Source organism: Coturnix japonica, chromosome 1 (genome assembly GCF_054131305.1).
Source record: "Coturnix japonica strain WE chromosome 1, WE-NBRP24, whole genome shotgun sequence".
Classification (NCBI taxonomy): domain Eukaryota; kingdom Metazoa; phylum Chordata; class Aves; order Galliformes; family Phasianidae; genus Coturnix; species Coturnix japonica.
Genome location: NC_140663.1, coordinates 91,500,722 through 91,644,900, shown reverse-complemented (window position 1 = coordinate 91,644,900; position 144,179 = coordinate 91,500,722).

The following is a 144,179-nucleotide window of genomic DNA, read 5'->3' as shown; positions in this document are numbered from 1 at the left end:
ATGGTTCATAAAGGCTCATTTAAAAAAGCAGTTAGAAGATTGAAAGGTAAGAGACAGGGTGCAGTTAATATGACGCCTTTTTACTGTGTCTGAAGAACTGTATCAAGGATTAATTTCAAACGTGTATGCTTCCACACTTAAATAATTACAGATTACAATAATTACATAAATATCTATAAAGCCCATGTGTTTGGTTTGTTTTTTTTTTTTTTCCCACAAAAGATACTTCAGATGTGAAACATTTGTTGAATAACAATTGCCAGAATAACAGTAGCTTTTTAAAACTTTTTAAAGCATTTGCAGCTCTGATGATTTGCAGGCTTTTGATAGCCTTTGACTTTTCCGAAGTCACTGAATGAAATTCCAGTGAAAATAGAAGTCTGTCAGTGCTTAATTCTCTCTGATCTTTACAGCTACCTTGCTTCTTACCCCATATGTCATAAAAGCATTTCGCTTTCGAATAGAAGATGAAAACAAGAAATTCTAGCATCAAAGAAAAAGTACAAGCAATAACTGACTAGAATGCACCACAGAGTTAAGTAGAATGCATTCATACTGCAATCTGCATTGTTTATGTCTAATTTCAAAGCATACTGACAATTCCAAATCATTTGTTGAGTTGGAGTGGTTCATCCTTTATATGAAATTGTTGAAGTAGTTGACTTATTTTTTATTTCACCTAAACAAATGTTATGAAATGTACCAAATCTTTTCAACCACATGTATGAACTGGATAGAAAAATAAATTTAAATATTAATTCCTATTTCAAAAGCCAGATAATTGGGAAACCATTACTGAAGAAACTGACTGAATGTTTAGAACCTGCCATGGGAACAAAGATGACGTGTGTATGCAAAAGGCTGAATAAGAGAGCTAGACATGGGCTTAGTTTGGATGTTTATCTATGTATCATAGTTTTCCTTAAAAATACCTATTCAAATTAAATTAAAAAAAAAAAAAAGTCAGCTGACTAATATCCAGATTTGTATGTTTTTTAAAACAATAAACTTGAATGATCTTTTTCACTTTTACAGAGAGAGATTTAGAGTAGTGCTTTTTTGTTTTGCTTTGTTTTGTTTTTTATAAGAAACATAGAGGAAACAACTGATTTCTCATTGTGTGAAGAGGTGAAAACAGTGTTTTCTTATTCCACTGAAAAAAACCCAACATGCTAATGAGAAGTTTATGTGTTTTATGTGCTTACTTTACCTCTGTTGATGAGCTATTTATTGCCGCTCTCTGTAACACTAACTCAAATTTTAAGGTTAATCATATGACTAAAGGATAATATATTTTCATTGAAAAATTTGATCTTAGAAAACTAACTACATTCCCGTTATTGTATCCAAATCAAACACATAAAATATTCCCACAGGAAACCATTGTGGCTTCAGACATACTTGATGAAGTTTATAGTGTGATATTTGGACTACAAATGTCACTCATTTCCTCAGAGATGATACACTCATAATTCACACCATTTTGATAACAAAGATCTGGTAAATTACATTATTTTTCCAGGGAATTTTCATTCTGCAATGATATCTTAAGATATTTCTCAGAAGACTATTTACTTAGGGTTCCACAGGTATCTAATGTTCCCCCTAATGATTGTGACTCAACAATTCTGTTTTATTGATTTTTAATTCTGGGGCATAACATCTATTCAGCTGAATATTATTTGATATTCATCAGTGCATTAAAACAGTGCTGCATGTTTCTCCTCTGAAATCAGTAAAAAACTTTTCATCTTTGGAACAGCACAGGTTATTTCTCTAAAACTACTGGCGTAGGATTAATCTTATTAAATCCACCAAATTTAATATCCAAAATAATTGAATCATAGAATCACTCAGGTTGGAAAAGACCTTAAAGGTCACTGAGTACGACCACAACTTAACTATACTACTCTAACTAACAAACCTCTAAATCATGCCCCTGAGCACCACATCCAGTCCGTTTTGAAATGCATACAGGGATGGTGGCTCAAGAGCCTCCCTGAGGAGCCCATTCAAGTGCTTAACAACCCTCTCTTCCCCAAGCCTGTAAGGTTGTCTGGGGTCAAATAGTAAAACCTCATATTTTGCTGTAGTACAACATTTGTTGTTAAAGACAAGTAGAAAGTAGAGTAAGCACTGGAGATTACCTTCTCTATGTAACAACCTTTAATTTCAAAAACCTGCAGACACAAGGCAAATATATTAATACTTCTGTGTAAAAATGCATAGACTCATAGAATGTGTGAGTTTCTTACTTGACCCAATAGAAGTCAATTTTTATTTTTACCTCATGAACCTAATTCCTTATTACTACATGTAATATTTTGTGTTTTTCTTGACAATTTTTACTTGATGCATTTGAATTCAGCTCCTTTTACAGTGACCAGTGTAATGAGATTCTGTGGAAATGTACTCAATATTTAACTATTCTTATAATTAAAAATGATGCCATTGTCAGATGTTTGGTACCTACAGTAGAATTTCTAGTTCCTTTGAGTCACCTCAGAGTCAAAGTCATTATCACTTTCTATCAGATTCTAGGCTACATCAGAACTTGCATTTTTCTCCATAAGTATCTTCTTTTCCTAGAAGGTGATTGCAGGTTTTGAAAATGCCTAGATGGAAAGGAAGACTTGTACTGAATTCTAAGGATCAGGGAAGAGAACTCATTCACGATGAAAGCACTACAGGGTGGCTGTGCTTGAATAGTGACAGAATGCTTTTGCTGATAGTTCAGTATGCTTCTGTGCTTTTCTCCGTACAAAATTTCATCTCATTTCTTTTCCCTAAACAGCTGTTCTGAATCCTCTGTTTCTGTGTATTTTCAACCCCTCTCACCCTAGTGTCATGTATAAATTGAACAAACTTCTCTCTCTAGCCCATATCCCATTCAACTAGCCCTGTTACTACTAGACTAGTATCAGCATTCATCTGCAGTAAAGAAGAATCAATCTATGCATTTAAAAAACAAACAAACAAAAACAAACAGAGAAGCACTCTAGAAGGTTGCATGGAGACGCTATACAGCTTTCTAGTGCTGGAGTTCTTTAAAGACTGATTAGTTAGGAATGAATACAACCGATCACACTTTTAGACAATTAAAGTGGTTGCATGCATGCTTGCATTACATTTCAGTTCTGTTTCATCTCATTACATTTTGCAAGCATGATGTAACATTGCATAGGTTGCTTGCAAAATTAGTAGCATGAACAAACTGTAATCAGCTTTATGTTCATGCTCACAGATTGAGTTCCCAGGAAGATGTGGAATATTTTGAAAGTAATACATTCCAATGCAGGAAAATAAAAATAATAATAATAAAAATCTGCAATGGTTTTGAGCTAACTCCCAATTTATATCAAATTTCTCTACTGCCCTTTTTAGTGAAATATTTTTTTCTCACTAAATGTTTCTTAAATTTCTCTCTGTGTATTCTCACTCTTTCTCCCATTTGTCTGCATGCTACAGGGACAACATGCCTGTTGATGGCAAGACCGGTGTGTGTGCAAGTGAAACTGGTACCAGCACTGGGTTTATGGGATGTAGGCACTTCCAGACAGTGTTGCCAGCTGCTGGGGCTGAATGGGGATCCAGCATCTAATGAATCCAGGGGAGGGGGAGGGGTGTTCTGCCCTTGTCCATGGGGTGGGAGCAGTGTGTGCATCTGAATCAGATACTGGGGGTGACAGGCATGAGTGGGGCGAGTGCAGGTATCACAAATTCCTAAGCTAGTGTGGCTGTAGGAGGCAGCTATGCTCAGACCATCGATTAACAATATCCACCTGTGTGTATTCAAAAAAAAACTTATTCCATACTTATGATTCCAACACGAAGTCTTTGAAATTATACAAACAATCAAATAAGTAGGAATGATCCTTTTTTATTTATTTATTTATTTATTTTGTGAACTTATTTTTCTAAACCTTAGAGTGCATTATTTCAGTCTTCACAGTTTAACTACATAATTTCTGACTGGGTAGATAAGCACATAACGTCATTATGACTGTATTTAAATAAAGGGATAATTTCAGTGGTGTCTGAGAACTCAAAGAACATAAAAGCCAATTTTTGCCAAACAGGGTTACATTTCTTCTCATGTTCTTTTTGAGTACTGGCAGTTTGTTGGTGTAACAGAAAATCTCTTAGCTTTCAGTTGGAAAACAGTATTTGTTTCCTTTCAAAATGGGAGGCACCTTTGCAGATAAATATAATTTTCAAAAAGTTCCTTTTCACTCAACTATTCAGGCTTGAATACAGCTGTATAAAGAACTTGCTAGCTGTCCCAAAAGCTGTGCAGTTATCCTGCAAACCCTTGCAAATGCTTGCTAGCAGACGGTGTACCCACCAAAAACCACATCTAGATAAAAGGAAAAGAAGAAAAAACTCAGGTAACTGGAGGGCAAGAGAAAATTGCAGCAGGGCTCTTCCACAGAATTTTAGATTTTTTTCTCTCTGACCCCATGGTCTTTCCTCTTGCTTGGTTGCAACCTTTTTCATGGCAGTGAAATTAATAGGAGGGAAAAAGAAAGCTAGCTTACTTTATTAACTTAATGATAAAGTTAGAGCAATTTGAAGTTTTAGAAACTTTCTTGTATCTGTGTACTTATGCATATTTATAAACACATACAATTGAAAGCTACATGAAAATCCTATATTTCCTGTGCCAAGGCAAACACTGAAATTATAACTCATGCAAGAAAAGAACAAGCAGTTAAACATGCTTGTGCTTTGTTTCTTAGTTATGATTTTTCATGATTCTTTCCCTCCAAACTTCAAATTCATTTGTTAGGATGTTTCAAAGGAAAGTTAGGATTTCTTCAAAGAAAAAGACATGCAAGATTTTGATATTACTTTTAAAAATCTGTACTAAATATTGCAGCTCATTTTCCCATATATTCATAAAGATATAACCTATGCTTACTGTAATTTAATTGATTTTGCACTTCCAAAAGGGCGGCCCCTAAATTATAGAATAGATTGGCTGGGAAGGGACCTAAAAGATCATGTAGTTCCAACTCCCTGTCCCAGGCAGAGTTGCCAACAACTAGATCAATGATAAGAAACAATATTTTAAAATGATTTTCTCTTGTTCAGCCTTAATCAGTATGCCCTCTTTTGAGACTGCCAGCATGGGCATCACTGGGATGAGTTTATTCACAACCATAACACCATGTACACTGAGGAAAGTGAAGCCTTTCCCCACCAGAACTGTACTGTGCTCTAGCTCATTCCAAATCTCGCATCCCTGCTGTGCAACCCACTGCAGCACCAATGCACCAAACTCAGCCCGAAAGCACATCAGTAGGATTCTGACAGGACCAGAAGTACTCAGCACCGGTATTGTAGCTTTTAGGCAGAGATGACTGAAATAGTAGCAAGTAAAAAGGAATTAGAGTCACTGCTGGACTCACCTACATCTGTTCACAAGGGAAGACTCAGTGGATGCATTAAACTATTATGTGTTTTGGCATCAAGTCTTACTGTCATGAACATGCTATCTTTAGTAATTAGATTTTAATATTTAATCTAGCTCCTATTACTAACACCTATTAAGAAGTTGTCACGGGTTACCTAGATTTACCTATGCCCATGGCAGAGGGAAGCCACCCCGTATGTTCCCCCCCCCCCCCAGCCCCTCCCCTCCCGGCCCAGAAAGGAAGGGGAAAAAAGGGGGAATGGGATAAAAACAGCAGCAATCTAAGGAGGAAAACTTATTTTACTAAATATGATATCAGAATACAAGATAACACAATATAATATAATTGAGGCTAATAAATCGAACAAAACGGAGAGAGTGTCCCCGAAAACCGAGAGGCCTGCTATGAACTCTAGGTGACACGGCTGGAACGCTTCCCACTCTCTGAGAAGTCCGAGAGAGAGAGAACTCCAGCCTGGGAGTGAGATTATATAGTGTCCTGGTCCCGTGACTTATCCCTGACCGTAATGTTCTCTGGGATATGTAGTCTTCTGTGAACTGCACATTCGATAAAATTATCCATGCTTTACATGACGTTATTATGTGGAATACTGATAGCAAAACTACAAAATTACAAAACCATGACAGGATTCCACAGTATGTACTTTTCATAGTGCAAAACTTGTCCATTTTCTTCACAGTGCTAGTGCTAATCTTTACATTATTAATGTCTACTCCATGAGAAATAGAATTCTTTCTTCATTGAAAGATCATTCCATTTTGGAATAAGTGAGAACCATTGGAAGAAGCTTTCTCAGTTCCTGTTCACTGCTAATGATCAAATCTCCTTAAGGCTTTCATTTACCGGTTCCCTGAATAGGATAAAATAGCACAAGTAGCTGACTTTCCTCTGCATGGCATGATCTGGTGCTTTTCAAATGATTTATTTACATATTTTTTTTCTTGCTGCATGAACTTAGTACCCTCAAGAAAAGTATATCCTTTGTTTGTGACATTTATTATTCCTATTTGTCCTTGCTTGCAGTGAAAATTCTTTGCTTCATTTTCTGCAATGTGTCTATCAGTGTGCCCTTCACATTAGTAAAGCCACTTTGTACCCTCCTTTAGACACTTTCCAGTCTGGTTCCCAGAATCAAAATCCGTGCGTAAAGAATTCAGCACCTATTACAACAATTATATTTGAATATATGTTACCATATCATTTTTTATGGCAGCATTTAAGATTGAATATGACTCACTTTTCCACTTTTGACCTCAGCGATTGATTTCAGCTATTGCATTTGTCTATCATTTTATCTCCAACCAGTATGTTTCACCATTCTATCATATACTGAACTTTAGAGATTTCGGTGTAATTCTATGTCCATGTCAATGATTCTACCAAATACAAAACATGAGATAGTACATAATTTCTAGTGACATTCATAATTGTTTTTATAAATAGTAGCTACTTGAGCAGACTGGAAATAATTTGTAAAGATATTTTACTTCAAAAAAGAAAAAATCTTTTCTTTTTCATTCCTTTCAATGCAAGGATAGCATCGGAGTATTAGAACTCAGTTTTTCTGTATAAAAAAAGAAAGGCAGTCATAGAGATTGATGTCCAAATGCCTTGCACTTCTGTAATCAAGCAGTAGTAACCTCGGAAGCATGAATTTTTGTGAAGTTTTATTACCAACCAGTCATCACCAGCAGGTGATAAAGTTCCAGTAAATCTGGTAAGTCAGTCAAATCTCAAATAACATTTTGTCAAGATAGGGGATTTCAACTTAACTGTAGTAGGGAAGGAAGGATGACCTAGCCTCATTGGTCTTTCAGCTTTTCATTCAGACAAAATGCATTTTCCCACTTCACTATACTTCCTCTGGCTAAAGTAGCTAAAGTATAAACTTTATAGCTAAAGTATAAACTTGAAAGAAACCCATGAAAAACAATTTTACATAACTGTAACATTATACAATACACTGCCTGCTTTGCTTCTTGAAACTCATCCAGTGAAGAAATAAGATGCAAAATTGTTAACAGGGTCAAAACTGGCTCCCTGACTTTGTACCTGTAGTGAGAACAAAGGCTGTGCTAGTGTGTTAACTACTGTTATGTGTTAACTACTCCGTGGTGTGGGAGGCACCAAAAACAAAAGAGAGGCAAAATTGTGAAGAGACATGTTTTGTTTGTCTAGGATCAAAATGATCTCTGTACTAAACTTACCACTGAAGCAGTCAACTAATATAAGGCTTCAAGTACCTTAACTTCAAGTGGTAATATGCTAGGAAAAGAAAAACAAAAGGTGGTACTGACCTAAGCTTTCACTACTCTAAATGTATTTGGTAGTCAAAAAACAAGAAGTCATCATGCACCTTACTGTAGACTGCTTTAGTTTTCTAGCTCAGTAGCAGAGTATACAGAGTTAAGTGTCAAATCTGTAGCAAACAGCTTGCCCTTGATTGAGAAAGCACTGACAATATCAAACATGGGAGGGTTTCAGTTGCTTACACTGAAGGCTGTTATAAAAGTTTGGATAACTTCCATTAACAATGTTGTATTAACTGCTAACATTTTAAAAAGATATACCATTAAAATAACAGGTATGTATTTACATCTGAATTAATCCATTTTGGAATCATGGCTGTTCTAATCTAAATTGTTTTTTAAAAACTTTATTAGTTTTCACTTCCTTCTGGATTCCTTAATATTTATTTATTTACTTTATTTTATTTTGTTAATTTTTCCTGAGATTTGATGATGAACAGAAATATATAACTGCAGACAGATAAAGGGCTTAACTCACTCTAAGAACTGTTAAGTACTGGAAACTTAAATTCATATTACTACAGAGGTAATCCATTGTCTTATATGTCTTCATTCCTCCTCCCTCTTCCTCACACTCGTGCCCTTGAATACTTCCTCAGATGTCTCCTTGTCACATGGCTGCTTTCCTTCATTAAACACACTTGAGTTGCAGCATCATGAAATGCTGTGCTGCAGTCCTGGGGCTCAGTGGGCTGTTTCCATTGCATGCTAAGATCAAAGCAGATTATGGTATCCTCTCACAGTCACCAGACACTCATATACTGCCAGGTATGCCTGAAACTTCAAAGACAAGCAAATACCTTTCATTTTTACAGGGTTTATTTTTGTTGTTATTGTTTGCTTTTAGAAGGAAAATGAGAGAAGATATTTTGTATTTATTGAGGGTAATTACACATTCTTCATTGGGGTAACTATATATGCTTGTTTGCTTGCTTGCTTGTCTTTTAAAGTTCAGTTCCCTTCCTTTTCTGAAAAGAAAATAGTCTTCCTAGCTTAGACTGTGCTATGAATTGGACCAATCTAATTTTCCAGAAATTTCTACAGACACAGTAGTATCATTATTACTAAATATACATAACCTTCAATTTTGACTTAGACATTTAATTATCTGTTCCTTAAAAACAGTTACCTGGTGCAAACTGTTAGGCTTATGCCTAAAATAAGTTTGGAAGGGTTTTGTGAATTCTCTGCAGTGTGTGCTGAAACTTTATTCTCCAGTGAGTGTTTATTCTGATAATTCTTTTGAAAGAGAATTAGTGCGTAGCAAATCTTACATGACTGACTGAAAAAGCAAGGCTTGTTTAGCCTAAGAAAACATAAGATAAGAGTGTAGATGATTGTTTTCTATAAGTACATCTGGGAACAAACACAGGGAAGAAGGAAGAGCTATTAAAACTAGAAGACAGTATCAGTGCTAGAACAAAAGTATGTAATTTGGCCTGAAAATTGCACTGTAAATTAGAAGATTTCCAACAATCGGAAAATGAAGTTGCAAAGCAGTGCCCAAAAAGGAACAGCAAAAGCTGTGGACATGGACTAGTCCTAATAAAAGGAAAAGTAAGTATGTGAGCAAGACTATGCTATGAATTACCTACAACAGCAGATAACTGAACTTGGTGAAGGACAATCCTTATGTTTCTTTTTTTGTATGTTTGTTCATTTTCCTGTCTTAAGGCTGGAAAAAATAAAAAAATAAAAATAAATTCAAGAGCAAACTGACCAGTCATAATCTCTATCCAATATAAATGTATTTTTCCTTTGGTGCACTGTGCTATGAAGTACCTTTCAATAAGAGAAAAAGAGTCTTCACCTTTGTTAATGGCAATGAAGTTCATCTTGGACGTAGAAGACAATTAGCCATTATTATGTAGCACCCACTTATCAGTTCTCACATTTCTTACTACATGAAGAGAAACGTAGATGTTTATTCCAGAACTGTTCTGAATTTAGCTGTACATGGTTTAACTTTTGAATCCCTCTGATGCAGAAAAGTGTTCTGATTTCTTCTGAGCACAAAAATCAAATTACTTATGTCAGTGTAAGGTACATTATTCATTATTTGGCACTTCTTTTGTAATAATGCACAAACATCATGGGCATTGGCAGATCTGGCAGAGCAATGTGATTTGCAATTAGTTTTAAAACTGAGACAATTATATATTAGATTACATCATAGGTATCAATTCAGTTTCAGAGAGCTTCTGTAAGTCCATGGTATTGTTTTTTAAGTGTCTTAAAATTTCACACACTGTTTGTGATTTTGCTAGTGGCACTTGTTTCACCTGTTTAAAATGTCAATATTCATAAAATTCTCAGGGAAAAAAACAACATCAAATCAAGCCAAACAAACAAAGCTGCCTATAAACTTCCAGTCCTCAATAAAATGAAAGAATTCAAATACTCTTAGACATGATCTCACTTACTCCTACTTTACCTCCCTCCACCTAAAAATATGCAAAATTGGTGGGACTTAATACAAGATGGTGGCTTCTGTTGCATGGCAACTTCTCTGAAAGTTAAATTCTCAGTTATAGTTGATCCTTTTTTCAGTGGTTCTATAATTTATACAAATAAGAAGTTGATAATGAGAAGACCAGAGAAAGGCCTGTCTTCAAGTCAAGGTAAATGTATAATCTTTCTGTTGTACTAAAGAGAATGCCTCAGATGAGCTGCAGGTAACATTTTCTATTCAACTGTGTAATCCACTCCTTAACATAAATATGTGATTCTTGATAAAAGGTGAGAGGTTGCTCCCAATTATCATATAATTATAGAATCATAGAATCACCAAGGTTGGAAAAGACCTAAAAGATCATCCAGTCCAACCGTTCACCTATTACCAATAGCTCCCACTAAACCATGTCCCTCAACACAATATCCAGTCTTTCCTTGAACAAGGAACATCAATTGAACATCAACTATTCTTGATACTGATCCACAGACAACTTCCTCTGAGCGCCCTCTGGGTTTCTTTAGTCTGCATTCTACATTTGCAGAATTATATTACGTTATTTATATTTACAATAAAATGTTGCTATTTCTTGATTTAAAAATAAAACACAAGTCACTACAGTTATTTCAGTTGTATTTATGACATTTACAAGGGTAAACACAAATAATTTCTCATTAGCATTTAATTTCCCCCTTCAAAGAAAATGCTTATCCTATTTATTAATCTACTACTATAACACTAAACTGTAGTTGAGTAAAATTTTAAGATTTAGACAGTTATAGAGGCTGTAAAAATGTTAAAACCAGGAACAGTGTCTGATCTTTTTTTGATGTGATAATTTTAGAAGTGTTTAAAACAGTTCAGCTCCTACTATAACCCACTGTCAGGTCTTCAGAGTTCAACTTTCTCCTCTTTAACTACGAGTTAAGATACTTTATAAAAGTATGAACACCATCTTATAATTTATAATATTATGAGAACAGTGAATATCCAATTTATGTTTTCCTAAATTTTAGTTGTTCTTCCATTAACTCTGAAATTAATTAATTGCTACATTTTCAAACTTTTTTTTTTTTTTTTTTTAAACATTCTGGAACACTTTTGACATATTTACTTTATGATCTGACTGGATTTGCTTCAAAAAAATGAAGAAATGAAAGATGAAGAAAAAGACAAACCAATCTATGAATTTTCATGTGTTGCACTCGTTGTGTTGATGCTAGAAGCCAAGTCAATAAAACAAATTGTGGCTGTATAATGAAATGTTCAGGAGTCATGAATTGCCAAAATTAAATGACCATGATTTGTTTTAGCTCTCGTCCTTTTCGTATTATGCCTATACCAATAATGCAATCATTTCTTTCTATAAAGATAATATACACTTTGTTCATGTTTTCCCTTTCAGGAATTTTCCTTTTATTTTTAAATAAAACTCATCCTCGCATATATCTGTCTTTCAGAAATGAGTTTTCTCATTGTTGATTTTTTACAAGCATAATATACAATATAAATTTTTAAATTTTTGAATAAAAAGGCAAGAAAAAAACCTAGTAAGTTTACGATATTTGCTGCATTACTTGCTTTCTTACAGCAGTTCTTTCAATAACATCAAGCTTCTCATCAAGAGAGATCTGTTGGATGCTCTGTGTAAACCTAGCTTAAGACAGTACCTAGGCATATTTTTTCCCAAGCTAGAGTGGTTGTACATACAACAGAAAATCTATTTTTAAAAGAGACTAATCCTTATTCTTTGAATGAATTCTGTATCTAGAAAGTATCATTAAACATTACATCATCACAACATTAAAGTTTGCACTATGGAAATAAGAAGATCGTTCTCCAATCTGGAATAAAACAAAGCGCTCATATAAAAGAGTTCCTAAAAGTCGAAAAACAACATAGCTGATCAAAAGGGAATGCAGATTTATGACGCCTAATTACTCTATTTTTACAGACAGGGTCTTTCTGTCCAGATAGCCTTGATCTGCCAGTCTACTATAAGTTAGCAGCTCATATTCTATTCTACAATATCAGTATAAAACAAAGCATAATGCCATTTTAGGACTATCAAATCATACCTAGTGAGATTTACTGCTGGGATCTGAGGCCTGTTCCATTCTAACTTCAAACCCTTCCTCTCCTGTGTAGGCCCATCTATGACTCAAATAAAATACTGACTCATACTTACTCTGATTTAAAGTTCATTTAAGCCTATGGGGATTGTTCTATCGACATTAATGGGCTTTGTACTTAGCCCTTTTAGCACACTGTGAAGATCCTAAGTTAAGTCTCCAGACAGCACTCCAAATTCCTTTAAAGGGCGTGATAAGCAGTATCACCAAGTGAGTGGTACATACACTATTCCCCTCTGATATAACTACCTTTCTGAAATATGTTTGGACCAATGGCTCTTCTACCTGCTAGATCAGCAACACTCTGTGCTGATGACAAAACACTTTACTGCACATACCGGGTGTCCTGCAAGGCAACACCATGAGAATTTGGTGTATTTTTTACAACAGTGGGAAAGAGATTATAAAATAATTTATAAGTTGTGGGAAAAATTAAGCATTGGTCTTCCTGTTACTGAAGCCATGTATTGCCTCTTAGTTAAAAAACAAACAAACAAACAAACAAAAACCCCAGATATAACTAGGGATAAATCTGATTTAAATTATTTCTGCATGCTTTAATATAAATAAAGAGATAGATTAGATAAATAATTAATACTTTTAGAATCCCATTTCACTGTAATATATGATTTTATGAGTTGTGTAATGAAACTGACAAATTCAACAATCATTTGAAAAGCAAAGCTAAAAATAACTTTATTTATTAATATTATAGACATTGCAGAAAAAAATTACATTCTAAAGAGTCCCACAATTGCTGAAAAGCATAGTTAAGCAGTATGTCAATGAGACACAACACAAAGTCAGAAAGCAGACTGATGCCAATGATTCACATTGTTCTATGGCACTATGGGATATCTATCGAGAAACAGTAAAAACCAAATGATGTCTGAAAAAATAGAAAATTATAAGTCCATAGGCCACAGTCAAGGCACACCAGGCCACATTCTAAGCAACAGAAGAGGTAAGCTTGTTAACTTGCTAACATGGTTAACTTGTGTGATAATGTCAAACAAAGAAACAGAATTCCTACAGCTAGAAAGCATTAATTATCTCATCAACAAAACTGTGAAAAATAAAAAGTACTTACCAACAAACAAAAGCCAGCAAAGACCTCTGAAATGCTCTTATCTTATATAACACATTTTGAAATTTTCAAGAACAGAAAGAAAAGCTGCACTGAGGATAAAAATAAAGATCTGGGAAAATTCTAGCATAGTGAAATGAAAATGGAAGGAAGGGGGAAAAATAAAAACTTAATTGAGGTCTTATTATCAACTCAGTCCACCTACCTACTTCTAAGGCTCAAATCAACAGACTAAAAGCTTCCCACAAGTTTCAGGAATGCAAGACAATTCTTTACATAAAACTGTCTCATTAGGCCACAGAGCTACATTATTTCACATCTACTGGTAAATTTGCTGGACTCAGCAGCTTTCTACTTCAGGTACTTTTAGCACTGTTTCAAAACTGTTTCAAGTATCAACAGGGATACTTGAGGAAAACATCTTCCAGCACACAAGAAAAGGAGTGTATCTACCTCATCAGCTATTTATTTATTTATTTATTAAATAATTAATAATAATAAAAAAAGTTGAGCATCCTAATACTAACGTGAAATTCAGTATCAAGATCATTACACTTCTTATATATGCAAATGTATATGTAACCTCCTATCAAATGTATATACTTATATATAACCTTCTACTCAAAACTCAGATCACAAAGAACACTGGTGAAGTAACCACAGATGATAACTAATACAAAGAATAAGGTAACTGAAAATGTGTATTTAAAGTCAGAAAGTATAGCATATCCAAGAAACAGCTGATATTTTAATGAGAGAAAATCTTAACCTACTTAATAATGATATTTCGGGAAATATTAAATGTCTCCGAATTAGCTTAAGAAACTAATGATTAGATATTTTCCCTAGTGCAAAGAACTACAAAATGGTTGCTCTGGGCAGCGAATTTGATTGCACATTTGAGAAATTCCAAGCACTGCTGCGCTCTAATTTTTGTATTAAAACCTCTAAATAAATTGTGTGAAACTATTCAGAGGGAATTTGCAACTTGACTGCAGTTCTTCTTTAAAAAAAAACAGCAACCTTACAAATGGAAATAAATATTTTGAGAGCTTTATGAAATATTCATTAATCACATTTTATAATCCTATAAATTTAGAGCTCAGATTCATTTTTTTTTCAATTTCAGGTATACATATTAATATTACTGAGCAAAACTACAGATGCTAAATATTAAAACAAATCCATGGAAGTGAATTTCACAGCAAAGGTGTTCTTTATTTTTCTATTTTTTATTTTTGTTTAACTTTTTTTTTTTTTTTAATAAAAGTGACAAAATATGAGATTAAGATCAACATAATTTAATGAGGAAAAAATTAGAAATAGACAGAAAGTCACCCACCCAGAAATTTATTATTTGCTGCTAAGGAAAGAGACAATACTATATTCAGAGTACCTGTTAAAAGAAAAAATGAGTTTTACCCTTCTCAGTAAATATGGAATGACTCCATTTCATTCCTAATGTCTGGCCTAAGTTTGAAAGCCATCTGGAGCCATCTTGCCTCTTGCCTCTCCACTCCTGTCTCCAAACATATGTCACAGAGGTTCCATTTATGATCAAAACTCTGTACGGATTACTATAGTACTGCATCATTTGCCACTGAATCATACAACAAAGATTTCAAAAATTACAAAATAGCACAATTTTCCTGCAGGAAAGAATCAGAAATGACCAGGAATCTATGGAGAACAGAGCAATTAAAGGGTTAATACCTGACTGGGGAAGAAGGAGAAACGCATGATAGATTATTAATGGAAAGCTTACCAATTATTTCCCTAGTCCCTACAAATCTACAAAGAAATTTAGTTCTTAAAAGGTGTGATTTGTCATTTCCACTTGAAAAAGAAATATTCCAGCTAATGTAGCTCCTGTTGAAAAAAAAAAAAAAAGCCCTTATATATCATGTAAAACACTGCTTAAAATCTAGTACCTAACCTGTACTTAGCCTACATTCTGTTTTGGACATTTACTTCTGTATTTGATATTCCAGTTAAAATGTTCATCAGATTTAGTATACATGAAAGAAAATAATTTGTAATGGTTGAATTCAGCCAGAGATTAAACTTTAGGAATTTGGAAAGCTTGCTTAGTTTCTAGTCAATAAATTATCTTCAACTGCCACTTACCCTTCCCTGCTATTCAGTCTCTCGTTGTATTTTGCCTACTAACTACTTAAGTTGTATCTTTTCTCAGTTTTGTTTAACTTATTTTTTTACATGCAATTATTGGGAAATTCTTATAAAGAAATTGTTGCTTTCCAAAACATGTAGATATCTATGTCCCTGTCTATTTCAAACTTATAATTCCATAACTCAAACAGTAAAGCCCAAATACACAGCTCTTAGCAAAAAATAGAATAGATCCAAATACATTTCCAAGGCAGCAAATTGATCTAGTCTCAAATGTTTGAGGTACAAAGCTTATTAAGTAAGAAAAACAACATCAGAATTTGAAGTTTTGTCTTTGTCTGTAATCCTCTGAATATAACTATCACTGCAGTTGATATAGAAAAAAGGCCAATATTTGTGTATTCATTTTAAAAATGTTTATATGCCCTAATCTCTTACAGTACTTGTTGCTCAAAAATATTACAAGTAATCGGAACAGTCAGTATCAAAACTTTTCATCTAATATGCTAAAGTTTAACCAAAGTATAAAAATCAAAATAAAATTGATTGTCTGCTCCTTGAAGGATTTCACATTCTCCAGTGGTAACATTCCTGACATACCCCTAATTCTTACAGAATTTTTTATAATGATTTGATTTAAAATGCACACTTTTATTGACACACATTCAGCTAGGAAAGATGCACATTGCTGGATTATCCTGCATTAAGGAGATTATAAAAGAGGGAACACTGACAGAGCAAAAAGTTTATTACATATAATGCTTTCTCAGAAAGTCAACGAAGTAGCAAACAAATATACTAGACCTATCTTTTATATTCTTTTCTACAAGGAAAACACGCTGTAGATTAATTGAGAAACAATTATTTTGGTGTGCTAAATAGAATTCAACCATAAATCTCATGGCATAACCTGAGACCGAGCTTTATATCTTGAGGGCTGAATATCCTACATTTGCAACTAAAGAAAGGATTAAAACAAAGTAAAGTGATCATGGGAATTGAAAAGTGTAAGAAGAAAGAGATCCTTGAACAGGGCTTCCTGATACCTCTGTGTGTTTCTATCTGTGATAAAAATACATTAAAATATCTTAACAAAATAAACAGTAGTAAGGGAATAGGCTATCTATTATTTGTCCCATTTAAGTGAAAACCATTATGCAGCATGATTGCATTGAACAGTGCTGAGCTGGTACTCTTTGAAATGAGAGTGAATAATTTACTTAAAAGGGAAGTAAAATCTTCCCCAGAGGAAAACTGAATGCTTTGACAGACTTGCTGTTCTACATAAACAAAGTAGGATGCTCATTTCTCATGTTTTTTTTGTGAGCTGCTAAAGCTGTCATTAGTTTTACTTTAGGTTACCAAAACCATCCTTACCACAATGCTGGGTTTCTTTTGAGTTTGCCTAATCTGAAGGGAGGATGTTTTAACCATGTGGAGCACTTAGATTTGCAGCTTTGTATGTTCGTGTCGTAATCTATGATGGTGATGGTAAGATTTTTAAACTTGAATTAGATTACATCAGTGTTTAATTAACATTTTTCACATAAGTATAAAACCTGAGTTTAGAGAGGTATTTGAAGTGCTTGCATTATTGTAGTAATCTGAGATTAGGTCTCATCTGTGTGTTTTTCTGCTGTAAATGAAAACTTCTTTGCTATAATGAAATATTTCAAGCAACATCTCCTGCTGAGATGTCTCAGAACATATTTCAATATTTATTTGTAGTCTGGCGTTACAATTGTAACTAGGTAAAAGAAATTACAAACCCTTGCACTAAAGAAAAAGAAAGCATCCTATTTGAGATGCAAAGCATGCCTCAGTGCAGGTTGGGATATAGTCAGCAGGGCCAGAGTAATTATTCTTCTACCCTACTCCGTTCTTTTAAGGCCTCACTTCCACTACATCGTCCACTTCTAGGTTCTTGAACAAGCTCAATGCATCCCTAAGAGTATGAAATCAGGGAAATTGGCAGGAGATCTGCATGGATGAACAAGGAGCTCATGGAAAAATTCAAAGGGAAGAAGGAGGTCAAAAACAAAAACAAAACAAACAAAAAGAAAAGATGAGAGACAAGAACCTTAAAGTATTTCTGATAACAGTCACAACTCACTACAGAAAAATAATAATAATAATAATAAAAAAAATAATAAATCAACCAATGTAAACTGATTATTCACACTGATCTGTAATGTTTTTCTAATGCTTCTATGAAGTGACATACAGTTAAGCATACATTACAAGGTGTTGTTTGTGTTTTTTTTGTTATGCAATAGTGAATTGATATAGAAATACATAGTTATTTAAATTTGCCAAGAGAATGGTTATTTCCCTCCTCTGCCACATTCATAACACAACTGAAAACCACCAGGACTTTTCTGGGCTCTGAATGTTTATAACAATGTTCTAGGTAGATCCAGTTGTCATGATATCCACAATTTTAAACCAGAAAATTTCTGTCTTTCTTCCAATGACTTAATAGTCTTATTTTCTTTCCTGCAACTAGAACAATCTTGGTTTTGTCTGCATTACTACAGTTCTAACATCAACACTGAATTCATTGTTTCTCCAACAATAATCTAGCTAGAAAAATCTCAGAATTTAAATGTTGGTGGCCCAATCTTCAGAAAAAATAAGATACTGATACATTTATATTTACATCACCTGGCAACTTCTCTTGCAGCTGGGATGCTCAGCAGTCAGGCAAGCTTTGAATAAATTTGAACTTGGAAATGTTTTCTAGTAAATCAAAATCCGATTAAATCAGTATGTCATAAACTAGATTATCTCCCCAAATAATCTGTATGTTTTTCTACATTTTAATGATGGTTGTTGTTGTTGTTGTTGTTTTGTTTGTTTGTTTTTAAGATTCAGGGTACATCTCATATAACATGTGGGTAACGAACTACACAGAGCCCAGAAGTGACAGTGAAAAATATTATCGAATCATAGAATATCCTAAGTTGGAGGAGACCCATAAGAATCACTGAGTCCAACTCCTGGCCCCACACAGGACTACCCCAAATTCAAACCCTGACAGTGTTCAAACAATCTCTGGATTCCAGCTGTATGGTGACTGCTCTGGGAAGCCTATTCCATGTCCATTGCCCTTTGGAACCTTTTCCTAACTTCCACCTGATCATCCTGTGATCAGCTCCCTCAGGCCCTGTTGCTCAAATTCAGACTGTTAAATAATTCATTGCAGAGAAAACTACTAAGAAATATGACTCAGGGCTTGCAGAAAACACCATCCGCTCCCACTAAGTATTCACAATTACATATTAAAAATAATTCCTTAATGTACAAATGAATAGAAGTCAGTTTGCTTGGAAAAGTAACATACTGTTTTCATCTTGCTATTCTAAGGATTTATCTTCTTACACTTGCTTTGAAAATTTGGACAAAATCTAAGAAAGGAATGAATAAAATAAATAATTTGTTTTTGAATTTACAAAAAAAAAAAAAATCAAAGTAGTGAATCAGAATTTTTATAATGAGACATGAGACATCAGGAAGATTTGCCTGTGTTTCATTTCTCATTTTATACCCTCAGACCTCACTACATCAAATCTTTAACTTGATTAATATCACATTTTTTAAAGTTGGAAAACAACAAATTAAAGATTTCCTTCACCTTCAAATTTGATTGTCTGCTGGTTTCAATTACTGAATGGTGATTATGTTTCTAGAACAAAATCAAGTCCATGGTATTTTCCATTTTAGAAAGGGTCACTTATCTGTTGCTAAAGTAAAGCAACAAATGCTACTCTGTGTGTTGACGCTTACTGACACTGAAAAATCATTGAGACACTATTTGTCTTAAAGCCCAAATGCATCATCACTCATAAGACATATTTCCTTAGCTAAAGAGCAAAGATTCATAACCTTGATCTCCCACAGTACCATTGAAATGGCTAATAGTGACTTTTTAATGCAAATTCATGTTCTAATAAAACTAATTTAAGTGTCATCCAATTTTCTTATCTGTGGCCATATGCTCAAAAAGTAATTACTCTTCTAGCATTTTTAATTAAAATGATGATATCTATGGTTCTAGATGCATTAAGTGTACTATAGATCTCAGATACCAAATGAAATTTTGACAGATGAGTCATGTCATGCATTTTCTTGTTTAACAATTTGCTTTGAAAGTGATACCGACTATGAAATGCAGAAGGAATAGGTATCCACCAGATTTTTTCTTACCTGTCAAATATGGAAATGTATGTTTTTATCTCATATTTTTTTGTAATAAATAACATCTCCGTTACACTTTTAAAAAGAGCAGCATCTGTAGCTTATATCTGAGTCTATACTTTTTTCATGATTTGTGTTTTCCACAGGCTATCTGTGCCCAGTACAGGGAGATGATGATAAGCAGTAAAGAACCCAAGAAAGATCAAAATTTTTACATGCTTTAATTACCATTTCAGTCAGTATTTTAGCCTGAGCTCATTTGGTCTGTCTCTTAACTTTACCACAAAGCTGTATGCTGTACTACATGTAATAATGATAAATATATAATACAAGGTAATGATAATCATCACTCTCTCCTAACAAAACTATGGCTTTAAAAAATAGCATACATTTATTTTCTGTTAACTTGACATTTGTAATTCCTTCAATTCATAAGCTGCTTCTATCTGATGACCAGGTCTGTGCCTATTAGGAGGCCAATACTTAATATTGTATTTCCATAGTAACTGATATAGCATTATCTACTCTGGATCAAGCATATGAAACATTGCTGTGAACCTAAATATGCAACTGCAAAGATATTTCATTTTCCTGACACTTCCTTAGGCATCCGCTGTCATAAGAATGAGTAAATAATGGCACAATATCAATTTCTGGAATTGTTCCTAAATATGATAGAGTGTGATCATTGGTTTCACATTCATTGTTAATTGCTGATAATATGTAAATCATGTTGTAAATTAAAACAACAACAAACCAAACAAACAAACAAAAAACCTTCCCTATCTAATGCTATATGACATGCATATCAAAATGATTATTTTAAAAAATAGCAACATAGGAATGTTGAAATACAAGGTACTATATAACATTTAACCTCTGGAATGAGCTTTTAAACTAACAGTGCGAAAGGAAATTCTGAATTTTTCATAATTTTTTTTTTGCTTTTTTTGTTTGTCTTTTTAACATCTAGCCATAACACATATGCAAATCTTATATTGCCACAGTGTCAGAAGAAACCCTAAGGAAAATTTACTGTTAGTATTCATACTAACATTTGAAGTAGGTAAACAACTTCAAAGAAACCTCTAAAAAAGAATTAGTTCTCACACATAATATTTCAGAAGTTCCACCTATTTGCTTTACTTGAGATACATTAATTTCCTTTCCAAATTCCCCACAGCAGCATTTAAAAGTTATCTTTATTAAAGTATCTCCAATTATACAGATTCCTATATTTAGCGAGTGGTTTCACTCAGCTGCATTTTATTAATTTGGATTAACACCATCTGCAGAATTGAAGTTCTGTATCTTAATATAACATCACCTAATTGGAATTCTTGAGATCTGCAAAGAAAAAAAAAAAAAAAAAAGGCTTTATCAAAGTAAGTACATTTATAATACTAGCATAGGTATGTTGAAAGACAAGATTCTTTTATTTAGCTTTTAGGAAGTTCATTTAACTTAGCAGTCTAGCAGGAAATTCTGTTGTTTTCAGCAGTTATGAGTTAGCAAACAGTTAATTGTAGATTATCTGATTATTGTAATATTTGAGCAGAATAATGACTCCTGTAAGAAATGTTATTCTTTTTAAAAAAATCACTTGTTGTTGTTAAATGAAAGAAAGAAAGAAAGAAAGAAAGAAAGAAAGAAAGAAAGAAAGAAAGAAAGAAAGAAAGAAAGAAAGAAAGAAAGAAAGAAAGAAAGAAAGAAAGAAAGAAGGAAGGAAAGAAAAATCTTGTACAGTTAAAAGTGCCTTAATAGCACTGATATTTCATTTTTCAGAAAAGGGCTGAAATCTTCTGATTGGAAGAATGAAATGTAATGTTACATCCTGGTAAGTAAAATCACTTTTTCTTCCAGATTGTTAAGAAAGATCGTATATAAAGATGAACTGGGACAAATGGCTGTAGTTTAATGCTGTCGTACTTTTAGTACTTCTTTGTTAGATTGTTTCATACCTTACTAAGTTTTTTTAGTGCTCAGTGTTGAGGTGCTATGAAAAGAAAGAGCAACAACCAAAAAAATAGGCATTTACTCAAGTGAATATACATAGGCTACTCTGAAAATAATGTCTTCTATTTATTTCCATGGAAACTACAGAAGATACAAAAAGCACACTAACATTTGTTGATAGAGCATTTACAAAGCCCTATTTTTCAACACAGTCACCACTGTTAGCTATGGAGTTTTACTAGTGATGGATGAACAAGAGCCTGTATGTTACACTCATAAAAATGTGCACAGGTGGAAGTGACCCCCTATCACTGCTGATGATATAGGCTAGTTTAGTAATAGGGATCAGCATGTTAGTTTAATGATCAATATATTAGTTTAGCAAAAGGAATCAATGAATGATAATTCGAAATCTTTCCTTCTAAACTGTAATTAGTGTGTGAACCACCTCAATGTTTCTGCTTCACAGGAGCACTGAAGTCACAATAGACTAGTTTTATCTTTGCATCTGCCTGGTGCAAAGTATTTTCTCTTGTATTTCATAGAATCATAGAATGGCCTGGGTTGTAATGGACCACAATGATCGTCTTGGTTCAGCCCCCCTGCTATGTGCAGGGTTGCCAACAACTAGACTGGGCTGCCAAGAGTCACATTCAGCCTGGCCTTGAAAGCCTCCAGAGATGGGACATCCACACCCTCCTTGGGCAACCTGTTCCAGTGCGTCACCACCCTTGGAGTGAAAACTTCATTCTAGTATCTAACCCTAAACCTACTCTGTCTTAGATTAAAACCATTCCCACTTGTCCAGTCACTATTAACCCATGCAAACGGTCATTCCCAGATGTCATATATTGTTTAAGATTAATTTGGATTTATACACTAAGATAGAAAGCTGCACATTATGGCCTTGCAAGCAGTAGAAATTTGCCAAATTGGGGAAAAAAACAGCTAGAGGTCAGTGAAAAGTCACTGTGATGAAACTGATGATGGAAAAATGGGGAGAAAGTGAGTGGTCAAAAACCACCAAAGTCTGCTACCATGCATGCCCAGAGGGGCATGAACATATATTAATGAGTTATTGGAAAAGAAAGAATATGTGTGCCAATGTACTGCATTTGTATGTCTTAACTGCTTAAATGTAGAACTTGAACTCTGAGAGTTTTCTTCCCAGATTTTGAATGTCACTGGAACACAGCACTCACAACCACTCTGTGCTAACATCCTGTATTTGGTCTCCAGAAATGTTCTGCAAGCATCAGTGAAAGTCAATGGGTGCCATTTTTTCCACATAAAGGAATTCAGTGACACACTTTTGCTTCATCGGCAATTCCATGTCAGACGCTATTCTGTCAGTCTGCTCCTCTGCTGCCATCCGTCATACACAACAAAATGGAACATAAAACTGGTGGGAAGTTTAAACCTCTTCTGCTGTACCACCAGCATCCTCCTCTGACATCAAGGGCCAACATAGCAAAACTTGAATATTACTTTCAGGGAAACTCTGGTATTTGCCTTGAAAAGTCTCAGTATGGTTTTCTCATTTCCCGCTCGCCAGCAAATAAATTCTAACACGGAGAAGTAATTAGTACTTTAGTATTAAAGTATTACTTTAGTAATTAGTAATTAGTGATTAGTATAATTCTGTCTGGTTCCTACTTCTGAAATGGCTACGAGAATTCATTTATTTATTTCAAAATAGCATGTGCTGTAAAAACAAAAATAGACACTCTTTTTTCCCCCCCTTCTAACTATTCCTGAGGGAACTGTCTCATAACTATCTGGATAAAGGTAATTCCTTTTTTTCAATAGAGTTTCAGGGTACTAAAACTGCTTTTGTCTTGTGTTTGAATATAGGCATTTTTCAGTAGTTGCATTCAACCACAATGCTGTCAAAACATGATTAACATGTTTCCTGTACTTCTTTTTCCAGTATTAGAAAATTTGGAATGTGAAAGCTAAAAAATACCTGAAAAATGTTTGTTCTAAAATAGTTCTGATGACTGATGGTCCTTAATTATCTTTTGGATTCTTGCGCTATACTTTACCTCAAATGATAAGGACTGTGGATCCTGTTCTGTGAATATATACCACTACAGCCCTGGAATAACTCAAGGTGATATACCTCACTGTATGATGGTATGTGGCATGGAGAACAGAACAGAAAGAACAGCAATCAGTTTGAAGAGTATCTATGAACTGAGCTCCATTTTTTTTTTTTTCATGACACTGCAAGAAAATTTTATGCATATACATTCATGCCATTAAAAGATGAAAAGAATAAAAGATAGTACACAAAAATTATGTTCTCACAACTCTTTCTTTCTTGATTCCAGGTAGAGTGGAAATTAATTAGGTCAGGGTGTTTGGCTTAAATAAAACATGTCTGCTTTTTATACCCCACAGGACAGAGCTTTGCACTTCATGTGCTGTTGAGAAAGTGAGAACCCTTACACTTAGTATACTTTCCTGGATGGAGAGGTTAAAACAAGACATTCAGTTCCTTGAAGTGAACGGCATTTAGAAATGAAACAGATTTCCTTTTAAAAGGGGACAATGAAGCAGGGAGCTCCTTCTTTTGATAGCAGGAGGAGGGCTGAGCATTTTAGCCATTGTATTTCAATGTAATTTTAAGCAAGATTTTCTGTTGCATCACTAAATTCAGGCACATACACAAAATTGTCTTCTGCCTTACTTTCACCTTTACATTAGAATTACATTAAACCAAAATTAAATGCGTAGAATCATGTCATTTAAGTATATTAACATTTCTGGTCTAGCGCCTTTTAGAAGAGATCTCAGGGGGAATGCAGTGAAGTAAAGGGAGGGAATTTCTTTTCCTGCCAGTTTGATAATTCTCACTCTGGTTAATATTTTAGTAGCCTACTTTTTCCTTTGAGACATTCTTATCCTCCCTAATGTACCAAACACATTTCAAAATATGCTTCTGATTTCCTGTGGTTTTTTAGATTTAAAATTCAAACTGAATGCATGTAATTAGGGACAGTTCACTTGAGTTCACTGAAATCTCTTCAGTTCTTTATGACTGGAAAAAAGGGAAACATTACTCCTATTTTTAAGAAAGGGAGAAAGGATGACCTGGGGAACTACAGGCTGGTGTGCCTACAAAGGCACCTCTGTGCCTACAAAGATCATAGAGTAGATCCTCTTGGTTACCGTGTTAAAGCTCATATGAGATAAAGAGTTGATCCAAGGCAGCCAGCACGGCTTCACCAAGGGCAGATCTTTCTTGACCAATCTGGTAGCATTCTGTGGTGGAATGATGGCATCAGTGGACAGGGGAAGAGTGACAGATATCATCTACCTAGGCTAAAAAGCCTTTAACATGGTCCCTGACTACATCCTTCTCTCTAAAGTGAGCAGTGAAGCTATACACAGCTTCATATAAATAAATACATAGTAAAGATGCAAATACTTCAGCTTTCTCTCTAAATTGAAGAGGTATGGATTTGAAAGATGGACTGTTCGATGGATTAAGAACTGGTTGGGTGGTCACAGCCAAAGGGTTGTGATCAGTGATTCTATGTCAGGGTGGAGGCCAGTCACAAGCAGTGTCCCCCAGGGGTCAGTCTTGGGACCAGTGCTCTTCAACACCTTCATCAGTGACACAGACGATGGCATAGAGTGCACCCTCAGCAAGTTTGCAGATGACACCAAGCTGAGCAGTGCAGTCAATACATTAGAGGGAAGGGAAGCCAACCAGGGAGACCTGGAAAGGCTGGAGAAGTGGGTCCATGTGAATCTAATGAGGTTCACTGAGGCTAAGTGAAAAGTGTTGCACTTGTGTTGGGGCAATCCCGGGTATTTATACAGACTGGGGGAAGAACTCCTTGAGAGAAGTCTTATGCAGAAGGACCTAAGGGTCCTGGTAAATGACCCTTACTGGGTCTGGACATGAGTCAGTAGTGTGCACTTGCAGCCCAGAAAGCCTACTGTGTTTTGGGTTGCATTAAAAAAGGGGTGGCCAGCAGAGACAGGAAGATGATTGTCCCCCTCTACTCAGCTCTTGTGAGGCCCATCTGGAGTACTGCATTGTATGCAGTACATGCAGCCTGGGGCCCCAGCACAAGAATGATGTGGACCTCTTGGAATGTGTCCAGAGGAGGGCCACTAAGACTACCAGAAGGCTGGTTGAGGAAGGTTGAGGAAACTGAGCTTGTTTAGCTTAAAGAGAAGGCCCTGGGGAGACCTCATAGTGGCCTTCCAGTACATGAAGTGGTCATACAATGACAACTCCATATGTAAAGCTGACACTTCATACAGAGAATAGTGTTAGACACAGCAATCAAAAGGTAAGCGGCAAGGTTTTTTATTCTCCCTATATCTTCGTCCAAATCTTTATCCTCTACAATAGATATGACAATCAGTGTTTCCAGTTTATAACAGAAAATACAGGCAGATGAACTGCTGAAAACTCTAACGAATATTAAATATGGCTGACAGAGTATTTCTTTGGAACATGGGATTTCTTTTTTAGATAAGATTTAACTTGTAATGAAGACTGATGTTTCTAACATCAGAAGATGAAGTCATGTTTCTAATATTTAGGTTGCCTCCATTAAAGAAAGGAAAAAAAACAACAACACACAAAACACCTGGAAATGTGTTTGATCTGTTCCAAGATCTGCTATTTATTTTCCTATCTCACAGTTCATGTGCCAGGTGATAGTGCAATAGAAAATACTTTTACATTTTCAGTTAGGATTTGTTAAAAATACTGAAACTTGGCCATTGAGTTGTACGATATTGGAGTGTGAGTAACATAATACCATTGCACCTAAACATTATCAGTCATATTTTTCTGCTTTTCTCACCTAATGGGATGCACAGCTAAAATGGTTCTTCATAGAATCACTGTCCACACACAGATGATCTGATTCTTTTCTCCGCTGTAAAACTGAAACAACCAGAAAATATCAAATGGAAAAACCACCCAGAAAAATAATTTTTCCTGTGCATTGTCAATATTTATTCATCAGTCCGATTATATGAGACAGAAAATGAGGGACTGCAGTATTCATTTCCTATTACTTCTTACACACTCCTTTTTTATGGCTTTGCTTTATTGTCAACAATGTGTATGATGACTGGCATTTGTTGAAAACTGCTTGCCTGTTCTTAAGAAAAACAAGTGTGTGATTATTTGTACATTTAACATCAGTTACCTTTCTCACTGTTTACTATAAATATTAGAAGTATTTTACATAGGGAGAAAAATGCAAATCTATTATATATCATATTATATAAATATATCATATTATATAAATGAAGGATATTATATATCCTTCATTTAAGTTTAAGGACCCTAGGAGCTGTAAGGGCTCAGAATTGAGATGGCTGACTTAAACTGGTAAAGAGGACATTCCGTACAGAGATTGTACAGAACAGAGATTGGAAGGGAGAGGGAATTCATCTCACTCTTCCACTTCTTGAGGGACAAGTTGGACAGGGGATTATGAGCAAGTCCTTGTGCATCACTCATTGTATACATTCTTATACGTATACATACATAGACATACATACATACATACATATATATATATATAGATATATATATTTGCCATAATTATTATCCTTTTGCTTTTATCTATCTTAGAATATAGTTTTTTCTCAATCCACAAGTTTTTGAGATTTTTTTTCCTTGCAATTTGCTCCCTTGTCCCACTGACAACTGGGGCATTGAGCAAACAACTCTGTGGTGCTGAGTCACCTGCAGGGTTAAACAAAAACAGTGAGCAGTGAAGCTATACACAGCTTCATATAAATAAATACATAGCAAAGATGCAAATACTGCAGCTTTCCCCTCTAAAAATAGTATATATTATCTGCTTAGGAATTATATGTTTTGAAGAAATAAATTTTTTGTTGTTCTTAAAGCTGTAAAAATATATATTAATCAGCTAAATGGCTCATTTTAGATTTCACTTATTTACTTATTTATCCTCTGATTTTTAGTCTTAAAACTCTTTATCACTATTTAGGATAAAACCAGCAGACCAGGCCCTTTGGATTATCAGAAGATCTTTCATAAGCACGCCTTCTTTTCAAGGACAGCGCAGAGAATATTATATGTGAAGCTATGCTTCTTCTTGCTAAAGAATAAAGTTATTCTACTATTCACTCATGAGAAACAAGATCTATGCTACACAATAAGTTTTAAGGTATAGCACTACAAATTTATGTAATGAAATAATACAAGAGTTATCTCATATTTGCATAAATCTGAGACTGGGAACTTACTTTCTCCTTAAGCAGCAGAAATATCATCAAGGAAAAGTCCTGATTCACTACTTACACTACTTCATACAGTGTGGTATAATCAAATCATGAAACATAGGTGGAGCAACTGTATCTTGAGAATCACAGTAAATTTTAATGGAAGATAAAACTGACACAGCTGAACACAAACACTCATGACAAAAACAAAATAGAAACTCTAGATCTTCTTAGCCAAAACTAGACCTCTTCAAATCAAGAATAGAAAAGGGGGAGGAGGGAAAGCAGACATAAATTAATTATTTAGATAAAATTTTATGATCATTTACCTTATATGAGAACTTACTGGTTCATTCTGGGAAATGAAATTCAGATGTGGTCCCACTCTTCAATGTCCATATCCAATCTGCTCAGAGTGGCACGTTTGTTTGATTAATTATTTTTCTTCTAATGTTCAGTGTAGTTGCTACACCCAGATCTAAAGTAAATTGCTTTTTTCCATTTTTGTTCTAGAAATACTTTCCTGCATATGTGGGACAGGAATAAAGAATAAATGTATCTTTATGATATGAGAGTGTTTTTAAATTGGTGATGATTCTGTTACTCTTAGTACTAAATGCATTATGGAATAGTGAAATGTTCAGCTTTAAGTATAACTAATATTTCTAGATTTATTAAAAGGTTCTATTTTATAAAGCTGTCAAACATGCAAATTCCAGACTCAGAACTACAGCTTAAACCAGTGTAATCATAACTATTTTCAATCATAGATTAGTTTAATGCAATTATTTTATTCTGAAATTTGGGAGCACTTAATGCAAAAGATAATAACTGGCAGTTTCCCTCCTATAAGAAAAACGTAATTTAAGAAAAAAGTATTGATCCATTTAAATCTGAATCGTGAGAAATTATGCCCATCTATAATCTTAGAATTTCTTCTACCTCATGTTATTAGGGCTGCAAGTTGCAGAGGTGGTTAAAAATGGAAAGCTTGGATCCAGATTTCAAGAAATTCAGATTAAAAATCTAGGTCTCCAAATCTACACAACATTCTAGAGTTCCTAGTTCTGTGCTTCATATTTGGCAGGAGTCCTATTTTGTTTCAGAAACATCTTGAAATCTAGTTTTGGCCCACATTGTGGGAATGCAAGGAAAACTCAGATAGCAAGATTTTGCCTGATTAAGAAAAAAATTCTTATGAAATCTACTAAAATATTACAATTTTAAAAATCTACTAAGAAATTATAATCCTCACATAGAATTCCTTCTTCAGATTCTCTGTCAGTTGAGAGGCTAAATTTGATAACATATATCATTCTAGTATTCATCATTTCTAATCAGGCTAAAATTAATCAAGAGATAAATTAGAGTTTTCATAGTTCTCATCCAATTAAATTAAGTCATATAAGTGCATAGTTCAAACAAAGTTCTAGAGAAAGCACTCCGCATTCCTAATTAAAATTTACTCATCAAATTGATCTGATCTTTGGGCTGATTTTCCAGGAGTTAGTCTTATTCATCCATCCTCTGGCTATTGGTCAATCATCCTGTCATACATAATCCAACCTTGAGCCTCATAACAGGTTTTTATTGGCATTCATCTGGGAGACCCTGGCATATCTGATTTGTAGCCTTGTCAGAAGAGTAATGAAGGAATGCTAAGCTAACGCCAGTAAAATAATTAGACCACAGTATCATATGTTATCCACACACATACAGTAAGTGGTTGGCTAAGTATTATCTGCTTAATCAATTTACGGATAAAGGAGTTGAAATACAGACATAATCTCTATTTTACATTATATTTATTTGAATGTGTGTATCCTCATAAATCTGAATTGCAGGAAACATGATTTCAGTGTACAAAGATAAACCTTGTCTAATGACCTCTATAATAAAAGATTATTTCCCATATGCACCAATTACTCTCAACTTGTATATCACAGTCCTGGTATTTCAACTGCAAAAACAAATGCTGGGTATTGAACACCAGATAATCTTTCCAGGTGTGGGAATTTCCTTATCATTAATGCTACTTCATAGTATAGCACACATGGGATAGATATATAGGCAATTAAAAGAGATGTACACTTTAAAAAGAGTGAAAAGAATGTCTCTAGATTGCATTGAGAACTACTTCCTGATGCAGGTGGCCAAGGAGTCGATGAGAGCTGGGGCTCTGCTGGACTCTGATTTTTGCCAGCTGATTGGAAATGTGAAAACTGGGGCAGGCTCATGTAATACAGGATTCTGAGTAAAATAGTATGCCTTGACCTCACAAGAGCAGAGCATGATCTGTTAAGTGACTTGCTTGGAAGAGTCCCATGGAATGTAGCTCTGGAGAGAAGATAAGGAGAGCTGATTGATTTTCAGAGATCACTTGTTCTGAAATCATTCTGTTTCCATTAGTTGGAAATCAAGCAAAGCCAGCAGGAGGCCTGAATGAATAAACATTGTGCTAAGTAGTTTGTGCTTTCCTTGACAGGATCATTGAAATGCTAGAGAAATAGACAGATGAATACCTCAAAATGCATTGTCCTGTACTTGGGGAAGAACAATCCCAGGTACCAGTACATGTTCAAGACTGACTCTTCAAAAAACAGATTTGTTGGAAAGGACCAATTGCAGGTCCTGGCATCCATGAGTCAGAAATACTTCCTTGAAATAGAGAAGACCAACAGTCTTCTTGGATGCTTCAGAAGGAGTATTACCAACAGATCAAGGAAGGTGATCTTTTCACTTCATTAAATGGAGAAACACAGTTCTGTGTCAAGTGCTAGGCTCCCCAATACTAGAGAGACATGGACATGCACAGCAGAAAGTCCAAGGAAGGGAGTCAGAAATATGGAGTCAAGGTAAATCAAGATGCCATTTTATCCTATCATTTCAACACAGATGTCTGTTTACTGTTCTGAAGGTTGCAGATGTAAAGGAATGAACTGAAATTTTTGAAATACCACTAGGTACTACAGCTACTGCATGCTTGAGTTGAAGGAACAACCACTGCAACAACTGGAGAAAAAAAAAAAATAAATAAATAAAAAATCAGTTTCCTATACAATTGGAGCATGGCATGGTATAGCACTGGAGCTTGTTGGAGGTATTACAGGTATTACAGGAGCATGAAGTGATAGTGGGGATGAGATGACACGATTTGATCTGACTTTGTGAATATGATGACGGATATCGTACTAGAGACAGTTCTCTAAAGAAACAAGTTAAATCTCAAGCCTATGCCTTGACCTAAAATCTTTCTCTTAAGTACTCAAAAGGCTTAAAGTAAGGGAAAACTATTTGAAGTATTAAAAGAGAGAAAAGAAAAAAATAAAAAAAAATAAAAAGGCAGTTCTTAAACATGATGTTCAAAACAATTCTCCACAATGCTACTATGACTAAGGCTGTTTTGTTTCCTTGTTTGTTTGTTTTTGGTTTTGTTTTTGTTTTCTCTTAGAGTGGTAAGCAAAAAAAGAGTTGTTCAGGATCACTATTTATGAGTTTTCTCTGGACTGAAATGCCTGAAGATACTTGACAAATTATTCACCACTTGATAGGTACAATATTCTTACCTCATAGTAAACAATATTGTTAAGATAGTCTGTTCTTTGAAGAGTTTCAACTCCTCACCTTATTTTATTTCTCTTTATGCTCTGCTCTTCAATAGCCTCAGAAGCTGTTAAGAAATGCAGTAAGCCAGAAAAATGTAAAATTTCTCTATCTTGCTGAGAGATATGAAGATCCAAACACAGATTTCATCTGTATTTGTGTGCCCTGGCACAGTGGTAGGAATGCTGCCTTGCAACACTGGGGCCCGGAGTTCGAATTGCCACTGTGGCGCAAGTGGTAGAAGTGCCGCTCTTTTACACAAAGGCTCGAATCCCGGGGGTTGGACTCGATGATCTCTAAGGTCCCTTCCAACTCGCACAAGACTATGATAGTATGATACTATGATGATTTGTGTAATTTACCAGTTTACTATTAGATTGATGCAGAGTAGGTACATATTGAATGTCAGTAGGACTGAGATGAAATGCTGAGGTTGTTTCCTTACCCTTATTTGAAGATAAACAGAAAGATGACAATTAAAGAAAAGCAACCTAAATAGTTAGTAGTAAAGGATGATACTACCACCTTGTGTCTGCAGGTCTAACAGAATTTTAACAAATGATGACACCGTACATTGCTCAATTACTTTGAGTATAAAAAATAGTTCTACATTCTTCACTAAATTTTCTGAGAAGAAAATTATACCTTGTAACATTTGTATATACACAACTTTTTAAAGGGATAAATGTTGAATGTCTAAAAGCTATGAATTTCACATGCCTATAACACTGATCTGAGAATTCCATAGAAGTAGCGAAATGTTATCAACACTAGTACTCTAGGCCAAGAAGAAATTCAGACACATCTTGACAAAAGAGAGGAAGAGGAATACTGTCAATTACTAAGTATTCCTTGTCACATGTTCAATAGGCATGTTTTACCTAATAAGCATATTTTGATGGTAAATTTCTAGTAGTGTTTTGTTTCAGCATCTCTCAGGTAAATGTTTGGGGGTTAATCCTGCTTCCAGAGGGATGCCAATGACAAATGCTTTTTGTCTAAAAGGTCTGACTATGTCAGTAAGCTAGCATTTAAATGTTAATAGTCAGAATAAAGACTTGCTACTGTTTCAAACAAGTGTGATTTTATTTCCTCATTAAAGTTACTCAGTAATATTTCATATATTGAATTCACTCTTGCTCTAACTTTTGTTGAGAAATCATATATCTGATGAATATAATGTTTTTTCTTCTTCTTTGCAATATATTAAATCTCATTTTTTCCTTTCAAACATTATTACTTTGCACCTCATGAATTAATACTATCTAAAGCCAATAAAGCTAATTTATTAAAAATAACAAATTTTTAAATATTTACACATAGAACATTGTTTAATTGTTTAAAAATGAAATACTTATTGTTGAAGACATATTTTATTTATTTATTTATTTATTTTTCGAAGGAAACCATGCTCCACATTTAAACATTAAATTTAAAGAATGAGGATGCATTTCATGACAGTTTTTTTTTTTTTTTTTTCCTCAGTCCAGACTGGTTGCACTGGAAGTAATGCCTCCTATTTTTTTCCATGGATACAACAACAGATATGAAGAGCAACATGATAGTATTTCATAGAGCAATTTCTCAGCTACAAAACATTTTTTTACCAAAAATGAACAAAAGCCTGCATGCTGCGCTCATAAATATCTGAACCAGAGGAGATGAATCACTGTCATTGTTACCACTGCTGAAATGCACCACCCACTGCCTCACTGTGCTCACATCCACTCTTGGGTCTCAATAAACATTCAGCAAGCATTGATGAATGTCAATGAGTACCATTTATTCTACATGGAGGAATTCAGTGACACAACTTTGCTTCATATGTACTTCCATTTTAGATAACATTTTGTCAGACTACCCCTGCTGTCATCTGCCACATAGTAACAAAATATACAGAGGAATACTGGCAGGAAGGTTCAACCCCCTACTGCGATTCTCACCAACATCCACCTCTGATGCTCTGATGTTGAATATGGCCTTTTGTTAAGTTTCCAAAAAAATTTCAAGATTTTTCAATGTTTTCCTTACTTTTCATTTCAAATCCTGATCAAATATTGAGCATTCTGTAATAAATTAATTTCAAGAAAATGCTGGTAAAATCTGCTCTGTTAATTTGAAAGTCTGTTTCACTCATTAATTTTCATTTAATATTCAGGGATGTCAAATTGTCCCCATCTTCAAATGTTCAGATAGATTTATTCCTAGATAGAACTAAATTTATAGGATGAAGTAAATGTGAAATTTCAAAGAGAGTATTGTTGAAATATTTAAAAGATTTTTGGCAAATATTTTATCATATTATTTGATCAAATGATTCCGAATAGTAGTACTGTTTTGTTTTTTTTTTTTTTTAAATTTCTGATATCTCAGACTCAGTTTTTAATTTTGTTCTTCTTTGTCAGTGCATCTTTAGAAATATCCTAAATCACACAGACTGCAAAGACACATAGAAAAGTAAACAAAGCCTTCATAAAGACAAGTAGAACACGGGAAATTATGCAACATTTCAAATTTCATGTTGTTAAATGTAATGCTTGGGCAATTTTTGAGTGAGGTTCATAATTTAATACAATATTTCAGTTTCATTTTTAATAGCAACAGTAGAGGTACTAATGGAATAGCATAGCATATTAAAATAAAATATTCAGCTTTTACAAGTAACTTTAACTTACAAGTTCTTCTGTCTGAACAATAGTTGATGAATCCACCACTATGGCTGTCAAGTGACAAACCCTATGATTACACTCTCGAATACTGTTTGATCTTTAGAGCACTGACACCATTGAATATGCCCTATGTATATATGCAGACCATTTTATGCACCCGAAATTCATCTCCTCATGCAAGGATAAAATAAGTTTTTTATTTTGATTTTAATTACATTTTATCCAGCTTTATTTTTGTATTATGAAAATAGACTTTAGTTTTGTTTTGTTTTAAATTCATTAATAGTTAAGTATTCTTAGAAATTACTGTATTTCATTAACAATTTCTATTAGAATATAAAAGAACAGCATTAAACTAGAGTAGCTCCTCAGAAACTAAAAATTTCTTAATGAATTCTTTAAGGATTATGTCAGAGTAAACAAAAATAAGAGTTATAATTTTATTTGTTCAATTTGCTATTTCTTTTTCTGGCAGAGGCACTGAAAACTGAGTGACATAGCCTGGGTCCTTTAAAATTTCATTACAGGGAACTTAGATTGTAAGACTGTTAAGGGATTGTAAAAATCCTTCCCTTGAGAAATTTTCTGGAAGAGAAGCTGCTGAGTTGAGAAACAGAAGAGTAGTCAACCAACAGACTTACAAAATCAATGACAGAGGAAAGAGTTGGTAAAACACTTCTGAACAACCTCTTGGAAATATCATAAATGTCTGCATAAAGTAAAAGCCATGCTGGCATTCACAAGGGCACTTCATCAAGCAGACAGAAATTCTTCATAAAAAAAGAAAACAAACAGACAAACAAACAAAAAAAACCCCCACAATAGCAACAAACAATCAAACACAACACAGCTTTCTTTAAGAGAAATATTTATCGTCATATGAGTTATCAAGAGCTGTCACATAAATCAGGGAAGAAAGAAGGACAAACAGAAGATAAAGCCATTGGAAAATTGTATTTTTTATATAATGGTAGCAGTCATTACTAACTAACAGAATAATAGGACACCATAAACTTTTTAAAAGTGAACTGTCTCCTCACCAAGATGTTAGTTCACACTAACAATCTAAATTCAGACTATGATTTTAATCTGTAGATAATGATCAACCCTGCAATTGAACTCATTGCAAAGGTCTGGACACATAAGTGATAAATAGGAATGAGAATATAATTAATATCTCAGCTTGCTTTAAACCTGGATGCAAGTTTACTAAAGAAGCAAAACTAACAATATTATGTTAGCATATTACAACGCTGCGATAGCATATCCAGAGAAAATTTTATGTTAGTATATGACTAATATGATCATCACAGGGGCAAGGAGGTATTGCACCTCCAAGGTACTTATGCAACAAAATTTCCAGGCAGGAGAAGATATGGAAAAGGGATGTGAGAAATAGGCAGGACATTCTGTTGAAAGCACAAGATGCTTGACAAGATGAAAAAAACAAAACAAAATAACATAATCCCTGTAACGAGCAGAGAATCACAGAATCACAGAATGGTCCAGGTCATCCTGCTGAAAGCACAAGGTGCTTGACAAGATGAAAAAAACAAAACAAAACAACATAATCCCTTTAAGGAGCAGAGAATCACAGAATCACAGAATGGCCAAGGTTGGAATAGACCTCATGGATCATTAATCTCCAACTGCCCTGCTAGGCAGGGCCACTAACCTCCCTATTTACTAGACCAGGTTGCCCAGGACCCGATCCAACCTGGCCTTGAAAACCTCTAGGAATGGGACATTCGCAACCTGTCTGGGCAGCCTCTTCCAATACCTCACCACTCTCATAGGAAAGAACAGAGATCCCTTTTCTTTGGGGACATCAGAACTGCACCAGGCATTTAAGAATAAAACTGGAAGACATGCCCATCTTTCTTTGGACTTGTCTCACTGGGGATATTGTAAGCACTATCACTTTGACCTTGGTGACTAAAAATCATAAAGGATCCCCATCATCAGTGCTGACTGTATAGTGTAATTCCCACGATGATGCACACTTTTAAGTAATTTAGAATACAACTGGTGGAACTGCTACTTATTATCTAAGGGTTTATTTTGTTTTGTTTTTTTGTGGGGGTCTTTTTTATTCTTTGTCTTGTATAGGTAGTGATGAAAACTAAACACTAAAAAGAAAAGTACTCTTAATAAACTAATTTAACAAGTTATTTTTTTCCCCAGACTTTTAAATAGTTCCACCAAACCAATCTCTTAAAGATAGAGGTAGCCAGACAAATGGATTAAGTTGCAACATCGTGAGTCCCTCAAAATTTTTCCTAATAATGTGGCAGACTTTAGACTCAGATAAATTGCTACAGAACGAAGAGAAATTTCAGTATGGGTAACAAGAGATGGTCCTTATAAGAGCAATGAATATTAAAATAACATGCCAGCCATTCTCACCTTTGTGCCTGTCAATATCATAGAGCAGATCCTTTTGAAAGACCTACTAAGGCATATGGAAAATAAAAATGCGGTGATTAGTGATAACCAACATGGCTTCACCAAAGGCAAGTCAAGCCTGACAAACTTGATGGCTTTTTATGATGGAGTTACAGCATCAGCTGATAAATCAAGAGTATTTGATGTAAGCTACCTGGACTTGTGCAAAGCATTTAGCACTTTTCTGCATTATATTCTTGTCACCAAGTTTAGTGTATATGACAGTATTTCAACTGAATTTCTGATTTAGGTGAATTGCTAAGGGAGAAAAAACTTACAAGGGAAGAGGAGCCAGAAGTTGACAGGCTAAAATGAATTGAAGAGGAGATGGAAGGGCAAGGAAATATTTGGGCCCCTTACACATGTTGGGAAACTTTATCTGAGTAACTCCTTGGTATTTCAGTTCTGGGTATATAATTCTGTTCAGATTATCATGGAAGAACTAAATAAAAATTTCTGGAAAATCAAATGTACTCTTCCTTAGAATCCTAAAACATATTGTTGATTTGAATTATTAAAAAAAAATAATAAAAAAAATAAAAAAAATTAAGGGTGATTCCCAATCATACCTTCTTTATATAAAGGGTGGTTTCTTGCCTATAATTGCTTTCACCTAGTCTGGTGCTATACATATAGATCACTACAGTAATCTACCTGTACATACATTTGTAGGTGATACAAAGTGTCTTCTAGAAACAATGCCATATGTGTCCATTACAGCTATGTCCTGTGCAGGCAACTGCAGATATTTCAGAGGTTATTGCTCCCATACTCATACAATTGAGAATTGTACAGATACTTCAGCACAGCATTCATATCTGGCTGATAAGTCCCCTCAGAGATCATCACTCCTGCTGTAAACATCAGAAAGATTTCTTTGTGTTTCCTGTTTACAACACTTCTCTGGTTTTCCAACACTACATTAGAAAAAGCTCTTTAACTGTGTCTCAGACTATGTGTACAATGTCAGGAAGAAGTTCAAAATACTGCAGCAAAGTACATGGAGTCTGACTTCTGGATTTGAACTTTCAAGTATAAACAATCCGATCTTGAAAATGAGATTGCATTCAGGTGTTCTCTGGAAGGCCTCTGACACTGCTGGATCATAGCCCAGATTCTGAAGACTTCTTTATTGTAACTTCCAATCATGACTCTGCAAATATGTTCTACTTCTCCTAACTCTTCTGTCTCACTGTAGGGTTAATCCACTTTTAGATAAAACAATCACTCTAACACTTCTCTCTGAATGCTGTCTGGATACAAAGATGTATTTTACATTGATTATTTATTTAAAATTTGGGCATATAGAAAACCTACTAAAGAAGAAGACAAACAAATAAACAAAACTATGCTAGGTTTGTATTTTCTAAAATATTAAAAGTCATCTAGTCTGTGCTAGAATCTTGTGGATTAAGAACCTATCTAGTTCCCTTTGAATTCTGACACTCAAGTTTAGAAATGGATCTTTAAAATGCTCTTTACTTCTTTATGCTAGGATATTCTCCTTTGCAAGCTGAATTTTTAAGCCTAAGAGAGCAATCACTGGATGCTTACAAGATTTTTATCTCTTCCATAAGCAGCACAAAGCTACTCAATGGCAGCATGATATAGGTCACATTTCTTCCTTGAAGCAATGCAACTTACACTGAGGCTTTCCAAGAGCATTGAGAATACATTATCAAATCTATGCCTACAGTCAGAATGTAAATAGCATCACTTAGTTCCTACTTTTTGTTGACTCTGAGCTTGATGCAAGAGTTCTATTTATAAAGGAGATATATTATCCAAGAAGGTCTTGTTACAGAAAAACAAGCTCTCAGTGGGACTGGGATTAGACATAAACACATATCAGCAAGATACCTTGTAAGTATAAATGCCCAGTAGGATTGTGGAAAGAGTAGGGAAAAGAGATTGAAAACACTATTTTAAAACTTGTAGTTTTTAAAGTTTAAGAATAGCAACAGTACTTTGTTATGAGTTATTTGGATTAGTACTTTTCGTTGTCACCCTTGTTCCTAAGACAATTTAAGGATTTTTTATTTCTCGAAATCTATTATTTTTCCTTCATCTGCTTATGAGAAAACAAAAATGTATTATAAATAGATAAATGCTTTTCAGGGAAAATGATTCCCAACATTCTAATAGTTACCTTTTCCTCTACTTCACAAGAAAATGGTAGAAAGAAATCCATAATTTTTGGAAAGGCCCCCAAGTTACAAAAACAGCAGTTCTGAAAGAAATAATATGTGGCAGCTTCTGCATTTTCCCTTTCATTTCTAGTAATAACAGGAGTTCTTGTTGTATAAAGTATTTATCCTTTTGTAGATTTCTTCTATTATTGTGTTTCACCAACTATTGTTTCTACTTAAGAAAGACCAGTACTTTCATTTTCATGTGAATGCAAGAAAATACTGGCATATTTTGTAATGGTGTATATTTTTTATATGTCAGCTTTTCTGTTCTTCAGCAGTTGTTATTTCTGGCTTTCCAACCTATCTAACCCTTATGTAAATTAGTCCTCATAGCAAAAGTCTTTTTTAATTAAGTTGTTCAAACTACTGCTATAGCTTAACTCAAGGGCAACAGGCAAATAATATTCTCTTCTCAATCATATATTCACCGAGGAAGAAAAGAATGAAGAATCTCTCTATAAATATTTATTAGCCACTAGCTTTTTTGAACAGCTCTTTTTTTGTGCCAGTCTTTTGGAATGCCACAGATCTGACACTAATCTAATAGTTAGCAATTTATTTATTTATTTATTTATTTATTTTAAGCTTCTATTGCAGTAGATCGTGCTAAACAGTGATGACAGTGAAATTTTCTTATCAGCAGCAAAACAGGAACAATATTTTGTCTTCATGTTAAACAGACAGTTTCTTCCTTCTGGTTAGCTCAAGCTCAGGGAACCAAGAAAAACAGCTAAATTTTTAAAAGGAAGTTAATAAACTCTTATAATACTTACCTAAGCTGCTGAAATCTCATGGCAATTACTGAGTACAAGGAGAAAGATTGCCCTCACTACCACTCAGCAGAGCCAGATTCATGCTTTCAGAGCTGCTTTGCAGGCACTGCCCTATTATTTCAGGCTACAGATAACAACAAAAGTTCTGTGTGGATAAAAAAGGTAACAGAGAGAGGTCGGTGTTGCCAAGACAATTAGTGCACTGTTACTTCTGGCCATTCCTGCTTGGCTCCAGAGCTACCTCCTGCCCACTACAACCCCCAGGCTGTCAGCTTGCAGGGTGAGGCTGCATATCCCACAGCTTTTTCACATCCAGCCCAGTCATCCTGGCCTCAGCCAGGTGCGCTCCTAGACCCAGTTAGTGTGTGGGCTTCAGCACTGCTTTCCATCACTAGCACTGCTTAAATTCACTCACTGTGCTGAGTCATGCTGCCCAAGGAGCTTCCAGTTCCCCCACCCAAGGGCAGCATCCAACCTTCACTCCAACATACCATATGTTTATATCACTGTAGAAAATAGAACAGTGTTGCCATACATCACTTATCCTATCCCTTAGATATCTTATTCTGGCAGAAGGATAAAACCCCAAGGTCAGAAAGATCACAAGACCCCTCCTTTATGGTCTGAATTCCCTCCACATTTCTAGAGGATGGCATACTCCTTTTTTATACATCTCAAGATGCAATAAATAAGGCTTAAGTAGTAATAGCTCAACTAACATTCAAACCTAGAGTGTGAGATGTTTTTCTTTGAGAATAGGCACGCATTTCACTGGTCATGGTTCTTTTCTCATATGTGGGAATTTTTGAAGTGGGTTTGGCCTTTATGCACCTCTCTAATAGGTTGGGCAGAGGGTGTGCTTCATCCACCAATGCACACATCACCAATGCTGTGGATAGGTGACTGTTATACAATATGCTTCTCTGAGAGAGTGAAAGAGTGAAAGTTGGCTCTGACTGGAAGCCGAGATCCAAATCCTGTTTTTTCCCTGACTTTGTCTGCACAGCATTTGGTCTCTGAACCAAATGATCTGAATGAACAAAGCCTCACCACTGCACACACAAAGCAAGGTGTCATTTACACCATTTGCACTTAGAGCCACAGTTCCTGTCAGGGTCATGATAGATCTAGATGTTTGAAATTGTGTTGTTTTAGGAATGGATCATTTCAAATAAGTGTTATTAACTCTAAGACCTTATTTTACTTTTAGAATGTGCCTCAATAATAGCATATGTTTTACTGCAATTAATATATTCCAGTTCACAGATAGATTTTTGTTTTCATCTCAGACCTTTACCCATTCTCAGTTGATTTACTATAAATCCCCTATTTCTTTTTTGATAGAAAATTGGATCCCAAAACCAAATTGTGCAAAGCAATTAAGTGTTTGCTAAATTCTCAGGGAAAGCACCCACATATGTGGTTGTACTTACAAGATGCATATTCAGAACAAACAAAAAGGTTGATTATTCTTGCAACAAGTACATACATAGAATTCACTTCTAAAGGCCATCTTCTGTGAAAAGATATGTGCTTTTGTAGGCCATTTCAATAAACTGTTAAAGGAGAGATTCAAGGGCTTATTCTTTCAATTTATTTTAATTTTAATTTTATTTTATTTTGCTGGTGAGATATATCTCCAATTTAGATTCCTAATGCAAATATATTTTATTTATATGAAATGTGTTCAAACTAATCAGTTACCTAATGTTGCTTATGCTATCCCTGATGCATTTGTCTACAAGTAGAAGAAATCCTTATGGTTGTGTATATTGAATACTTAATTTCCAAACTTAACTTTAAAACATATGATGCCAAGTTATTATGGCATGAGTGAAGTTCATTAGACAACCACAGAATAATAACAGTAGAACAAAAGCACAGTTTACTCAGATGGGTGGATAGAAAAGCTACACAGATATTTCCTGGTGACACATTTGAGACAAAATAAGTACTGGTAGGAACAAAAAGAAAAAGGTAATCTTCATACTCCAAAGGGAGAAGATAGTCACAGTCAGCTTTACAAACACTGATTGTGTTTGCAGAATGATGGGACATCATCCAAACCAGGAATATCTATATCAGGGTGTTGTAAAAAATATTGTGAACTATTGTGAACTATGAAAACTATGAACAAATACCCTGGATAGCAATTCATTTATTTCCTTCACTATAAGGAAAGAATAAGGGCTCAAAGAATAGCAGCATTTTAATGAATAGAGCACTACTCAGCTTACATACTGTCATCCATAAATAAACTTATCCTACAGAAACTAATATAACATAAGAACAGACAAAATAATTTTGTAGTAGCTTTTAAATACTAGTATTCTAACATGGCCATTTTTACTACACACAAACACTATAGAGAGATATATATTCACTGAGTTGTATAAATTGTCATACTTCAAAAGTTTTCAAGCCCAAATGCTGCTCCTCAGGCAGCCCAGCTGGCACTGTATGGATGGGCACCCAGATGAGGTCTTGCACAGCTTGCACTCACAATTTGTCTTTTTTCACTGAAACCTGCTCCAAGGTTTTACTGCTTGACAGTGTAACAGCTGACATCAAACACTAGCAGATAAACTCCCAACAGAGAGGAAAAAGTCTGCAGAAGAGAATTACAGAGAGAGATGATTGCAGTCTGGCTAAGTAGAACCTTCTGCTGCATTCAGGGTATGATGGTGCTTGAAGTAATTTTCATTAAATTATGTCACATTTTTATGCAAACTTTTGGAAACATTTTATGATTAAATTTATATTTTACAACTTTAGACAGTTTCTTCAGGTTAATTAAAAACCTATAAGAGATTTCTGCTTTCTTTCGTCTACAATCATGACTGAAGTGTCAAAGGAAACAGTAAGTGACATGACAAGCATACCTAAAATACTTACAGATTTTAGAGTGTAGTATGTCTTTAATTTAATTTCCATTTATTGACGGAAGGAATAGGGAAAAAAAATGGAACAGATAGGAATTATTATATTGTTAGCTGAATACAAAAGGTTTTGAAAAAATCTTTAACTGTCAACATTGAACACATTGGGTGGGAAGCTAACCAGATGTAAATGTGGACTGATGTTTTCTTTCACAAACAAAACAAAGAGTAAATAAATAAATAAATAAAGGAGAACAAATATGGGTGAGATTGTATCATACTATAGATTATCATCTTTCACAGTCTCATAATCTTTTCCTGTACTCCAATGAATATGTAAACACTGCATCTTATCACATATGATTATGTTGATACATTATTACATAATATCTTAGATGCCATTTTAAAAATATTTATTTTTATTATTTTCTAAGCCAGAATATGCAAGTTTAAAATTCAAGAGAAAAGCTGCTAAATGGATTCTTAAACCTTCAAATTTTCACATAAACTACATCTCTACAGGTGAGCTGGTCAATCTTATTTTAGTTCCATCTTGCAGTTTTCCATGACAGTAATTTGCATGTTTTAGTTTTCCCAGTTTCCTTATGGCCACATAACTTATCTAAAGTTTTAACTTTATTCTTTGAAATGTACTTCCTATTTCTTCCTCTTAATAATACTCCTTATATTTTACTGGAAATAAAAATAACATATTACATTTTTACAATCTTCACTGGCTTTCTCGTATTTGAACTAAAACTGTTTTGGTCTCATGTGGGTTAATTATCTATGAAGTACTGTAAAGAGTAAGACAAGCACTGACCAGACTGACCTAGGTAAATGCATAAAGACCCTCCCAAGAGTGCTGATATTTGACTTGTTAGAGTATCTGTCACTGATGCTTGATTTTCTGGGCCATACAGTCCATGACAATTTGCCCCAGGACTTGGTTGCTCCTTCTTAGAAAGAAATATTAAGCTTAAACAACGTGCTATTTACAATCTGTGTTAGAAGTCTTACTGTCTTCAGACCATTTTGAGATTGCTCACAATATGTAGACAACTATAAACATGCACAAATACAGCCAAATCATCTGAATCTTTATTTGAGAAGTTAAGAATCCCATCATAAGAAAGATATCATTGCATATCATTCTGTATTCCTCCTTAGTTACATAAACACATGAGTAGAAGTGTCTTTCAAGTTCTGAATCTTCAATCACTTCTTTAAGGACATTAATTATTAGGAATAGGGGAAGGTGGTTGTGTGTAGTGATATCTATTATTTTTGCAGTACGTGTTGAATAACTGAATTATTTTTCTAATTATATATATATATATATATTTATGCATACATACATATATATATATATATACATACATATATATATAAATTTAATCTTCAGTATCATTGGCAAAAAGTAAAAATAACATATATTCATGATGAAAAAAAAACAAACCAGAAATAAAGCTTCACTGAAAGACCTACTTTTTTCTAATGTTGGTTTTGTGGGTTCTTTTTGTTGCTTGTTTTTGCTTTTTACAAAATAAGATGGAACTGTTTTTTCCCTTCCATTTGTATTGGCTTTGTAATTGTATAAAATATTTAGGAAATTATCCACTTTAAAGAGTCAACTCAAAATATTCATCAGTTGTGTCTTGCATTATATCTCTATATTGTTGCAAAAGCAATTTAATTTTAATTCTAATATATTTTAATAGAAATTTGCATCCAGGGAAATATAAAGACATGTCAAACCTGGTGTGAATGGGGTGGACAGGTGCATTTGCTCACAAAATTTCAGTCAAAGCAGTTGGCAAGAAGTAGGGGTGTTGTGTCTGGGCCAGGGTATGAGTAAGCATAGCTTCTGTGCTGGAGTGGCCAGTCATGTCAGTGTCCTGTCTTTGTCCATGTGTTTCCCTGGGATATTAGGTTCAACATGTAGCAACGCTGAACACAACTTTGCTACAAGTTGAGCCTGTGATGGTGAAAGCAGTAGCTGTGTCCACTAGCTACGGTAGAGACTCCAGGTCCCTGGGCATGGGATGGGGCTCTGCACCAGCAGTTGAGCAGGAGTGATCCTGGCCAGCAGGACTACAGGAGTTGGTTGCACTATGCACCTAAATTAATAAGCAGTTATGAGAATATTAATGAATACAACATTGAGTAGAAGTATTTGCATATCTCATTTAAATTGATCTGATTTTATATGTTGTGTGTTTCTCCTTTATTAAGCACAGAAATATTTTGGAATTGTAAATATTTATCAAAAGCTGAAAGATTTCAAGTGCACAAATAATCCTCCAGAATGAAGGAAAAAAACAGTAAAAGTAAAAAGCCCCAAACATTCATACATTCATGCAAGATACAGTACAAGATTAAAGATTAAATAGGCCTTAAATACTAATAAAATAGTAATAAATATTTTTGGATATAATTCAAAACCTTTTTTTTTTTTTTTTTTTTTTAATATATTGAGCAGATTTCCATTATTTTATTTCAAATATTCTGCTTTCTAAGCATGAACAATTGTCCAAATAAATCAATTTTTTTTTGATAAAGTATAAATCTGCAAGATCACTTATGTATGAATTTATTCATAGTTGCCATGATGAGCTCATATAAACTCAATTAAATTTTATTTCAAGGTTATAAAATTTCAGTAATAATGCACTAAACCAGAGTAAATCATTATATTTTAAATGGCAGTGTGTTAATAAGCCTTAAAAAAGTACTAAAAATAGGAGATCAGGTCACAGCTGTATAATATATTTTTGAGCAACACCAGATGTTGCAGCAAATGGTATGGCTATGGAAAAATTGATTTCTTTTCCATTGTGATTCTAGTGTTCATGGAAATCAACTTATTGTTAATGACATTAATCTCATGCAGATATCCTCTTTCCGAGGAGGCCTAAAACTTAAATCCCAATGCTTAAAATCATTAAAATCCCATTTTGTTTTTTGAAGAAGAGTGATAATGAAGATGTCTTGTCTAAAACTAAATCTATTCCACTTTCACATTATTCTTTAGAATTCCCAAGATTATAAAGCAAACTCATCTTCTGATTAAGGAAACTTTTAGAGTGTTCTGTGTGCTGCTAATAGTTACATTTTTTGTCTCAGAGGTACTGTATAAATGTAGTGGAGAGTTCACAAGTGTTTGGATCTGTGTACACCTTTTTGCTTGTATTAACTTTTAAAAGCTTGAGTATGTCAAAAACCTTGCTATAGTTGAAGAAACTACAGTCCTTTCATAATATAGCAGCCCATAATGCTCTTTAATTATTCAATAATAGCCCTATTTTGGTGTCTCTGCATGGATAGATCTGTCAACAGATCTAGCCAACCAGCTTTGGGACAGCAAGCTCAGATTTCTTCTGACTTTTATTGACTCTTATAAATGAATAACAGACCTTTGATAAAAGAAGTCAGAATCAGTTATAGGATATACATTACCCTCTTAATTTGCTTTCTCCTTTGAAGAAATACACACAGGAATAGGCTATGGTCATGAATAATTAATGTTATATCACTGTACATTTAAAACAGTAACTACTTTGTGCTAAAAATTATAGCTGACCTTAAAGAACATCCTCTTCAGATATTCTAATTCTTCTGATGAAGTCTTATATTAACAAATGACAAACTGTTAATAAAGATATTGCATTTATTCAGCCACAGATAAATGTGTTATTGTAACTATGATTTATTGGAAGGGAAAAAAGAAAAATATGTATCTTTTGTAAGAAATATCTGCACTTATATTTCCAAGCAGTTTATGGCAACAAAACAAAGTAATTTTTCAAATTTCAAATTTCAAATTGGTCTTCTTATGAACATAAATACCAAGGCTCTGAGGGCACTAATGCAAATGACTGTCCCTGTCCTTTGCCCAAGAGCTACCTTTCACCCCTGTCTTTGGCCAAGGACCCTATTTTAGCCCAATATGGTGCTCCAGTTGTCCTGTGGCTGCAAAATTCCCTTCCTAGGGACTATGGAACAGCCTTGAGCTATGGGGAGGCACTACCAAGCAGTTCATAAAGAGAGAAAGCGGTTATGCAAACTATGCTATTGAACTAAGAAGACATGAAATTGCAATATGTATATCAATCACAGGCTCTTCTCCACTATCTGTAAAAGTTATTTGTGGTTTCTAATTGACTTCCATGGATTTATTCACATTCTTTGTTTTCTATGTAAATAAAAGCTGAAAGCTTTTAAAAAAATAAATGAAATATTTGCTAACATGTTTTTGAGGCATGATGTATGATACACTAATGCTATAATTTATGTTTAAAACTTATGTTGTGAATGCAAATACATAAGTTCAAAATTTAAAATCTTAGTTCATAGGATATAGAAACTTAGTGGTACTATTATGACAAAGGACCAACAGAACTTCATTTCTACTGCTGCTCTGCTTTCCAGAGGCTCTACAATAATGTTTTTTTCAGTTATTTTTCATAGCTATCTGCAAGTTTCATACAGTGTTGTCTTGCTCCAATTTATAGGAGGGAGGCAAGGTTCTTTGATACGTGTATACCTGGCGTGAGATTAAGAAGCAATGGTTCAAATGTTGGTCCAAACAGTTTATTAAAGTCCTAGCCATTTTAGGGAGATGGGGAAGGGAAGGTAGGCAATAGGAGATGTTGGAAAATATAAGGAAGGAGTCTCTGCAGAGGAAAAGAAATGAGGTACACAGGATCTCAGGAACTCGTTTGATCACCGTGGGGGATGTTAGAAAGCCAGGGAGCTCCGCAGCAAGATGGCCTTGGGGGTATTTCCGAAGAGGTTTTCCCCTCAGGGAATTCTCCGTCAAAGGTGTCTTTGAGAGTTTTTCTCCAAAGTCCCCAGTTTAGTGAGGGCCTTTTATCCCCCATTTCTGTGGGGTTGTTTATCTTCTTCTTTTCTCTCAGTTTAGTGTGACATTCCTGGCTAAGCAGATAAGCCAGAAGGGAGTGGTACCTCTCTTGCCAGGCACAAGTATTATCACCTTTTGCAGTGATCCACTCCTTCAAGCAGCACCCCTGGAAAAAGACAGCTTGTCCTGCTCCTGCTTATCTTTGCAATCATAAGCAAAGGTACTGTGTCACAATAACAACCACCACTCACCCTCCTAGATAGTTAGAAGTCGCCAGTCAGAGTCTTATCATCAGAAAGGCCTCAGGAAGCAAGCTTTGAGACAACAAAACAAAAACAGTTCTGTCCTTCACAAATATATAGATGTTTGGCACTACAGAGGAAGTTGGGCAAGGAAAGAAAACTGAGTTTAGATAGTTGGAAAGAGAAAGTTTTTGGGATCAGGCTGTAATTTAACGCATTCAAGATCATTTGTTTGTACTGCAGTAGCTTCCTAAACTAACATGCAAGCAAGCTCAGGAGAAAGGAAAGCGTGAGAGAGTTGAGAAATAATCGTGATGCAGACCAGAGAGAAAAATGAAAATTTCAGAAAAAATAGGCAAAGTTGTTTTTTGTTTGTTTGTTTGTTTGTTTATTATTTTTATTTGGTTTGTTGTTTTACTGTTTAAGATATAAGGTGTAATTGTTTTAAACTAGTATATGCCATGAGAATGTTTAAAATATGGAAATGTTTACAGTTAATGCTGTTTCACTGCATTACAAAGTAAATGTCATGTTTCCCAAAGATCAGCGATTCAGACAAGTGTCATAATTTCTAGGCCTATTTAACTTTTCCACCTAATCACTTTCTTAATAAATATTTAAATGTGTTATCAATTGTGCAGTAATAAAATACACTGACTAAACTCTTCCACAGAATTCCACTGAGTTTTACATGATTACATGAGTTGTTGGATCTTTTTCTTATGACATGGATTCCAGTCTGCACTCCAGAGAAAGTATAAATGGGGATGTGCAAAGCACTGATAAAATAGCATTGATATAGAAAATTTAGTAAAATCCCTTCTCTGATTATATGATAAATCTGCTAAAAATTACTGCGTTTGCTTGAAGCTGACTATGCCAATAGGACCACGACTTTCTGCCATTCAGTGGTGTTAGGTGAAATTTAAGAGATATTAAATGCACTGAAATCTATGGCAAATGATCACTAATGTCTTAATTTTATGAGGTTTCTCTGATTTTATCCCCAGCAACCCCTGGCTCTAGCAAGCAACAAATTAAGTACAGAAGATTGTCTTAAGAGAAATTAAATTGTACTGAGGTATTTCCTATGTTTTGAACAAGTTTCATTGTATCTCCATTGACACTATTTAATGTTTAAAGATTTTAGGAGGATGTAAAAAAAGCTCATAAAATCACATCCATTATAGACTGGGGGAAAGTTGTGTGTTTTTCAAGCAGAGTACTAAGTTTCTGTCTTTTCATGTTGGACTTGTTTTTTATCTCATGCTACTTATAGGAGGCCATTACTTCACTTAGGAGTAGATGGGAAATACAGTGTACAGCCAAGGGACCTACAAGTGCCACTTTACTAGGCATACACCATTCAACCGGGAACACTAAAGGGATTAAGAAGGCAGCTTTGTATTTTCTCAGAGGTACAGTAACATTAGCACCACACTAGATTGTATGACAGTTACTATGGTAACTATTCCTTCTTTTCCTACCACTAAAACACACATTTGCCAGCAGGACAAACCAAGTAATTTAAAAACATGTGAGGCAGGATATTGATGTTTCCTTTCAATGTGAAAATATTTTCAACTTCCTAAATCTAAAGATTGTCTGCTTTACTCTTTAGATGGATTTATTTTTAGCCCTTGTATGCACAAGAATTGTATCAGTTTATTATGGGGAACCTCATACAATAGGAGTAGAGGAATGTACTAAGAATGCTATGAACAAGTTAGAAAAAGGAAAAAGATAGGAGGGCATAAAAGAGGAAGAGAATAGCGTAATACAAAAATCTAGTTTAATGATTTTATGCTTATTAGTCCTTGAGGAAACATCAGAAGTATATGATAAGTGATAAGTGATAAAGCTGAAAGCTGAAAGAAGGGTGGTCCAAAAATTTAGTCACAATTGCTAGAATGCACATTTGAGGTGACATTAAGGAATTTGGGAGAAATTCCCCACAGACATAACAGTCATCAAACTGAGTTAAAGATATTAAATTCACACAGGAATAATATCAATAATGATATGCTACATAATATAATTCTGCAAGATAATATACAGAATTATAGATAAGAACATTGTGCTTACAGTATATACCCAACACTGTATATATTAGGAGCTAACATCAAAAAGAGAGGCAAGAAGTCAGACACATGTTATGAGAGTCATAATTTAAGAAAGAGCTTTCAATCAGTGGGTATCCTGAGCTTACATTCCTTAGACAGCTGTTTGCTTCCACTCTGAGAATTCACTGCTGAAAACCAGGTTCCTAATAGTGACTACAGCTATTTCAAAGGAGAGCAGAGGACTAAGAAGATAAAAGAACACTATATAAAATCTTCATCTGGTACTAGACCAGTTTGCTCAGGGCCCCATCCAACCTGGCCTTGAACACCTCCAGGGGTGGAGCATCCACAACCACTCTGAGCAACTGGTTCCAGCACCTCACAACTCTTTCTGTGAAGAACTTCCCACTGATAGAATCATAAGTCTTTTCTCTTTTGAAATGTCTTTGATAATTTACCAAGAGAGACCTTACCAACTACACAAGAATCAGAACATATATGTTTTTGCTATAACAGAATGCCAAATGTAAAGCCTAACCTTGAAAAACAGAATATGGACTGCCTCATCTTAAGGACAAAATGAAGCCCTGAGGTGAAGGATGGTTTACACAAAGTTAGCAAGAGAAATAACAAAAACTTTGAGGCATGTAATGCCTCTAATTTCTACGGGAAATTGCAGTCCACAAAGGGCATTTTCCTTACTCATATATTACATTGCCTTTCTTTGATACATCCTTTAGGAAATCTCAAAAAAAACCGAACACCCCACACTGAAAGGTACACCTCTCATTCTTTGGTCATAAAGTGTGACACTCGCTTATAACAACAAAAAATATTTTGTCTTTTGTCTGAACAGTTTGATAAAAAATATTATTATCACCATTTAGAAAGTATTTTCATTGTATTTCTGGTCTTAAAGATATACATATATGATGACTATATATCTTAGGTATTCCATCTCTATTAAACAGATTTATACATCACAAAATGTCTTATTCAGCAACATAAACTTATTTTTGGCCTGTTTCAGTTTTTCCACTATAAATCATATATTTCTAAAATGCTGAGTTAAAAATATCTTTGTATGGGAATTTGGTACTTCTACCACCATTAACATTTTATTCTGACAGCTGCAGTGCCTTTCAATTAAGGGTATCTTCATCAGAAGTATGGAGTTAGACGCAGCTGTTATAATTCTGTCAATTTGCATATAGTCTCCAAGTAAGCACCAAAATTCAGTGAGATGTTTCTTTACAATAATAAACTGCATTACCTTCATAGATACCCCTGTGTCAAAAAACAGGTGAACATCCTTTACCAGAAGTGAAAGGACAGCTCTTTATTTCTGAACACCTCCAAATGTTCTTTATAAGTTTTCAAAAGGGCTGTGATTCATTCTGATTTTGAACCGGAAAATAACCTAGATTTTCTCCTTGAGAATTTTCATAGGCTTTACTTTTGAATCAAATATTTCAATTCCAGTCCTAGTTCCCTCTCTTTGTCACTTACTTTTTTTGCATATACTCGTTGGTGAGTAGAAGAGAAAAAATGTGACTCTTATCTGAACAAAGCATTTCTTCATTGCAGACATCAGAAATAAAACTGATTTTTTAACTAGAAGATCTATCAGAGACAGAATATATCTTTTTTACTAATATTTTCCATTCTTTTATTTATTTTTTTAACAGGAAAAGAAATATAATGACATAACCATTCTCTGTCTGTGTTCACACCCTCAGCACATATAGCTACAATAAACTGCTCAATGCAGATATTGGACATTATTGACATTCCATCTGAATATTAATCTCCCAGGACCACAGTTTTGATCACCCCTATAAAAATCAGGATTATTAAGGGATAAGATCTGGTTTCCTTTACAGAATCACAGAATTATTAAGGTTGGAAAAGACCTAGAAGATCATCTAGTCCAACCATTACCAATACTTCCTGGCTAAATCATATTCCTCAGCACCACATCCAAGCGTTTCTTGAATACTCCCATGGTCGGTGACTCCACCACCTCCCTGGGCAGTGCATTCCAATGCCTGACTACTCTTTCTGAAAAGTAATACTTCCTAATGTCCAGCCTGAATCTCCCCTGACGCAGCTTAAAACCATTCCCTCTAGTTCTATCATCTATTACACGAGAGAAGAGGCCAACCCCCAGCTCACTACAACCCCCCTTCAGGAAGTTATAGAGAGCTATAAGGTCTCCCCTGAGCCTCCTCTTCTCCAGGCTGAGCAAGCCTAGCTCCCTCAGCCGCTCCTCGTAAGGCCTGTGCTCCAGACCCCTCACCAGCTTTGTAGCTCTCCTCTGAACACGTTCCAGGGCCACAATGTCTTTCTTGCAGTGTGGGGCCCAAAACTGAACACAGTACTCAAGGTGCGGCTGCACCAATGCCGAGTACAGGGGGACAATTACCTCCCTGTTCCTGCTAGTAACACTGTTTTTGATGCAAGCCAGTATGTTGTTGGCCTTCTTGGCCACCCGGGCACACTGTCGGCTCATGTTCAGCAGAGCATCAATCAGTATCCCCAGGTCCGTTTCCTCAACACAGTCCTCTAGCCACCCTGCCCCAAGCCTATAGCACTGCCCAGGGTTGTTGTGGCCAAAGTGCAGAACTCGGCATTTGGTCTTGTTGAACCTCATCCTGTTGGCATTGGCCCAGCTCTCCAGCCTATCCAGATCCCTCTGCAGGGACTCTCTACCCTCAGGCAGATCGACACTCCCTGCCAATTTGGTGTCATCCGCGAACTTACTGAGGGTGCACTCAGTGCCCTCATCCAAGTCATCAATAAAGATGTTGAAGAGGACAGGTCCCAGCACCGACCCCTGGGGAACACCGCTCATGACTGGTCTCCAACTGGATTTAACTCCATTTATGACCACTCTCTGGGCCCGGCCCTCCAGCCAGCTCCTTACCCAGCCGAGAGTGTACTCATCCAAGCCACGTGTTGCCAGCTTTTGTAGGAGAACAGCATGGGAGACAGTGTTAAAGGCTTTGCTGAGGTCTAAGTAGACCACATCAACAGCCTTTCCTTCATCTATTAGACGGGTCACAGGATTGTAGAAGGAGATCAGATTGGTCAAGCAGGACCTGCCCTTCACAGAATCACAGAATCACAGAATCACAGAATGACCCGGGTTGGAAGGGACCTCAAGGATCATGTAGTTCCAACCCCCCTGCCTGGCAGGGCCACCAAACATACACATTTACTAGATCAGGTTGCCCAGGGCCCTGTCCAACCTGGTCTTGAACACCTCCAAGGATGGGGCATCCACAACCTCACTGGGCAGCCTGTTCCAGGACCTAACCACCCTTCTAGTAAAGAACTTTCCCCTAACATCCAACCTAAATCTTCCCTCCTTCAACTTAAAACCATTTCCCCTAGTCCTGCTATTATCAGCCCTTTCGAAGAGTTTACTCCCCTCCTGGGAGTAAGTTCCCTTCAGGTATTGAAAGGCTGCAATGAGGTCACCTCGCAACCATGCTGGCTAGGTTTGATCTCCTGGTCATCCCACACCTGCCTCGTGATCTCCCTCAAGACAATTTGTTCCATTACCTTCCCTGGCACCGAGGTCAGGCTAACAGGCCTGTAGTTCCCCGGATCCTCCTTACAACCTTTCTTGGAAATGGGAGTCATGTTGGCAAGCCTCCAGTCTTCCGGGACCTCACCCGTTAACAGGGAGTGCTGAAAGATAATGGAAAGCGGCTCAGCGATCACCTCCACCAGTTCCTTCAGCACTCTCAGGTGAATCTCATCCGGACCCATGGACTTGTGGCAGTCCAGTTGGAGTAGTAATTCCCTGACGGCTTACATGCATACCTTGAGAAATATTTACAGTTAAAAACCAGTAAAGGTGAAAACATGCATATGTGAACCTTGGTTGCTGAGAGGATAACATACTCAAGATATGTTTGACATCTGATATCCTCATACAGTGCATGAGAAGAGGCAGGAGCTTTATGAAGACCTCAGACAATGTGGTAACCAACTAGAGATAGCACTCTGCAGTACCATGAGCTGAAGAGTTGGAAACAAGAGTTCTAAATGAAGTACTTCCTGTACCTACTTAAGGGCTCGAGGGAGAAAACACCTTTCAGAAGATACTAACAGCCACAACTCGATCCTTCTGGACATTTTTATTTTATTTTATTTTCTAAGACAGAAAGAACAGTGTTATTTCAATTCTTCAAAGCTGGAGAAGATGAAGTCTCTCATTTCTTTAGTTCTGTAGCCTCTATAGACACTGGGGGGGGGGGGGGGGGAGGGGGAGAGAGGTTAGGGGAGGGAAGTAACATAGAGTGAAGTGCCTCCATTTTTTCTCAAATGAGTTCATTGGTGTGGAGCTACAGACTTTTGTAATAGCTTCTCCTTTCCTTTCTTGATTTTATGTAACTGCACACAAAAAGTTCTTTCTGGAGGAAAACAAACAAACAAATAAAAAGAAAAATATGGAGCTATAAATAGTTGCTTTGTCACTTATCTGAGATAATGTTAGGCTTGCTACTAGAATTGTTTTAGCAATTTTTCTGGGATCTATAATATCAGCTGGTTTTGTGGAGAACTCTGAGGTTCCAACTGATTCTGAAGTTAAACACCTTTTGTAATTGAAAGCTGCATCACCAAAAGAGTCAGCTTCCTTGGTTTCCTAGTAAATATTGCAAAATAAGAATTTAATAATGTATAAGAAGAAACATAATTTCAAGAAATGCCTTTCAATTAAAATAATCCACAAATATGATAAATTCCAAAAACATGAAAGTATTCTCATCTCCAAAATGTAACGTACTCATTACTTATTTATTTTCTTAAAAAATTCCTTTTCCAGGATGTAGTAGATTTTTAACTAAGAAGTGCCCTGTAAAAGCAGTTTTCATTTCATCAATCTCAAACACTAATTTATTGCTATATCTGTTTGAATAACTTACTTTGTTTTATCAATAAATACATTCTATGTATTTCAATAAAACAATTATTAATTTATTCTTGAAGTCTGCCTTAAAAACAACAGATACTTTTTAAAGTGTTCTCCAGACACACAGAAGAGATAAGGAAAAAAAAAAAGAAAAAACAACCAACATGCAATCAAACAAAAATAGAAGATTGAAAGCTGGTAAGTCAAAAGACTTCTAACAGTGTTATTTTCCCCACTGATTCTTTTTTTTTCCTGAAGAGTATTTGTTGTCAACTCTTTCTACATTTGGAAAGTATCCTTTCAATGAATAAACAAATAATACCCAACCACATTTTTGTTTTCAGGAAAAGGTGGAGTATTAAGGACATAGTCAACAAAATATTTATACAAAGCTTTAACTAGGATGAGCATTTACAGGAGATCCTTTATCAAAAGCAGTTTAGAAATTTGAACTCAACTTCCTGTGCAATTAAGTAAATTAGGAGATATTGATAGAAATTAAGTAAATAAATAAATAAATAAATCTTATCTTTTATTTCTTTTATTAAGAACTCTCAATTCACTTTCTTTATATAGAAATACATATTTCAGTTATACCTAGAAAAAATTTCTTTGCAACATTTGTTAAGATACATAGGCATTGTTTGACCCACTCAGTTTCTCATGAAAGACTGCCCAATTTGGATTATGAAAGTAGTTGGGTTTTGTTTGTTTGTTTGTTTGTTTGTTTTTCAGCCAGGAGTGTTCTAACTTCAGAACTACAACAGTAACAAGTACAGTTTCAAAAGAGAGAAACCAGGATACTCACTGACAAGAGTCTAGGTCACTTTCTCAGTCATGCTGTGTTCTTCCCACCTGGCGTGGTACTCACAGGAGAGAATGTCTAGGACTGTTTCTGTCTTTCATTCACAACATTTTTTTTTCTGTGAAGATTTTCATGATTTCACTTGAGAACAAAACTTGATTTGATGTCCTAGAAAATTTCATGATAAGAGTAGGTAAGTGTTTTGGCCTCTTCTACTTGTAGCATTCCCTACAGCCATCTTTTCATTTACAAAACTGTTTACTCAGCCCAACTCCAGTAACCTCAGAGATAACATCTAAATTACAAATGAGATCTTTCAAACCTGTTTACTGTGCAGCACACATTTTCAATACTTGAAAAACTGTAACTCCAATTACAATGAAACATATTCAGAGACATAAGTATGTAAGACTGCAGTTTAATAAATACTTAGAACTCTGAAAAAGACCATTGATTAATTTTTTTTTTTTTCCCTAGGAATGAATTAATCAATCTGAATTAAAAACAATCTTGACTTCAAAATCTAGGAGAACTGAGGTTATCCATAAAGCAATATGTAGATCCAGCTGCATTTCTTACTTCAAACAATTATGGTCAATCAAGAAGATCAGGATATTATCCTAACTGTGAATTTTGTTGACCTCAGTTTTTTGGTAATTTCATCTCATTTTTATCTCTGTTCTGACTGGAAAACAAACAAACAAACAAACAAAAAACCAAACCAAAGCAAAACAAAATTTGCCATTTATAATAAAGTATCAAACACCAGTTCTCATAGATCTACGAGATGAGAGTGAACATACATATTCTTTTGTTGTTGTTGTTGTTGTTGTTTTGGTACATTTAAATATAAGTTTCTGATTTCAAGTATAAGTTTAAAGTTAACTGTCTTTGGATTTAGGCTTAGGCAATCAAACATCACACACAAAACTCAAAAGTAAAAAATAATGACAAAAATAGATGCATATAACAGAGAGAGAGAGATAGCAAAAATACAGCCTATGGTGCCTTTAATTTCTTCAGAAGTTACAAACAAGATGCTTGTCAAAAGAATTTTCAGTTTGCTTTTAAGGTTGTCACTGTTAGTCAGGTTGTTGTAAAATGATGAAAGAAATTTATTCAAACTTATGGCCCATAGCAATAACAAAGAAACAGTTTTCAATAAAGATTAAGCATGTATTTTAAATATTACCCAACATACTGTATACTTGGTTCAAAAATACCTGTAGCCTTTCTCCCCTTTTCGTTTTTTATTTAAAAATGAAATCACAAATACAGTCCTCAGCTGAGTTTTAGTACTAGAGATGAAAAAGATGGAAACATCTCTTACAAAGTCCCAGCCCTAGTGGACATTAAGTATGTATTGCATGTAACTTTCACATATAAAGAAAAAATATATATAATCTTGTGTTGTATATAACATGAAAATAAAAGTTTCTTAATCCTTAGCTGATGATACACACACACACACACATATGTATAATGACACATTAGATAAATCTTCCAATATCATTTGAACACACTTTCTTTTCATAGTAATCACACTAGATACTGCCTGAATAAAGCTTTCAGCCAGCAAAATTTCCTTGCCAAATTGTTCATGTTTAGATGATTAAATTAGCCTCCCTAGCTATTCTAGTTTGAAAGTCAACAGAAAATTTCTGAAGAAAAGGATATTTTCTAGACTGACTTGGATAACTACAGATAAATTGCATTCCATTAAGAACTCACTGGTATGGTGATGTCTAGATAACACTGCCCATCTTAATGATATTCTATACTTTGTTTTTTATTAATTATGAAGGACAGTGTTGACAGGCCTAGCTGGAAATCAGTTTTGGATTTTTTCTTCTATTTCTGTGGAGAATCAAAATATAACATTTCTATTGCTGAGAAGGTTCTGAAAAGAGATTCTGAACTTTTTGAAATGTTGGCTTTTTTGAACTCAGAGAATGGAGAATTTCAGTATTTTGAAATTTAGACATTCTGACTGTAAAAGTGACTTTACAAGTAATCATTTTGGTTCCTTGCCTTTGAAGAATTTGACTTACATTCAAGGCCCTTGATATTTATTTATTTATTTATTTAATTAATTATTTTCCCCAATAAATAGTATGTTTTCTGCATTCTGTGCAGTTTAATCAAAGTCTTGCTTTATCTTGTCACTATTAATACCTCCAGAGAAAAGTAATATAGCATGCTTCTTTTTGGGAACAATGTGGTGTTTTGTTTTTTTTTTAACTTTTGAAATCTGACCTGCTGTCAGTACATTTATAACAGCAGCAGTATTTCAAAGAAGAAATTGTTCAAGGAAAGACTAACTGAATATAAAGCTTCCTATTCTTGTATTCCACATCTCCTGGTACTGCAAGAAAGTGCAATTCCTTGATAGCAGACAGGACTAGCAGTTCCTTAAATGCAAATTTCAAAGATATACCAAAAACCATGATTCTCTATCAAAAGTTTAAAGTCTCAGTTGATTTCAGTTACTTGTTAAGACATATCTGATAATCTCACAAAACACCTAATTGTGTCTTTGTGTTTAGATGGCTTTTAACAATTTTAACTCTTCCTGTTTGATATTTTTGATGAGTATAGTTGAAGTACAGAAATGCAATCAATGAGGCAGAACTACTACAATTAAGCTAAGCATGTTCTTAAGAATTACTACTGAGAAATTACTACTGAGGCTTTTTCATCATTAGGGAAATCAGCAATGAACCTACCCTATTTTCAGTGAAGTCAGATGTGTAATCCAGATATCACAACTGACTGTGAAAAAGGGTTCTGACATTTGGTAAGAAGCTAGTTATAGCTCACTATGGAACAACACAGGTCATGAAAAATTGAGGTGCTAAGTCTTTCAATGAAGTCTACATTTTGTTTAGTAACCCTATTTCCTCTGAGAATACAAACCTCAAGATTTATGTGTGGGGATAATAGCATTTATCTGCCTGGGAGAGTTAACATGAAGCTAAGTATGCACTCTCAGAAACCATAGTAAGAGTAGAGACACGTAAGTACTTCTATATAGAGTTTTCTCTAGTGGATGAAAATGCTGAATGCTCTTTGTTATTTAATTCTTAGTTACAAGCATTCTTTTTGCTATCACAACTTTATTTGCAGGTATAAAATTATTCTTTTGTTTCCTCACATCATCTGCTACTTGAAACCAATAATCCTGTCAATAGTTTATAGCTTATGTGCTAGAAGAAAGGGAAATATAGGTTACGAGTGTTTGCAAAAGAAACAAGACTTTTTATTTATTTATTTATTTGTTTATTTATTTATTTATTTTAATGTGCCACTTGTAAAATTACAAAAAATAAGTGATTTAAGCAAGAAGCATAACCTTCAAGTTATGATCCTACTGCCTATTGTGGTAGTATGGGACATGTATGTTTAAGTAGTTCTTTTTCACCTTGTCCTGGGTTGAGCATTACCTGAAAAGTTAGATTATGTTCATTAATTTAATCCAATGGACTGGTCATCTTAGTCTTCAGCTGCATCAGTACTCATTATTGTGCAATATTCACCATGTTAAATGGAAGAAAACTGTAAACATCAAAACTGGTTCCACGGATTTATTTTAAATATTAAATAAAATAAAAAGCAAATATTTGAAAAAAAAATGCATTTCATTCACAAAAATGAGATAATACAGAAATTATTTTTTACAAAGTAACAATTTATACATTTTTAGATAACCATTTCATAGTTTTTTGGGGTTTTTTTTTGTTTTTTGTTTTTTTTTTTAAACTGTCTTCTTTAGGGTTTTGAACTAAAATAATGTTTTACTTTAATTTTCTGAAACATTATTGATATTTAAACTTTACTGAAAGTGGCAGAAGTATCAAGAAACAGTTCCATGTAAATAATTGAAAGAATTCCCAGGACTATAGAATACCTCATGAAATTCATTCTATTAGAATTCTAGGTGCCACGCCTTTTATAAGAATTAGTGTTGCTAATAAAGTACAAACAGTTTGACACTTTGGGATTGTTAAATGGAACTAATGAAGGACTCATTACTTGAGAAGCATTATATAGGGAATAGACTATATTGAAGGTTATAAAAATTTCCACAACAATGATTATGAAAATATTTTGGAACAGATCCCTCAGAGAATCAATTTGGGTTAGAGCATATTTAATTTTGTACAATAACAAAACCCAAAGCTGTATATTAATGTTCATCAGTCCCTAAACACAGTTTTGCTATTTAGACAAAGTCACTCTGAATGACAGTGTAGCCCCAGTTAGAGAAAATCAGTTCATTTATAGTGAACGATGTATTAGTAGCTGCAGTGTATAATCTTATCTTGTTAGCTCTCCACCTACTTCTAAAGTGCACTTCCTTACAGCACCAGTTTTATTTTTGCAAATTATCGTTGTCCAGCCAGCTCTAAAATTAAATTTGCAGCATTAACATCTGGCTCTGTTTGTTTCTTCTTTTGCTTTGATCTTGTTATTTTCTGAATTTATTACTGACTTAACCATTTATATGCAAAACAATGTATGGTCTCTATTAAAAAAACACATAGCTTTTTTCTTGTCTTGCCTACATCTGCATATGTATATCAAGAAATAAAGCTGGCAAAAGGTAGAGATAGATGCCTTGAGAATAAATGAGACTAAGTACAATAACTCTTCTGCCAGGTAACTTTGCAACAACAACAACAACAAAGCAAAATAAACAAAAAATTACCGAATAAAAGCAAAAAAAATCACACCTACAGGAAATGAGTAATGAAAGTTGAAAGCCGTATACGCAAAGAAAAATTCCTGTTATGATCTAAACATTTATTTCTTCATCTGCAGTGAATGTCAGGAGTAACATCAATGTTCACTGCCAAAGTGGCCCACAGGTAACCAGGAACATCTGAGAATATTATTAATCTATTCCAATTTGTACCAGCTAAACCCAGACGCAGAATACATCCTTCTCTTTTCTGCTTTGTTGCGCTCTTCTTCCTTGCAGTATAGTAAAAAGTAGGATCTTTCTCACGCCCCTAAAAAAAAAGTATATTGAACTCTGTTATGTATAAATCTTGTTCTTGAATAAGTTATTAGTGGCATCATGTACAAGCAGCAACATGGGTACAAGCAGATATATTAGAGAGCAAAATTTTTTCAAGTAAAAAAAATGGCTCGGGTCTGGTATACATCATATATACTTGTTCAGGATTCATTAGAGCTTTCTATCCCCTACTTCTGTGTCGGGTTTGGAAGCAGTCGCTGATACTACCCCTTTGCTTTGTTCATGACATATGAAAAAACCTTCACAACTCTCTCATATAATTTCCTATAATTTACTCCAAGACTGTGCTTCCAGAACTCCTTTTAAAGTCTGTCATTTTATGTCTGTGTTTTAACTTTCTATTTAAGTTCCTCTAAACAATTCACTTTCCAATATTGTTGTTCTAGTCTAATGATTCAGAATGTCTCAGGTTCTTACCAAAGCATAAAGAATGCATTATTAATTTCTGTTGACCCAAATCTCGAACCCTAGAGATTTAGAAATGTGGGACAAATATAAAGAAAACAAGTGTCTGGAATGTTAACTTTAATGCTGACATTTAGCTATACCTTACATAGACCCCATTTCTTGTTTCTCTTCACAGCTACCTCAACCAGTCTATTAAGTTTCCTAATAGTTCTCTTTATGAAATTAATAATAAAAATTACCTGTTATAGTCATTTTATTTTATAATCATTTTATTATCATGTTACTTCTCATGTCATGCCTAAAAACCTCTTGAGTAATTCCAGACTACAAGGAAGTTTTGTTTTGTTTTCTAAGGAGGTTGTAGAAGACAGTCTTGAAGTTACCAAAAGATGTTTCTTGTGCATACATACAGAAGAATATATAAGTACCCACTGATTTGTTAATATGTAATAATAAAATGTTAATTTTTTTTCTGATGAACACTGTGAATTCCACCAAAGAACACCAAGTTCTTAAAGTAACATTTGCTTTGCAATTTTGGTGGAATTTTAAAAATCTCATGCTTTTTCTGTAATTGCACGTAAATTCATTACCATAAAAATGAACTATACTGCGTCACTGTCAGAATGAACTATACTATGGTATCAGAAAAACTTATCTACACATCTCTTTATTTTCTAACATTAAGATAAAAGAAGCTGTGCCATCAATTGTAGCATTCTTATGTTTAAAAACAAAGCAAATGCAGTTTATTCTCTGGAAAGTACAGAACAATTGTATCAGTGTGATTTAAATTATGATGTACAAGTTTTCAGCAATTTTATCTTCTTTTGTTTTGTTACTCAAGCTGTTTCATCTTGTCTCTAGTGTCTTGGTCTCTCAAAACCACATGTATCATATCAAGGACAGCTGCAATGTACTTGTGCATAATTTTAAAAATAGCACATACACTTCGTAATTAAAATGGTAGGCTGAAAATAGAAGAAACTGCAGCAATTGAACTGCAGAAGTTTGCTTTCATTGTTCTTGTTTTTTTAGTAAACTTTTGTAAAATTAAGTTTACTTAAGGCGTACATTATTAAACATCTACACTGCTAGATTATTTTATCATAACATATAGTAATCTAAATTAAAATAGCATTAAAATATTTTGCTGGAATTATTTTTGGAAGAACTTGACCTGCAAAGTAGAAAAGCATTTTTTTTTAAACCAGCTTATTTCACATATAAAAAATGATCAAATATTTAGAAAGTGTTTTTGTGCAAAAGATAGCAGTTGCAGGGGACTTCTTTTCCTCCGTGAAGAAAAAATGAGAAAAAAAAAAAAAAAAAAAAAAAAAAAGTTGAGAAAAAAGAAATTATCATGCCTGCTAGAAAAAAATGTATGTATATATATGCTTGTGGACAAACACATAAGATTGTGACCTAGGTGGGTGTAAACACTGTTGGGCTGAGGCATAGCTACATATTTTCAGTGCCTTGGGCAGCAGACCAAATATAGCAGTGAATTCAAAGGAAATCAAAATGATATCAAATCTTATTTAAGTGAAGAAAATAAATTTGGGGGAAAAAACAAACAAACAAAAAAAAAAACCAAAAAGAACAAAAACTGTAATTGGAAAATATTTTTCCTTTTCCTTCCCTACTTCATTACGTAATCTCAGGATTACTAGAGCTACAAGAAGTAAGGTTACCAAACCAGACGTCTTTTTGCCATTTACCCATTTTGCTAATGTCTCATGATTGAAAACATTTACAACTAACTAAAAAACATTTTGGCAGTTACTGTTGGTGAAATACACACTGACTCCTGAGTTTCCTCATGAAAGTAGATTATTATGAGATAATGCATACCTAAGATGGATATATCTAATTTTTGATGCTTAAGATCTTATGAAATGTAAAAGGCAAACACATATGTATTTGTCATACATGCTATATGTATATATACATTTATATAAGTAAGCTTGGGACTCTTACATACTTTCCCACCCTGACCTGTTGCCCTCTCCCTGTTCCTAGAGCACGGAGAAAGCTTGCTCCTGACACTGCGACTGGTCTGTTGCTGTCAGTCCCTTTTCGCCACAGCACTTCCAGAACTGAAGCTCAAATGGACTGCTGCGCACATACATGTTTTTATAGGTAGAGAAATTGGGTACACATATTAAAAAGAGGATTCTGTTGTGCCTATGCATAGAGCTGAATTCTGGGAACGAAAGCCTAAGTGTATTTATGTAGCAGTTGTCCCAGAGCGAAGACGATAACAGCAAAAGTTACAAAGAGTATAAAGGCAATCTTCTAATTTCAGTTACCGACCAGTAACAAGAAACAGCCTTGAAAAGCAGATAGAAACTGAGCTGATTCTGGGGACGCTGAAGAGAGTAAAGTATGTAACATACAAATTATATAATACGCTTGACAAAGGACATTAGAAGAAAATGTGTCTATATATATAGTACATATGGGATATGTATACGTGTTCCCTAGTTATGGTTACAATTCCTGATCAATTCTGTTACTAAGAAAACAGAAACTCCTCTGATGTTGAGAAAAACAATGACGACTTTTCATTTCCTACTTATCACATTTTACTACTGAAAGCCTGGAAATATGTATAATATATTTATAACTTATATTATATATTATGATTATATTATATTATGATTGAATTAAATAAATTGGAAATTTTCAAGAGGAAGCATGTTTGTGTGTGTTTTTTGCTCCAGCCTTCCCTAACAAAAAGTTGATCAACACTGCTTCATTAACTCAAAATAAACACATAAGTAAACAAATAATAATAAATAATGTCTTCCCTATGTGAAGACATAAAGTTTTAGACTGAACTAGCCCAGGAATAAATTGTAACCTGAATAAAAGACAAGTAGATGTTACTGAGGCTTAGAGATACGTTACTGGAGTAAGCTTCAGCCTGGAAAACAAAGCATCTAAAAGACAGAACAAAATTCCTCAGGCAGTTTTCAGGCTGGAGTGAAAAAAGTGCTTACATTTTAAACACTGTTGAAACAGCATAGGTCTTTAACCAACATAAGATTCTATGAGAATGTAATCCCAGGTACTTATCTTTTTGTTTGATTCCATATGCATCATTTACTCTGAATTCTTCAGTCACTCTATAGAACCTTTTCTGCTTCAGTGTCACTAGAAAACATGGCTTGTTAAAAATTATGCGTGTCTATGGTTTTTTGATTTGTTTTATTTCCCAGAGATAACTGAGTGAACTGAAGGACATCCAAAGGCAGTGACAACTCCCAGTGGTTTAATATGAAGGTGTTAGACATATTATAGCATGAAATATGACAACTGTCTAAATCAGTAAACTTTACACAATTGATGATACTCTGATACACTCTGTGGAAAAAACATATCATGAGTTCACTTCTTGGGGATAAAATAGCATGATCATATCTAACTAAATGGCATCAACAAAGGCTGAATTCAAGGATCTTCACACAGAACAAGAACTTTCAGAAGATAAAACCTTTTTTCATTGCAGTTATGTAAGACTAGATATGATTAATTTCTCTGTACTTCTTGACATGGGAAAAAAATAGTAAAGGAGCTTTTATTATGTGAAGCTATATAGCAGGCAAGTTCTTCAGGGTTTTATCATGAAACGATAACATTCTTACAAGGAAAAATTAACTCACTGATTGGCATTTCACTCAGAAATAAATATTTTCATGAATAGCTTAAATTTAAAATTTTCTGAAGCTCTCCGTGTTGTCAAGGTTCATGTATTGGGCTGATACTTTTGTTCATATCAGTGAATTGAGTGCAATGTTAGAATGTACAAGAATTATCAAAACAAAAACAACAACAAAAAATAAACCAACAACAACAACAAAAAAACCCCCACGTTTTGGCTCATAAAATTGTAAGATAATGTTGCTGTCATTCTTCCCTGCACAAATGCACTGAGTTGTAAATGTAAAGAAATTAATATATTCCTCAGGAATATTATGGTCTGGGGAACTGTGCTCCACATAAGAATATCTGGGGCTTTTTCTATATCTTAAGGAATAAACAGTCTCTATGGAATTATAATAGTTATGCCTTGTTTTACTATTGAAATCATTCACTCTAGGTGCAGAAGTACCTCATTCTGTAGATTATGTCCCTAACAAACAGGATAGACTTGCAGAATTTTTCTGTATGCTGTAGCTCATCCTGAGAAGCATCCTTGCTCTGCCTGTCATAGGAGGGCAAGGAGCCTAAATCTAGAAACCTAGAAAACTCAGCGTTGGAAAGGGACCTCTAAAGGTCATCTAGACAACTTCCCTGCAATGAGCAGAGAAACCTAGAGCCCTATGCCATTGTATGCCATAACTGACTTTTTCCCAATACTTTATACTCAATTTTATATTCTCAGTATTACAAAAAAAACTTTCCCAACAGCAGTCATTAATAAGCCTCATTCCTTCATACCTGTGACAGAAGATAGGAAAACATGTTCAAGAAAGGAGTTTTTCTTCAGTAACGACCTTTTGGAGAAAAACAAAATAATAACTTAAAATATCTTGTTTATTTAGCTATAATTCCTTTTTATTGAAATTACTACAGTGTATTATGTAACTGTCATTCTGGAACTGTCGTTCTAGATTCTGTGAGCCTCTGTTTCTCAGAATTTATCTGCCACACTGTATAGCTTTTAGTCAGTCAGTGACCCAACTGTCATTCTCCATTACAGATTCTCATCTTATTATGAAGTCAGGTACTGAAGGACTCAGAACTGAACAATACTCCTGTTGGGTCACCTTTCCTGTCCTGTTGATGATACTACACTGAATGCAGCCAAGAATATCATTAGCTTTCTTAGATGCAAGAACACGGTGCTCACTCATGTTTAGCTTGTGCATAGCAAAACTCCTAAGTCTTTTCCTGCAGAGCTGCTTTCCAGTGGGTTGGTCTCCAGCATGCATTTGGGCCTCCTGGGGTTGTTCTTCTCCAAATGGGAGAGTAGTGCAACTAAAATTTCTCTGAAAACTGTTGAAGTAACAGTAGGATGAATAGATCACCAAACCCAAACAATAGACAATAAGTTAATCTTTATATTGATGGTAATTCTGAAGTACTTCATGAATCCTGCTACAACAGGTTTCAGTTATTTCACCTAAAGGAATCTTAAGAAGGAATCTGTTTTGAAGAGCATAGGAATGATATATTTTCAAAGAATAGAGAGAAAAGAGAAGTGAAAACTGTGAAACTGAATGAATTAAAGCTGAAGAATCCATCATACAAATTCAATTTTTTCTGGTTTTATTTCTTTAATTCTGAGAAATGTCATTTTTATATTTATATAAATATATAAATATATGAGCCGCAGTGGGTTTTCTGTATCAGTATGATTCCTTCTGAACTTAAAGCTGATAACATTGTACAGAACTCCACATTGTACTACAAAATAGTAGGAAAAAAAAAGAAAGAAAGAAAAACTACCGTTCTTTTTTATGCACTTTTTTTTTTTTTTTAAATTATATTTTCCAACTACTAGCTCCTTCTTCTGCTGAATGACAATGTGAATAATTGATCCTTGTTTCCTTCCTGTTTGCCAGGGATAATATTTGAGATCTTTCTCTAAATTTCCTTTCCTTTGGTTATTTCTTTTTCAGGCTGAGCTTAGAAGCTAATTTTGTCATGACTCATACAAAAACGATTACAAGCTCTGATTATCACTCACTCTTGAAAGAATTCCAGGTTTAGTCCTTTGAGATGAGAGAATGAAAGTGACACTCAGCATTCAAGACAAAGACAGAGCTTGATTTTACAGAATATTTCTCATTTTCATTCTTTCCTAAAATTCCATCTCTAATGATGGCAGTGTTTTAGACTAGTGAAAAAGAGCAGAACAGTACTGCTAAAAGGCAATGGAAACTATAATGGAAGCTAAAGATATAAAAGAAAAAAAGTCAAACAATCATAATTTTTGCATATCATTGCAGGATGCCTTAGCAGAAACTGTTAGCAGACAATAAGCTAACTAGTTATACAGATGTAGGTTTCAAATCTTTGATACTGTCATTGATAATTTTAAATTCTCATTATATAAAAAGGAAGCAAAAATCATGTTGTCTAAAGACAACTTAGAGGAGAGTATTGCATTTCAGAGCAATCCCTAAAGGCAACAGTGGAAAAAGACTGTCACTTATGAATATCAAATCAAAATTTGTTTGCATTTATCACATTCAAACTGTTAAGCTGTGTGAGCATCCTTGTGAAATACTTTCATTAATACTGTGAAAAAACACACTAAGATTCATGTTGCCAAATGTAGTGATTTACATAGTAGATGCTTTTATTTAAGGATGTCACCATAAATTTCATCTATACTTTTTCCTGGGTTACACCTGGGATGGAACACTGGATACCAAGGTAATTTGTACAAAAACAGATGTGTCCTCAGGAGCATACTAGTCTTCAAAGTCATTGCTTTGTAGCATAATAGTCTTCTACTGGATTCAAAAAGTGTTACACAATTATTTGGACTATTGTTTTCAAGTGAATGAGCCTGAAATAATAGGAAGAAATTTCACAGTTCACCCAAAATACATTTATTAGCTAACACTGTGAAGCAGGAAGAAAAACTGTTTGAGAACCAGTGATATACCTAGACAGAGTTGAAGAATGCTTGCAGCTGAAGACATCCATATGCATCTGTATTGTCTGCCTGAAGGCAAATGAAAAAGTATTTTGTCTCTTTCTAAGGGGATTATTTGATTATCTCCAAAAGAAAACCTGAGTAAATGAGCTTGGCACATAATGAAGAAGAAAAACTGGGAGTAAGACAGTTTTATGAGTTAGACATTTCCTAATTTAAATAAAAAGAATTTTACACAAGGTCTTAATATAGGATAATATCTTAAAGTAGTTTCTAAAGTATCAGATGTACTTAAAAGTGGCTATTTCTTTCCTTAACTATGCTTTCAGTCTAAAGTGAGTAGATCAAATGTATTATCTAAAGCTGAACAAACTTAATCCTTTCTGTTACATTTACTCCCTTAAAACTATCCTAAACAATAAAATGAGGACAAAGAAATCATTACACCTATTTAAAATAGTACGTTTGCATCAGAGTTCGTTCTGTGCTAAGTTGAAATGCAAAAATAATATTACTATCTTAACATCTTAAAATTATGTTAAACAGTATTCTAATGCAGTTGCATTCATTTTACTCACACTAGTTATTTTGACTTCAGTTAAAAATGTCAGAAGAAAACAAAAACAAACCAGTAAAACGAAACTGTCTCTTAATGATGATGTCCATTTTATCCAGCAAAAAGTTCTGATTTGGAGTCAAACTACTATGTCAACCCAACAAAATGTGTATCTTTAATGATATTCCATAGTGTAACTTAATCCCACAGGAATCAAGTTAAGAAAGATGCTATCATACCCATATTGTCATCAAAACTCCTAGACATGCAAAAATCATAGATAAACAAGACTGAGCTCAAGCATTTTCTAATGAGTAGAAAGGACATCTGTGAAAGCATCTGATAGCAGGAAGTATCTCAAGCAAAATAAAGATTATCAGTAGAGCTTCTCATAAGCATTTCCAGTTCTTTATTGCATTAAATTGGCTAAGTATTATTTATTTTACATGCTGAACTTTTAGAACTTTTTCATAAAATAACCTGAAGTCTGAAGTAGCAACATGTGTTATGTTAAGAAGTCACAGAATAAATGAAGAAAACCTTTGCCAAACTCCCTCACTCTTATTGCTGAATAAATGAATTATCACAATGAAAATAATTAGCTCAATATAGAAGAGGGAAACAGATTTTAACTCTCTAGATCAAATTTTATTACAACATTAACTGAAAAAGGTGTTAGTGGAAAAAAAAAGAAAACATATTCAGGAACAAAATTTTCACTCAAAGATGTAATGTGTAACATAGACAAAATCAGTCTCCTCTCTAGTTTTTCCCTCTTTCTTCTCCCCGGGAAAGAAAAATAAATAAATAAATAAATAAAAATAAAAAAGATATTTTAATGATTCTTCAGCTATTGAGGTAAATAAATGAAAGGCCACATTGTCAAAAACAGTGACAGTCATGCAACATCTCAGCATTCATGGATCTGTTACAATATTGATTTGTGCAGTTATCTATATGCATAATTAATGTCTCCTGATATGTCATAGAGTTAATGAGATTTTGTTACTTGCTTTTTACTTTAAATGCAATTTTTTCGCAATTATTTTCTGTATCTCATTAAACAGATGTTCAACATAACAAGAAAAAATGGCTTGACACACTGGAAAATTATCACTGTTGTGGTTTCAGTAGTTTTTATCCCAAGCCATAAATTCTACTTAGCTTTTACTTTCTCAGCTCTCACCCATCCCACTGGGAGGAGGGGTAGGTGAATATCTGTGGGTGCTGAGCTGCATGCCACATTAAACCACAGCATACAGTCTCTAATTTTGTCATCTTCAGCACACTAGTATGGTTCAGGATCCGAAATAAAGAATGTAAAGATGTAATGATAAGAGAAACTATTATCTTTAAACACAGCAAAGCAAAACAATAATCATCAACAACAACAATAAAGGAACAGTTTGTTCAAGTAAATTGTCAGAAAAGAATGTCTTGAACAAGATGTTCCAAACATACCTTATCTCCAACTATAAGTTAGAAGTCTCTTCTGTGTAAATCCACTGATGTCCAACCAGGAAGATGCTTTCTCAAAGAAAATTAAAAGATATTTGTTGATTTTTTTAACCATTTTGACCTCTGGTTGAAATGAGTTATTTATCCGGAATTCATAGATATTTTTTCTCCTAAATATCTCTGTTGATGCTGTAAGGATATCACATTTTATCACTCTTTTATGATATATTGGCAATTAAATAAGAATATTACAATATATAATACAATATTTTATTTTATTTTTTAAAAATCTCTTTCGACTAGCAATTTCTTCTTATATCAACAAGATCTTGCAAGAGCTCTGAAAAATTATATATTATTTTATACACCAGTTATATAAGCTAATGTTGCAATTACACCACTGTTTGTTGCTTGTTGAAACAACTGCATTTGTTTAAGGTATGTAGGTAATGAAAAATTATTCTGAAAATGTGCATCATTATAAGGATGCATTTCTCATCCTGCAAAAAACAGATTACCTTGAATTGCAGTCCAGCTACTTACACATGCAAAAGAACTCCATCTGCTACCATATGGGTTATCCACAACCTATGAAATAAACATTTACATGTATGTATGTCACGGTTTTGTAATTTTTGCTATTGGTATTCCACATCATAGCATCATGTGGAGCACAGAGAAGAACTACACATCCCAGAGGACCTCAGTCGGAAAGGGAAACATCACGGAAGTGACGATGGCTCTTGCTCTCTCTCTCACTGCCTGGCAGCGGGTGTGGGTGTACTTCCAAGGCGTGTGCCTTCAATTTCAAAGTAGGGTTCTCGGTCTTCAGAAACCTCTTTCTCTCTCTCTTATTTTATTTGATTTATTAGCCTCAATTTCAATTAGATTGTAATTAGTAAAATGAGTTTTCCTCCTTAGATTGTTGCCGCTTCTCTGTTTCTTTCCCTGAGCCCCCCTCCCATCTCCCTACCCCTTCCCATTTGTCAGGGACCGGGGGGCTCATGGGCTACTGCCCCCCTGTCATGGACATAGATTGATCTAGATAACACCGTGACAAGGTAATGTATAAATGTGCCTGTATATTTAAGATTTACTTTCTTTGACTAAAATCAATGACCAAATCTTTGCAAGTAGTGGCATGGTGCATGGTGAAAGACTTTTCCAGAATATCTGGAAAGTACAGAATTCTTCCTGCCTAAATGCATTATGAGAGCAAGTTAAGTGGGCGTGAGTTATGTTCTTCTGGGCAGCAGCCAAAGAATATCTCAAGTAAATGCCACTGTTCTAAATAAGTTGTTTTAATAGTTAACATTCTAATAGCCTGAACTTCTAGAGACATTAGCTTCCAGCAATTTTTTATGCTGATAAGAAACCTTAACCTACAGGTAATTTTAGGCTATGATCAAATATCTTTTAAATTCAAAGGACTTGAAATAAAAGCATTTGAAGTCTTTCTATGGGAAGAGAGATTTCTAAATCTTATGTCATTTTGTTGTCTTGATATTCTAGTTTTATTTCCCTCCCCCCCCCCCATTAAAAAAAAAATGTTGAATACATTCATATCATAGCCATATAACTAATGTAAAAATCAATTTTCAAAAAGCCTATTTAACAGATGGTAAAAAACTTCTCAAATCTCAATTCTAATGAGTAAATTCAAACATATAACATGAGTACTTTGTATCATTATGTATAGTCATATTTTTTTTCCTCCCTCAAACTATGTTCTTAAAACCTGAATATCTGACTACATCTAATTTTCTGAGCAAAATATTTTGCATACGTAATCAAAATTATCAACATTTGCTATTATAATGACTGATCTTAAGGTTAAGTATATTCTTTGATTATAAAAAATGATGGTCTTTTTTCTATAAAAAACAAAGAACTTCAGTTTTCCTCCAAATCACATATCACACCTGACACATTCAAACTAACTGAATTAAATGCGGTGTATCATCTGAAAAAGACATCCCATTAAACAATTTTTATTAAATAATAATTATTTAATAATTTATTAAATAACAGAATATGTGCTATTTTATTTAAAAAAACCACACAACTTATTTTGTTTTGATTTTTTTATACTGTTTTCAATCTATGATATGCTGTTGGAATTGAATAACTATGTATGTGCCATTCTCATTAATATTTCAGTGCCTTATTTACCATCTCTTTAAAATATTTTTGTGCTTTCTAGTTTAAGCGAAGTCTTCTGAAATATTAATTGCATTATTTTTGTTTGTTTTTGGATATATTTATTGAATGTCCTAATGCTGTCAGCACATTGGCTTTCTTCTCCCTTATAAGGCTGTCCATTTTCATTCAGTTAACAGCAGTGCTGTTGATGCAACAGCCCATGAAAGGTGGTTGAACGTGATTGCATTCAGTGGTGTGCTTCTCCTGACCTCTTCAGCTAAAAGTTCTTTATAAAAAGTACAAGGGCTAAACATCTCTGACACCCAAAGTACCAACTTATTAGTTCCAGATGAAAACAGCTTTTCACAGAATAAAAGAGTCTCCTACCAGTGGATGGTTTCAGTTCCTAAGTGAGCTAAGTGAATCAGGGTAGAGGCAAAGTATGAAGAGGTCATTTTGATCATGAGAGCACAGAGGAGATGCACTAAGTACACTACAGAAAACTCACTATGTAAGTTCTGCTGTTTACAAGGCAAGTCAATCTGACTGAATTCTGACTTAGCCAGGACCTAATGTTTTGTACCACTCAATTACTCTCTACAAAGAGAAGGCTCATATTAAAAAAAGTAAAGTAACATGTACTCTGTTTTTCCTTAACACCTGTTTATTTATTTATTTATTTATTTAATGATGCTGATGAAGAAACAAGATGGGAGCTAGGAGATTTTTTTCATTCAGTCCCTTAGGAGGAAAAAAAAAAAAAAAAAAAAAAAAAAAGATTCTTAATTAGATAGTAATTGTCTAATGTTGTAAATACCTATCTACAGAACCATTTAGAAATGCTCCAAAAAGTACTATTCCCAAGATGAAGAAAGCAAGGAGCCTATTTTATTGTTTAAAGCAATCCTACAAAACACTCTAAATTTTCATCATTAAAGTATTGACAAATGACAAAGATGATACATGCCCTGGAAAATCTTGCAGGTTTCCAGAAAGAGAGAAGGTATGCACATTTGTAGAAGATTTCTATCACACCTCCAGCATTTCCTGCTCTGCAGGCTTTTTGTATCCTCAGGCTGAGATTCTTCATTTTCCCTGGGAAACACTAATGAGAACATCAATGTCATTCATTTCAGAATTGTACTCTAAAACATCTAAAAGCTAGTTACCTCTGATACAGGTGAATTCTATCTATCTGCATGTGACACTGGGTAGTTTTAGACCTTATTTTGATAACTGCACTTGTGTAGTAGTCTGCCTGAGCTAATGAGCACTCCAGAGAAAATGTAACTAAAGATGCATTAAATACATGTTTATAATGAAGCCTATTTCAGGGCAAATTGGCATTGTCAAAAGCCTAAGGAAATCTTGTCATAATTCCCCATGAATATGAGCAATCATTTTAATCACATTTTTCTCTACAAGCCTGTTAACACATGAATCAGTGGCAAAATAAATGTAGTTTTGTCATGTAGATGTAATTGCAAAGCTTAACAAATGAAGCATTATACTCATGCCCAGCCAGGTTTAACACAGAAAGAATACATATAAAAACACATTCTCAAAAAACAGCAGTTTGGGTATAGAACTTGTTTTGTCTGCTAAGTAGAATGTTAAAGCAAAAAGAATGAAAACCTCTGCACTTACTCTTGATAGTACTTGTACATACAAGGTAAATAAATAAATAAATAAATAAATTCAGGCATTTTACAAGAGGAATAGGAATTGGTAGAACTCAGAACTGGATATAGTCTTAAAAAGCCCAGGACTCAAAGCTATACACCATATTATAGAAATGAAATTGAATGGTTGAAATAAAATTCCAGAGAGTAGAGACAGCAGGAGAATCACTGGGAACTGAATTTTTATAACCTTATGTTTCAGTTTGAGCTTAGAAAAACACAGGAGTTTCAGAACTGAACAGCAGTTTTTATTTTACTCCTACTTTCAAATTTCAGAAAAATTTTCTCTTATTTGATCACTAAATAAGCACATTCAGGAGAAGTTTTGTGTTTTTTCTAGTACAAAAAAATGAACATTAGTGTCTCATGTATGAGCTGTGATTACAATGGTTTAAGGTAAATGGAAATGTAATGCTGCGAATTTGCAATTGTGTCTCCACAAACTACATTTTACCATATGCTAACTACTGTGTACAACTGTGTGTAGTCCTGCATAAACACAGTTCATGTCAGGACACTTTCCTGAAATAAAAGAGGGAGCAAACATAATTTATATCTATCCATTAAAATGCACTTTTAGCCTCCCATACTAGTGACACCTGAATAACCTGACACATCTGAATGGAAATCACAGATCAAAGACAATGGACATCAAGTTGAAAGAGGAGTATCTGCAAGATTTCTGCAACACAGCAAATTTCCAATATAACTGAACTTTATGGACATAGCATCCAACGACAGGAACATCTACTTTAATTGAACACTAGGGACCATGTTCAAGAAATCTCTTTCACACACTGATGGAAGCATTGAATAAGGAGATTAAAAAACATTCACACATATGAGATAACTACTCCAAAATTCTGCATGAGCAGGGGCATATTCTTTTTGTACTTCATCACTGAATGATATCAGAAAGCAAGCTATTCTAACTGAAAAAAGGATGACTGACACCATTGGAAAGACCATAATCACAGGAGTCAGCTTTGCTTTGAATCTGAAGAGGACTACCCAAGTAAATAGAGTCACTGAAGAAATCCCTAATTAACCATATAAAATGTGGTACAATATCCTTTTTATTTTTTTTCCCCTGAATTCCAGGAAAGTGGCATATCTACTCAAAGAGGGGTAACTAATGGATGTGAATATTGTTTGCCTTGTGCAAGAAATGTTCATCTACAATATAGAAATGATATTTTGTGTTGCTGTTGTGGTGTACTGTCAGGACTTATTCAGACACTTCTGTGTGTGCAGTAGCACTAGATTACATGAAGCACGCAAGTCTAAGAAATTTGCTCCTGTACATGCTCTGGGTAGGACAGATATGCTCTTCATAGAACTGTCAGTGTTACTGTAAGCAATAAAAATCATGATCTCCTTTACTTTAGATTTTTTACATGTCAGGCTATTGAAATGAATAAAACAGCTTTATGCAGCATCACAAATTCTTTCACAGTCCAGAAATATTTTCATTTTCTTGCTGCTGTAATGACAAGTCTCTGAAGAGTGTTTCTTTCACTCATAGCGTATTTGAAATCCGCTTAGAATGTTGGCCTATGTTGCTTATATGGTAAAATATCTCATTACCCTCTAGATTCCCTGAAGGCTTATTTTTTGAAAACTGGGAACTTGTTAAAATGCTTCAGTGTTGCAGGCTTTTTCCATCATTTTACATTTAGCTATGAAAATCCTTGATGTCAGGTCATTAGTTAATTTTAATAATAAATAAATATTGACAGTGAAACTACACATAATCATTAAACAGTGCAGAATAAAAAAGAAAAAAATAATAATATATTCTGCAGATTTCAAAATAAAAAGTAAGAAGCCAGAATTTGAACCTTCTGGTTTTAATATGTGGATTTCAATTATTATTTCAGAAAATGCTTCTTAGTCTGATAAATGGGGAAAATTGTATGTACAAAAACTAAGACTCTCTATTTACTCACTGTTAGTAAAGTTTTTTTACGTTACAGTGTAGATGTCATTAAAATCAACCAGGTTTCCAGAGCAGGAAAAAAGAAGGTATTTTCCCATTATGTTTTACTAGTGTTTCTATTGTACTTCTTACTTCCACCTACAGGATTTTGTTTCTGTTACAGTCACTTCAGTATAAACACAAAATTTTCTCTTTGATATGAAAAACAGAAAGCAGACTTCTTCCCACACAGATGGGTGGTTTGGTTTTCTTACCCATTAATATATTAAACTAAAATCAAATAACACAGAAGTGTTATTGAAATTGGAAAATAGTATTAAATGAAGCAATCTTAAATCTCCTGTATACATTCTTACTCTTGTAGGATATAATCACAAACACAGAGAGCAGGGACAAGCACAATCTTCAAAAGAAATTCCTGACAGATAACAATTTGAGTCCTGAAATGATTGTAAAAAGATTTTTGAATAAATGCGTGTATCCAAAGTTTGATGCCATCATTATATTTGTGACCAATAGTGGTTATATTTCAAGAGAAGACAGAAGCCTAGTGGCACTTATTATCAGTCCTTTTCTCTCAATGTTCCTTGAACAATTAAACTATTTTAATATGCTGTAAATATTAGATGGAAATGTCTTTTCCTATTTTCCCATTCCTTTATGATCACTCATCCTTGTTCCTTTGAAGTGTGGATAGAAATTTCCCTTTTCATACTGAGAAAGGTCCACAGAAATTTTCTATTTTGGTTTTAAGTCAAAGGAAAGCTCTGCCCTCCTTAAGGGAGCTATTTAATTTTTTGTATTCATTAGGATACTAGCCTAGCCACACATCATTAAAATTCAGACATTGTGTGCTTAAATAAAACAATGCAATAACTCTTAAAGCCTTTTCATAATGTGGTATTTGAAGACATCTGAAGCTTAGAATTTCTTTTGAGAAGATTTGAGAAGAAAATGAGAAAAAAAAATCTATTAAAAGGAGAAAAATTTACTGGATGGCTTAGATGTAAAATGTAATTGTCAGAAAATGATGTAAATGATGTAAATTATGAAAGATCCTCAAACTGCTTCAGGCATTATATCTCATTATATCTTCTTGGTTATGGCTCTTGCTTCTTATGTCAGGAGTAAGTTTTCAGTTCTTAATTCTCCATTCCATGGGGAAAAAAAACCCAAAACAAACAAAAAAAAAACCAAAACAAAAAAAAAAAACCAACAAAAAGAAAACAAAACAAAACAAAAAAAACCCAAAAACCAAAAAAAACCAAATTAATCTAAATTAATTTACTCTCTACTCAGTATTTGCTAGGACAAATTACTTTTTTCAAAATGCCATTTGTTTGATAAACTTTTCAGTTTATGAGTAGTGGTTTGAAGAAAACATTCCATTTATAAATAATGAATAATAGTTTGGCTTGTTTTAATATTATGCTATTTATTTCTTCAGAAATAAATTTCTTCAGCTTATTTGCCTATAAAGTAAATTAACAAGTTTAAGGTTATAAAAACCTCAAAGCTCCATACTAGAGAATTTTGGAGGGCACTTGGCCACAGGGCATCTGCAAAACTTAGCTCAGTCCAAGAATAGCCCAGACATCCCTAGAACCTGCACAGGAGGGGCAGCCTACCTCCTGGTGATAGTGACCACCAATGGCAAAACAAACAAAAAATGACAGCAAAGTCTTGGAACCCTCTGAACAGAAGGAAGATTTTGTTGCCTGTGGGAAAGGAATTTAAAAGCTTCTGAACTTGTGACACAGCTGGAAGAGAGAGAACTTCCAGAAAGCTTGGAGTCTGAGCGAAGAAGGGAAAAGTCACAAAACTGATGGAACATGTCTATACAGACAAATCTGAAAGGAAATAAGAAAAAAATAAACTTTTCCTTAGGAGTTTGAAGAACTGAAAAATACTCAGGAAGATAGAAGAGAATGACTTTATAAACTCTGCCTTGAGGAATGAGATGTGTGAATGTATGATCTGATGGTATTAATATGACTTTATCAATTATATTAAAACAGGCTTTTTCCCCTGGGTTGTTGCGCACCTGATAATTAGTTTAGTTTCTTACGTCTCACTTTGCAGTGTGCAGGCACTCTGCCACAAGGAAGAACAATGGAACATTCCACCTTCTAGAAATGCATATATGCATTTGATCTCATGATCTCATGCATGTGTTGACAGCCATGAGCTCTTGCCTGTTTATTCATGATCACGGATTTTCTAGTGGCCAGATTCTAGCGTAGGAAACTTTACATGTATCAGCTTCAGGTAACTTCAAAATGCTTGTTCTTTAAAATAGCAGATATCAATTTCAATACAAATTCTACATTGCTTTTCCCCATCCTGAAATTACACTTCAGATCAAGCATGTCTTTCCACATTATCTTTCTGTATCTTTTGTCTTGAATACATTAACAGTCCAACACAAATTCCTCCCATGTTCTTCCTAACTACACTTTTTTTCTTCAGGAACCCATATCTTGCTATTTACTTGTCTGTTCTACTTTCTTCTTTTTGCTCTTACTGAAAAATGTATTCTGAAAGAAGAATAATTGTTTCTTTAAATCTTGCCTACAGTGTATACTCAAAGAGTCATTTAATTAATCATCTTGTCTTATAAATCCCAATTTCAATGAAAAAAAATAAATAAATAGTAGAGTTCAAATACACCTGCACAGCTTGTGGTTACAATAACAGATTGTTTGAGAATTCCTTCCCTCTTTGGATATAATGACATAATTTAGAAAACTATCACTAAGCCTGATTTAACAAAACAAAACAAAACAAAACAAAACAAACAAACAAAAAAATAAAGCAAGTTCCTGAAGAAAAAAAGGTTTCTGTTGTTCACAGAGCTCAAAACAACTAGGTATGTCTCAGCTGCAGAATAAACTGAATTGTCCCCACAGCAGCTTGTATCCTTCATTCATAAACAAAAGTAAACTGATATAATATCTAAAAGAAACACAGATGAGAGGGGCAAAAGCCAGTCTAACAACCAGAATTTGCTAACTTCTCAGGTGTCCAAATGTGTATATGATTATGGCCCATATTAACCCAGCTCCATCAGAGTAAGTCAAGTTGGAACATACAATCACTAGAAATACTGAAATTTGAATTGGATCACTTTAACAGGGGTAAAATAGGCATGTACATACCTGAAAGCTGGTCCTTCCACCAGAAGTTGCTGAAAAGTAGGTGAGACAAACAATTCCACACGAATGTGTGGAAGAACTTCTTTACGGTGAGGGTGACAGAGAACTGGAACGGGATGCCCAGGGAGGTGGTGGAGTCTCCTTCTCTGGAGATATTCAAGACCCGCCTGGACACCTACCTGTGTGACGTGGCGTAGAGAGACTGCTTTGGCAGGGGGGTTGGACTCGATCAATGATCTCTAGAGGTCCCTTCCAACACCTACAATTCTATGAATGTCTCTCTGAGATGTATCCTGAAAAATAACAAAGAAACATGACCACATCTATAACAAAAGAAGAAATCTGATGAATTAATTCTTCCTAAGGCTTCAGGAAGCATTAATCAAAATAATAAGCATTAATCAAAATAAACCTACTTCATTAAAATAAAAAAATAAACTACTTCATTAAAAATTTTAATATATATCTAGGTTCCAGTCACACTGACATCTTTCTGAACAGAGAGTAATTTTGAAGAAATTTGTTCCTCTGGAATTTTTAATTAGTATACTGGCAGTTAAATTAGATGGTATGGTTAAGGTTCATTCCTCTCGCTACATTCTTCTGTTTCTTCTGATAGTGCTCCTAGTGAAAACAAACAAACAAACAAACAAAAACAAAAAAAAAAAAAAACAAAAACCTTTTCTTATTAACATAGGAACATTTACTTTTTAATTTCTTTTCCACCATCCCAAGCTATTAAAGCTTCTACTGTACTCTATGCCAAAATAAAATAAAGTTGCAGATTCGAACATTTACGTAATGTTTTCATGCAATTAGAGATGTGTTAAGCAGTTCAAAATAAAAACAAGTCGAAGCCATCCGTATCCTGTGCCAAGACAATTTGAAAACAATCTGCCTTTACAAAAACAGGTTGCAAAACTCTATTTTCAAGAATAAAAGGCAATTGGCTTTTTAAGAAGCCAGTGAGATTTGGGTTTGATGTTCGCTGCTAAAATCTCTAGTAGTTAATGAGTCATATCACTTTGCTTCAGTCACCTTGCCTTAACTGACACAACACAACATGCCAAAAGCCACTGAGAAGTCAGCCAGAAGATCACAACACATGCATTTTACAGAAAACCGAGTTTGAAGTGGAAAATGTTATTTAAATACCTGTACTGAAAAACGAACTTTGTTTAGGAATTTAGGGTGGTGTTGAACTGGATATTCTTTACCATGGTATTGTAGCAGATATAAATGTATTTATCTACACACATATATATTATGGGATTTTATTTTATTTTATTTTATATTTGGCTAAAAATCATGTAGTTGTTATTCTACAGGTCTGGATAAGCCCAGAGCAGATAAGAAAATTCTCTAGAGGCAGTAGGAATGTCACTTCCCTAAAAGTATAGATGCACAGATGCATATTTCCAAAAGCTGAAAACATCTTTAATTGACTGTTCTTTCACTTTTAATTTCACCCAACAGAAGGAAGATTAAAAGTTATAGACAATGGTAATAAACACTAATAACTATAGAGACTTAAAATTTTAAATGCAACATAATCTAAAGCCATAATGAATTCCTGCAACAGAAAGCTAAAATAAACTTGACCTTCTGGAAAACAAAACCTTGGAAATAGGTATGGTAAAGGCAGTGACAATGGGAATTTGGTGAATATCCCTTCACTTTCTTGGTAAGGTAGTTGTCATGCTAAATCTAAAAGAACACTTTCTACGTATGATTTTGATAAACACATTCAGAAAATGTACGCATACAGAGTTTCCACAGGAGTTTCCATATGCCTGGTAGAGTTACACAGCAAATACTTTTATTTTCCCCTACAGTGTAGTTCAAATCATATATATGCTCTGAAAACAGTACCTCCTGTTTTACTATGTCAGCCCACACTGTCAGGGGTAGATGTTGGTAGTATGACAGTAGAGGCTGAACCTTTCAACCAGTATTCCATTGCGTGTTGTATTTATGTAACAGATGGCAGCAGAGAGGCAATCTGACAGAATGGCATCTGACACGGAAGAGCATGTGAAGCAAAGATTTGTCATTGAATTCCTCCATGTGGAAAAAAAATGGAACCCACTGACACTTATTGATGCTTGCTGAACATTTTGGGAGACCAAACAGAGGATGTGAGCACAGAGGGGGTGACTGGTTTGTTTCAGCCTTGACAACAGCACCAGTGGGTCACCTCCTCCAGAGAAGATTTCTACGAGCACAGCATGCAGGCTCTTGTTCATTGCTGGTGAAAATTCATAGCTAATGGTGATGACTAAAAAAACCCAAAATAGTATTTTGTAGCTGCTGAGAATTTGCTCTATCAACTACCTTTATTGTGGTCATTGTATTCCTAATAGTCTATTCTATATTTCCAAGCTACACTTTCAGAATGGTTCAGAGGAAGATATATGTTTGAGATCATAAAATTAGCAATATATTTGATTGTGTGTCTCAGTCAGGGGCGGATCTGGGTCTTAGGTGACCAGAGATTTTTATCCTGGTTTAGGTTTGTATCCTAAACCAGGAAATAGTGTCTATTCCAAAATAGTTCATTTGCCAGTACTTCCACATTACACTGATCAATATCTCTGTATATGAACAGCAAAATCTAAATCAAAGTGTAAGGATCATAGTGAGAAATGACTAAAATTAAGTACAGCACATGAGTAAAGTTTTATTTGATGCTAAACATTACTGAAACATTATACTCAGGAATGGCTTGGAGGAATAGATATTCCAAACTATATTTCACAAAGTTGCATACAAGCATGAGGAAAAAAAAGATTGTTAAAAAATAAGAAAGCCTATTTACCATTGTGTTCCTACTACAGGATTTTGTTAGTGTTTTTTGTTTGTTTGTTTTTGTTTTTTTTAATGGTTAGCTTTTATTAAATTTCATCTTTACAACAGTGTCAAATTGATAAAGTGTCCATAAAATCTAGGAAAAATAAAATAAAATAAAATAAAATAAAATAAAATAAAATAAAATAAAATAAAATAAAATAAAATAAAATAAAATAAAATAAAATAAAATAAAATAAAATAAAGGCATAGGAAACTGTTAATCATAGTTTTAAGTCCAAGAACAAAAGTTCTAAATTATAAATAATACAAAATGGCTTTTGTACTTGAATACGAGTTTTTTTCTCCTTGAAAATGAACAAAAGGGGCAAAAATGAAACTGAAGATTTGTTGTATGGCTGTCATCACCAGCTGCACGGTTTATTGTTTGCCATGGAAGTTAAGACTTTAGCACTGAAGTGCCAGTGATTGTATCTTGCCATCCTGGAGAATCAAGATTTTTTTTATAGCAAGGGATCATTCCTCTGCCTGATTTATGTGAATACTGGGAGAATATAAATAGCTTATAGAGGAAGACTCATCCTGTGATTCAGAAATTGGCAGAGGATATCTTGATTCAAGGAAGTAGAACTGCATATTTAAGTATATAAAGTTTCATAGAATTTCTTTGTCCACTGTATGAATTCAACTCCCACGATAACTCAAGCACTAGAGTCTATAATTGACTAGAATCTGATTTGTAACAATTTCATATATAGTTAGTGGCTGTAAAACATTAAGAAGCCCCTTAGAATTCTGTTTTGTGAAATGAGAGTGAGAAAGATGATCTGTTTGCAAGCATTTTGTTTTTGACAAACAAAGTGAATAAGATGTGCTCAACCACAGTTGTGAAAGTGTCCTACCAAAATAGGCACCTATCTGTCTCATTCTCTAATTATGACACTCCTGATTTGGCATTTCATTTTTTTATTTTTTATTTTTATTTTGTAAATACTATTAAAAACTTTGTACTGAGGAAGGAACTATAGTACTTGAATAATAATGAATAAGGCATTTTTTAGAAGTTAATTTGTGATAAAACTGTTATGACAGCTACAATGATGTCATTTTTAATTCTTTAATTCTCAGTTAATTGTTTGATGATTCATTTTGCACATTGCAATGATTCTTAAAGTATGCTCAAGCCATCTAATTTTTTTGATTCTCAAGTTTGATTCATATAACAATGTCTATATGCAAATTAATAATAGCATTTGTAGCTTGAAAATTATCTTAAGGTAATGATCCAATAGGGCAACAATTAATAACTTGATTTATTGAAGTTTTTCCTATGTACTTTGAAACTTAGCATTATATTTCAGTATTCATTTAAATGCACAGATTTGAACTTGATGTTCAAGAAAGTTTTCAGAACAGCAAGTTAACTGTCAAACAACCTGGTTAATTACAATAGATATTTATATCATCTACATTGTTATTTGTGACCTGACAGCTTTACTGAGGCTTTCAGCTTCACCTATTTCAGAGACAAAACACAGATGATAAAAATATTATATGCCCAAAGCTGAAGGGGACATTTATTCTTGATTCAGAACTTGATTCAAAGCTTCAGCTCTTGATTCAGAAATTGAACAATGTTATGACAGCATCTTAAAGAGTACATATTATGAACAACTGAGGGCTTATTCAACTCACTGCTCTTTAAATATATTCATTATGCTCTTTGCTTGCTTTAGAAGCAGAATTCTAGTTCATATCACATCTTGTGCTTTCCCAACCGAGTTTTTGTATAAGTTTCTAATTGAGAACTTCTATAAAATCTTACCAGGGAAGTATGGTAAGGATGAATAAGTATGAGTAGATAATCTAAGGTAATCTTGTCATACAGGAATAAAAGAGGCCATAAACTGACATGCTGAATCTTACCATCTTGCTTGTATTTTGTTCAAGAAAACTCTGTCTCACTCCAATTTATATGACGGAGAGGAGGTTCTTTTAATATATGCATTCCCAATGGCAAGAATAAGACACAACAGGTCAAATGTTAGCGTGACCAATCTATTACAAATCTTAGTTGCTTAAGGAGACGGAGAAGAGAACGTGGGCAAAAGAAAAAAGATAGGAAATAAAAGCAAGGAGTCTTTGTAGAAATCAAGAGAGATAGTCACCACCATGAGCCTAGTGTTATTAATAGTGTAGACACTGATCTTCTGTAGTATGGGTCATCAGGAGTTGTTCAATTGATGACAATTGCAATGATGACTGTACAGACTTATAAAAAAGTCCAAAAGTGGTCAAGTCAGCTCTCTTTGGAGTGACAACTCAAATGCAAAGTTGTTTAGTCAGCTCTCTTTGGAGTGGCATCTTTGGGCTTTAGTATCTCAGCAGAAACTCTGTTCTCACCATCCAGGCCTTGCCTGCAGAAACAAGGGAGCAGTGAGGTACCCTGTTTTTCACAGGATACAATGGTATCATTCCTCAATCTTCATAGCAAACTGGAGTTATTAGGTCACAGGCCAGATCTTCCACCAGTGAACAGTCCCAAGTCCTCTTTTCCAGAGACAAACAGCTCCAAAGAAATGCTTTTAAATATAAAACCATCCAAAAAGTGATATCAACTGCCACTTGGCAACACCCACCTTTCATCTCCTAGCTAAGTCCTAGTCTTACCACAAGAAATGCCTTGGAAAACAAGCTTTCAGCCAAAAAGAAAGAAGGGTTCAGACAAAATCTTGGTTTAACATTCAGATTTTAAAGTTGAATATGCACAGCTGGCAGGTGGAAAAGATTTTAATCTAAACTCAAAATGCTATCTGTAGTTATAGAAAATTAACATAGGAAATCATATTAGGTACATCTCAGAGGCTTTAGAATAGCAATATTATTTTTAAGTTAAGAAAGTTTTCTCAGAAGCAAGAAAGCTACATGAAAACTCTAAGGGTAGAACTAAGTTTTGTCCACCATGCACAGTGGAAGAGTACTCAATGTCTAGGTCTTCCCTTTCCATACCTGTGATAACATTTAAAGAAAAGTGTGTCTACATCTGTATTGATCTGAAAGCAGAATCATAGGACTGTAGATGAAAATCTAAGACATCCTCAAAGAGCCTCAAAGATGCCATGTATATAATTTGGCAGTGTTATAGAATCATAGAAAGGTTTGCATTGGAAGGGACCTTAACAATCCTCAAGTTCCAATCCCCTGCCATTGACAGGGTTGCCAACTGCTACAACAGGCACTAGATCAGATTGACCAGCATCCCATCCAGCCTGTCATAATACACCTCCAGGGACATCAATAGGCTACTCTCCAGATTAAGATACTGTATTAAATATACTAGGGAGTATACTCTCTCTTTTGGCATAGGGAAAGACTTATTAATACAGTTTGTACACCCTAATTTTAAATATCTTCAGTGTTTGGACTACGGATGCTTCTGTATGTATAGCCTAAAACCAATGTGATAGTCATTAACTAGAAAAAGAAATGTTCAGTGGATTTTTTATTTATTTATTTTTTTCTTTCCAAGTTGTGGGGAATTGAAGGAAAACACACTCAAAATCAACTGACAATAAAAGAAGAACATGATGCTTAATGTTAATATCACCTTAGTTACTTAGTATAATAAATCTCTTAAGGAAAAACAACATATTTCAAGAAACTAGAATAAAATTTGTCTGTTCTTAGGTTCATTATCCAGGATACAGAATAAGTAATTTTCAAATGCTGCATTATTAATTTCTGAATGTTTATCTGAATGTTTCAAATGATCAGCCAATACTTATTTATCCCTCTAGATGTGATCTATGTCAGCCTGTCTACCTCAAGTTTTGCACTCTATTTAAGGTAACAAAAGATGAATAGATAACCTTATTCGTGGAGTTAGCTTTCTGAGTAGTAATGCAGGCAGTTAATAACAGTTTAATGATGTCCTTTTAATTTCCCTTATCAGAATTTGTGATGAGATAAAATCCTTAAAGATGTGTTTCTCATAGCTTCTTGCTATGAGTGTGAACAGATAAGCTGATATGTTGCAATTTCTTCCTAAGAAATCCAAAACATCTGTTATTCATCCTCTCATCTCCCAAATGCTTGCATAAAGTTTTGTTGTTTCTATTTCCAAAAGAGTTACATTGCTGAAAAATAATTGAGTGTTCCCTTCTACCATTGCTTTAAAAGTATGTACTAAATGTGCTTTTCTGAAACATCATAGAACCCTATTACTCTTTTGAAGTCTTAAAACTCTATATCAATATCAAGAAGCAGGCAATAAGCTACATTATCAATATTAGTCCATGTCATGCCATAGGATTTTTTTTTTATTTTTATTTTTTTTTCCTGCAGAAAAAGAAATTGAACCTGAGGAACTAACACTGGCAACGTATGTGTTATAAATCTTGGCAGAATTTGGACTGTCTCTTGGCCTGTACACTGAATGTTCGGGAAGATACCAGGCGCTCTTTTGGAGTGCACAATTCTGTCCAGTTCTTTTTGAAGGGAATTCATTCCACTAGATCCAAGACAATTACACATGTTGTACCAAAAATACAGTTAATGGATGACAAGTTGGTTATTCAGATCAAAAATCCCTTCTTGATCTGAAATACTACGCCACTTCTGAATGTCCTTTAGATACCATGCTAGTTGTTATTTGAAGTTTTCTATTTTGCGTGATGTTGAATATAATTTCTAGTTAAAACCTATTTTAAGTAAGTTCTTAAAAAATGATAAATATAGTTACACTTATGTGCAGCAACATACAGTGTAGTTGTGTGTAAGGAGGCAGGTAAATATTGCATAGTTTAGATGCATATTTTGTTACTAGGAAATGATAAGGAAAAACAACTTCTTAATTGAGCTAATGCTTGTGCCCTACCTAAACATGCTAAACACACCTCCTGGCATTTTGATTGCTGATTGTACTTTTGTGATTATATTCTTTTTTACTGAGAGCATGTCACAGTTTATCCCTTGCACATGCACAATTAACAGCTGCTGAGCTTCTTGGTGTCACTGACATGCTGTGTATCTCTCAAAGATAAGAAACACATCAGGTTTATATTGTTCCTGCTTGGCATTTTCATTTTCTGCCCCGCTAGTCACTGATCCCAAAACAGCTTCAAAAGTCTTTAGAAGTCTTTGGATTTACAGACAAAGTGATGCAACTTGAAAACTACTTTCTTCAAAGGAAAAGTTTGATTATTGTAATGATGCTTAACAATATCTGTTTCTCTGTGTTTTGTTAACAGAACTGGAATAAATGGTGCCAATCAAACTCTCTTTCTTGGAAAATACCCTCAACTAAACTAGACAATATAGAACAGAATATGTTATACTTTTACAATCAAGTATCTATTATGAGTGAATCCAGAAGAAATAGGCATAGCTTAGGGATTAATTGCTGTACATCAACAAATGTTATTTTTAACATTCAAGACCAGCAGAGTAAGTAGATTTTATTTGGTGGTTTTTACTTGCTGAATGAAAGAATGGACTCAGCGTCAATAACAGCTTCTTAGCAAAGCATTCCTGCAGAACAGTTTATGTAGGTATTATATTTGCAGTTTCTTTTTATTGCAAGTGCAATGTGATCAGCATTAAAGTTGATATAGTGAAACTACAAATCCAAACAAGATCCAAATCTCTCATTTAAAGCTATAAAAAACTCCAGTATTTTTTAGGTCAAGAGCCTTTTAACTGACTATATTCAGATCTTTTCAGTCATGTTTGTCCTGATAAGAAACTTTCTCTACCCAAAATGAAAATCTAGATATTTGAAAAAGGATCATGAGACTAATGTCCTTGAAGAAATGGAATGGAAACTGAAACAAGAATACAGTGCATCACAGTAAAGCAGAAAAACAATGATTGTCATTCCTTTCCAACAAACCAATAAAAGCATGCTGCAAATGTGGTATATACATGTGTGACATCAAGAATACACTGAGCCATTTTGGAACTCTGTTCTCAAAATAAAATAAAATAAAATAAAATAAAATAAAATAAAATAAAATAAAATAAAATAAAATAAAATAAAATAAAATAAAATAAAATAAAATAAAAAATATATATATACATTCGTTCTTTGAAGACTTCAATATTTTGCCTCAATGTTTATACAACTTTGTATGGTCACATTTTAACTCTGGGAACAACCACATTCAAGATACTGTATTTAAATTCTTAAAGAGAAGAAAAAGAAGAAAAGAAGAAATATTCAGCAGCTGTTACATCCTATACTTAGTGCTATTTGAGAAGCTTCCTGTTTGTTAGGCTATTAGAAATGTATTGTGGAAATTCACGATATGTTAATATATCAAGGTCCAAGACAGAGGATGTTCATAAAGCATACAACAATTGCTATACTTCAGTTTCTCAGTGTTCAAAATATCTGAATCTGGATTCAGACAGTAAAGTGGACAGTAAAATGCAACTGACTCTAAGGAATCGGCTTTATCAGAGGGGCTGGACCAGATGACCTCCAAAGAATCCTTTAAAATTAAATCAATTAGAATTGATTCATTTAGTACACTGGGGATTTGAAACTTTCTAAGATATTCCAAATCATATAATCATTTGATCCATTTCACTAACAGAGTGATCTATTTAACTAAAATACAATACAGGCCTGAGTTGCTCAGGTAAGTACCTCATTGCCTAGATTATTCATCTAATCTTCCATTAAAAAATGACTAAATTTAACATATTTTGATCATAATTAACTTAATAATATTCACAGAAGCCCATGTTATTTACTTTTTTAATATCTGGATCCCTTTTCTTGAGTTGATAGAGGATATTTCTGTGCTGTTTACTCTGTTTAATAATAGCATATTTACTATCTATTGCAGCCTACTTTGAAATGTCATGATAGTGCTCATGGTTCTAGATAAGGTTCTAAAAGTATTTCTTAGATGTATAATATTTTAGTCACAAGCAGAAATTGGGAATAAATGGGATAGAATAATGGGTTTTATAAACCTGACAACTGGTGATTGAGTTTCAATCACATAATTGATTTTATTGACAAGGGAAAGAAAGAAAGTTGCTAATGAAATCTTTTGAAGTCAAAGAGTCAGGATCATGAACATAGTGGAGAATTTGAATGCTATTCTAGAAAAACCTAACAACTTCAAGAACACAAAGTAGAGCAGAACAAAGTATCACAATAAAGTGTTTAATAAGATGTCTGAATTCACACTAAAACTTCCTTAACAGAAACTATAGGAAGAAGCGCAGTGCTTCTGTACTGAACAATAACTGAATTACAAACATGGTACAAATCTTAAAAGCTACCTGTTTAAAGAAAGCAAGACAAAATCTGACAATAAGTATTATGACTTACATACTTCAGATATAAAACTAATCTACAGTTGTTACAAATTTAACCTTTTCTTTTCCAAAATGGATTTTACTATGTCTGGTTCAGAAAAGTTTTCTAAATGCAAAAGGAATATTAGGGATTTAAGGTTATATAGCTTTCATTGAATGTTTATGACTATGTTGCAAGTTCTTTCATCCTTTTTCTGGCCTTTCTAACTGTTACTTTTCAGAAGTTAAACAAGAATTCATAAATGGTAGCACCTTAAAAGTAGAAGGCAATTTCCCATAGGAACCAGCTAATTTATAGCTTTCTGCACACCAATGACCCTTGCAGTTTTCCAGTTGCTTTATTAATTCCTCTACACCTGCTTCACCTATCTTGAGGAAAAGAAATAATAAATAAATGGTGCAATCAGTTCACTCACTGCATCCACTCCTGAAGCTACTGAAAAGAAAAAAAAAAAAAAAAAAAAAAAAAAAAAGTCTTACTATTTCCTATCATAAATTGTAACTAATTCTGTTAACACAAGGGGAACAAAATTGAAAACGACATAGCAAATAGATTGATATTACCTGCGGGTCACTGGCACAGAAGAGAAAATCTGAATTCTTCGTTGGTGTAATGCTACTGAAATTGATTTACACTAGGGATGCATTTGGCTCAAAGATTTTGAAAGCACACATTTGAAAAGGATGTTCTATTTGCACTGTGGGGTTTCCATTCTTGTTTTATGTATTCAAGTCTCCAAATAATTTCAAGTAGCAAAGATAATATATAGATTTTTTTAAAAAGGTAGATTAAAGTACTTTTAGTTTCTTCCTCATCAAACCAAAAAAGAAAAGCTACATTTAAGATTAAACAATAAAGTAATACTCTTAAGAAGTTTCTTTTTTAGTGAAATAGACATGTTCTAACCTGCTGTCTTATTAAAACAGGGTAAATCAGAGGGGAATCATCACTTTAAATTATCCCAAAAAGTTTATTTTGTTGTTTTTAAGATGCTTCATAATAAGTATACTAAATATGTTCTGCAAGAAACTGAGTTCTTGAATTAAAAGAGTTAAAACAAATACAGGTCATTAAAAGAGAGATAAATAAGATTTCCTTAGAAGAAGAACACGAATCCTGTATTTTTCAAAAACAAATCAGACAGATCATCATGCTTTTGGAAGAGACTGAATGTATCATAATTTTCTGTGCGCAACTCTATTAACTCAAGATTTTGATTCTCATCTTTAGGATAGTTTTCTTGCTTTTAGAAGATGCACTTCAAGCTTCATTCTCTGTCTCCAAGGGGTAATAGAAAATGTGGATTATTTGGAATTAAAGTTAGTTTGTTTCAAGGGTATTGCTTATATTTCCTAAAACAAAATTCTTATTTCTTCTTATTTTCTTGGGTAATTTTTTCCCCAACTTTTATGTATGAGCAGATATCAGTCTATTAAGTGATACAGAAGAGAAAACATTACTTTGATTTTAATATTCTGAATGGAAAAATAAAGACCACTAGTATTGTATAAACCTGCAGAAAGTATTTTGAAATATTATTGGTACTGTCTCAACAAGACAACTTTTTATTTTCTGGCAGATTTAGTATGAGATAATGTCTAAAGTCAAGATTATTATTTGTCAAACTTTACTTGCTTAAGTAAGGAGCAAAAATCCTCTTTTTTTAGAGAGTGAGAAGATTATATCTGTAACTATCAGTACAAAGAGAGAGCATTATTTTTCCCCACCTGCCAAAGGTATTTATTTTTTTCAGCTGATTGCAGACTGCAGAGATTAGTTGCTGGGTGCAGGTGTCCAAGCTGGTTAGAAGAGAGAGAAAACACTGTTGCTTGTTAAAGACTTAGATTCAGCAGTTTACTGAAGTTTGAATTTTAATATATATGGTGGGAGTTAAGAGGAGAACGCTTATGTTTTTCATAAAATAACTGCAGAACAGACATGCAAGCATTCAGAAAATGTTTTTCCAAGATCCTGTTTGTTTTCGCTGTGCATTTTTCTAATATACTCATAAAGATCACAAGAAAAAAAAACACAAAAACTTTCAAATGAGTAAACAATGATTCTGATAATTGATAGATACATTCATATATAAATAATAATAATATACTAACCTCTGCTAGAACAGAAAAGTCTAAAAATTAAAGAGGAGCACCTTGAAAATAATAGCTTCTTGATGGACTTTAAGACCCAAACTGCTCATAACTTTATAATAATCTACCATCATTCAGAAAGGCTGATGCATATGTGTGTGTGTGTGTGTGTGATTTTCATTAAATTCTCTTTTCTTTCCCACGGAGAAACTGATATCCTGTAGAAGAGGCTTGCAACAGAAGCAATAGGATTGTCAGTCAGAAGCTTAGTTTAAGAAGAATACAATTCTGTTCTAGAAATAATGTGAAAAGAAGAACAAGTACTCAGCTAAAATTGGTCAAACTACCCTTCACAAAGTGAGAGAAACTTAAAAAATAATACAAGACCAGTAAAGAGATGCAATGTAAAGCTTCAGAGTGCTAATGATATTAACATTAGAACTACCTAGAAGTGTCTTATGGATCAGGCATCATAATTTTATCAAGTATTAAATTCAATAGACTTACCATAAAAGCATATTCAAATATTCAGGAGACCAAATTTCTTGAATACACTCTCCTTTATAAAGTATACTTAAAAGGTTATGAGTTCCCAAGTCAGTTCCTCTCTTAGTTATTAGATATTTCTTGCAGTAAAAACGATACAGAAGCCACCCCACACTCACTAGGGGAAAAGTGAAGAGGTAAATGGTAAAGTTAAAAAGACTTGGCTAATTAAATATCTTAATGATTGTTCTTTTACCCGTCCTCACTATTATTGACAGCAATCAGCAAAAGCAGAACTATTCCCTAAGGTACTGGAGCCAGGAGTGAAGTGTGGGTGCACAGTAAAGCAGGTGCTTTTCTTTAGCACAAAGAACCGTGGCACACAGTGGAAGAGGATGCTTACTGTGGCCAGGACCAACCAAGAGACCAGATCAAAAGAGAATATACCACTGATGAAGCATGTCCAGGGAAATCAATCTAGTCGTTTCTAGAAAGATCTACAGTGATGACAAGGGGCTGAAAAAAGCCAGTCTGCAGATCAAGGGACTCCATGACCAGGCATAATTACAGCTGTAGCGGGAACTGAAATCACCTCTCCTCCAGTGTAGTTCAGGCATGAAATGAATGCCTACCATGAGCATCACGGATGTGGTTGGAGGCCCCCAGTGGAGACTTGCTAGCTCATTTAGGGCCTTGACAATTATCTTCATCCTTTACCATCTCATTTTTTAATTTTACTATCCTCAACCAATTATTTGAATATTCTTGGATACGACTTTTTTTTTTTTTATGGAGATACTCTTACAGCTCAAACACATAACTTGATTTTACTTCTGAGAGAATGCTCTACTGAACCACCATATTTTACCTTATGATGTCTTAGAAAGTAATTCACAGTATGAAATTCATGTAGCATTTGGCTTTCTAAGGTAAGGAGACAAATCCAAATAATTTTTATATCATTCAGTACTTCAACCAATGAGACTATAAAATGGAAATCTAAATAAACTTCTGGATATTCTACTGAATATCAAGTTTTGGATGGGATGGAGTTAATTTCTTATTAGCAAGATACATTTTAGATTTGTGGTTAAAACACTGTTGATAGTACAACGATTTTATAGTTGATGCAGAGCGGTGCATATACAAAATCGAGGTCTTCTCTGCTGCTCATACAGCTCTCCCACCCCCGGAGGAGTCTGGTAGTGCACCAGAATCTCTGCAGGGAAACAGCCAGTACATCTGTCCTAAACAGGACAAAGGCTGTCCCACATCAGATGTCATCGTACTTACTAATAAGAGCTGGAGGAAAGAAAGGAAAGGACTGTGCTCAGAGTTTTGGTGTTTCCCAAGTAACTGCTGTGCATCACGAAATACTGTTTTCCTGAAAATGGCTAAACATATTCCTATTGATGGAAAGAATTAATGTTTATTTTGTATTTCTTGTGCACAATATTTTTGCTTTACCTAATTTGCTTTATCTGTTTTTTCTCTCAACCCATGAGTTTTCTCACTTTTACTTTCCAGTTCTGTTATCCACACAGTTGGGGTCAAGTGAGTGAAGGCTGTGTGGGGCTTAGCTGCCTGCCAGAGTTAATTCTAAACAGGTTCTCTTTTGTCAGTTCCCTGGACGTCAAAAAGGGCTGTCTATCAGTGTCTTATTTTTTATAAGTCTCTTAGCTTTTATATCTCTGTAACGGATTTATTTATTTATTTATTTTCCCAGTTTCTCATGCATGTTTTTTCGTAATGTACAGGAAAATTACATAAAAACCAATCAGGGTCATTTACTAATATCAGATCTAATTTCCTTTAATTAGACTTAAGTAATCATTACTAAATTTAGCCCCTGAATGGAAGTAAAAGTGAACTGTAATATCTTACACATCTTATAATTTCAGCCATTACAAAGATGGATGTGCAGTCATAAGAAATGGCTAAAAGTATGCTCTAGTTGGAGGGATTTTCTTTCAATTCCTATTGTACTTCATTGCAACAAAACAAGCCAAATTCTTATCTTGGGAATACAGACCTGTCATCTTCACCTATTTTGCAATCAATTTCCATATGATTTAATTTGAAAAGAACATATCCTTATTGCATTTTGTACATTAATATTTATTTATATATATACTCACACACACACATACACAAACACATCCTATGAATTAATCAATTTTAAAACAGTTTCTTTTTACTTCAAGTTTTTATTGCTATTATCATTATTATTATTATTATTATTATTATTATATTTTCAACTGTTTCAGCTTTCCATAAACAAAGTTCTCTACTGTAGGTCCTTCATGCCTACTATGCTCATGTTGATATTTTTATCCAGCCAATTGTAAGTCTTTTCTGAATATGGTGCAAATTATATTTATATTCTTTAAATCACCGATATTCAAAGAATAAGCAGTATTTCATACCTTAACGCAATCCCCATAGATGGCTTAAGAGATTCTGTCATAAAAAAACGATTACATAATGAATGGAACTTACGATAAAGTTTGGAGTTATATCTCTTTTACTTTTAAAATAATTGATTTCTTTTATCTTCTTAAGTGACATGACCAGAGCATTTGTTTCTATATAGTATCTTGGTTTTATAACCCTTTTCCCTCAGTCTCATATTTTTTAAACATTGGTATACAGTGCTTTCATATAAAAGTCTTAATATAAACTTAATCCAATTTAAAACCATACAAAATAAGTCATGCAAGTCTATTGAAATTGTGAGTTAAATTCCACAGGAAATTCATTAATGCAGTATCTGATGGCTTGATTAGATCTAGTAATTGCCAGGATAAACATTTCTTACCTCTAAGAGAACTAAAATATCTCTAATGTGGAACTGCACTATTCTCTACACAGAGTGTCTGGGATAGAGGACGAACATTATCCAAACTATCTAAACTAAGCAGTTGGTTTGAATTTTTCAGTTTCAGGAGTGGTATCTAGCATTTATATTTTAAGGACAAAGAATATGTACTACCTAGTCTTGTTCAGATGATTACACATTCAAAAAAATTGAATTATACATAAATGCTTGTGACTTCTAAATTAATGTTAGTCATGTTACCAGTTGGGAAACATGAGATTTTTGAAGGCCTTTGCTGCAATTTAAAACTGATTAACTGTGTTCTGAACAGGGAGGGTAACAGAAAATGGTCCAAACACTATTTCCTTCCTCAGCAGTATGAGAGACCAATGCCACAACATTCAGAGGTCCTGAACATTAAATTCAGTTTAGAGTTGATCAGTCACAGAACCCTTGAAAAGCAAACTTGAAGTTTGAGAAGGCAAAAATACAAAATTACTTGGAAGCTTATTAGGTCTTCATGAACTGATTGCCACACAGACAGCAAGCATAGTAGTGTCATAGCTTCAGTAATACTTCTGATTCCAGGAAAATATGAATAGCTGATAAATAAATGGATTAATAAATGACCTTGTTATGAAACAAAAATAAATTGTTGATTTTCACTTGAAACTAGATTAGCTTTTTACATAGAGGTACTGCATTAACCAGAAGGAGACTACTGTGAAAAGGGCTTATTATGTAAGAAATTGAATGCTTTTCATAATTTGATAAATATTGAGTGCTGAAATCCTCAAAAATAGGGTCATTTCATTGCAAGACTAATGATTTTAAGAATTTATAGAGAGGAGTTTTGTGACTTAATATAAAATTAAAGCTTCTGTTAACTGAAGAAAAGAAAAAAGCTTTGGTGGGTGGGCAGATTTGTTCAGTACTATCCATGGTGGTAAGTGTCTTCCTTAAACACTTCTGCTTTATCTTGTCAAAATAATTGGTTATTTGTTGAAACACATTATGTATCAGTTACAGGTAAGAGTACTAAAAAATGAAGAAAAAAAAATTGTTTACAAGTAAAGGAAATCGTCCATTGTCTAAGCTCAGTGGAAATGTTTTCTTGCTATTGTTTCACAGCTATTCTACTTCAGAGAGATCTTCCTCTGCAGCTTTCAGAATACTGACTGGATATGGTGCTGGTATTTTCTGCCTAGTGAAAATAATGACTTGGGCACAATAAGTAAGGGATTCTTGAAAGGATACATTCAGGTTTTTATTCTTGCCCATGAACTATAACTTCCAAGCAAGCTGATCCTTCTTCTGACAGGTTTACTTAGGTTTTTGCATAGCTTCTAAAACAGTCCGTTAAACCTGGCATTTGTTGCTCTCCTAAATGTAGACAGTCTTAAATAGCTATTATTCTATAATCACTAAGAGAAGATTGTGATGTCACTCATTTTTCTTTTGTTTTGTGAAACATACTGGAAAGTGATCTCTGGGTAATCATTTTGAGCAGAGTAGGGTCTGCATCTACAGTACTTCCATTAAAAAAGAATAGTTTGTCTACAAATTGGGACAACAAATGTAATAAAGTTTCCCAGGAAATGAATAAGCTGCCAGCTATTTGAAATGCAGAACTCTGCCATTAAAAGGCATCTTGAGGAATATATTGAAAGTAACCATCCAACTCAAATGATTCTATGACGAATGTCTTTTTGGATCATTGAACTAGATGTTTGGTATAGTGAACGCTGTTTTCGACACACTAAAGAAAGTTATGTAGAAACTCTGATTTGTAAAGTAGAAAAGAGACTTCCATTCAAAAATTTAGTTAAGAGGACAGAAAGGAGATCAAAATGAATGAGTGAATGAATGAATAAATAAAGAAATAAATTTTATTTTTAAAGAAAATTCAAGACTTGCAGCTTTGATGAAGAATACAAACAGTGCATGAAAAAATGACTGCAAATTAAGTGATACTAGAATATGAATACAAAATGTTTCCTTTTCCTGTTCACTTCTATGTATGTACAAAGGAGAAAATAAATAAAAGAAACAGATTACAGAAAATATTATTAGGAAATGATAAAAATAAGACAGGAATTCAAAAAGAACAAAATAACGTGTCTCTTCTGATATTCTTCCAATTAGAAATGTAAGGATAGGAGTCCAATGGCATGTTAGCTAAAGAGCAAGCAAAAAAAGATAACTGCTCTGCTGTATGATTGATTGAGGGCCACTCACAAGATTACTTCCCCAGAAAATCTTGCCATTTTTGTCTATGGATATTTTCTTTTACCAGTGAATTTCTAGAATCTGTAAGTGCTACAAATACACATATAATATTGCTTCTTTCATTAAAATCTACTTGTGCTATATTTAAGGAAAATGGATGCTAATAACTTCTTATCTATGCATAGTTGATCAATAGAGTATATAGCTTAGCTGCAGAAAGTTTCACAGAGTATAGAACAGAATAACGTTACCTTTGATATACAAATAGAAGTAAACACAACTTTATGAATATTGACTGCATACACAAAATATAGCATTTTGTGTATTGATTGCATACACAAGAGATACAAAAGAGTTTGGGGAAAAAAAACACACAAATACAATAAAATGAAATAAAACCAAGAAATTTGTGAGATTTCTTTAAAAAAGCCTATGAGAACATAGGCTTCGGTATGGCTTCATGCATTGACTAGGAAATACATTTCCAGTTTCTGGTTGCTGATTTGTACCCTATGCCAATTTTTAATTGATTAAACATACCCGAGAATTCTACATAAATTGTCGTGTATAATTAGATTATTACTTACTAAGTCAAACCTACATTTCATTTATTTCATTTTTATCACCCTGCCAAGCTTGGTTTTTTTTTTGTTTTTTTTTCCTCCCGTAATTTTATAGCATTGCATAGAAAAGTCTTCGCAGTTAGAACAGGTTTATTAATAGGAACTAGATCTTCTACCAATAGTCAGCCTCTGTGACCTATTTTTTTTTTTTTTCTGAGTGAATGAAATGCAACTTAGAAGTGCAGATGTCTTATGTAGTTTGCTTTATTAATATTTTGAGGATGAAAATCTAAATGATGAGAATAAAATTCTGTGTCTTGAAATTCTGTGAGAAGAAGGGATGTGCAGAATGCAGAATATCTTATAAGTTAACCGATAATATAGTAAATATGTAGGTGTGTTTAATAAACTTTTAATCTTTTAATAGAGTCTGTTAAAAAAAAAATAAAAAAAAATATGAATTGCTTTGTACTATCCCACTAATCTGTCATTTAAGTCATTCCCTTTCAAACAGATTTTGTCCTCTTGAACTCTTAAATTTATATTATAAATTTTGTGTCATTTGTACACCATAATTATAAAAAATTGAACAGCTGCTGATTTTATTTTCTCTTTGATTTCTTAGAGTGCTAATTGTTATCTTGTTCTGAGGAGTTTTGTTTTGTTTGTTACAAGGCATATGCTTTGCTTGGATTTCATTTAAATAATTTTGTATATTGTACACCACATATTGGAACTGGAATAGAAATAAATAAGTTTTCTAAGACTTTTTATTCATAGCAGCTCTTATGTTACTCTCTTTTAGATTTGTACCCAAAGCAGTGTTGACAACACCAGTATATTAGCTATTGCTGTGCAGTGCTTACACAGTACCAAGGTCTTCTCTAAGCAATCAAGTATTACACACTACTGATCATCATCTGCCAATAAGTAGTAGTGAATTAATTCCTTATTTTGCTTTGTTTTATCTAATAAACTGTCTTCACTGTAAGTCAAAAAAGTTTTCTCACGTTCACCTTCTGTATTCTCTTCACTACCCCACTGAGTGAGTTGGCTATGTGGGGCTGAGATGCTTGCTGGAGTTGAACATCAAAACAGCAGTTTTTAATAACATACAACAGCAAAAACAAAATTCAGTTCTGATTATAAATCTTACTTGGCCCTTAGGAAGATTAAAGGTACTATGCAGTATCAGAAGCAGGATTCAAAAACCCCTGGTCATGTATCCTCAAATATAAGAAAACAGCATGGGTACTAGCTTACAGAGATATGAAGACAGGAAAAAAAAAATAAATAAAATAAAACAAACAAAAAACAAACACCTCTGTGTCGAGATTATTATTTTTTTTATTGTTAGAAAAATATCCCAAATCAATTATGTTTTAATCAACTCTTTGTGTTAGGGAGCAGTGAAGGGTGACTCCTACCTGTGAGTGGAAGCAGCATGGGATCCATTAAGGTGGATAGACAGGGCCTACAGTCAGGTCTTGCCCCACCACCTTACCAGGAGCAGGGCAGCTAGAAACATCTAGGGAGTCCCAGCACTAGGCATCTCCCTGGGGCTGGGGTCCAAGCCAGGCTGAGAGTGGGCTGGGCAGTAGGCCCATGGTTGAGCCCAGAAGAACTGTAGCCATGTCTGGGCAGAGCTGTTGGGATCTGAAGGCTGGCTATGCTGTGGCTTCTCTGAGATAGTGGCACTGGAATGGTAAAGGGATCCTGGAAGTGGGAAGGAGCAGGCAGACTGGTAGGTGGATATGGATGGCCAGTGACTGAAAGTGCCCCTGATGCCCTGGCTACTGCTTAAACACTATGGAATTGCAGACTACATGTAAGCTGACTTCTGAACATTTTTATCTGTAATTTTCCTGTATCCTCAGTTTCTTTTTAGAGTCTCAATACCCGCAATGCAAAATGGATTCTAATTAACAACAAGAAGAACAAAATAATATATTTGTTAGCACCATTTTCACTTTCAAGATACCAGGATATTTCTAGTAGCTAATCTGAAGCCCACTGAAACTAAGGAAAGACTCCCACTGTGGACTGAGAATCTATATAGAAAACAGAACAGTAAAGGTGAGACCCACTTAAACCAAAGTAGCATTTCATAAAGAAAAACATGGAAAGAGGCAAAGGACTACAGCAATTATGCTATATAGAAAGATGCCATGTCCAGGAGGAAGATGTCTGTGGGAAACCAAAACCAAAACCAAAACCAAAACAAAACAAAAACAAAAAAAACAAACAAAACAAAACAAAACAAAACAAACATTTATACAGTTGGACAGAGAAATGAACTTTGGGATATTTTCTGAGACTCAGTTTCATTCTCTAGTTTGCTTATCATCAAGAAGAATTAAAGAAAAATCTGTTTTTGCTGCTTTCCAGACAATGATTGTTAAGCATCACATTTCTTGGGATACTGAGATACCAGTCACAATGACAGGACTTGTATTTGTTGTTTGAAAGGAGACTGTTGACATTAATGATATATTTTCCAATAAATCAATGTCCATACATATAAAATACTTACTAAAGTTCTTTGATACAAATAGATGGCTAAATTACTCAGTTTAGCTTTTCCCTTTCTTGTCAGCTCAGTCCAAGTTAAATGGTCATATTTTACTTTTTATCTTCTTTCATAAACCATCCCGCCAGTCTTCTACTGCTGCTCTCAGAGTTTCATTTAATCTGCTCATTTTGTGCTTCTCAGCAATAAGCATAGACACATGGGTTGTAATGGACATTCAAAAAGAGAACTCTCCTATTTCATTACAGAGTTCACCTAAAAATGCAAATCAAAGAACAGCAAGCCTCATCTCCAGCTTCTCTCTTCACCCTCTTTTGCTACACTGCACTTCAGAATCTATATATTGCTAACCACAGATCATTTTTGTTAATATTCCTTTGTAGGCTGTGTTTTCATGGAATGCTTATTAGACAATTAAAAAATAAACAAATTGATACAAAAATACAGCAGTTTAAATATATGCATAATTAACTGAGGAATTACATAGGTCACTTCAAAAGTATTGCCTCTGATTTATTTCCATGGAAACTATAACAGATGCAAAGAGCACAATAACATTACTTGATAACGCAAATTCTCAGCTACAACCATTTGTCACCACTGTTAACTATGCATTTTCCCCAGAGATGAACAACAACCTGCAAGCTGTGCTCATAAAAATCTGCACCAGTGGAGGTGACCCACTGTTTCACAGCTGCTATGATGGAGTTGTTGCTAGGAAAATGCTGCTCATGTAGTTCATCTTTATCTTTCATCAACTTGAACAGCTGGAAGTTAGATGGTGCCGAATCTGTACTATACAGTGAGTGCAATAGGACAGTCCAGTCAAGACTGGCAATGTGTTGCGTCATCTTTCAACAGGCACAGGGCCTGGCATTATCATGTTGCAAGAAAAAATTATCTTCTTCCCTAGCCTGACTGGAGCTTAATGAACACTGCAATGTAGTGTTTGGGTTCCAGGGAATCCAGAAGGATCACCCTTTTCCTCTCCCGAAAGGCAATGCATATCCCTTTACACACTGCGGGGGGTGTCTTTATTTATTTATTTATTTATTTATTTATTTATTTATTTATTTATTTATTCAATGTGGAATTCACATTAAGCAAGCATTGATGAATGTCAGTGGGTACCATATTTCTGCATGGGGGAATTCAGTGACATGCCTTTGCTTCATATGCACTTTCATGTCAGATGCCACTTAGTTAGTGTCTTCAAACTGGAAAGATATGGATGTGTTAGGCGTGGACTACTTGATAGATGAGACCATACCCGGAGAGTGGTGGTCAATGATTCAATGTTCAGATGGAGATCAGTGATAACTGGTGTCTCTCAGGGCTTAGTACTAGGACTGATGTTCATAATCAATTACATGTGCAGTGGGATTGAGTGCACCCTCATCAGTTTTGCAGCTGACACCAAGCTGTGTGATATGGTCAACATTCATGAAAGATTGGGATGCCATCCAGGGAGACCTAGACAGAATCAAGCAGTGTGCCAAGGTGGTCAGCAGATCAAGCAAGGTGATACCACCTCTCTGCTCTGCACTGGTGAGACCTCCCTTGGAGTACTGTGACCAGATGTATAGCCCTTAAAACAGGAGAGACATGGACCTGTTGGAGCATGTCCAGAGCAGAGCCACCAAAGTGGATGAAGGGATGGAACACCTTCCCTATGAGGACAGGCTGAGAGGCTGTTCAGCCTGGAGAAGTCTCCAGGGAGAGCTGAGACCAGCCTTTCAATATCTAAAAGGGGGCTTTAAGAAATAAGGAGACAGATTGTTAAGCAGAGTCTGTGGTGATAGAACAAGGGGAAATGGTGCCAAACTAAAACACAGCAGATTTAGATTGGGTATAAGAAAAATCTTTTTTACAATAAGGTTGGTAAGACACTGGAAAAGATTGCCAAGAGAGGTAGTAAATGCCTTGTCCCTGGAGACAGTCAGGGGCTCAGAACAACCTGATCTACCTGTAGGTGTCTGTATGCATTTCAGGGGAGTTAGACTAGATGACCTTTAAGGGTTTTTTCCATCTCAAATGTTACTTTGATTCCATGATTCTATTCTATGATTCTATGATGCCACCACCATCAAGCTCTGATGCTGTGGGTGATCACAATAAAATAGAAGGTATCCATTTTTAATTGACCCTCATAATTTGCAGTTTTGGAAATGACTTCAGAAGCCTTTAAAAACAGAAGAAAGCAAAAGGGTCTCCAAGCCTGATGAATTCTGTTTGTTTTTCCTCCTTAACACGAGGTATAAGGAGTAGCATATATTTGGAAACAGAAATTTAAACCTGGAGACAGAAATTCACCACATCAGTGCTAAAGTAAGTTGTTTTATTTCTTCTCTTTTTTTTTCTTTTTTTTTTTTTAATCCTTTGGTGGGAATGTCCTAGGGAATCAGCCTTTCTTTATAATTCAGAATACACTGCCGTTCTGTGTAAGATTAGATCACTAGGGTCTCTTAGCATGGATGGCCTGGGGCTGTCAGCCCTTCCCCTGTGGCACTCCCAGAGCTGAAGCTCAGTGGGCACTTGGCCAGGGGGTGCCTGCGAAACTCAGCTCAGCCATGCTCAGGCCAAGGGCAACCCAGCTTGGGCTGACACAGCCTCTGTCCTGCCCACTGCAACCGCAATACCTTAGGTACTGAGACAGAAACTGCCCTACTTTTAGGCTATAAACTGGATTTAGGTATAAATTGACTTGTGTATCACATTTCAGTTGGCATATATCAAAGTTCATTCTGTGTGTAAAATGCATTTGCATTGTACGCCTTTCTGTAACTTTATTTCCTTAAAAAAGCTAAAATACTCTCAGAGTAGTAAACTTATTAACAGGAAAATTTTAGCCTTCTTTAAGGGAACAGAATGACATATAGAAGAATGTGTGGTCTTTCAAATTCCCAGAATTAATTCATTTGGGGTTCTGCGTCTTAAACTACTGCTAAATTAACTGTTTGTTATTCTATAGTGACAAATAGAGCAAGCGAACTCGTGCTATGCTAACATAAACCCAAAACAATGCCAGAGAGACAAATGGCAATCCAACAATTGGCACCAGGATGAGGGCGAGGTATACAAAGCAGATCAGTGAAAAGACCTGAGCTCTGATATTAACAGAAAATATAAAATTTGGGGTCAGTATTTGTATTTTTTAATATGTAGATTATCTTACAAAATGCTACTTAACACATCAAGTTAAAACCTCATATGTTATTAATTCTGCTGTCAGCACTCTCTCACATAAGCTATTGGCTTGAATTTGGCATTTTTATGGGGGGGAAAAAAAAAAAAAAAAAGTCCCATATATGTAAATCCAGAGACCAATATAGTACAGCAAGAAAAATACATAGCAATATTATTGGTTTTATATAAACACACTTAAAATATGCAACCATGTTTTTAAAATCCAAAAAGTAAGTATTGTCTGCAGCAATATACTGAATGTCTTTTGCAGAGGCATTTGATCTGTGGAGGACAAACTGACATGAAGATCTTAGTTTTTAGTGATTCAAGACAAAGATTTCTGGCTGCAAGCACAGTAGTCCATTGCTAATGTCATACAATGCTGTGTTTACACATAAATTTGTAACTTGGTCTCCTTTGACTGTTTTATGAGAATTCTTCCATGTTCTGTGTAACAAATATACATCAAACCAATGTACTGAAAAGAGAGACTATGCAAACTGATTCTGATATCACCTTTTATTGCTACACAGTATAGAAACAAGTCCTGTAAGTCCATAGGGACTCTTGAAGCTGCTACTATTAGCCAGATGGCTGCATTGCTGTTACTCACCTAAAGCAGACAATATTTCAGTTTCAGAGATTCAATCACTATTCAAAACACTGTGCATGTCTTCTGAGTGCTTAAGTTTCTTCTCAGTCTCCCTGAAACAGGCAGCTTTAAGCATAAACCAAACACATACCTAATCTAAATAGTAATTTCAGTGGGGATTTAAAAATGTCTGAACTCTTCTAAATGAATAAAATACCAAAGGTATTCCCCTCAGTGGAGTAAACTTCTTTGCTTTTGTATTGGACAATGAATGTGCTTCTCTGTCCAGAGAATTTTCTTGATCTCCATTCAAAACAAAATTAAAATACATTTTGAAGAGAGAGAATATAGCAAGTGATACTACTTGTAATATCATAATAATAACATAATAATATAGTAATAACAACTAGTGCTATGACAAAATAATCAACTCCACATTGTGTACTTCATACAGAGCTGTACTGTAGACTGTTAAATTAGTCTGGACTGCAGTTAATTTATCATGAATTTCTGATCTCTGTACCTTTTTCTGAAGTAACCATCCACATCTACCTTTGCACACAGACCCCCTCATTATCCCCTAGTAAGAAGCAGCAAGAAGATTCAAAAACAGATACAGGACTGCAGCAGCCTTAACGCAGAGCTCTGGAATGACGATGCTATCTGAATCCAAATTTAATCAATGCTGCCACCACATGGTTATGTGACTGCAGAAGTTAAAGCTCTCTCATAAAAAATGATTGAATGATTATAAACACGGTTGTATTTTGAAACTGATGTCTTGCAAACAGAGCAATCGAACTTTCTGTACGTGAGTTGTTAATTTTAACAGGAAGCAATGCAAATCTTTCCACAGCAATATGCTGTCTGTTATAAATTTTCTGTAATTACTCTCTTGTCTTAAAAACAGTAATCCTGAACTTCAAATTAACAACATATCTTTTTTAAGCTTTCAAGACATTCTAAAGGAGGGTTCAGAATCTTCACCAACCTGTTAGCTCTATGCAACATTTTTATTTAAAGTGTACAAGAGATTATTAAAGATAACATTATTTTTAAAAATATTGAGTCGAGTGAAGTAATTTTATTTAGAATATATATATTGTTAGCCACAAGCTATTCGCTAGTACTGCTTTAAGTAATTTTTCCAGCATACTAAAAAGGCAACCACAAGTAATTATTAACTATATATCTGTGAAAGCAGAATTCATTGTCAAATAATAGAAATCTATTGTATTTCTCACAGACTAAAGTCCACATTAAAAAACAAAACAAAACAAAAAACAGACAACAACAACAACAAAAAATACCACAGTTGTAAATGTTCTGTCTTAGATTTTCATGTATATTATGAGGGCAGCCACAGAAACACCTACGAAGAGTAAAGCAGCAGTAGTAGTAGTGAAGTAACAGCAAGATGGTGTGAATAAAGACTATTCTTGGTTTCAAATAAACGGAGTTGACTTTGTAGTCCCTCCTGTGCTACTTAATGGAGAATCTGAGGAAGGAGATAAGCTAGCATCTCTGCCAATGTACTGAGGCCACGTTGAATCTGACAGTGCATTGAAGGATGGCACCCATGTGACCAGATTTCTGAGGCAGATCATATCTTTCATTGTCTATGATTAAGCTGCATTAACACTATGAGGAGAAACCTTGCATTATATGATCAACAGCTCAACCACCCCAAAATCTATTTGTTCGGTTTGGAAGACAGCTGTGCAGAAGAAGATATCAAGATATTATTTTATTAAGCTCCACAGTTGTCTGTCCATTTGCCTGACATGCAAAGGAAACAGCCACCTTCTTGGTTTGCTATGTCTGGTCTGATTTGACATTTGCTGACCATGGCTCAAATATTCTGGATCTTAGATAGTTCTGCAGTTTGTCAGAGAGCAGCAAGAACAGTCTGCGCAGACAGGGAAGGGAAGAGACATGTAGAGGGCAAGAGTTTCAGACTAATGAGACCTACAGGGGAAAAAGGACCTCCTTTGTTCAGGCTTTTTCTAGCTCATTTTTTCAAGGCCACTGACTGTACTGCCTCTACATTGGCTGAGCCCAGACAGCCAATTTCCTAGGATAGTGCTGGGAGAAATGTGCTCATTGCCCTGGCTCAGTTATGCACATAATAATTATAATATTAGTACTGAATGAGATCTATTCAGAAACTTGACAGCCAACTTGAATAGTAAAAGTTTTTAGGCAAAAGATTATAATGCATTTAAAGATACCGTAGTGCTATTTATTTCCTTTATTTTTCTTAAACTAGATAATGAAGTACTTATTAATTACATGATATCTGCTACAGTACTCTAATTTGAAAGCTGCATTACTTGTCACTTTTTATATAATCACACATACGCACAAGCATTGTATACTAGAAGGAAAGCATACTAAGCTAAATCTATTATTATTACTAATTGTAACACTAGTGGTCAGAGTTAGTAAGTGCAGTATTCTGATGAGTGAGAGGTGCATATAGAAGAGTGTTCTGGTGCCTAAACTTGAAACAAAGAAAGATATAATAATATATATATATAATATGTATAATAAATACATGCAGTACAAACTATATAGTCCAATTAAAAGTGGTGTTAGAAGCAAACAAGTAATTTTGATTACTCTATGGCAAGCATTCCTAGTCCAGAATTGCAGGGGTCTAGTAGTGAAACAGCCTTTTACCTAGGCTCTTATGACCCTTTAAAAAAACATTAGCTTGACTAATTCAGTGAGTTCATCACATAGAAATGTAGAACAGTGTTCTACAGCTAGAGTTGATATGAAGGAATTCAAATACCAGTCCTCAACACACAAAGCAGAAAACAGGACCATAGATTTACATAACAAGACCTTCATTATTTTATCTTATTTTACTTTATTTAGTTTTATTTTTTCTTTTTCTTTTCCTTTTTCTTTTTTTTTCTTTTTTTTTTTCTTTTTTTTTTTTTTTTCTTTTCTTTTCAAATGTACGTTCTGAGGAGATAAAAAGTTAAAGTAATGTTTTCAATCAATTTCCAGAATGGCCATGACACAAATCCTTCAGTGTTGGCACTTCAGCATATCTTTAAGAAAAAACTGACTACTCTTGTCAGAACTTATCTTCTGTATTTTCGAGACTTCTTTTAAAAGTCCTCTAAAAAACTGAGTAGTGGCTACTACGCTTTTTCAGAAAAAGATACGAAAGCACAGACCCTCTAATGGTTGAAGGTGGAGCAATTTTCTACACTTTTGCAAGACATCTCGTTCCAAATCTGAAAGAAATCTGAACAAAGTGGTACTGACAGAAAGCTTACAGGTTTCTGCTCGTGAAAGGGAAAATGGCAGCTCATAGCTAGGATAAGTCAGATTCCATTTGTAACATTCAGGAGAAGTAAATTTGATCTCAAATTAGCAATAAAATGGATACACGGCTATAGAGAAATGTCCTATCTGGAGGAAATTTTCCTTTAAATTTCAAGGCAGAACTCACTCTTAGCTGGGCTAATCAATGAATGAAATTCATAGCACTTAGGGCAGGAAGAGTAAAAAATACTTTTCCTGTGACCAAAACTGTGACTGTGTCATCATCTCTTCATACCCTGGTAACTTAAACTGAAGAAAGTAGCACCAGAATAACCAGTAGTTTTGTGACTAAAATACTTCCAGGAAATAAAAGATGTGGCAGCCACATAGGCAGAATTCATATCTCAAGCGAACATACTAACTAAAACAAAACACAATAAGATGATAAATGCTTTTTTTTGCTTCCAGTCAGAACTTGAAATTCAATTGTAATTATAATTATTATTATTATTATTCTTTTTATACAGTTCAGTGCTCTAGCACTGTTAACTGCAGCAAACCAAGCTGCAGGTAGCAGTGCAGGGAGCTCAATCTCTGGTTTATGTGTGGGGCTGTGATAATCTGCAGTTGCTCAGCCCTGTTAGGGATGAGGAATGCTTTCAAGTCAGATATTGGTATTTGGGTATTTTTTCGCAAAAGGCAGACTACATTCAGTGGCACCTTAAAATGCTTGTGATGTAATTGATTAGAGTTGGCACATACAAGCAGATGTTAAGCTCACTTGGAATAGTGCTTGTGTACTCCAAAACCTAATAAAACTAATTACTTTCCTATTGACAGGATCTTCATCTAACTAGTGAGATTTTCTGTTTCTAAGGGTCTACCTATTAACTCATGTTCTGTGTTTGCCAAAATTAAAATCCATGTTCAAAACGATTCAGAACAATTAAGATTTTGTACACTATACCCTCCTTCTGGCATTGCCCTCAAATTAGTTAATTTCAAATTAAGAAAGGAAGATAAAACAGTGATAAAAAAGCCCCTGAAAACATATGTTGGCCTTTATTAAGTGACTTCAATCTGACAGAATTTCATTATGTTGTAAGTCTGCATAGTCTGTAGCTACAAAATGTAAAAACATGGTCATATCTAGGCCTATTATCTACTGGGAAAATCTTTTACGCGAGATAATCACTAACTTAGACAAATTCAAAAAGTTTTTAAAAATGTGGCTAGAGTTATAAGGATGCAGTTGTAAGCTTTACTGTTGAGTATATCCACTCAGTAGGAAAAAGAGCTAGTGGTTAATCTATTTATTTTGCACATTTCACTCTGATCCCGTCTTCTTCACTTCTTCAGAATATCACTTTCTGCTTTGCCTGTCCTAAGGTTTTTTTCCATATATACATAAGCTGTTTGGCATTATCTGATTTCTCTTAATATCTTTAAGTGGCTTCCTATGGCTGCTCAAGTAAAAATAACCCTGCTAATGGCCTTTATTGGCAAATGTAATTTCTCTTTTCATATGTCTATCACTGTCCCTTGAGTCATTTAATGTTAAAGATTCAAAATCTGTCTTTGGCATCTGTGTAGAAGGAAGAGCTAATTATGTATACTCTATAATCCTTATGGGTCTACACTCTTATACTTTCCAATTTAAAAGAAGCTGGTTCTAGTATCATACAGAGAGGGAAAAAGCAAGCACAGTATGCTCTGTCAGTCCTGGAATATGTGATTTTGAAATGATGAATTTAGAGTCTCTCTTCCTCCTCAACAGAGCACTGCTGCATTCCCAGACTTGCTGGCTCAACCTGATAGTTAATCACTGCAGTGAGCCAGAGACTGAGAAAAACATCTGAGTGTCTCTGATGATGGCATTTCCTTTTTCTGAGCAACAGCAAAAGATAAATTCCTTATTAAAAACAAACAACAAACAAACAAAAACAACATCTGATTAACATACAGACTACATATCATTCTATACATTTTTGAAAGAAATCCACACATCTTTTCCTCCCCATTCTGAATGTTGTGGCCACAACCATAATTATTTGCTTCTGACATGATTAACATAGTTTCTCGGAGACTAAAACATTATTTGTACAAATTATTTAATGTCCTGTATAATCATACGTCTCAAGAAGCAATAAAGAAACATAATTCTGTAGAGCAATCATTTGTGCATCATAAGATTTTATCTAAACTGTATAATAAACTTGATCCTGGCCAATAAGACACAGCAATGGTACTAAATGGAACTGAAAACTATCCATAAGGTTTTTTAAAAAATCAACAATTAAGCATCGTACTTAAAATCCTAGGGTTCCATGGAAAGTTGCATGTTTAACATCTCACAGTATCTCAAATGGATCCAGCCTAAGTCAGAATGCCTGAGTTGAGATATCTGGTGTTACGGCAACAAGGATTCCTGAACAGCCTAGTCTAGCAGACATTTTTGCACCATTCCAAAGTAGTCAAGCTTTCTTTAAAAAAATGACTTGCCAGCATCTTACTCTGAGTCTTACTTTTCATGTAACAAAACTGTGAATTCACAGTTTTGAAAGGAGATACAGTGCTTGGGTAAAAAGGAAAAGTTCCACTAGTTTTCTTTGTTCTAGCTGTTCCCCTTAGGATCAACTGCAACCGTCAGCCCTAGAACTTCTTCCCTAGGTTTAATTAAGCTTGTGTAAAAGTCTTTCTGTCATGCCCCCTGCAAATAAGAGGTCCCCAACTTGACAAAATTTCACAGTTAAGAGAGGGCAGACACAGAGCAAAGCTTTAGGCAAAAAGAATATGTTTCTTCAACTCAGAAAACTGTAATGTTGCTAACAGTGGAAGGCTTGGGAAAAAGAAACTACACAGGGAAGATTTATTTACTCTCCCTTTTATTGATTTTCAATTAATCACTTTATTTTAATAAGTCTGTTGTTTTGGTTTCTGATCAGACAAAAGTAGATTAATGTTTTCAAAATATTCAGGGCATAATATTTAAGGAAAAAATGGTCTTGACACATCTTAAGTTGAAATTCTTAGATCTGAGATGTTTTATGTAGTGCACACATCCTTATTCCAAAAATATTGTTCTGTGATTTCTCAATCATACAATCATCAATCAAAAACAAACAAACAAACAAACATAAAGAACAGAAAAGGACATTACCTACAAAAGTATAAAAACAAAAGCAGAAGAAACAGAGTGCTAGAGGAATAACTGAAAACAACAAGTTGTACAGATCACAGTTTTATCCATTTTCTCATTTTAATTTCCCTCATATTTCAGCATCAAAATATCATCAAGGCTAGTGAAACAAATAAAAAGAAATTGTGACCTCTTAGCTTGAGAGGCTTTGCTATTAGAAGTCCAGCTGTGTAATGGTCAGTTGCTTATCAGACGGTTAGTAACACCGCAAAACACCAATCATCCAATTTATGTACCCACATGGGATAATTATGCAAAAATGGTAGGGAAATGGTTTGACTAAAGGTAAGGCTAATACATTGAAGGAATCTATTAGGGGGGTTTGTTTCAAACTAACAATAAGAAAAGCTCATTCTAGGTCCACTTGCAAGGAACTGAGATGACCCATATATCTATGCTAAATTTGTTCACAAACTGTGATACTGACCTTCGTTTAATTTGTCATTAAAAGTGAATTTTCACTCCTAGTAAATAGCTTGCTGTCAGCTATATCATGCAATAAAACCAAGTTTAATTTTAATCAAAGTTCTAGTATGGATCTAATATCAAATTGTATGAACTAATTTGTGTGTTTTCAATAAACAAATGTATATTTTAAGTGCTCAGTGAAGTTGAACTAGAAGGTCTGCAGCTACAGTGCATGCTAGCAATTATCATGCCATAAAACTGTTTGTATCCATGTATACAAAATTATTTTATTTTATAATTTGAGAGTTCTCCATTTTGGAGTAAACATCTAATAAAATAATAGCAATATGTCTTTATTAAAAAGAAAAGAAGGGGAAAAAAAAAACCACAAAAAGAAACAATGGCTGCTCTTCCTCACTCCTAAATGAGAAGTTTTATAGTACTCAGGAATTAAACTGTGACAAGAAATTGATGCCTAAAGTAAAGAGTAAAAATCCCAGATGAGTAAATCCAATCAAGGAATTAAAGTACTTTGTGCCAAAATTAACTATTATAGAAAAGAATATTAATGAAATCAGCTCAAGTGTAAAAAGGCAGCACTGACAGTGAATATAAAGGAGATGGATTTCATAAGCAAATATGTAGCTTCTGAGAATACTTATAAAGTACATCATCATACTGAATGCTACAATATGCCAGCTAAAGTTATGGAAGACTATAGAAGATTGTATGAAATAATGGCCATTTTTAGAGACAGGTTTGGCAGAATACAATCATTGGCAAAGTACAGAAAAAAAAAAAAAACCCTACCTTCCAACCCCTACAATTCCGTGATTCTGTGATTATGAAGAGAACTCTGTGCTTCTCATGTGTTTCACCACTGCTCAGGAGCATAACACAATTTCTTAATCATTAGCTGCTGTGTGTGAAAGTTTTTGTGATCTTCTGTAATTAAATAGAATAAATTGCCTGAATTTTTGTCTGCCATTGTCTAGAGAATATAAGAAGATTCATAACTTTCCCCCAGAATGTTCACATATATTTAGAATGTTCTCTCTGTATATACTGGAAGGATAGATGCTTTTACAGGAAGTAGCTATTCCTCATATAAAGGAACCTGAAAATTAGTTGTAGAATTTACTTTTAACCACAGTTTTTCTCTCTATACTCATAGCAAACTGTATTATATTGTGATTAAAAAAAAACAAACAAGCAAAAAAATAAAAACAAAACAACAATTTCTTGTTGGAAGATTAAGTGAAGAAAAAGCAGGCCTATTGAAATACCGTAAGGAATATACTAAACACAGATGAATAATGTTAACTTAGGATAAACAGGAAGCTTTCACAAAGCTGTGAAGGAGTTATGAAAAGATGAAAGATGACTGCAGGAAAAAAGATATTTAAGCATAAGTTTAAGCAGAGGTAGGACATCCACAATAGCTGAGAAACAGCTGAAAATTTATATTTATTACTGTATGAAATAAAGGAACCTGCAGTCTACAAGCGTTACCAAAATCAAGACAGGGAAAATTTGGATATACATTAAAGCAAAAATGAGGAGGAAAATGATTTGACTAACATTAGGAAAAAGGAGGGAAAAGGCTCCTCTGCCAACTAAAACACTGAAGTTATGACTGGAGCTAGAAAAAAGTAAGGACACAAAGAATTAGAAAAGTGTTCTTGGAAAATCTTTTGGTAGGTCAATGTGCTACTGAAGATGTTCCTAATGGAATTTTATATATATGAACCACATCTGCTATCTCAAATTTCTGCATAAGTCATCAGCAGCTTTCTTGTGGAGAAATGCATTAAGAAAGCCAATCCATCACCTTTGATGTAGGGAACATATATATTAATTACAGAATGGGATTGTTAGCTCTGTTTGTTTCTACTTTGACTCAATAATATTAGAAAATGTTTATCAACATTTCAGTTTTAAAGACACAGTGTACGCAGAAAGTATACAGTATGCACAAATTGGTGTATAATGTTATAGCTTGCTGTCCATTGTCTATTCTATCAACTGAAATAATACATGTTATATTGTATCTTGCTAAGTGTAGCCTATATAAGAAGAATCAATTTTGAAAACATGTTAATAAGAAAAAAATCTTACGTGGCATTCTCTAGGCTTTATCTTCACATACAGAGACTACAGTATTCATATTTTAAATTACAAATGCATGCAAAAACCTATCTGTGTAAAGTGAGAGTGAATTAAGCAATACTTGTGGAAACAGAAATGCGACTGAAGAAAAACTGATCCTGCAGGAGAACTGAATGGCCTTTGTATCAGTGGGTTGTATTTTTAAACCTCTTTCTAAAAATATGTAAAGTTTTGCATGAATCTTAGGTGAAATTCATGCAGGTGAAATCTCTGTGATATTATTAAACTTATTTTATTTATTCTTATCTGACATTCTTAAAGTAAATCAATTTACATGCAGATACTGAACAACTTGAGTCATCTTTTTAACATGCAAGTTTTATAATATTATACTGTAGATGCTAAGGAAATTATTCACCAGTTCCTTGATAATGAACTGAAAACAAAACAAGTAAATAAGTGTGTAAAAAGTAGGTGCTAAAACATCCTCATTTTGATTTAATTTCTGTGTTTGTTTCATGTGTTCATGTCACAGAAAAAAAAACAACAAAACAACAACAACAACAACAAAAAGAAACATACAATGTGGTTCTCAGTCTAAACAATAAAACAAAACCAAATTACTGTCATTTGAGGTTTTCAGCTGCTTGATATACAATCAAATATTTCAATACAAAATAAAAAGGGTTTAGACTTAGATCCTGATTTTTGTTTTGACCTTATAATGACATATACTGTCTGTCAAAATTATTGGTCTAACAGCTTGGTATCTGAGCAATATACCATTCTGTTACTTCCCCGGGACTTCAGTTCAGGGTTTTTATTAATATCTACCACTCACTTCAAATACTAAAAGATCCATTACATTTATGACTTTCCACCTTTGGCGATACTGAGTATTCATGATTGCTGTAAGGTATTACATGAAAGCTTACATTAAAAGAATGGGAAAGACAGCTGTGTGTTTCAAAGTCCATCTATTAAAAAGACAAAAGGCATGAAACTGTATGCATTTCGTTTAAAGTTGGTTCCTGTGTTATTTTTCTTTCTAAGTATGACAAAATCAACAAATGGGGATTTGTAGAATCATAGAATCATAGAATGGCCTGGGTTGAAAAGGTCCTCAAAGATTATCTAGTTTCAACCTCCCTGCCATATGCAGGGTCACCAACCACCAGACCAGGCTGTCCAGAGCCACATCCAGCCTGGACTTGAATGCCTCTAGGGATGGGACATCCACAGCCTCCTTGGGCAACCTGTTCCAGTGCATCGCCAATCTCTGTGTGAAAAATGTCTTCCTAATATCTAAACTAAATCTCCCCTGTCTCAGTTTAAAACCATTCCCTCTTGTCCTTTCACTGCCCACCCATGTAAGCAGCCATTCCCCCTTCTGTTTACATCCTCCCTTCAAGAATTGGAAGGTTGCAGTGAGGTTTCCCATGAGCCTTTTCTTTTCTGGGCTAAATAAGCCCAGTTTTCCTCAGCCCTTCTTCATAACTGATTGTAAGCTCCTGTGTCAAGTAGCCAACTATATGTGCTGAAACTTTAGTTCTGTTCAAAGCAAAGACTTGCATCAGTGATCAATATTAATTGTGCAAACTATTTTTGTAATAATTATACTATCAACATAAAAAAAAAAAAATAAAAAATGGGAGCAATTGTGATTCAAGCAACACCTATGTAAACTTGTAACTGAAATACCAGCTCTACCTGGGAGAGTGAGGATATTTCAGCTCTAAGTAAAATCTGTGTATGAGTGACATGGTGACAGGGTTTGCTTTTATTTATTTTTTTTCTTTGTGTGTGTGTGTGTTTAAAATAAGCAACTGTGTGTGGAGTATGTTCTAAGTAAAAAGTAGTAAGTCTGTAAATTTCTGCTTTTGTTTATTAAGTAAAGTATATTTATTGAACAGTAAATATGTTTGTAAGAAAATATTGTTTATTTAAAGAGGATGTTTATGAGTAACTGAATTTCAAGAGGAAAAAAATGTAGTTAAAAACAAAATATTTGGTTAGATATGACTTGTTTCGCTTGCTTGTATGGCCTATTCTTTCTCCATTATAAAGACATACTACTTAAAAATCAAATTTTCTGCCTCAGTAGTTGGTAGGAGATCTATTATTTAATGTAGGAAGCAATTAAATATTCATATTGCTTTTTAGAGACTTTGTGATTTTTTTTGTTCTCTCATCTCTTTCCCATGAATTCCTAATTACTTGTACTTTATTTCTATGAATAACTCAATTAAATAACAAATGAATATAAAGCATAAAAACCATAAAAGCTAGTGATGTAACTACTATTTATTAAGACTGACTCAGCAGATATATAACCTTTACAAATATGAATAATCCTCCTGACTTCAGTAAGATTGTTTGCATGATTGCCTTGTTTCTTCGGGATGCAAAATCTAATTCTTAGCAAGAATTTTTAATAGAAGTGTCTGTTGCTTTCTAAATGCAATGAATGCTCTTGAATAACCTATTACACAATAAACTTGATTGAAGTTGAAGGGTTTCTTCCTTGTGCATATATTTTCCCCAAAGAATTTTGAATATGACAATCAGAACACTTCAAGAAGGTTAAAGATCTTTGAATTCATAGATAAAAGAATTATAAATTGCATTTTGAGTGAGTGTTCTCTATCTGTTAAAGTACAGAATAAAATGAGAAAAAGAATTTATAATTGTAGTTAGTGACAATAATACCATTATCTCTTTGAGCATATTGAAGATAAAATGTTTGATCTGGGCTCACAGACATACTGAGATGGAGAATTGAGTTTCTCCAAGCTGTTCTAGCCAAACTAAAATTTTACTCAGGGAATGTAGGTGTCCCTGGAATAGAGTTGGCACAAATAATGTAATCTGAGATATTTCATGTGTAATCTACATGACTGATTGGACAGTATGTCTTTGATTATTATCCTTCCTCAGTTCTTGATTATAATAAAGATTTCCTTATATTCCCTATCTTTAAAATAGAACAAAAAAAGTTTTCTGTATTTGTGGGGCATAATTTTTTGTGAATGCCCCATTCAAGTTTGTTTAGAATAAAAGCTCAAATACTAGTACTTTAGAATTGGAACATAATATATTGGCTAAACAAAGCATTAGATGAATTCAAGCAGGAAGTGCTTTCTGACCTTTACTTATTTTTGAATTCACATCTTCTAGAAGTTCATTACTACTAAAAAGTATTGTAAAACACTTGTAAAGAAACAGAAAGTAATTGCTATAGTTGCATATTCTGAGCTATCAATACAACATAATGCAAAATGAAGTTACAAGAAAGATGAATGTAGATTTACTCAGGAAACTATGTTGCTTCTGACTAATGAATACTTTGTGAAAGAGAAAGATTATGCTCACTTTACTAGATGAATATTATGCTTTAACTAGTTCCAAAAACAACAAACCCCATGAGTATTTGATTAGAAAGAAAAAAGAAAAAAAAAAAGCTATCTGCTTGACTCATGCAACAGAGGTGCGTATCATGAATAAATAGAAGTACTGGTAGAATGTGAACCTGATACTTTTCTGACATTTCCAGTCCTTTCCTCTAAGACATATCTCAAATAAGCAACTGATCTGTAAAACCCAGCTGATAAGTACCATCTGCACACTCAGAAAACACTCCTTCCAATATAAGTATCATAATAAACAATAAAAACAACCTTTATGGTAGTCACAGCTTTATCATACTGTGAGGCGGCTTTTGCAGGTGTTATGTCTGTCATCATTTGTAAGACAAACCCTCCCCACCAGTATCTCAAGTTGCTAATTTTGCACTTTTAACGTAAATTATATAAATGTAAAATCCCAAGCTAGGCTTTTCAGCTTGCTATTTTATTTTATTTTATTTTTTTTCTCAGAACTGTTATATGCTATGCTGAATTGCCTGGCGGACAAAATAACTTAATTTTATACCTCATTCATTTGACTGAAAACATGAGTAATTTTGCAAAAATCTCTACAGCATGATTCTTGAAAATTCTGGCTGTACTCCTCATGAGTAAAAAGCAAAAACAAAAATAAAACACCTCTGTATAGCTTGACATTCTGTACCAGTTTAGCAAAATATATCCTTTAGGCAAACTTCACTTTAGTAGCAAGCTACTTTAGCTATGCAGTGGTAGTATGACTATACTTTTGCAGCACTTGCCTGAAACTTAGATTACCTGTTCAATATGTACTCCAGAGACCTTGTAAGTCATTTTGTGGTATGTGCATTATACTTGTCCTGAAGCTGTCTATGCAAAGGTACTAACTAGAAGCTGATGGCACTGAGAACATCAGAGATAGAATTCAACTTTAGACTCTCCATCTAAAGATTCAGGAAGCGCCCTAATTTCTGCCAGGCTGAGTAGAAAATAAATTAACTAAATTGCAGTTCTGCTAAATCATTCTCAGCTCCTCTGAGTTATTTTCTAGCAGGAACTGTTGCAATGGACACTCCTAAAACACATCTGCATATAGGTCTTAAAATAATAGCACTCAAGTGTTGTTACAGAGAAGCTAAGAGCAATTAAGTCATTCCCAGACCTATTACACACCTGTGGTTAATTCATAGACCTCAATCCTTGAGGATTTTGTTTGTTTGTTTGTTTGTTTGTTTTTGTTTGTGGGTTTTTTGTTTGTTTTGATGATGACATATCTCTTTGAAACGGATCAAATATTTTAGTCCAGGTTTCCAGTGTCAAAGGAGAATTTTCCATCTTTCAAAACAGTAAAGAAACTCCATCTGATGCTCTTGCCTCACATTTAGCTGCTAGAAGGAATTAGTATGTGTGTTCTTTAAAAGAGCTGACAAGTCTAAATATCCTTTATGAAGAGTAAAAGAATAAAAGAAGATAAAGTGAAAAGATAGATCAAGAAGGAAAGAGGAGCAGACGGTCACATAAATACAGAAAGCAGAGTGATTCACCACTTCTGGGTCCCTGGATGTCTTGGTGTCAGATGCTGATCTTCAGTAGTGGTGGTCATCAAAGTTGTGTTGTTTAGTTGATGAAGACAAATAACAGCAGAACAAACTCTTATTCATAGTCCAAAGTGGTGGTACTCAACTTTTTTGTGGAGTGACAGCTTCTGGCTTTGGGATCTCAGCAGGAATTCCTTTGTTCCCTTCCTCCAGGCCATGCAAATTAAGTCAGCAGGTAAAAGGAAGCAAGGAGATGCCAGCTTTTATTCTGTTTTACAAATACAATGTTATCATCTCCCAGTCTCTTTGACTGAGCTGGAGTTATTTGCTTATGGGCCAAATCTTCAGCTAATTGACATTCCTGAGCACTCCCTCAAAGGGAAACAAATCCAAAGAAATGCTTTCAAATGTAAAATTGCCTACAAAATAATGATGATGTCTTGTATTGTTGTATTGTATTGAGACAGTCCTTACCAGTCACAGACAGGAGGGCACTGCTTTAACAATTAAAAATGGAATTTTTAGAAAAGCATGGCCAATTCTTCAATTATATGTAATAATATGTAATAAATAAACTCCATAAATGAACTTTCAAGAAGAGATAGGAATCCTGATACTGTTCACTGACACCTTTCAAACTTTAACTATTGATTCACTTCCATTCATGCTCTCCCTGCTACTTTCTTTTAGCTGTGGGCTTGGGCATCCTTTTTCTGAGTGGGTGAAAAAAAACTGAATACAAGCCAGCAATATGTACTTGCAGCCCAGAAAGCCTAAGAGGGGCTGATGGTTGTTCATCCTAGGGAGGAGAAAGTTTCAAGGAGACCTTATTCTTAATAAGGTCTTCCAATTCTTAAGTGAACCTAAATGAAAGATGGGATGAAACTCTTTATTGGGGATAGTGGCAATTTCAAGGGGTAATGATTTTAAACAAAAAGAGAGTAGATCTAGATTAGATATTAGGAAGAAAATAACTGCTGTTGGGTTGATGAGGCACTGGCACAGGCTGCTCAGAGAAGTTGTGGATGCCTCCATGGATGCCCCATGGAGATATTCAAGGTCAGGTTGTATAGGATTTTAAGCAACCTAGTGGGAGGTGACACTGCCCACAACAGGGGGATAGAACTGAGTAATCTTTAAGTCCTTTTCAACCCAAAGGACTTTATGATTCTATGATTCTAATTTACCTCTTGGGACTGTAGCTTCCTTATCCTTAAAACAACAATATTTTTATTTCCATGGTGTATATATATATACCATATATAAAATATGGTGTATATATATATATATATATATATATATATATATATTATTTTATCAGTACACTTAAGAAAATGATGTGAAGCAGAAAAGGGAATTGGAAACAGACATATGCTATGAAGGTTTTTTTGTTTGTTTGTTTGTTTGTTTTGATCCTCACAGTGAAGTAGAAATGGCAATAAAAATCTACTGAAATATATGTGAAGTGTCAGTAAGTCTTGCTGAATTTTTCATCTAGTAGTGACCCTGGCAGTCATAGTTGATGATAGAAAATTGATGGTCTTACTGAATTATATAATATGGAGCTTTAGTTAATACAGTGAAACATTACTTGAGGAGAAATATTGTTTGTACTCACCTTACTCCAGCTGAGTAAATTTTACAATACAGTTAGATGCACCTCATGTTCTAAAGAAAAGTGAAGAGTTGACACTACAAGGAAATAGGTATACAGGCAAAAAAATAAATAATTAATTAATTAATTAAATAAATAAATAAATAAATAAATAAAAATGGAGAGGAAAATAAAGAAAAAATTCCTTGAAACCATGAGATAAAGTGTGATGAAGTTCTGCTACAGCATCAGTCATCTGACTGTAGCTAGTACATCTTAGCTCTAACCTATATTGTAAGAACTAGTTAATTATGTTTGTCTTACCTTCAAATGTAGTTAGCCTTATCTCTGACAGTCACCAGTCACTCAACTTGATGACTGTTTCTTTTCCAGTTTGGTTGGTTGGTTGTTTTTGTTTGATTGATTTCTGCTTCTCCATCTCATCTAACTCTTTTTTTTTTTTTTTTTCCCCTAGGAAGTTCTTGAAATAACCAAAATAAATTTGTCCTTCTAATTCAGCCTATTACTTTTTGTTTTATGACTGAAGTCCTACATGGTGTCTAGGTCTTCCTTTCTCTCAAACTATTATACTTTAATTCTTTATAATCTAAATAAATGAAATTCCTTTAATCTTCACTTATTTATATTTTAAGTCAATATAAAACAAGACAGAGTCATCTGAGATTTGCATCTTTTTCTAAACACTAGCATCGTTAATGTAATTTACTCTTCTCTGAAGTTCTGCAGCTGACTTAAGGAAAATTCTTCCCCCAGAGAAGAGAGATAGTGATAGAAAAAAAAAGTTTGTAATGTGTCAATTCTGTGTTCTCCTGAACAGTGAAGCAGGAAACTTAAAGGTAGTTTATAGAAACAAGTAAAGGAAACTTAAAGGTAGTTTATAGAAATAAGTAAAATAAACTTAAAGGTAACAAGTAAAAGAAACAAGGGGCCTGGGAGAGCAGGGAGGATGCAGATAAGGACTGAGACCTCACGGACGAGGAGTTGCATTCCCCTTGATAAGGACAAGAGACAACATACTGGAGGATGGATCTGTTATTCAGGGAGTTCTAGACAAGTGGGAGGGATTGGCTGTCATTAACCTCATAAAATTCATCAACGATTGGTTTTAACCCATGCCCCTGTGCAGGAAATGTCCTTGACAAATGAGTAGATTGGAGATCAGCTTTTCAGAGAGGGGAGGAGGCTTGTGTTGACACTGACCCAGGCAAGAACCAGCAGCCTGCCCTGAGAGTAGCTAGCCAGAAGTGTCTTGAGATGTATCAAAAGGAGCACAAGCAGCAGAATATTGGAAGATGCTCCTTTAACCATATCTGGATACTGAGGCCAGTTTAGATTCTCCTATAGAAGAAGCATACTGAACCACAGGAGGGAACAGAAATGATCGGGGCTGAGGATTTGAGGTGTGTTCAGTCTGGAGAACAGACTGCTGTGGAGAGATATTGCCTGCCTATAGCAACAGGATGGGTCTTCGAGATGTTGGAACCAACTTCAGGGATAACTAGAGATAGAAGTTGGCACAAAATACAGAGAGATTATAAGGAAAATTTTGCATGAACGAAATTTCCACTCTGATGTTTTTGAGACCTAACTGGTGAAAGTGCTTGGAAAACTGGTGTTTTCAATAGCTGACTCTGCTGAGGGCAAGAGATTGGATTACTTGACCTTCTGAGCATCATTCTTACCTTATCCTGTGATTCAGTGAAACTGATTATTCAGCAATAGGCAGGTCTCATGTAAGAAAGAGTCAAATGAGAGAAATGTACCTCTGATTATGATGACTTTCATGAAAAGGTCCATAGTACAGGTGATCAAGAATAAACTTTGAGGTGTCTTCATGTAACTTTCTACTTTTGCTTAAGGTGAGATTGCTAATTGAAGATGTAAGTATCATAGAAAAATAAGTTTGACTGGGGAGGAGAAAGAAAGTCTTTTCTTCAAATCTTTTTTAATTTTTAAAAATTATATTCTGAGATGAGCCACTTATCACGGAAACAATCTGCATGTCAAGCTATGTAGTTTAAAACTTTGTGTTATGGAAGGTTAGAAACAGAATTAAAATATATTTAATGGAAGTATGTTCTTTTACTTGTTCTCTCTCCGATCAACTCAGAAAACAAACAAGAGGGTGTTATATTTGTGTCAATCCTATCAATGTTTTTAGTCTCCTTTGCTCATAATCTCTTTTAGAGATTTAGAAAAAAAATATTAATAACAATAAAAAAGGTGGAGTTCCTGATACACTAAAATGACAAATAAGATTAACTTAAACAGAATGACAGTTTGATCCACTTAATATAAAAATTACAGATTTAGTGACATTATTTGCGTAGGTTGAGATCTGACCACATTGTTTAAACTAGATAAATTTATTCAGAAATAATTTGATGTATGCAGAGCTAATTTTCCAGTTAGTTTAAATGTTCTTGGTTACTTTCACAGAATCTTTGACCTTTACAAGTCACATCAAACCTACAACAGTACTGAATTTGCATAGGAAGTGCTCAAAATGTAGATGTCACTTCTGTTTGTTTGTTTCCTAAGTAGTCTTATACAAATTTTCAAACTTTATTTTATATTCTTTATATAAAATTTAATTATATATATATATTTATACTACTTTATATTATATTATACTATATTATTATATTATACTATATTATTATATTATACTACTTTATATTACTTTATATTCTCTAAGTACGATAGAGATATGAGAGGATGAAAAGACTATAAATGTGTCTTCCTGTAGGGAGAATACATATTTACAGCAAACACTGTATGTAGAAGAATTATATTAGCAAAGATTAATTTGAAATAATTAGGGAAAGTCAATGCTTTCTATACATAATGCAAAGCTCACCACAAAGAAATGCTGTGGCACATTAGCCCAAGGTGCCTAAATTAAGATTTCAAGAGCTTGTATTTCCTTTGATAGATTACACTCAGAAAAGTGGAGAAAATTTTAAAGAAATACATCAGAATTAACATCAGAGCTGGTAGATTCTTATGCCTATTTCTTAACCAACTGAAACTGTGATAGTAGCAAATTACTTCCTTTGTTAATAAATTGGATAAGACAAAGCTATTGATGCTTGTAGGTTTGATAGTTACTGAAGAAATTTTGAATTTGGAAACTGAAAATTCAGCTGCAAATAGTAGAGGAAAGTATTTAACACTAGGAGCTATTGTGACTATCATGAAGTTGAAAGCTAGTCTAGAGAATAAAGTAACTACAGAATAATGCAGGCTCTACAGTCTTACCAGATACTTACTCATTTCATTACATATTCAGTATTTATTAAATGCTGCTGCTGTGTACAAACAGACCTAATGTTTCCTGTTTTCAAACACCATGTCAATAAAAGTTCTTTCTGTTTTATATTTAATTTGACTGCTCCACTCTAAATGGTATTCTTACACTTACCGCATTTGGTAGCACCAGACTTCTTCATCCCAGTTTCCAAGTTTCTCAGCAGTGTTATGCTGAGAATGTTAGAGAGACTTAATTCCTACAAGGGGGAGGAGTTATCTGAAATGGGAGACTTGACAAACAGTTTGGAAGAAAAGGAAATGACACTTCATGTGGAGAAAAGAAAGAGCATACAGCATGACGAAGAAAAAAAATAAAATAATAATGAATGAACAAGATCAGAAAACAATTGAAATGTTTATAAATTTCATACATACAGTGCTTATTAGTCTCATGTCTGGATACTACTTGAAAATATATTTTTAATTCCCACAATGACCTAAAAACCGATTGGATAGCTGAAATTGTTTTGCTCTTCATTACTAATTATTCCATCTTTCAAGAGTAGAATTCAATGACCACTGTCTTCCTTCTTCCAGTGTTCCTTCTTCCACTGATAATCACTGAAGTAAACTTCTGGACAACATTCACATTCAGTAAAATTATTCATGCTTTATACGATGTTATGATGTGGAATACTGATAGCAAAATTACAAAATTATTAAACCATGACACATGGATAATCGAATTTAGTGAAATGGCAGATTTTCCAGATAATTTTTCAATTCCCACGTCTTTCCTAATTTCTCTGGCTTGTTTATACATGAAGTGTATGTATGCCTTTCCTTCAAGATCCTGCTTGTCTTCTTCGGTATCTTTGTTGATGACCTGGATGAAGGCACTGAGTGCACTCTCATTAATTTTGCTGATGACACCAACTTGGCTGGAAGTGTGGATCTGCCTGGGGGTAGCAAGGCCCTACAGAGGGACCTGGACAGACTGGAGAGCTGGGCTGAAGCCAGTGGGATGAGGTTCAACAAGACCAACTGGTGGGTCCTTCACTTTGGCCACAGCAACCACAAGCAGCCCTACAGGCTTGGGGCAGAGCATCTGGAAGACTGCATAGAGAAAATGGACCTGGGGTTATTGATTGATGCTCACCTGAACATGAGCCAGCAGTATGGTCAGGTGGCCAAGAAGGCCAGTTCATCCTGGTTTGTATCAGAAATAATGTTGCTAGCAGGATCAGAGAAATAATTATCCCTCTGTACTCAGCACTGGTGAGGCTGTACCTCGAGTACTGTTTTCATTTTTGTGCCCCTCACTGCAACAAAGACATTGAAGCCCTGGAGCATGCTCAAGGACTACAGAGCTGGTGAGGGGTCTGGAGCACAGACCTTATGAAAAGTGGTTGAGGGAGCTGGGATTGTTCAGTCTGGAGAAGAGGAGGCTCAGGGGAAACCTCATTGCACTCTAAGGGAGGTTGTAGTGAGCTGGGGGTCTCTTCTCTCATTTAACTAGTGATAGGACTAGAGGGAGTCTCCCCAAGTTGTACCAGGGGAAATTCAGGCTGAACATTAGGAAATACTACTTCTCTGAAAGAGTGGTCCATCAGTGGAATGGGATGCCCAATAAAGGTGGTAGTGTCACTGACCTTGAAGGTGTTGAGTGAATATTTAGACATTATGTTGAAGAAAATGGTCTAGTGAGAACTATTGGTGATGGATGGTTGGGCTAGATGATCTTGGAGATCTTTTCCAACCTTGGTGATTTCATGATTCTACAAGTCTGACACACTGAGGCTGTGAGGGTGGTGAGGCACTGGCACAGGCTGCCCAGAGAAGCTGCGGGTGCTCCATTTGCAGAGGGATTCAAGGCCAGATTGGATGGGGTTTTGAGCAACCTGACCTTGTAGAGAATGTCCCATTTTAAAATCGATATGACTAACCCTAAGCAGATAAACACTTCAATTAAAGTCATAGATAGTGTATGATATGTTACTTATCTCTCTAAAATCATGTTTTCTTCTCTGGTGTCTAGTGTTCTTCTAGAGGAACAAACCATTTGAATTGGTAACAGTTCTTTTAGAATGTCATTACTGTGTTATCCTTAAGAAAATACCTGTAAGCTATCTAGTGAATAAGGTTGTTTAGGTTATAGTTAAGGCAGTTATTCCTCTTTGGATATGACATTTAGAAAAACTGGTCTTCTTAAACAGAGAATATTTCAGAAAACAAATGTTACTACTGAACTCCCAACTCAGAAGAAAGTAGCTCCCTGTAGTCATTGAGATTGTAACATATCCATTCACTCTGAGACGCATTCTTCACTGTTTTGTAAAGTTGGAGCTAAGAGCCCTTTCTTGAAGTATTTATTCTGACTGTGGACCGCCAACAGTAGTCATAAATCAGCTCTTCCCTGTTCTTTTTCAGATTTTGGCCTGTGATGTTGCCTTCCACTGGCACATGCTGACTCTAACATCTGGAGGGAGTTTTTGCCACTTGGCAGGATTTTAGCAGTCCCAGCTCAGCATGGTATGCTTTCATCTTCTGATTCTAGCTCTCCTGCCTCAAGTTTATACTGATCTAGTTAAACAATTAACTAGCCTAGGGAAAGATGCCAGCTAGCAATCTTTTTAAAAAGTATGTGTGGAGATTCCTACTGATTCGGGACCTGTTTAAGTAAAAAGCACATGCTACTCATGTCAAACAGGACTTCAACAAAGGGAAAAGTCTTTTAGTAGAAGAACAGTTCTTTTGCATTAAGTAGAGGTGGAAGGCATCACTGAGTGGGAAGGAATCATATGTATTCAAATCCTTGCCTACTGTGAAGGGCAAACTATCTGCCAACAAAGAAGATTATGAAAGAAGATTATGATGAGAAACATCATAACAATATGAAGAAAAGAACCTTGAAGGAACGGCTGTTTTTTTGTTGGTTGTGAGATTTTTTTGTTTGTTTTGTTTTTAATAATCGGTAAGAGAAAGTAGTGTTAATATTACCAGTGCTTTCAAACAATTCTAAACTTGGCAAACTATGCTGAAAAGGCTATAGAAAATGGAAGTAAAAAGGCAGAAAGACAGACTTGAATAGAGACAGAAAACAGTCAAAAGATTTAATATGGAAAGACACAAGATAATAAAGCAGTAAAGTTTAAATGGATTGAAGGAAAACAACAGGGTCCAAATTGGAGCTCTTTGCAGTGTGGTATAGCTTATAAAACACTGTAACAACTCTGATGTGTGAAGGATTATTCATACAGGTAAAAACTAATTATCTAGTTATCCCTGTTTTTGGAGAAAGCACAAATGAAAGAGTAAATAAAGTTCTAGACACCTTAGCACTGGAAAGATATCTATAAACCATGGTATGTTTAGAGGAGTGCAACAGAAAAAATAAATAATAATAAAAATAAAATTAAAAAATAAATAATAAAAGTCCAAGTAAAAATTATTCCTATTTACTGACTTTTTGCAAGCCTCATTCTGTAAATCATATTCTACACCATGCGTTTTAAAAATTCATGATAAAAGTGAGGTTTTATTCTTTTAGGTAAGCTATTTTTAATGTATTATCAAAAAAATTGCCCAAACCTCATTTTTCATTCTGCATTAGATTCATTTTCTCTAAAATATTCCCTTTGTATAATCTGATTTAATTTCATGTATGCTTCTGTAGAATTGATTAAACACAGAGCACTCTTGCTTTACAGAAGAGGAAGACTCAAAGGAAAAACTAATGAAACTGTGTAGTAATATATAACAGACTGCAAATCTTGCATCTCAACCAAATTTTACCAAAAGTAACTCAAGTCTAGGGATGCTTTACATTTTTAATTAGAATATATTAGATAATAAGAAATGTGCATCATTGAAAATGACTCATTGAGGCATTTTATCCTTTTTCAGCCACATGTAACATTCAATTGAATGTAAATGTTACTACTTTTCTATTTCTGTGGTGAGGCTAGTGTTTCTCTGCACAGTCTTCCCATAAACAATTAGAAAGATTCCAGAAAAAGAGTCTGACTTTCCTGATGACTGTGGAACCAGCCAAAACAATTTATGATTCAGGAAGTTTAGGAAAATATGGGTAGTGTCATCAGCATTGCTACTGAATCTTTATTTCAGATTTTATTATTTAATTACATTATCCAGTTCAGTAGCATACTTTCTGTATTAGCAGCAATAAATAGCAGCTTTTTATTTGAATTTTCATTTGGTAATAGCTCCTCAAGGCCTTGAGACATGTTTAACAATATCCAGGAAAAACAAATGCCACAAGCCCAGACATTCCCCATTCCTCCTCCTTTCCCTGAGTTTTTATTGTTGAGAATAACATCATATAGCATGGGATATCTGTTTGATCAGTTCATATTGGCTATCTGGCTCTGTTCCCTCATAGCTTCTGGCCCACCCTCAGACTACTCATTGAGATGGATTAGAGTTGGAAAAAATAGAAAGTCTCAACACTGAGCAAGTAGTGCTCAGTAACAACCAAAACACAGAGGCTGCAATGAAGAAAATTTCTATAGCTAGAACTGTTAAAATAGCTCAACATTGTTTCTTTGAACATCAAACATTACATACCCAAAACAGCAGTGCCTCACTATTCCCACTGTCAGTTTAGATTTCAATTTGAATTCAGTGGGAAATATTTTGTCCCCAAACTGTCACGACTAGTGACAAACTTAATGTGCTTAAACTTTTTATTTTTTTTCCTGAAGTTGACATAAGATTTGTTATATTCACACTTAAAACAGTGCTTATGTATCACATACTTCAACAATTGCTTATAGGAGAAATTCACCTGATTTGATAGTTCTTGGAATACAGAAGAGGTCAGTGGAGACAGAGGAGGACATGCTCCATGGTAAAAAAATAAAAACATTCTCCTTCAATGGAGATATTCAAGCCCTGTCTGGATGTCTACCTGTGCAGCCTGCTGTATGGAGCCTACTTTTCAGGGGGGTTGAACTTGTTGATCTCAAGAGGTCCCTTCAAGCCCCTACAATTCTGTGATTCTATGATTCTGGCAGTCCCAGTAACCTCCTTTCCTTTTTTATCATCTCCTTCTATATTGTGAAGCAGAAAATAGTTCTTTGTCTTACCAGCACCCTCCAAACATTTCCTCCGAAGTTCATGCTGCAGCGCTTACATCCTATTCTCTATCCTGAGGTTTGTTTCAAGTGAAGCCTATGAGATTTTCAGGGGGCTGTGATGACAACAGTCAAAGCTACAAGCTGATATTTTTGGAAGTAAAAAAAGAGCATAAAAGGCAAAGTAACCTCTGTTTCCTAAAGGAACACTGTGCATCTCTTATACTTGGAACATCCAAGATTGACCACAGGGAGAGCAGCTCCTGTGTAATGTATCCTAGAAGTCTGGAGGATTCTGTGTGCCTGAGAGAACAGGAGAAGCAGCAAGAGGCAGTCAGCTTTATATGGTGTTATTCAAAAAAAGCTGCTTAACAACTGTATTGAGTTGACCACATAATCACTGGAGAAAATGATGCACAGACACTATTATTAGCTCACACTGAAAGGGAAGGTTAAATAGTAGATATCAATTTGTTATTGAAAATTCTGTAAGGACAAGCAAAAATAAGGTTCAGGAGCTTTATCACCATCCATTTCAGACTACTGATCTATGATGTACTTCTGTTTACAAACAGACAAATAGGCTTAGAGAATTAAAGTCAGTAGAATGAATCTCCCCACTATATAACACTTTTTTTTTTTTTCCTCTTCTGAAGCATATAATAATTTGTGTGTCTTTGACCCATGATGTCTCATTTGTTTGAGTTTATATATATATATATACATATACATATTAATTTTTATTTCCTGAGGAACAAAGCAGAGGAATTTGTGAAGGAACTGAAAACAGAAGTAAGACTGTCCATAATCAATATAATGTGAGTAGTTTATTGTTATATGTGAAATACAGGGCTTACTATCATTTTTAAACTTGGTCACAGAGTCTCTGTCTATTTTCATTTTGTTAAACCAACTAACATGCTTCTTCACTTCTTCCTGGAGTAATAAAAATGTAAGCTCAGTTGACTTTTTATTTCACCACTGATCAGCTTAACAGTATCAGATGAATCTTCCTGACTACAACAATGAGCAACCTTATAGTATTGTTCAAGACAAATGTGGAACATAATTTGAAGGTCACTTGAAGTGAGGCATTAGTTGCTGGGAAACACTTCACACTGTGCTTTTAAGATGCATGTTTCCAGATGAAACTGAACACGGATGAAAACCAGAATATGTACCACTGTTAACAGACCACATGTAACCTGTGCTACACTGTTCCCTCACCAAAATAGAACTGTTAGATATAAGAGAATAAACATCTGAGAACCACACATCTTTCACTATGTGTTGAGCAAGGCATCAGACTAACAAGTCACATTCAGCCTCCCCCATTAATTGTTTAGAGTGGGGATTATCCTTACATTTAGAGTCATTTTTTCTTCTTTCATATTCACTCTGTCTTTTTCCCATGGAGCTGTTTTGATGTTCCCTCTGAGATATTTCCCAAAGACATAACACTTGATCTTACTACCTCCTATTACCTTCTCATTAGGAGGAAACGCTGATTGCAGCTTGGAGAGAAGTTTATCAAATAGTGAATACTGAGTTTTTAATTTAGATTTATTTAAATTATTTATTTATTTATTTTTAGTGAGAATGTCCCCTATGGCAATGTGGTGAAACCTCTCTGAAGTCAGTTACATATTCTGCAGTAACCTGGTACCAGCTAATTATTCCATCTTGAAGAAAATACAACACAATCTGTTATGGCACTATCTGATCAATGAGAAAACTATAACAGTTGTCTTAATCACAGTAATTTATCTAAGTAAATATCAATTTATATTTTACACATTCCTTTCCCCACCCTTCCTCTCCTTTCTTAACAGTCGATATGGAATTTCCCGTATTTCTCCTTTCTCAAACTGTTTTTTTTTTTTTTTATAATCTACTGAAGAAAATGACTATGTTCTATAAATCTCTTTGGTTAGATTTTTGTCTAACCATTTAACAATACATTTATTAAGATATTCTGACTCTTTAATCAACTCTTTTATCTAAATAGCCTTTTACCTATTCTTTTAAAATTATCCCTCTCCTTGTGACAAAGCAAATTGTGTGTCAAAACTACTTTTTTCTTCCCCTATTTTTTCTAATTAAAAAAAAAAAAAAAAAAGAAAGAAAGCATTTAGTTTAGTCTACTGTGCGTAATCTTGCTTTTGTTCTCTATTTCTATTGAATATGAATTGCTTCCTTTTGATTTCATTTTCTATGGTGTTTGTAGGTTATAAGTAGCCTTTCTGATTATTTTCATGTCTTCATTTTTTTCTGTAATTCCTTCATACTTACCCTTTGGCAATGATATTTTTGTCAGTTTGCATTTTCTTTTTCCATTCCTTCTATTTATTTATTTATTTATTTATTTATTTATTTATTTATTTATTATTTCCCCAGTCTCAACGCTGATGCATTTCCGGTTATATTGGTTCATTGGTTGTTTATTGAATTACATATTTCCAGAGAATTATAATAGTATTTTTGCTGTTCTTTTTAAACTGTCATTTTCAGGAACTCTCAGTTCTCTCATGTAATAGCCTAACACACACAAAACATACTTTATGATATATAGAATACATTTATAGATTGCTGTCCCACTCCTTCAAATTAACATCTGGCTTTCTGAAAGTTGCTGTCTTTATTCTGCTGCTGTGGTTTTGCCCTAGAATAATGAAGAATGCAGTCATATGACTACTTTCAAATTATTTTCCACTATTTCAATTTTTAAAAAAACAAGGAAGTTTTCAGTGAGCTATTATTCTATATTTGATCTTGAGTAGTGTAAAGCACTACTTGAGATTTTAAATGAGGAAGATAATTTGAAGAAGAAATTATGTTCCAGTGCATTTCAAGAATTTATATTGCTACTAGAAGATACTGAGTTTACTGAAGTCTAAATTAAGTCTAAATTGTTTGTTTCTTTCTTCTTCTTCCGCTAGTTGCAGCCCTTTGTATACTTCTCCTTCCCAGAAATAACAATAACAAAACAAAATAAAAGAGAGATTTCACTTGCTTTTCCAGTTTTTACTATGATTTTCCCTTCTAGTTTTCTTTCCACATATCCTCTCTGGATTGCCATAATGTCTAAAGTAAACAGTATTTACTTTCTTCCAAATCTGTTGAATTTCTTTTCACTAAGTACAGATTAGAACAACTTTGTATTTTAATTTCATAGAATTTCAAGCATCATAGAATCCTTAGAGTTGGAAGTGACCTCTGAAGGCCATCTAGTCCAACTCCCCTGCAATGTACAGGGATACCACAGCTATATCACATTGCCTGGGTCCTTTTCCAGCTTCCTTTGTATTCTTTTAGATGAAACTTCATCTCTTGCCAGTCATTTTGCTTCATGAAATGTCATGTGTGATATAAAACTTAAGCTTTTCATAGTTTTACCTTCATTTTTCATATGAAACATTAATAGAGTTACATGTGAATCTTGCAGTATTTGTAAATCAGTACCAAAAGATCTAAGCTGTAGCTCAAGATGGAGGACTAGTGCCAGCTGTATCCTCATCTCCTTCACTTACAACTAGTAGAGGCTGTCAGCACATCATTCTTCTACAACTAAGATGCATGGTAATTAGTAAAGGTTCTTATACTGAAGATTAAATGAGCATGGCCAAAAAGCAGCAGCAATATATATCTCCAATATTTTTTATTTGGTTCCAGATAGGGTTCTCTTTTCTTAGACTGTTTGTCAAATAGGATTTTTTCCCTCAGATGAGGATCTTCAACTATCTCATTCATTTTTTTTTATATTAGAATTGTAGTTTAAGTCCTCTCAGTGTTAAGACATGTAGTCTTTTCCATCTGGTCTTAATAGTCATTGTTTTTCTTTCAGTCTTTACATCTCATTACCATTCTTGAAGAATTTGAAATACTGAGGAGATGAATGAAGCTATTGAAAAGTTCTCGTATTTGGAAGTGGCTGCCACTTCCTTTTCTTTGCATAGAGAGAGAGAGCTTTGTACAGAAAGTTAGCTCACTTTGTCCTAAAAGGAACTCCCTTGTTGCTGTTTTCTCTTGTAACTAGTCTGAGCCTTCGTGTTCCACTGGCTTTCTGTGACGTCTTCACTGTTCCACAGCACAGTTAGAGAAGTCCCAGTAGGTCCTCCTCCAACTCTGATGGAGTACCAATGTTAAACACAAGCCAGCTAAGCTGTCAGATAAGTCTTATGGTATTGATTTCTTTGTGCTACTTTTTTTTTTTTTTTTTTTTTTTTTTTTTCCTAAATTGATTGGAAACAGAAGTGCTCAAGTACTAGCAGTACTGGCCCCTGTTCTTACCCTGCCATCAGAGTGGCTCCAAACAATGTGTATCAATATTTACATTTAAATACAGATATATCAAATACTCATAAAATCATAGTATACCCTGAATTAGAAGGGACCAAGAAAGATTATTGAGTACAATACATACTTCTTCCCATAAGGCTGCTAATAGCCTCTTGAAGCAGCTATTTTCTTCCATTGTGGATGCCTCTGTTCTGTTATTAGAGATTAGAGAGAAATTGTTGGCTTTTTCTGTTATTATTTATCTAAACCCATGGTGTCTACACTGTTGAAAAATAAATCTCTATTACTTGTGTTATGATATGATGGCCATGTTTTCTTGCACTGCAGTATGACTTGAAAAATTCACTTAGCTTTCAGCTGCAATGACAGAATCAGTGTTTAAATCCAACAGCTAGTACTGTATGTCAGCACCTGAAGTAAATAACACTCTTAGTAATGTACTTGTCTATCCCAATAAATATGATCATTTGAAACTGTCATGGGGAGATGCCATGATTTATTGCTTCTTGGGTGTCACTACAGTTCTATAACAAGAGCCATACAACAGAATGGCTAGACAAAAGTTGAAGGCTTTCTTCTTTAACTTACTTATTGTTACATCATTTTAATGGTAGGTCAGAAAATTATTTGTTTCAATAATATTTGGTGGCTAACTATATTTTATAGTTAGTATTCTAATCTCTTATTCTATTTGAATTTGTATGCAGGTTTATGTAGCTGAAAGGAAGGAGCTCTGCTCTTAAAATTTAAGAATGTAACAATGAGCATTTATATATATATATATATATTTTTTTTTTTTTTATTTTATTTTTTTTTTAGGATTAATGTTACTAGAAATGGAAATCAACAAAATATTTTTCTTAGCCCAGTTGTTCCTGGACATTATCATACAATTAATTTAGGATGATCTTTTATACTGAAGGGTTTTTTCTATTCCCCTCCCACCCCCAGAATAAGACATCAATGGAATTCTCAATTTAAAATATAAATAAATAAATAAAGGTGTTAAAGAATATAGAGAAACCAGTCTAAATAAATCTAGTTTCATTATTCAATAGTTTGTCATTATCCATCTGTTCTTGACAGTTATGATTCAAGCATATTGTAAAAATTCTCCAGTGAAATGAGGATGTGGTGGAGTGGAAACATGGAAGAGCAAATACGAATTTCAGAGGAGTTACTTAAAATGGTTTAGAAATAGAATACAAATGATCAGTGAAAAAGAGACAAAATGATCAATAGAACAGGTTAGAGCTGGGGGAGCAGTGAATTTTCAAACAATTTTTTTTTTAAGAAATAGTATGTAGAAAAAGCAGTATAACTATCTGATGAAACATATAACCAATTGAGGACACTCTCCTGAAAAATGAAGATATCAAGAGAGAAGCAGAAGATATGGATAAACAGTATCTATCATCAGAGTTAAATCACAGCCTAAAATTGTTTTGAATAGAACAACCAGTTTCACAAATGGACACAATTTTATATATATACATATCCATTTAACTAAGCAGTTTCAATGGTCAATTATATGACATTAATAATCCAACATTTTTTTTTTCTTAAACACTTCTCAACATTATTAAACATGTCTAACAATTAAAATTACTGTTCTTTTTTATTACTGATTTTCAAACGTTCTAATCCTTTAATTCAATTTTGGGAATTAATTAGTTTTTCTACTTTTTATTTTCTTTTTATCTCAAATTATACTTCAGTTTCTTTCTCATATTGCCTAAGGATTTCTTGGCACGACGTTGTATAAACAAAATACCTCATTATTTTTGTGTGACCTGGTGCACTGTTTACCAGAAAACAGTTTTAATAACTCAACAATCCAAGTCACTGGAAACTGTGCTCTTTGCTCAGCAGCACAAAAGGTTCTGAAAAAGGTAATATGCACAGAACTGTACAAAGTAATGAAAAAAATAGCAGTAGAAGGGAAAGTGAGTAGAGATAGATATGCATTTTCTGAAGTATCCTTAAGAATTGAAACAAACAAAAAAAAAATTGTAAAAGGAAAATAATAAACTGATGATGTGTTAGGGTACAGGTTGAAGAAAAGAGATGCAATAGGCAATTTAATAATCCAGTAGGAAAAAAAAAAATAATCAGGAGAGAGGGCTGCAGAAGAAAGATAGTATCTATGTGGAATCAAAACCTGGTGATCCACATTTTGAATAATCTGTGGCTATCTTCCTTGCAAGACAGACTTTGTGGTTAAAAAGTGACTCTGCCTCTCTCGGAAGCCTACAGTGATGGATGCTGATGGAGAGCTGTTAAGTGGGGAGGGGTTTTCTGCTCAAGCTCAAGCACATGTAGAGGAACACCCTTTTGGAGTCTCAGAACAGGACATAGTCATGGGTGGGTGACAACTGCTGCAGCAATGGCCATGAAGACTTGGGGCATACTCTTTGCACTGGACAATGCTAGTAGAAAAAAATACAGACCACAGATGGTACAATCCCACGTCCATACTGATTTTTACTTACGTTATACCAGAACAATAATTATACATCTCTCAGCTGACCTGATTCAAATTCAAGATCTTTTTTATTGAATTAGACACGATCACCATACTGTGAGATGTGTGCAATGGGCGTTTTCATAATTGTAGAGAGAAATTCTCTGTTTCTAACCATCTTTTAGGAAAAATAAAAAAATTCATGATGATAAACATATATATTCCTTTTTCTCTAAGTTTAAAGAACTTGATTTATTTCCAGGTTTGTTGTGTAAAGCAATTAAAAATGCCTAATTCTTTAAAGCCTCTTTGAGTTCTAAATTGACCACTCACCTCTGAAATTCTGGCGCAAGTATTCAAACAGCAAAAACAGTGTTAAAAAACACTTTTAAGCATCTCTACAGAAATCATTTCCCTGCTTCACTGATACGTGATTTTTCTTTTGGATGTGAAAATGCTTAAGTCAAAAGAACAGGTCACTGCTTACAGTGAAGAAATGAAAATCAAAGAAATGGTAGCTAAGTAAGCTAATATACTACCTGGTACATCATAAATACAGGAAGAAGCATTGGTAATAATGATGTACTAAAAAAAAAATAAAAAGTATCAGAATCCACAAAATTATTGAAGTTTTTTCTTCAAATGTTTTAATTGAGTGAGTAACTGAACATTGATTTAACTGTTCTGATTTTGCTGTACTTCAGATCAGCACCAACATCTAAGATAATGCTACTGCAAAATGGTAATCAATTCTGCTATGATTTTCTATTTAAGCATAGTACTATAATCGTCAGATACTCAAAGCTATTGCAAGAAGAAATATGGTGAGAAATATCACAGGTCTAGGTGATGTGTCACTAATGTCATTCATATCCACCCCTTGACAATAACAACCATGGAGAGATTCTGTTGGATCATTTTTTTTTTTTCCTACATGAGGATTGGGAATAAAGAGCAAGAAGTTCACACACCACTGCCCCTGTGAAAATTGCACATAAATTGTACATAGGCTATAGTGCACTTCTAAAAGAACAAGCCAACAACCCTGGAGGAGCAGTACATGGGCTCTGAGTGCAGCAGAGCTGAAGAAGGAACAAAACATATTCTCTTATTCCTTGTACTTCTATAAAGCTTAGACTTCAATACCTCATTCCCATTTCAGTCATGGGCAAATGTTACTGTATTCCTTAGAGCATCAGCATTGAATTGGGGGAGCCCAGAGGTGATTCCTCAAGCAAAGTCCCAAGTACAAATATTTGCTTATACATGCACGAGAGAGGGGAAGTCTCCTTCCTGCCCTTCATTTCCCAGGCTTGTGCCTCAGCTCTTTACATGTACTTTGATTTTCACAAATCCCAGTTCCTCTGATGCATATGCTGATAATATGTACATATCTGAAATTGAGACTCTGTTAACCTAAGTGTCATTAATTACATCACCCAATGGGCCACCACATTACATTTCATGTCTAATTTGTACGTTACTGAAGAGCTCTTTTTGTATGTTTCTTACTAATTTTTATAACATAGACTAATCAAAAAAGCTGAGTGTTTGTTTCTTTCTAAAAGAAATGTGAGGGGGAGGGAAAACCATGTGTTATTAAATATTTTCAAACACTTAGAACTCCTCTTTTGCAAAATAATAAATATAAAAATGGACAGAATGCTCTTAAGAAAAACAGTATTGCACAAATGAGAACTGCAGTCAAATAAAACTATTACATTTGCTTGGTAATTGTATATAACTCCACCATACTTTATTTCAGTATATGAACAAAGATCTCATGTGATATTCTATGTCATTTTTATTTTCACTCTCCAATAAGCTGCAGAAGTTTTAATATAAGCAGCTCAGTGAAATGTGGTAAGGAATACTACATCAAGTCATTTTCCTATAACTACATGAAAAATATCACCATAGGTATGAGTAGAGGAAGGAGATGTGATACATGAAAAACAAAACAAAACAAAACAAAACAAAACAAACAAGCAAGAAATAAAATAAAACAACAACAACAACAACAAACAAAAACAAAAACCCAAAAAGAATCAAATGGCATGTTCATTCTCCAGTAGTATATTCACAAAGTGAACTACTCATAGAATCATAAAATGGCCTGGGAAAAGGACCTCAGAGATCATCCATCATCATTTCAACCCCCCAGGTGTGTTAATGATAAAACTCATTGATCAAATACTAGATTCTTAAACCCATTTGAGATTTAAGACTTCCTTTCCCACATTCAAAATGCTATGTTTCCAATAAATGTAGCATCTTTGTACTTGGAAATCTCCCATATATTTTTAAATGCTAAATGTTGTAAATTTCTGGTGTTAAATATTTCTTAGATGAATAATTTGTGCATTCTCCCAAATCACTGGAAACAGTTGTTTGTTGTTGTTGTTGTTGTGTTGTTTTGTTTAGGTTTTGCAGTTATATATCTAGATTATCTGTGTTTGAACACCGTCATGGGAAAACAAATAGGATATAGGGAAACATATCTGCATGCTTATCCTACTGAGAATTCAGACCATAACTTGTGACCATAACTTTTCAACTCCTAGACATTTCATTCTTTCGGGAGAGAATAACCAGAATAATTTGCTTGGGAAACTTTGCTAAGCCAGTGTTATTACAGTTCATTGATTACTTTAAAGGAGACGTTAAGAGAAGGCTGGAGAGGATTGTGGCAGTGGTCCTCTGCATTTACTAGCAGTCTTAAAGCATACTGAAACATGTTCTCAGAAGAGTCTCCATGCTGTTCTCTGAGGCTTACAGTAAAGTACTCAGTATTCTAGATCTGTAGACAAAGATTAAAACATAACAGTCGCAACTTCAGTGTGCTACATGCTGAGAATGGAAAAAAAACAAAAACAAAAACAAACCATGAAGGAACAGCCACTGTTTGCTAGAATTGAAAGGAAAAATCAAATTCTTACATGTATATAAATACACATAACTTTTCATAATGAGGTCCAGGTTAGGAATAAATAAATAAAAGCATTTCTATGATTCTATGATTCTAATTAGCAGAAGGATTTCAATGCCATTACTACAGAAGTGTGTTTGATTTCTAGCTGCTACAGCATATAATTCTTCAGAGAAAAGTAAGAGTATACACTCCCCATAAAACAATGGAAAACTCAGAAGTGAAATTTCACAACACTTTGACATGAAATCTTAACCGCAAGTGAGGAAAGGCAAAAGCATAGTGGAGGGTGAAAATGTTTGGATCTGTTTATTCAGTCTCCACACTCAGGTCTCATTCAGTCAAATTAAAGATTCTCTGTTTCTGCTGCTTTTGAAAAAGACATTTTGTATTCAACAGAATTATGGATAGAATTACTTCCACATCAGGGTGAAAAATGAAAAAAATCTCTGGTGAAGCTAGTCAATTTTTCTCTATCATATACTGTATCACATTATTTCTCTAACATCAACTGAATGTCTGTTCTGAGTTTCTTACGAAAAATAGCTTTGTTTAATAGCTCTTACTGTTGGTCAACAACAGCTTTAACATTTGTTGAATTTTCTTTATAATGCTGATTTTAAAATTATTATTACTGGTAACACTTATACAGTTCCGTTTCAGTTTCTTTCTTCTCAGTGTTATTATCTCAGACTCTGAGTTGAATGGACATTGATTAACTCACCTCCTGTGCTTAAATCTCCTCATCTTTCTCTGTTAGTTACCTTTACCTTACCTCTCTTACTTGAATGTCTTGCACTGCAACCATTAAACACCTTCCATTGACCATTTTGTTTTGATCTCTATATTTAGTCATTCAGCTAAGTAGTTATCATGTGACTTTGTTCACATATCTGTCACACAAAGGTGATTAACAACACAGATGCTTAAATTCATAAATCTGAATAGATGATGACCATAGTCTTATGTTGACATCATTAAAAATAAATGATGTGAATGATTTATTGTCAAGTTTATGAGAAATATTAAATGGAGAGGAGCCATCTGTTCTTGGCAAAACCTATTTCTTTTTCTGATGGTAATTCCTTTGAAAGTATTGCCGTTCCATCATTGTACAGAAAAGTATTAAGTATGAGGCTTAGTGTGGGTCTACGTGTCACAGCTTCCCAGAGTATCTGCAAGCAGAAATGAACTGACAGCGCCAATAATCAAATTCTACCACAGCATGCATATGAATATATTATTAGCTCAATGGAAAAGCTATTCGAAATGCTACTTATTAAATTCAACAGTTATTGCTGTGAGACAGCTGTGTATTCAGTCAACAACTTCTCCAAAAATAGTCAAATGTTTTATACTTCTAGGTGGTTATATACTTCAGAGAAGTAAATGAAAAGTGAGTAAGAATCCTTGCTGATGTGGTCTGAGCCAAATATCATATGTCATTTACCACTGAGGAGAACTTCATATTGCAGTAGTTTTCCTAGGGTTCTTTGTGAGCAGCAGCCTGCCTACAAATTATGTAGCATAAATGGATTCCAAATTCTTACCCCAACTAGCTTCAATTTCTAAATAAGATGAAAAACAAAGAACAAGGCAAACAGTTATAGCAAGTATCTGTCCCGTCAAGCCTGAAAGGCTCCAAGACCCTTTTCCTAGTAATCCCACTTTCTTGTATCTAGAAGAAATATAACTCTCAAATTGTGAAAAACAAAATGAAGAATTGGAAAACTAGGTAAATATTTTGTTTGCTTTTGGAGAAAAGAAAAATACTTCCATCTTCCTACTTTTCACCTGTAGACAACAAAACATTGCTTGTTAGAGCCACTAAAGTGAAAAATGTTGCTGTGCAGTGTGTAACTATTTTGTTTGTTTGTTTTTAGAGTTAAAAGACATCATGATTTTCTCTTTTTGTTAAAAGAAATAGTGGATTTTTAATTTTATTAAAATACCATAATTAACATTTGTTTGCTAATACAATTCAAAACAAGTATTTGCCTTTAAAGGATTGACGTTCAGAGAATTTCTCAGATGCTACTGCTCTTGACAAACTTCAAAGATAGCAGATAGATGAGTAGGTAATTCAGTGGTCTGAGAGTGGAGATGAAGGCTCCAGAAAGATGTGTTGCACTGCTGCAGGGATGACCTGTGAATGGCATCATTTACTCTAGACAGAACAGATTTAGGTCATGTAGGTTTGCTGAAGAACAAACCCTCAAGGTTCAAGTTCAGAGCACTTTTCACGTACTTGGCTGGATCTTTCTTACAGTGGAATAAACCTCTGTGTTCTATGATAGGGGAGGGAGTGCTGCTTCACAAGGACATTGCTGTATATGGTGCAGGCCTAGTCTCCTGCATTCACCGGTTTCCTGACAGTTTGCTCATCAATTGCTGCTCAGAAAAATCTGTCAGGTAGAGATAATAAGAAGCATTCTTTTAGTTTACTGCACAAGAGAGGGCTTGTCTTGCATGGACCTTTTCATTCCCTGAGTGCCAGGCTGAACACCAGGAACTCCTATGAAATGAAATCTTCTCTGCAATGTATTGTTGACATTTCACATCAGCCTGTGACATATACATTCTATTGGAAGGTTTGATCTCATCCTATCATTTAGCTTTCTTCTAAATTATATCCTAACCCTTCAGTTTGACACAAAGGCCAAACATATTTATCAGACTTAATATATTCTGTGAAGCCTCAGAAATTGCTGTCATTAGCCCTTGGTTTAGTCTGACAATCAGGTAATCTGATGTATCCAAATTAAAATAACATTCATAAAAAATTAACATCTCCACTTTGCTTTATTTTGGATACTTTTTATGAAATCTCTTTTTATTGTACCTATTTTCTTCCTCATTATCTCAACTTTTACCTAAATCCTGACCTGTAAAATTTCATATATAATTAATTGAAAATGTCCATCATCTTATTTCATTTTACTTTATTGAAGCCTCTTAGAGATTCCATTCACACAGTATTTCTTCTGCAAAACCAATCTAATACTAACCTTAACTGTGTCCTCACATACTAGCCTAAGATTTGTGCCTAAGTATAAATCATTAAAGATTTCATTTGCCCACTCTCAATTCCTTTGGCCATCTTTCAGTAATTTTGTCTTTCTATGAACAAAAATTCAAAGGCCCATTTGACATAAAAACTGCATGAGGCATTTCTCCTTGACTTAATACCTAACATTAACCTCAGTATTATATGAAGTTTAGAGATTCATGTTAGTTTGAAGTTTGAAGTTTATTGCTGTTACGAAATAAATTCTTTCTATTCTACTCACCCAGACTCATCTAGGTTTATCGTGGAAGACCTGGTGACTGACTGACATGTGCACTTTATTTTCTTTATAGATGTGGCAGTCTGTGGACCGTAGTTCTCTCTGAATACTGTCTATGAATCCCAATTTACTGTCAGACTTTTGTTTTGTAAGGTATACTATATTAAGGTATAACATTAAGAAAGTACTACAAACACTATCTCACATTAGCTTACTACATAAAATTATCAAAAAGTAGAGCGGAGGACCAGAGAGAATTTGCTGGCCCAAAGCAATTTAGAGTGTCATATATAATTTCAGGACTGGGTTCTACTACAAAAAGAGAAAAACTACCTTAGGAAGCTGAGTCAACTACTCAAATGTCATATTGTGTTTGTAGAATATTTACAGTAATAAGATTCCTTTATGTGCTCCAAGCTTATGCCAGTAGTAAATCTAATTTAAAAAAAAAAAAAAAAAAAAAAAAGTGAGAGAGAGAGAGAAAGAGAGAGAAATAATGGAGACTGTTAAACATTGGCTATAACTATGAGATTTGGTTGCTCTTAGTTAATTAAGGTTTGGGGAACTGGAATGTGCATGGTGAGTGAGCTCACATTATTAACCTTGATAGTCCCTGTGTCACCCAACTGTTAAGGTTAGCTTGATGAGAGAAAGAGGTGACAGTCAGAAGTGAGAAACTTCAGTGCATTTTAAATATTCAGTATGATTAGCATTTTAGTGGCATGCAGATGACAAAATATGCTGATGATTTTTGACGTCAAGGGAATGTATTTGTGCATATGGCAGTTTAGATTACCATATATTAATCTAACAAGATCAGTTAGTTCTTTTTTTGTAAAAGCTGTTGAATAGTAATTACTTTTGCTTGGTTATAATGAACTATTTCTTGTTAGTGATGTGAAAACTAAGAAATAATAAATTCATTTTAATTCCAAAATTACAATTTCATTATATACAATTGTATGTATGTATGTGAAATCTAGAAAGAATAATTCTTAAAGATATATATATATATATCTTTAATTATTAATTCTTTAATAATTCTTATATATATATATATATATATATATTTCTCTGCTTACTGAAAAATTAAGTCTACAGTAAACTTAAACTGAGGTATTTGGTATAATGATGATAATCATACAGTCTATTTTTCTTTCCTGTTCAACCACATTTTAATTAGTGTTCTATGGTTGAAACAGAAGGAGAATGTTCAGGAGTAAATAGGTATTTTTTTCCTAATACTTGGGCTAACAGAAGATCATAAGCAAAGAACAGTTGGAAAATATTATTTAAAAAAAAAAAAAAAAAAAAAAAGTATATATAGTTCCAGCAGAAAAGATATAAGGATGAGTTTTTGGAGAATCTTGCTTGCTTTACTTCTTTTCCTCATTCTTTCTTTTTTTTCTTTTTTCTTCCCCCACCCCCAACTCCCCTTTTTGTTTCCCTCTCTGCCTTATAGCATAGAGGTAACTCAGAAGTTCTTTATATCATATATTATTTAATATATATATATATTTACTGTCCTACAGAATTTCAAAACATTGAGTCTGTCTGGTCTATGTTGAAATTCTGGGAATGATGTGCCACAAAATAAAGTTGCACCTGGATTTTGCTCCAGAAACTTTTCTCTAATTGGTCCCTCAGGTGACAATGCATATGCAACTATTGCTAAAGTAAGGCAATAGCAGTAGGACATTTCAAAAGACTAAAAATGATATTTTCTGCTCTCTTTCTTACCAATACTAGTGAACTTTTTAAACAAAAAGGGCTTCTGAAAGAGTGAGGTGAAAACATGAGTACCTTCCTCTCTCTTTTCACAATCCTCTTTCTCCTAGCCTATGTCATTTAATTCCTAGCTTAGACAAATGTCATTTATGAGTGATTTAACCTCATAGCTCCCTTTCTGATTGCTCGCAGGAACAGAAGTACTGGCTCAGAGGAAGGTCCCATGTGACACAGGAACCTACTTCCTTCAACGTGCAGACAAGTGAGAAAATTGAAAATAACTTAAGTGATATCTGTAAGGTTGAATAACACTCCTCCTGCCTCCTCTTCTCTGCCTGTTCTGCTTAATTCTAGCTGCTTTCATCTTCGGAGGTTTCCCAAATGTGCTGTGCTTTGTCTACTTAGAAACATTAATGACAACACATCTAATGATTGTCTAGTCTTCTACCAAGTCCCTGTAAACTGTAAGTAACTGTACTATCCTTGGCAAAGACTTATAAAGGTCTCCTAATTGCTGTGTGAAAAGTATTTTCAACTTTGCACTTGTTACTTTCAATTTTCCACTAGCAGGCTCATAGTGTGTGTGTTGGACAATGTGAAAAACAATCTGAATTTCTCTGTCCTTCTGAATTTTGCAGATTTCTTTTATATCATGCCAAGCTGCTTTTATCCATCTTTAAACAATTTATCTCTTTATTTTTTACCATTTATTTTTATCATTTCCTGTAATGGTGGAGCACATGCTTTTATGAAAGGTTTTGTTTTCATTTGGAGGCACTTAATTGATAGAGGAACCCTTGGTAATGTTTTCAAGTAAATCTTCTAGAAATGTAAAATCCTAAAGACTAAATATTTTAAAATATAATGGTGTGGCATATTTCCATATACAGTTTTTTCTGGATATTGACCATCATGTATATTTATTGCTCCTCTTGTGTTTGATGTGTTCTCTTTTTAAATTACACTTTTGTTGTCATAGACTACATGAACTAAGAGCTGACAGGTGTATAGAATCATAGAATTGCTTAGGTTGGAAAAGAACTTAAAGATCATCAAGTCCAAATGCAGCCTAATTGAAATTCGAAACAAAGCTGTTTTTTTCTACACAACAGGTAAAGCAAATATGTGCAGATATGTGGTTTTTAAATCCACTTATTTCTCTTATGTCAAAAACCAATGGATCACTGCTGAACAAATTAAGACAATTTGAAATAGTTTATTCATATGTAATCCACTCCTAGTGTATTAACAATAAAAAGAATACTTGTTCTGTGTAAGTTATTTCCTGATATCACATGCCATTTATCTTTTATGACTTGAAAACTACTGAGCACTGACTACATATTGCTGAAAATGACAGTGCTTGTCAAATCTCAGTGAGAAGTAAGACCTTGTGTCTATCTTGGGACAACCACAATATAAATCACAGAACTTAAAGAGCTTTTTTTTTTTTTTTTTTTTTCCCATCAGCTAAGCAATGCTCCCACTGATAAAGAAAATTGAATGTTTTGTATCTGAAGATTTTTCAAATGTAAAATCTAGATTCAAAACTTTGCAGAAATATTCCTTTATTGATCTATTGAGTTGATCATAGCAGTCAATGACAATGGAAAGTTCCTGAAGCCATCCCTGTGCTCTTCTTCAGATCTTCGGACATGGTGTGCCTGAAACAGAACCTGGCTTCGTTCTTCATCCTCCTTTTTTAACACCACACAAGCTGCAATAGCTCATTTCAGTAGAGCTGAATAGGTAAAATAATTTACAGGGTGGCTGCTTTACTTACAACGCCCAGTCTACCAACATATTTATGCAAGTCACTGAGCTGCCATTAAATGTTAATTACTTTTGACCCCTTCTTATGGGAGGTTGACAGAACACTAGTTTGACAGAAGCTAGTGACCTAGATCTGTAAAGTTTAAGTTCTCATCACTGTTCTCTTTTGCCACTTTCAACCTTTCTCTGATAGAATTCAATAATAATGCTACACCTTTTTATTTATTTTGTATTTGAAACATTCATAAAGCTTATTGGCATGTGGTATTAAGAAGAAGGGACAGAAAAACATTTAAGATTTATTTCCATTAGTTTTGAAGTGAATAAACAATGATTTTATTATTTTTATCCAACTTTACCAATACTTTTTATACTGATTTGTATGCTATTAAAAAAAAAAAAAAACAAAACCTAAACTTTCTTCTAAATTCTCTTTCTCACAGAGCAGCATTTATACAAGATTGTGTTTGATTGTTCTTATGACTCAAAAACAAAATGCAAAATATTAATGGAAAGTAAAGATTAGTGGAAAAAAAAAATCAGGAATGTAGCACAAAGGCACAAATGAGAAAGCTCAGACTGGTGTAAAGCTATGGTTTGAGTGAGAGAGTTATTGTGTAGGTTGATGTTGGCTGGCTGCTAGACACCCACTCAGCAACTCTTGTATCCTCTCCTCAACAGAATGGAGGGAAAAAATAAGATGGAAAATGTTATAAGTCAAGATAAGATATGTAGATTGCTCTGAATGTAGTGTCATGTTTATTTCCAGGGAAATGACAACAGAAACAAAG